General features: G+C 39.9%; 3 protein-coding genes and 1 pseudogene across 15 annotated transcripts; 2 read left to right on the forward strand and 2 right to left on the reverse strand.

Moving 5' to 3' along the window:
- Nucleotides 1-3695: 3695 nt before the first annotated feature.
- On the reverse strand, nucleotides 3696-43899 carry TRANK1 (tetratricopeptide repeat and ankyrin repeat containing 1). Its single transcript, XM_088161096.1, is given in 30 exon segments — nucleotides 3696-4559; nucleotides 5513-5612; nucleotides 7213-7742; nucleotides 7744-9483; nucleotides 9485-9971; nucleotides 9974-10269; nucleotides 11267-11412; nucleotides 12297-12429; nucleotides 14006-14109; nucleotides 18053-18141; nucleotides 19156-19312; nucleotides 19990-20130; nucleotides 22880-23101; nucleotides 23711-24238; nucleotides 24240-25203; nucleotides 25205-25320; nucleotides 25323-25854; nucleotides 25856-26081; nucleotides 27424-27600; nucleotides 28454-28705; nucleotides 29078-29233; nucleotides 31152-31319; nucleotides 32974-33105; nucleotides 33548-33686; nucleotides 36692-36775; nucleotides 40080-40198; nucleotides 41186-41336; nucleotides 42551-42674; nucleotides 43767-43815; nucleotides 43818-43899. Coding segments are annotated over 30 exon segments (8259 nt in total). The 3' UTR covers nucleotides 3696-4444.
- Nucleotides 43900-54565: 10666 nt separating this feature from the next.
- Nucleotides 54566-60673, forward strand: LOC148225209 (uncharacterized; annotated as a pseudogene).
- A 12560-nt stretch (nucleotides 60674-73233) lies between these two features.
- MLH1 (mutL homolog 1) lies at nucleotides 73234-91584 on the forward strand. 5 transcript variants are annotated; one of them, XM_088167221.1, is made up of 20 exons: nucleotides 73234-73410; nucleotides 74140-74247; nucleotides 74667-74757; nucleotides 74886-74984; nucleotides 76754-76827; nucleotides 77917-77989; nucleotides 78262-78353; nucleotides 79658-79700; nucleotides 80338-80426; nucleotides 82673-82785; nucleotides 83366-83459; nucleotides 83991-84144; nucleotides 84876-85234; nucleotides 86023-86171; nucleotides 87571-87679; nucleotides 88430-88493; nucleotides 89043-89207; nucleotides 90108-90200; nucleotides 90539-90652; nucleotides 91160-91584. In XM_088167221.1, exons 6-20 carry the CDS (start codon nucleotides 77987-77989, stop codon nucleotides 91325-91327), a joined length of 1809 nt encoding a protein of 602 aa, XP_088023347.1. In that variant the 5' UTR covers nucleotides 73234-73410; nucleotides 74140-74247; nucleotides 74667-74757; nucleotides 74886-74984; nucleotides 76754-76827; nucleotides 77917-77986; the 3' UTR covers nucleotides 91328-91584. The 5 variants fall into 5 exon arrangements, with proteins under 5 accessions (XP_088023347.1, XP_014747161.1, XP_088023350.1 ...); XM_014891674.2 differs by lacking the exon at nucleotides 74140-74247 and having other exon boundaries at nucleotides 73239-73410; XM_088167222.1 differs by lacking the exon at nucleotides 83366-83459 and having other exon boundaries at nucleotides 73254-73410.
- Nucleotides 91585-95606: 4022 nt separating this feature from the next.
- Nucleotides 95607-126305, reverse strand: STARD3NL (STARD3 N-terminal like). 9 transcript variants are annotated; one of them, XM_088167228.1, is made up of 9 exons: nucleotides 126202-126305; nucleotides 107081-107377; nucleotides 104269-104346; nucleotides 102392-102469; nucleotides 100630-100683; nucleotides 100430-100547; nucleotides 98861-98959; nucleotides 96806-96875; nucleotides 95607-96097 (listed from the first exon to the last, which is right to left on the reverse strand). In XM_088167228.1, exons 2-8 carry the CDS (start codon nucleotides 107303-107305, stop codon nucleotides 96823-96825), a joined length of 705 nt encoding a protein of 234 aa, XP_088023354.1. In that variant the 5' UTR covers nucleotides 107306-107377; nucleotides 126202-126305; the 3' UTR covers nucleotides 95607-96097; nucleotides 96806-96822. The 9 variants fall into 9 exon arrangements, with proteins under 9 accessions (XP_088023354.1, XP_088023371.1, XP_088023381.1 ...); XM_088167245.1 differs by lacking the exon at nucleotides 126202-126305 and adding an exon at nucleotides 125979-126072; XM_088167255.1 differs by lacking the exon at nucleotides 126202-126305 and adding an exon at nucleotides 125993-126056.
- Between the last annotated feature and the right edge of the window lie 17874 nt (nucleotides 126306-144179).

Consider the following 144179-nt stretch of genomic DNA (forward strand, 5'->3'; position numbering starts at 1 on the left):
TAGACAGGCTGAAAACAGTTACAGAAGTCCATGTCAGAAAACTGAATTAAGTGTTCTAATTCTCAGAATACTAATTTGTAATGGTTATTAACCTGATAATTCAACTGCTTTGGTGTTTAGGTATATGACTCTTTAAGTGTTTCACATTGATGTTGAGTATGTATACAGTCAGAAATTTTGGTGTACGAATGTAGTTATACTTAATAAAGTATGCAAACTCTTCCACTCCCCACCACACCAGCTCTTAGAGCATTAGGGAAGATACTAAAAAATTCTGCCATCTACCACACCAAGATAAAGAGTAGGGGTGTTGCCTGGTACTTTGCTAATGCATTTCTGAGTTATGAGCTAACAGACATGCCATAAATCTAATACCAAGGTGTCTCTGGGTCTTGCTATATAAGTGTAGATGTGAAGGTTTTAATGAAAGCTGAATTATAGTATAGCTTGGATTGGAAAGGACCTCAAAGATCATGTAGTTCCAATCCCCTGCCATAGACAGGGACACCTTACACTAGACCAGGTTGCTCACAGCCCCATCCAACCTGGCCCTGAACACTGCCAGGGATGGAGCATCTACATCTTCTTTGGGCAACCTCTTCCAGTTCCTTATCACCCTCACAGCAAAGAATTTCTTCTAATCTCTGATCTAAACCTATTCTCTCTCAGTTTAAAGCATTTCCTCCTTGTCCTATAGCATGTCCTTGTAAAAAGTCCCTCTCCAGCTCTCTTGTAGGACACTTTTAGGTAGCAGAATATACTCTAAGGGGTCTCCAGAGCCTTCTCTTCTCCATGCTCACCAACACCAACTCTCTCATGCTTGTTTTCACATGGGAGATGCTCCACCTCTCCCTTCACCTTCATGTCACTCCTCTGGACTCCTTCTAGCAGGTCTACACCCCTCCTGTGTTGATCAAAAATTACCATTCCAGTGAATACAGATACAGTAGTGTGTCCCTATCTATCATTATTTTAGTTGCCACTTTGTTATCGCTGGTTATATTTTTTTAAGCTCTTTTTTGTATTTAACTTTCTGAATACTCCAACAAAAATGTTGAAGCTCAGTAGCAACAGCTGTGGTCCCTTTCATGTAAGGATTAGTGCTTCCTAACTGGTTTTCAGCAAATACTGTCACAAGGGTTTCTGGCAGGAAACCTGTTGATTTATGTACAGAGATAAGACAATTTCCTTCTTCTTATGTTTTCAGTAAGTACAGAGGTAAAAAAGGCTTCCCTTTAGGATGACAGCAAATGTTTAAAAAATGTCAAGTGTTTAAATTATTTGCTGAGTCAGAGTTTGTAACAGCTGATTGTTAGGAAAGTGTTTTGGAATAAAACTGTGGGCAGTGTAATGAAAAAACTGTTTTTAAGAGAAATAAAGGAAAAAGGTGAAAAGTACACATAATTTACCACACAGTTCTTTGTATTAATATAAGGTTCAAGGAAGCAAGAGATTTTTTTCCTTGGGGAATCTGAAATTTGGAGACTTGTCATGTTTAGGACCATGCACCCCATCTTTCAACTGCAGCAAATAGTTCATTCTTTTTCATTTAGGTGTAATTTTTGTATCACCAGGGAGGGAGATTTTAAGTCACTAGTTTCTGAGCTTTTGAAGCCTTTTCAAAATTCTTTTCAATATGGCTTAGACAGGCAGAAGTGGGTGGATTAGCTCGACAGCCCGCATCCACTGCTTAGTTCCAAGGTTTCAGTGCAATATGCATCTCACACATACCACAGCACCTGTTGTGGGTCTTAAGCCCTTTGAGTCATAAGCGTTAGCTGGTGCCAGAAAACTGGGGCTTCCACCAGAGGCGAGAATGATTTTTTTTTTAAATAAGGAAGAAAACAGAACCAAAAAATCCCAAAACCCAAGGGTATATCTGGACAAACTAATTTTTCTAATGTAATATGTAAATAGGATATTGAGATCATTACTATCTGAAGAGACTGCCATGGAAAAGGAAAATTTACGTTTATTCATGCAGAATAGGGGAAAACCCCTTAAAGCAGTGATATTGGTCTGGAGATCCAACTAGATTTCCCATCTCTGCTTGAACATTAGTGAAATTTTGACCTAATATATCTCTGAAACTGTAAGCTCTGAAATTTGAATTGCCATTACTTTTGTCTAGCAGTCAGTATTTCATATGTTATTGAAATAAGTTCCATCTGGGAGTGATGATTCAAAGTCAGAGTAAACCAGTGGGTTGCATGGAACCACATCAAGAATCGCAGGTCCCTGCTCCAAGGAAAGGCACCTGAGATTAAATTCTTGGTAACTTCTGTTGTTATTTCTTTCTCTTTGTTTCCCCTTTGCTTGGTATTTTGAGATAATGTTTAAGTTGTTTTTTTTCCCATAAAGAGAAAGTATAATAATCCAATCTTTAAAATGTGGCCAGCAATGATTTTGAAATTCTAATTGTCCTTAAAAAGTTTAGGTTGTGTTTACTGCCACAAATGTAAATAGTGAAGCTGGAAAACTCATCAGGACAGTTTTTGCAAAATACCCATCATTACAGAAAACAAAGCCAAATCATTTACATTAATGATCCAGCTTCCTTAATTCTTGACTTCGATACACTGCAAGTGACTTGCATTACATCTCATCAATGTATGTTTCCAAACTATCTTCTAAATGCCTGCTTAAGGAATAAGATTTCCTTGAGAAGAAACACCTGGAAAGTGACTTTCACAATGCAATAGAAAATTATTACTGCTACCCACATACCTCCATTCTACAGCAGCATTTCATTTTTACTCATGTAAAATATCCCATTTCCACAACACTGAGCTTAATAAAAAGTGATTACGTTTTTGACAATAGGTAATTATTGAAGCAATTTGTTATGTATACAAAGAGGAACCCATTTAAAGGCAAAATATTTCAACAACTAAATAATTCTCTAATTATGTTTAACACACAAATGTTTTAATTGAAAAGGTTACTGAAGGAGACTACATGTTGAAATTTAACCCCAGCCAGCAACTAATGACCACACAGCTCCAACCACACCCTCAAACCTTCTCTGTGGTATGGGGAGGAGAATCAGAAGGGTAAAATCTGTGGGTTGAGATAAGAACAGTTTACTGACTGAAATTAAGTCAAATGCAGTAATAATGACAATAATAATAATAATAATAATAATAATAATAATAATAATAAAGGAGATAAAAAAGAGAGGGTGGAATAAAGCCTGAGAAAAACAGTGATGCACAACAAAAGTGCTCACTCCCCCAACTGATGCTCAGCCCATCCCCAGAAGTGATTGGCCCCTCCTGTCCACCCCCTCCCACTTTACTTGCTGAGAAGATATTTTATGGTATGGAATGTCCTTTTGGCCAGCTGGGGTCAGCTGTCCTGGCTGTGCTCCTTCTCAGGTTCTTGTGCACCTGCTCTCTAGCAGAGCATGGGAAACCAAAAAGTCCTTGACCTATGGTAAGCACTGCTCAGCAACAACCAGAACATCAGTGTGTTGTCAACATTATTCTCATCCTAAATTCAAGTACACAGCACTATACCACCTACTAAGAAGAGAATTAGCTCTATCCCAGTCAAAACCAGGACACTACAATATGTTGGACACACTGAGATTCCATCAGAACGAACTGATACTCTGGACCCAATTTACAAATCTCACTCATGCAGTCACATATGGCTTTCAGAAAGCATTCAAAAAATACGACAAGACCAAGTGATTAAAAAAATTTTACAAGTTTTATAAAAACATTATACATTAAATAAATGTATCAATTAAGCCTTAACATTAAATTTTAGAAAGCACATAAAATGGTTAACATTCTTTAAAATTAAGACTATCAATTTTTTCAATAGGTACAGGTAGAAGTTTATATCAAAATTTTATCGAACAAAAGACAACCCCTAACTTTAATAACTATCTAATCAGAATATACACTGTCAAAAATATTAATGTGTTTAGTGATTTCTTGTCTATAAAAACAGAAAAGAGGGATACTGTAAATATCTTACCTGAAGACTCAAAAAGTTCTAAACATACCAGGAATCTTAAATCAGAGAAATTATAGACCTATTTTTCTGAGGATTCCAGCTCAGAAGAATGATGAAGCAAGTTTACAAGAAAGAAGAAATAAAAGACTGAGTGGAAAAATACCCCTGAAATAAGTCAGAACATTAATATTTGTCTACTTGCTTGTTTCTTTGGCTTTTGTTACTGTTAAGCTATCACATAAGTTTGAAAGGAAATTGGTCCAGTCATAGGTTTTAACAATTACATTATCATAACATAGGTAATTATTTTGACACAATACAAGCAATAAAAAAAAAACAAAATAAAACACAGCGTAAGTTGCTCTTTCTCTTCAGACTCTTCTGATTTCTGATCCCATCCCTCTATTAAAAAAAAAAAAATCATTCTAAACTTAGACTGTTAAGAGAATAAAATAGCCATCTGGAATAATTTTTCAATTTATAGTTTCCCATGTCTTCCTTTTTTCCTTGAGCGTTTTTTATGGACAAGTTCTTCAAAAGCCATAATTTCATCTTCCACTTCATTTTCCAAGTCTTTGTCGTGCACCAAGCCTATATTAAAAACAATAAATTAATGCAGAATGGAAAACCCAACACCTTTTTCTCCCAATGGCATGACAAGCTACGTCATTGCTATTCTATATGACAGCAATATACCTACATATGTGCATAATCATGTTTAAGAAGTTTTTAGCTTAATATGACAATGTACTTAAGAGTTCTTCAATGAAGCAGAGACTGCTAAGCCATTTGCTGCTCTAGCAATTAATTTTCAGACTGAAAATCTGCTCCGATTGTTAGTTCCTTTGAATTTTCTAAGAAGTCTGTCTCATCTCTCTCAAGATTCAGTTTCAGCAGACACTACATTGCCCCACTGACTTCCAAGACAGACTATAAGGTTGCTTTTGAGATTACAAGAGCACTCCCATTCCTATTACCTGTATCTGCTGGAATAGGAAGAGGCAACACAAGGCTTTATCACAACCAATTTTTCTAAAACTGAGCTACTTTAAAGCTTTATATATAGTCCATTTTTTAAGTCTAACCATTTAATTGCTGCCTATTTCTGCAACTGTTGCAATCCCACCACCTAAACATATGTTTAAACATGAACATTCAAGGAGGCAAAATGAAGTCTTAAACTTGCCCTAAGAGATCTGTGATGCAATAGACTGCATCAATGTATGCTACTTTTTGTATGAAACCAAGAGAAATGGAAATGAAAATAAAAGAAGCAAATACAAGCATCCTTAGTCAGGCTGGGATCCACCAATGACCAGGGAGAAGACTTGCTCCACTCTGGCTCCCCTGCAACCAGCTGCTCTGTTTTGAAGAGCCACTGAGGAAAGCCTGGTTATCTCATGTTTTCCAGAGTGCCCCTGTAGGAGTGCCTCTCAAAGGTCAGTGAATATTCACAATGCTGCTGACTGGGAGACTGAAGTGATGCTTAGAGACCACTACTGAACAATAGTGGGCACAGAAAGCTGTGCAATTTTAAAACATATCTTCTTCTGTTATCCTGTGAGAGTCCATTTGCTTCATCGATTTACAAGCATCATCAATGGTGTCAACCAATTTGTTGGCATGCATGGTCATTACTTCTTCAGCTGAAATGGAGCACAGTTAACATTCTGTGAGAACATTTAGCTAAGAAATGGACAGCAACTAAAAGTCAAGCACAAAATGAAGTTACACAGAGGGATGACGGTGCTGCAAACCCAGAAGTCATGGTCACCTTTGAGTGATGAGTCATGAGTCATGATCTCATGTGGGGGATAATTCACTAATGTGGACGAAGATAATGTATGTATTACTCCCCATTCTAATCAACATTACTAGCACTATCAGAGCAGAAGTTCTACATCCTTGTGCTGCCCTTTTTGAGTTGCATCTGAATCCTGAAAACATTCTACTTTATTTTTGGGTTATAAAGTTCCTGACTTTCATTATCTCTCTAAAACTATACAAATCAAAGTAAAACATGGACCTAAAATGCTGCAGTCTTTGCTGAACTGTGCCATTAAGAACCCGAAAAATACCTGTTACAAAGAGAGGGAAAAGTAATCTCAGAGACAAATAATTTCTCTCTATATATTTTCACTGAGTAGCAGAACAAGGTAACATTCATCAAGCCGTAACAAGGCAACATTCATCATTGTCATAATGAAATCCACTATTACCTACTATAAGCCTTATAATTAAGCCTACTATACCCATCTTATTCATCACTGTCACGGTTCACTGAGCAGGAAGCCAAGTAAACAATAAGCTAAACTTCATGGACCTCATCCATATGTAAAACTTTCCACTAGGAGTAAAGGAAAGCTTACACACGAAGAGCACAACCTAACATTTAGTTACAAATTTAACATATTTCACTGATCAGAGCCGATGAACATATTAAATTCTACAGTTTCTCAATACTGTCAGGCATCAAAGGCAAAATGACAGCTATACAGGATTGGTGGATTTCTACGACTGAAGCCAGTTAAGATTTAGGTTGTCACTTTCCCAAAGCAAGTATACTAAACAATTTTGCTTCTAGGCCATTCATTCACTAATTCAATTTTGCTTGCAAAAATCAGTATAGAATAATGCTTCAAGCATATAAGGGGAAAAAAATCTAATATCAAAATATGTATCTCAAGCACCGTAATTTACTAAACTTTTTTATATCAGTGTTGCCTTTGAGTACCTGACACACCACAGATTTGTGGTTAAGTATCCACTTTTGTTCAGCCCTAGCAAAATTACAAGTTCAAGGGTAGAATAATCAGAGATATCCTTAGTCAAAGACTCCAAGTAGTTCTACCAGGCTACCCCTGCATATCCAAATTACTATGGCTAGCAGAAGTAAACAGGAAACAGTAGAAACAATAGTAAAACCACAAAGTTGCTGTAAAACTGTAAAACTATGTAAGTTCAGAGAACACCATACATCTGACCATGTGGTTAAAATTCACTTTATTATCTATAAAAATTGTCTACTATTCACCTTACTCCATAATTCATCAAGTTGGAAGAGTTTAGAATTTATTTTCAGTATTTCCAACTCTCTCAGTTCTTCTTTTCCTCAGCTACCTGAAATATCTGGAAATACCTTTCTCTTGACTACATGAAGATTTTCAAATGGAGCTTTGCCAGGTCTAGCAGTTTGGCCAAAAAATTACCTATTAAATTGTTTAAAGAAAACAGGATAGGTCCTACCTTTAGCCCAGGCTTTTTTCTCATAGATTTCCTCTACTGCATCTGAAATTTTTTTAATATTCTCTTTGATTTTCATCTGACGTAAGTTGGAACCTTCTTTATATGCTAAATGGTCTCGGGTGTAATCCCTTTCTGTAATGGCCTCCACTACTTCCAGTCCATCATGTATTTTTGGATCTATCTTTCTTCTGAAAAACTCAGCATAGTGTCTGTAGGCAGCATGGCTGTTTGTGTCTTCGTCTGTGTTTCTGTGCTCCATAAAGGCCTCACTGGCCACAGAAATTGCATTTCCTTCTGCATGCAACTTTTCTTCCCCACTGTTCTCTGTTGGTGTCAGAGGTCCAGAAATGTCTGCCTCCATGCTTTCTGACCAGTTGAAATAGCTCTCAGAGCTTTGGATGAATCTGACTCCACAGAGGTCACACTGAATTTGATCAATATCTGCTCTTTTGAATATCTGTGATAAAAATTCCTCTTCTTTCATTGCAACAGGATGAACTCTGGAGTGGGCCTTCCTTTTCCACTTCACGTAGGGAAGTAAAATGGAACACACGATACAGCTGGCGTTGAGCAGATGCTTTCTGCTCTTGCTTCTGTTGCTTGCTGAGAGCAATGACTTCCAGAGGATCCTTTTGGTCCTCTAAGCAATGAACCTTTTCAAATTCCTCTTCCAGCTCATTGGCATATTCTGTTTCATCCAAAGAGGTTATAAACCTGTCGAGGTTTACAGGTTCAAACTGAATGTCCTGTATGGGTGGATGCCCCTGAGTGTAGGCAGTGTCCCACTTCCAGCAACAGTAAACCAAGTGCTCTTTATCTTGCTCTGTCAGCAGCTCTTGCAGGCCTGCAGCAACTTCTCTTACAGGAGTAGCATCACCCACTTGTTCCACAACCCTCAGTAATCTTTCAGGTACTTTAGAGGGAGTGTCTTTTTTCGTTGATTCCAGCATCACCTTGATTTCAGGAAAGAGGTGGTATAAGATGGATCTATCTTTAGAACTCTGCACCTGGTCAGCATTCAATAACATCACTAAGCAGAGCACTACTGTCCGCTCAGCCTTCCCTGAAGTTATGCAGTCAGGATCACTGAATGCATCCAGCAGGACATTGAACCTTCCATGAACACCACACAAGACTTCTCCTAGATAAGAGAGATGAGATCTGAAATAGTATACAGCTACATTTGTATCCTTTGGTCTATACTCCTGTGTAATAGAAAATGTGTCTTTAAGTTCTTCATAATGATCCTTGCGTCTGAACAAAAACTCCCAGTAATGAAGGAGAGCAATGTAACTCTTTGGAAGGCAGAGAGTAATGTTCTTGGCAAGACGCATCAGGACAGCACAACATAGAATATACTGGAATTCCAGCAACATCACAGCATTTCCTATGCTTGGAATCAGGTACCTTGTGCATTTCTTGATCAGGACATTCATGAAACGGAAAAAAAATCTTTTACAGTTTTCTGGGTTCTTATGAACATAGAATTGCTCAAGTGAATTTTCAAGAAGTCGAATGAAGCACAAGTGTGTTCTTCCTGCATTTTCGGCATTTTTGTCAGGTAGCAACATACCATGTCTGCCCTCTATTCCTTTGGTCTTTTCTCCCTGGCCTTTATTCTTTGGGGAACTTTTTGCCTTTGCCAAAGCAAACATTAGCTCTTTGTTATAATTATCCTTTTCTTTAAAAAGAAGTTTCTCAAATTCTTCAGGATATCCTGAAGATAAGATAAAGACCTTCATGGCACTTAGCCACAAGTCAGTTGATTCTCTTCTGGCAGCAATATTTTCATTATTAAACTTAAATGTGATGTACTTCTTCAACATCGCTCTACAAGGTTTGGAAATAACACTACTGAATTGCAATATTTCTTTGCATGCCTTTGGGTTCTCAGATAGTATTCTCAAATGAAAATGATTAGGAAAAAACACTCCTAGGAGGGCTTTACATGATACATATTTGTCAGAAGTCAAAATGTCCTCAAAGCTTTTGCACTGATTTAGTAGCTCTTTAGGGAAAGTGCTTGTGGCTTCCAATAACAGTCCATTTATTGCCACTAGATGCATTTTACACTGAAATATTGTCTTTGCTTCATGACGCAGCAAGGGCCTGTGGTAACCCTCACAGGTTTCATCTTCACAGTTCAATCCAGCAATGATCTTCATACAAATATGAGGGTACTTCTTGCTCAGTAACTCACGGGCAATAAAGCCCAACCTGCTTAACAAGTGCTGCTTCAAAGCTGATTTTACTTTCTCTGTGCTTACTGATTGCCTTCCTCTCTTTTAGACTTGACTTGTCTAACAAAAACTTGATAATGGGTTCAGCTTCATTTTGAGATACATGGCAACTGTCACCTGTTGGGATAATCCCAAAATAGGCAAAGCATAACTTCACCATATCTTTCTCTGCATTGGTGGCTGCTTTCTTCAGACCACTGACAAGACTCAGAAGAGCCATTAAGCCACGTGTTGCCATGAAGAGTATGTTCTGGCTAGGAGTGCTGCAGTGACATAATGCAAAGAGAGCTTCAACTGCACCAGCAGAATGATTCAGAGATAGGAACTGATAATACGCGTTGCTCAGCTTCATGAAGTCTCCTTTCACAGCTCCCTGCAAAAGCACAGCCTCAGCAATGCCAGACTTCTGCCCAGTTTGTTCACAAAGTTCAAGGGCTTCTCTTAGGATGCTCTCCACATTCCCCAGATGTAATTCTGAACCGTGACTCAACCTGGCACGTGCTTCAGCAAGCAAACACAAAACTCTTTTACAGCTCTGAGGTTGGCTGCTTCCAGAGCAAACCCATGTTGTTTCATTAACTTTGCAGCCTTCTCCGGTCGATCCTTCCTTTTCAATAAGTCTGCTGTTTGGTGCAAACATCCACGAGACTTCAGAAACTCAAGTTGATCCTCTATATCAAATTTTGAGAGGACTTGCATCATTTCCTCAGTCCTGTTCATATTCAGGTACTTTGCAGCTGCTTCCAAATACAACTGATGTGCTGTACAGGAAAGTTTGGAAGCCATTTGTCCTTTTGCATTCAACATATCTTCGTATCTGAAATAATAGATAAATCAATTTATGCCACAGATGACAAATCTAGACAAAAAAAGCACTGCAATAAAAAAAAAGCATTAAACAAATAGTTTCCCCTAGAAGCCCTTCCTTCAAAAAGGCCAACTGTTTCATGTAACATGCCTGTCAGGCAAAAGAGGATCACATCATCTTAAAAGATCTACGGAAGTAAATTAATTACAACATGAGGCTATCAGAATCAAAGTTATTAAAACTTTTGGCACAAACAAGATCACAAGGTTTACAGCATTAATGAAGCATTCTCCACACTGCCAAATCAATGTGCAAATAATTTTAACACATTTTATCAGCATTATTTTTCTATTTATAAAAAAATATGAATTTCATTGAATTCTCCACAGGTCAATAAATACAATATTCTGTAAAATTTACATAAATTTGTCAGTTTACAGAGAATTCTTTCAAGTCTATTCTATGTATCTGCATATACTTTGTAGCTTATTGAGTGTCTGAGCAAAACACCTGGTTGCATCTTTCATAACATGCACTTCAGAATATTCAGTAAATAATTATTAATGGCTGATATAAAACCATTGAGGTATCCCCTAAGCCAGTTTCGTGAGTTGCTGAGAATGAGTAACATTTTCTGTTGGATAAGTAAATTTTCATTAGCTTTTCGTTATCATCTTTCTCATGAGAAATGTGGCAGTGCAGATTTTTTGTGTCTTATGTTGACAAATTTCCATGAACGTTTTGAGGGGGATGATTTAAAAACTTGTTTGTTGGTAAAGTGACTTTAATTCTTGAACTTTTTGATAAAACAATCTCTACATATTAAAGAAGCTTTAATAATTTTAAAAAGCAGTTATCATTACTAAAGGTACATCACAAAGGATTTATGTAAAACAAAGACAGTAGACAAAACCCTTCTGAAAATTTTTCAGTGAACCAGCTGCATTATATGGAATTTGGAAATGCAAAAGAGAATTATATTCCAAGACCATCTTCCAAGACATACCTTTCAACTGCCTTTGCTGCTTCTTCGTAGAGTTCTACCTGACAATACATTTTAATGGCCAGATCAAACTGCTCAATTAGTTCATAACATTCAGATGCTTCTTTGTAGCACTGGCTTTTCTGATAGTAAACTGCAGCATCTTTCATCTGCAATGCGGAAGTCAATAATGAAACTGAAGTGATGTAAACAGTCAAAATTACATGAATGGAATAAATCTTATAATTCCATCAGGTGTCTCATAAAGAAGTACACTTTAATAAAAAGTAATTAAAGTATCTGAAAAAATTGGAATTAAAGTATCTGAATAAAATCAAATACATATTAAAGTAACCATCACTAAAACTGAAGAGATTGTTTTAAAAACTTAAAAATATTTGTGTCTGAAAAACTAGAGTATAAAATGAAAGGTATTATACAGGATCTTCAAAATAATTTTATCCACTTAGCTCTGCCAGTTGTTAGAAAACACTACACATGCTTCTGCTCATTTACGGATTTCTCAGAAGGAATAGTGCTAAATTAAAACTGTTATGGATGCAGAATAAGAACCTTAATGTTGTATCTTAAACCTCAAATATTTGGGAACAATCATTTTACATTCTTTCAGTGGAAATACACTGAAAATAAAAGTATTGCATATTGTTAGTACACTACTTTAACCCTTCCAAGTTTTAAGGTTCCATTTAGATGGCTGTTATCAATGAAGTTTCTGTATCATCAGAGTACTGAATGAAGCAGCAGCTTAAGTTTCATTATATCAATCATTCACTCATTTTTGACTGCAAATGACTGATAATGACATTTGAGGAAAGCCAAAGAAAATAAAGCCAGCCTGAATAATTGCATCATTCTCCATTTCATTCCTCTTCTGACTGTTCTCTGACAAATGATTCGTTTTGAACAGCCCAGCTTAAAGAGCTTGTTTAGTTTAGCTATTACCATGACACAAAAATATACTACTACTTTCTGAGTAATATGAGAGGAAAGAAAGCTGTAGGAAAAGGAAAGTCATAAAGTGAGGATTTCATACCTTTCCTAATTTTTTACACAATTCTGCAGAAAGACGGAACTCCTTTGATTGAATCAGACATTTTAGTGATAGTTTTGGTTCTCCACATTCCAAGTAAGTTTTAGCCAATGTCATATATTCCATCTGTTTTTCCCTGTAGAAAGTAAGACAAAATTACCACTAACATCCAAATCAAGCTTAGGATCATGTGAGCTGTCACGGAATCCAACCAACACTGACATTACACATTATGCTCTATACATTACCTGATGAGTTATGATTTTACAATTAATTATATTTTGGGCTGACACTGCTCTGTCCAGAAATCTGTTCCAAAATACGATAGCTCTGGCAGTCAAAAGACTCTTTGGACATTTTTTTTAAGTCATGTACAGTACTGTGATTTTCTACTGCTTCTCTTTTCTTAGCTTGCTCTGTCCTTTCCGCTGTTTAGGACCAGTGTCATTAGAGACACAAGCAAATGTATTCTCAGCCTTTGTTTTGTATGACCAAACAATCTCAGCCTTCTTGGTATCACTGCAGCATGATCTAGATTGAATTCATGATTCTTAAGCCTGGAGAATCAGAACTGTACAGAGCATTTCATACAGAACACACAAAAATCTTACTTAAGCTTTTTACACCAGCATTAAAACCTCTACTAAAAAAATTCAACTTTGGCAGCTTCATTATTACGTATGTTCTGTCAACTTAACATATCCTAATACACCAAATTCCTTCTTCTCTAATTTTATGCAGTTGACAAGAACAGTAAACTGAAAAAAAGTTTTTTAGTCCCATCAACAATTCCTCTATAATAATGAAATTTTACCAGCAACCTTATACTTCTAACTGGGGCCACTAATGTAAAGCAGGTAATTAAAAGAGTTTAAATCTCTACCAACTCCAGTAATTGCATTTCTTCAGATCTTACCTCTTCTCTCTTGTGTGCCAGCTCCCTCTGATCTAGTCACTCCTTTCCCATTCTGCTATCATTGCTAGCTTCTGGTCCCCTCAGCATGAACAGGAACTGATTCACTTAATTCTAGATCTTTCTCCATTGAGTTTTTTCCTGTCTTATTTGAGATGAGTCCTAAAGAGTTTCCAAGCCTCTTCAGGAAACTGCAAACACTCTCCCCTGTTAAACTCTTGAGCTATTTTACTCAGCTGAAATAATGAATTAAATGGTCCATCTCAAAATCTGTTCCTTTAAAACTGCCCTTGTTTCAGATCTGGTTCTGCTTGTTTAGTTTAAATTGACTGTAACACTAATTTTACCCTAAAGCTCACTTTTTGCTAGCAGCTTTTCTTCCCCAATGCATACCACCATTCCTTCTCCTTGAGTGAACATATAGTGGGATTAAGCGAAGTTGAGCACTGCTGATGGCATATGTTCTCCTATCTATATCTAAGGATGTAAAGCCTCTTGATGTAATGCAAATCCTGTTGCTTTTCTCTCACATAACCAGTAAGCCCTTGCAAGGGCCAATTTAATTTGGACAGCCCTTCCACTACTCCCCAGAGGGAGTAATGCCCTGGATCCTGTAGTGCTAGACTTTCCAGTTTCTTAAATCTCTTTTGCCAACCACAAACCCATAAAGACACCCCTCTTGCACTGTTCTCAGATGTCTCTGGTCTGGTCCCACAGCTGTGGTGTGAATCTCACTCTCCATACTCCCAAGGGGTCTGGCACCACAGAGTGACACTCGTTCAACTGCACTGACACCTACCTTGGGCTGCTTTTCTTTGTGTGCACTTTGAGAACAGCATCGTGTGTCAGGGCCAGTTTTGATTTCTCAGCTGCTCCTCCCTTTTGGTAACATTTGGCGGCCACCTGGGGTGAAATCACACACAGCATTCACAGATGTACATCCAGCCCCTGGCTTATCACATAAAAGCAATACTTAATTTTACAGTCACTGGACTGGAAAGCAGAAAGACTGGCAGGGTGCCTGGAAAAAGGAAAAGGTAAAACATTGTGGTATATTTTTAGGACAAAAAGAAAAGCTTGAATGTCAGTCCACGTGCAACTACCAAAATTAGAATATTAACTATAATATTGTACATGGAAGTAGTGAAAGCAGAATTCCAGAACAAATAGCATATGCAATTTGAATGATAGCCTAAACCATTAACCAGTAAGTGGCCAGGCACCTACAACATATTACTAAAAGTGAGGAAGACCAATGTGTGCAAAATGAAATTAAAAAGCAAGGAACATTTACTCAGTGCTTTTATCATACCAGTCTCTTTCTGTGAAAACTCAATAGAAACACCAGGAGTTACCATGCTCCTAGCAAGGTTTGCTTCATTATCACCCTGTTTGTTCTGCAACACCCTGATTTCTTTATTCTATCCATTAATTTAGTGTTGCTTCTGTTTGGAAATTGCACACTGGAAGCAGCTCTTAGAACTGCCTAAGTCGCCAGATAATGCCATCTTAAGGTAGCATTGATTAGCAAAGATCAGGGTTATAAAGAAAACAGATTTTCAGATAATATAGATAATACATTTCAGATTTCAAGATGATTTTTTTAGCTGTGTGGGGTTTTTATCTAAACGCTTTTCTATCCATTTAGAAAATCGCCTTTTATTTTCAAGGAGAGATAAAGACTATCTGTATAGTGGCAGCTGATTATTTTGGTTTTTAGCCTTGTTATAAATATTTATTTTCCCTTCAAAGAATTGTATGTGTTACCTGCAAAACACAGAAGCTTTCCCTCTGCCATGATCGAAAAAGTATCTAAAGTTTTATTTCATAGAATCACAGAACATCTCAAATTGAAAGGGACTTATAAGGATAATAGAGGCCAACTTCCTGCTCCCTTCAGGATTACATAAAACAAACTCACACAACTAAGAATATCATCCAGATACTTCTTGAACTCTGAACTCATGGCTTAATGCCCCCACTTTCCTGGGGTGCCTGTGGCAGACCACTTTCTCAGTGAAGAGCCCTCTTCTATGTCCAGTCTGATCTTCTTCTGATTCAACTTCATTCCTTCTCCTCATGTCTATCACTGATAATCAGAGAGAGATCAGGACCTCCCCTTGAGGAAGTTATAGACTGTGATGAGGTTATCCCTCAGCCATCTCTTCTCCAAGCTGAAAAAGACAAGCGACTTCAGCTGCTCTTCTTAAAAGATGCCCTCTAGAGTTGCCCGTGGCAATGGCAGGAGGTTGGGACTGGATGGTTCTTGAGGTCTCTTCAAAATCAAACCATTATTTTTCCAAACTTTTCATCCTCTTGGTCACCCTCCTCTGGACACACTCTAATAGTCTGATGCCCTTCTTATATTGTGGTGCCCAAAACTGCATGAAGTACTCCAGGTGAGTCTGTACCAGCACAGAGCAGAGCAGAACAATCATCTCCTTTGACTGGCTCACAATGCTGTATCTGATGCACCCAGGACACCATTTGCCTTTTCCATTGTGCTGGCTCATATTCAACTTGTCACCAACCCAAACTCATAGAATTCTTTCCAGGGGGCTGCTCTCCAGCCTCTCATTCCCTAATTTGTATGTATAACCGGAGTACTCCATCCTAGGTGCAGAATCTGGCACTTGTTAAATTTCATACGGCTGGTGATAGCCCACTAGGTTGTCAAGATGTCTCTCCAGGGCCTCTCTACCCTCTACTCTCGAAGGAATCAACAGTTCTTCCCAATTTAGTGTCCTCCTAGCTTAGTACTGTTGGCAACCATATTTCATGTACACTCCAGTCCTATGTCCAAATTATTATAAAAACCTTACAGGGCACTCACCATTAAATTGAGCACTGGAGGATCCAACCAGTGACAGGCCACCAGCTTGATATAACCCCATTTACTATAACTCTTTGAGCCTGACTTGTCAACCAGTTTGTCACGTAATGTATTATGGACTTTTCTAGTTGTGTGCTGAACCTTCCAACCAGAATAAAGAAAGACTGTGTGAGAAACTATAAAAATATTTGCTAAAACCAAAATATACCACATCTACTGGCTTCTTGTGGTCAGCTAGATGAGTGGCCTTGTCATAAACGGAAATTAAGTTGGTTAAGTAGGACTTTGCCATAGCAAACCTGAGCTGGCTATGACTAATGACTGCATTGTCGCTCAAATGTTATTTTCAGTAACTCCCAGAACAGCCTTCTCCATAGTTTTACCAGGCACCAAAGTGAGACTGAAAGGCCTGTAATTACCAGGGTCTTCCTTTTTACCTTCTTGAAAACTGGGACATTTGTCAGTTTCCAATTGACTGGGACCTCTCCAGACTTCCAAGACCTTTGAAAAATAACAGAAAAGGACCCCACAATAAAATGGGCAAGTTCATTCAGTATCTGGAATGAATCTCATCAAGCCCAATAGATTAATGTGCATCCAGTTGCAGCAGCAAGTCTCAAACTAGTACAGAGTCAGCTGGGAGTTTATCATCCCCCAGCACATCATCAGCTGTGTCTTCCAGCACATCATCAATGTTAAAGACAGAGGTGAAGAAGGCATTAAGCGTCTTTGCCTATGTTCCTATTTGTAAGCTAAATGACCTCATCAAGTAATGGACCAATGTTATGTCCAATCCTTCTTTTGCTGTTAATGTGTTTTAAAATTAAATTTTTGTTGTCCTTCACAGTGCTGGATAGCTTGAACTCTACTCGAGCTTTGGCCACAGGAATTTTCTCCCTACAGTAACTAACAGCATCTCTGTTGCCCTCCTCCATGTCACCTCCCCTTGTTCCAATGTCCACACACTTTCCCTTTTCACCTAAGTTCAAGAAGATGCCTGGTCAGCCAAGCCGGACTCTGCCCCACTGGCTTGACTTCTGACCCTTCAGATTTTCCTGCTTTTACACTCTTCAGAGATAGCCCTTAAAAAGTGCCTATCATTAAAAAACAGCTCCTTCCACAGCCCAAGTCTGCTCTCCTGATATCCAGGATCAAAGGTTTGCAGGACTTTTTCTTCTACGGCCAAAAACTTGAAATTCAGTTACTTTGTGGTTACTGTGACCAACACACAAATCCCTGCTTTATTCATAAACACCTCTCTGTTTACAAACAACAAATTTAGGAGGTCACTTTTCCTTAGTCAGCTCCCCTAGTAACTGCACCCACAAGTTATCTTCAACATGCTTCAGACATTGCCTGGACCTGTTTGTGTCCACTGCATGATTTTCTCAGTTGATGTCTGAGACGTTAAAATCACCCATAAGGACAAGACCATTTGATCTAGAGATATCCCTTATCTCTCTGTAGAGTATTTCATTGATGTTGCTGTCCTGGATGAGTTTTGCTACAATCCCATTAACTGTCATCCTATATCTGGACTGTATAAACTAGGAAACAAAAGACTGTAAATTCTCTATGTTCTTTAAACAGAAAGGGAATGAAACCATTATTTTCCTACCCAAATCAATGCACTTCCAAGAAACGCTTTCATTTTTCTACAGTATGTGTATTATACTGTCAAAAACATGGTTTAGATTCACACATGTAAGTCAATTCTGATGGATGTTAATAATTGTTTTTCCAACTGTCTTTCATTTATGTGCATTAAAATGTATATCCCTCATGAGACTGAACAATTCTGGGCAGTGAATTTAAGATTACAAAAAGGCTTGCTCTCACTGCTCACTTCTTATAAGTCATTTACAAGTAGACACAAAGCTACAAAACACAAATTAAGGCAGACTGCAACAGAGCAACTGAAGGTTTATAGATGGTTTTATAGATACAGAGAAAAGAAAAGGTTTCAGAATAAGCAAAAATTCTTGCTTATTTCAGATAAACATATATTCCTACCTCCCAGAACTGGTGTTTGGCATAGTAGTCTCCCTGTGCAATCCATTCTTCTGGAGTTGAAGTTTCAGCAAACATGCTGTCATCTAAGTCTATAAGGGCAGGGGTGACCATTTTATGTTAGAATGGATAAACCACAGAAACCACTTACCTTGTACCAAAACTAAGCGTTATGTCACAATGTTCCAAGCTCTATGTTTGTGCTTACACCAGTAATAATAACTATGAATCAAGTGTGGTAATACTGGTGTGAAGCTACCAATGAGAATACAAAAAACCGTAGAGTTTGGCTGTAGACTGGGCTAGTAAGTGGCTGAAGCTGCATTAACACAGCAGAAAATCTGACTGCAAATTGACCACTTTAAGCCATAAATATCTGCAGCTGTCAGGGTCCATTGAGCTCTCTCCACTGTCACTGCCTTTAGCATCCCACTGCCTGTTTTCTCCCTTCTCAAAACCTATTGCCTCTCAGAAACCATGTCGTTTTAATGTCTCTTTTTCTATAGTATTGCCTTCACAAGGAAAATTTATTCTTTGAAAGCCACCTCATTGTCAACACTGTCTCTCTGCAGTAACTGACTGAGCAGCAGTGACCTGATCTCCCTTTATGTAGGAACACCTCTTAAGGTCACCCCTTGAGGCTGAGGCATGCCTTACTCAACACCATACATCAATGGGCTGGTAAATGACATTTTTGCATGTGTGTAATATTTAAGATAGGTACAGCAAGCTAATGTAAAAAGTAGAGTATTGACCACCAATCCATCCATACTTAGTTAATATTTTACATATCTGAATTTACTGGTTAGAACTCAATAAACTAATTACAAGATCAGATCTGTCTAAGGGACTCTTCTCCTATGACAGCAAGAAAACTTAAACTAGTGAATTAGCAATAAAGTTATACTTTAACGCATACAACTGGTCTTTAGAGACAAAAGAAGTAAGACCCACTGAATTAAGTGGAAATTTGCAAGGGCTGTTATCAATGCATACTGTTAGAAGGACTAAGAGATTTAAATTTCTTTATTACACAGACTGAAAGCAAGAAAATATGAGTTTTGACTGTCTGACAGTCTTTTAAGAAAGTTTTAGGACAACTTTACCTTTCTTTTCGTCTGTTTTGACAACCTTAACTAATTTTCTTTTAATGAAATCCTTAAAAGCTGGAGCCCACTTATCACAGTCTTCATCAAAGATCCAAAGATTGACTCTGGCTCTTGTAATTGCAGTATACAATTGCTTGAGTTCTCCATTCAGCAACTGAAGCAGAACAAAAACATAAAATAAAATAAATTAAATGCCAGATGAACTAAATTGTTAGAAAGAAACACACTTTGCAGTTATAAGAAAACAGAGAATTTATACAGAATGAAAAACAAGTAAAAAAGTGCTTTTAAGTAAGAAAGTCTAAATATTAAAAATGGGATTTCAATTACATAAGTCATTGTCCAGCTAACTTACAAGCAACTACTACTGCAAGTCAGTTGCAGGTATGACAGGCTATTTTCCTTCTAATCACTTGCATATATAAATATGAATTTACCATACAATCCTGAAAATATCTGACTCACCAAATTCTAAGCAACTTCCTTAATTTCTAGGTAGTGACACCAATCAGAAATCAGACTATAGGAATAATGAATATTGACAAGCTGAATTGCTTGCTAAAATTAACCACAGTTGTTCTGTAAACATACCCAAAAGTCTATAACACAGTTTTGTTCTCTAATCAAATTACTTTTTGCAAACAATCTCTTATCTTTTAAAATCAGTATTACATTACATTATAATTATATTATACAAATGTGAACAACTATAAAAAGTAAAACAACCTTGATAAACATGTAACTAACAGGTTGAAGGAATTTATGAAATTTCCCTACTTATAAGAAGAATTTAATTTGTCCTTCCTATTCCCAATGTTACAAAAAACTCACCTTGTACATTTCTACATTAAATGGAGTCCTTTCCTATATACCAGTGGCATCCTCTAATGGCACTTCAATTAGCAAGTTGCTTCCCACTTGCTCATCCGGATCAGGACTATAAGAAGAAATTATCTTCCGTTCTTTGCTAGCCTGAAATATCAAGAGAATAAGGTTTATTTGTATGTACTAACCACTACTGCCTATATATACACAAGATAAGGTTGTATGGTGTAATCTGTTCATCCCTGTAAGGGAAGAAGGCTCAGAGGAGAAGACTGAGGGACAAAATTATCTCAGGTAAGAATGTAAAGAATAATCAGCAATTTTCAATGAGAAAGTTGAACTTCATCTCAACACAGCCTTTGCTTGAGATACTTGTCTGTACCCGGTGGTCATCAAGGCATATAAACAACCTTCCCTAAAATAGCTAGTACAGATTTATACCTTCCTGAGCTGCCCAGGCAAAAGCAAAGATGTGCCTCACCCCAACAGACAGTGGAAAATCTGAGGAGCAAACAAAACAAGCCTTTAAGACTGCAACTAGCTTGAGCTGGCTACAAGCCGCATATTACTTTTCAGAGACTGGGGATGGCCAGCATCATGATCGAGAAGCTAATGGGAATACATATAGATATACATATATACAGGGACCACTAATGGGAATCACATCTGTATTGTGATTCCAATGTATATTGTCATTGTTATGCTTACAGCAGGATTTCAGGATCCTGCTGATCACTCTTCTAGATTCAAATAATATGCAATGCTCAATATATCAAATAAGTAATTTGACATTAAATATGAAAACCTCCTTGGGTGACTATACATCTTCATCTAAACACCCTTACAATGATCCCTCTGTGGAGGAAATAAGGTTACCTTCACCATGGAGGAGAGTCAAGTTTTAGTCCAAAGGATAAGGATTCTCCTACAGACCCTCAATACCGCAACAGACATACTCACTTAAGGGGGAGGGTCTGCTGATTGCTGGGCCAGGCAGCTCCCTGCCAGCTTAGGGCAGAATGAAAGATAAATGGTGGTGGGATAAACTCACAAGCTGCAATTTGTCATAGTAAAATCTACTACCTAAGGCACGTTGGAGAGATCTTGGCCTGCAAGTTAGGATGGGCAGCCACTAAGTGTCCTTGACTCTACAAGGCTGACAACTTCAGTGAGCTGGACCCACACATATCCGATGCTGGCATATATTCTCATCATCAAGGTTCCCAGAAAAGATCTAGCTGGTCATTCATGTGATGAATGTATTCGTGTTGAACACAAATAACTGCTAGCACTGGTCTCACTCAGCCAGGGGGTGGAATGGCCCCTGCCAACAACTCCTCCTATAAGAACACTCAGAAGTGAGCAAAAAAACCCATTCATGGGGAAAGTCTAAAAAAGTGTGGTCAGAAAATATTGGACTCCAACACAGAGACATGTGAAAGATGTCTATAAATACTCAGAGACACTCCTAATTGTAAGTTAAGTGTGGCAGCAGATCAGTGCTGTGCACTCTCATGTAGGAAATGCCAGCTCCTGATCACACTGCTCTGCAGGTTCCTGATCCACTGCAAAGCTAAACACATTAAAATCATGACTATATTCTAAGTTACGTTCATTTTTCTCTTTTGGTATTTAATTGAAATGTGAATAAATACTGCCCCGTTTCTGGCACAAAATTAAAAATACTCATAATAAGGCTGAAATAACATTTTTACAATCTATACATTTCTCACCTTTCAGCAACACAAAACAAGTTAACTGTTCTTCCCACAGGAGAAAAAAGCAGGAAACCTTTCCTGCAAAATGTATTTTGAAGTTAAGATTTCAAAAAGTCATCAATGAAGACATTCCTAAGCCTGTCATAGATTTTAACATGACAACCAGCTAAAGGTATCAGTTTGGTCAAGAGCTTGCTGTATTTTAGGGGCTTGTCCTTTTTGCCTTCTAGATTTCTCATTCACATCTGCTTCTTGAAACAGGACTCTTCTTAAATCTTACTTTCAAGACAAATAAAAAGAAAACCCAACACTTTACAAAATGCAGAAAGCCACACTGCTGTGTTTTCAATGGTTCACAGATTCATCTTTTCTAAATGAGAAAACCTCAGGGTGAGCTGCTTTCTTGCCTGCTTGTTTAGCTGCTCAAATCAACTCAATTACTCACGATTCACAGGAAAATGGAAGAATTGTATTAAAACAGTTCTCCAGGCCTGACATACATTAGTCTAAGCCAAAATGCTGTGCACAACTCAACTCTGCTAAACTGATTTTGCTAAATTCTGATAAATTATTGTTGTTTTTCTGATTACAACTTGCATCACCAGAAAAAAATATCTACTTTGAGAAATCTACCATGACAGCCAGTATTTACCTCAAGCTCCTTCCTTCTGCCCTCATCACATAAAATCCACTAACCTCTGTGAAGAGCCACTAGTAAGCTGCCCTCAGTTTTCTTGTGGTTTTCATCTGCTGAAAGCCACATGAGACACTGTTTTGAAGGGCAGAGGCAGAGGACATCTGCAACAGGGCTGTTCACACTGAATGTTTAATTGCAGAGTAACTCAGTCGTGGGTACATGGAGTGTCTGCAGGTATGTTCAGTAAGGAAAACTTGGAATACTTGCCTGGTTGGGGTTAGAGTAGCTGTCTTGGTGTTCAGCAGAAGTGTGTGTGATGTGTGTACCCCAAGGTCTTCCTTAAATTTTAACAGTAAACCTGAAGGAAAATGCACTTAAGGAAACACATTGTCAATTCATAAACCTACAACCTCACTGTTTTCTACTGCGATGAAACAACTCATCTTCAGAGAAAACTAGGAATCCTTTCCCAACTGAACCACAAGACTATAAAAAAGATTGACTTTAGAAAATATGGATAAAATGGATAAGAATTAAATACCTCTGAATCTGTGAAAAAGTTGTAAAGGAGGACATCATCAAATTCCAAGCCCTTTGCTTCATAAATTGTCAGTACAAGTGCCAAACTAAGTTCCTCAGGTAACTTCTCCTTTGCAGTTTGATTTGTCACTAATACCACCTGCCAAAAAATGTATTTAAAAAACATCAGAAAGCTAAAAAGGAAAAAAATGTAACAGTTGCACAGAGAAAAACAAACATGATGCTATTATAAGAGCCTTCTAAAAACTAGATAACATTTCACAGAGACATTTCAGCACACTTCACAAAAAAGGTCACAAAGCTGCCACTAGAAGACTGACAAATGCATGGTTTGTGCAGACAGTCTTAGATCTGGTGTAAGAAAATTTGGAGTTAGGAAGGAACAGGTCAGACAATCCCTCACATAATACCTCACACCAAAAAAAGAACAGAGGGAACCAAACGAAAACGAAAAGCAACTCCTTTCATTATGCTCTGGGCAGTGTCACCGGTTAAGAAACATGGCATTAGGGTCATTGATGCATTTCATTAACAGGGCTAGCTCAGCTTGCATGAAATCCTGTATCTCATCACCATAAAACTCATGGATAGACCATGGCAGCTCCCTGAGCTTTGAAAGTCTTTGAGATAAATTATACAGTAAATCTTCTTCATCGAAGTAACCTCTCTGTGATCGTATCTGCTGATAAAGACAGAAGAGGTGATAGATCTCACTCCTGTCTTCCATGAAATTTGGTGATTTCTTTCAGCCTAGCTTTTTGTACTGCTCCTCAGTAAGCTTGCCCCCAAAGCAACTCAGTGCCTCAAAAGAGCCCTTCAGAAATTATTTTACTTCTTTCCAAACCAGTGCTGGATTGTACAAGCTTTTACCTTTTATCATTTTTGGCCATATTTCATTTACAAATACATTGTAAGTCACAAAAGTCCAAGGATCACTTTCCTTAGAGCATGCATCTGCAGCTCCTCCATCATCACCATGTTCTGCTTCAAGATTACCTTCTTCATCCTCATCCTGCCAATTTGGTACAACTAAGTCTTCCTGAGGACTCCAACCAAGAATTACTCTTTTAAGACTTCCATCTTCGTTTCTTGGAAAAAATGGGTCGGGTATGGATGCATCTAGTAACAGCAACAACTGCCTGGAGGTGACAAATAGTGGAAAATGTTCATCTTTAATGGCTTGTAGCCTGTGAATATTTGGGTCCAGAGGCTTGAAGTGACTGGTCACCTTGGAAGACTTGCTAAGTTCAATGAAATTCTTCTGAACTTCTCGGCACAAGACATGATTTTTTGTTACGAAGATCTGGTGCAGGGGCTCCAGCCTGTTTGATGCTTCTGCGCTATACATTTGGTCTTCTTCCACAGTCACCACATGAATTCATTTCTGCACCAGCTGTGCCCACAGGAACTTTTTCATCCATGCTGTCCTGGCTTTGCTCATCACTCACCTGCTCCTCACTCGAATCATCACTCCCCTGTTTTAGTTCACTCTCTTCCTTCCTTGAACTAGCTTTTTCAATGTCACTGCACTGTCTCTGCTGCCATGTTTGCCTCTCCAATAAAGGTCCATCTGCCAAGGTGGATTTTTCCCAGTATGAATAGAATTTCTTCCAAAGCCTATATAAGCAGCAAGTTGTCTTCCCTGTCCCACTTCACCCAGTTAAAATGATTGGTTCCATAGGCTTTGGATTAAGATCAATCACTGCATACTCCAACTCCCCAACTCGGAAAGGGTAATCAACAGAAGACTGTACTTCATTTATAATGTTAAGTGCCATGTTAGTACTGAAGCTGTGAAACTTCATTATATTGTATTCCAGTTCTGCTGCACTAGCTGGAGGGAAATACTCAGGCATGTTATGTTCTTTTGATTTTTCTGCTTCCATGTCTTCAATGTAACAACGTGGAACATGCTTCTGTGTTGTCACACTGTGGTTCTGATATCCTTCGTTTATACCCTTGAGTTTTTTCCTCAAAATGCAGGATAAGCCATGGCTGTAGGAAACACATATATTTTCTAAGGCACGGTTCAGCTTGCAGTGATCAAGAACAATGGCCCAAATTCTAATTATTTCTGTGTAAACTCTACCTGATTTTTCTAGACAACTTTTTGTCTGTTCTGTCTCCATGATTTTTTCTGGACTCTCACTGCAACGAGGAGGAAAGTCAATGGCAAGTTCCCATAGCATTCTTGCACCTTTGCCCAGTTTGGCTTCATACAGCTGGATATCAGCTTTCAAGTGTTTCAGTGGCTTCTGGAGGCTCCTAGGCCATTCCCCATTGCCAAGCTGCTTAATTATCATTATGGTTTTAGCTTTCAGATAGAGGCACAGCTTTACTGCTCAAAGTCTTTAGCATTTCAGGAGTGCACTCTATTTCCCAAGTCATGTTATCAAACTCTTGCACATATGCCTCAATATCCAGACTCTTCCCCTTTTCTTCCCTAGTTCTTCCTTCTCTCCATTAGGCAGGGCCATACTGAATTCCCCTGTTCCCTTCTTTTTCTCCCAATCATCCCCTTTTCTTTCAGGATAAGCTATACTTCCAGAAGGTTGCAACGAACTCCTTTCCTCTTCTGAATTAGTCTGGGCTGAAGATGGCTTTTGCACCAGAGGATTATCCTTTTTCAGGGTTTCGCTCACTTTGAATTGCTGAATTAAAGCTGTGACTGCCTGCACTAGACTTTCCCGCAGTGTTAAGGGGCTGTGTATTCCTTCTGTTTCCTGCTTTGTTAACTGACCTTTTTTTGATTTTGTGGAACACAGGTTTTTTAAATCATTATGCACTGTGTTGCTAGATCGTGCCTTCAATGAGAACTCAGATGAAGAATGCCCCGTGCTCTTTGACTGTGAAATCTCAGAGGCTGGAATGGGTTTAGATGTTTTAACCAACTGCCCTGCTCTATCTTGGCGGTGCCTCTTCTTCACCTGCACAGCACTATTCCAGGCTTCTAGCAGTAGATCTCTCTTTTTAATTCTGCACCACATCTTTTCCTGATTTGTTTTTTATGTTAAAGTTAATGTCAAATTTTGCCAATAACTCTGTTATTCTCTTAGTCTGCTTTGAAAATCCTCTCTGGAAAACAACATGCATCACTGTATTTCCATTGTCATCTTGTATGTTTGGATTAAGATACAGAAAGTCAGATGGTCTTGAAGCAAAGAGGTCAAGCAGATAGTTCAGGATGTTTAAACCAGAGCCATCTGAAAGCAGGAGAACAACCAGAAAATAAGCTAACTTGCTTTACAAGTCTGCATTGTATGCCAACAATTTCAATACTTTTTTTTCTGCTGCTAGTAAATTAAAATCAGTTGCTTAAAAAAAAAAAATCTACATTTCATATTTACAAAACATGCTTATGTGAAACAGCTCAAAACTGAGCTTTCCCAAGTTTCAGGGAAAAGTATACAAAGGTAGCAAAGCTTTAGAAATTCCTAGTGCTGCAATTATTCCCATAACATCAGTCAATTTCATTCCTTTTTAACTTCCGAGTACAGACAGATTTGTTCATTTTCCAACATCAGCCCTGACGGCTACCCAAGGGAAACTGGTGACTTGTCATCCAGACAAGCAGCAGCTCAAGGTAGTTCTCTGGGATCATTTGGTTCACTTTAGTAAGGCATCCAGAAGTAATCTGCTGCAGATAACCTGCAGGAAACCCCAGTTACTCCCTGATATTTCAGGTCTCTGAAGCAATTCCTACAAAATCAGATTAGTTACCTCCCTGGAGGGAAAAAATACACATATATTCTACAGCTTTCTAGATTTCATCCAGATAATAGATGTGATTTAAAAGAAACAATATATATGTGAAACATTTCTTTTCTAGCTATAAAATAGTGGCACATCAAAATCACTGTAATCACACTGTAAAGAAATTGCACATCAAAAATTTCACACAGTGAAAAACACTTATGAGAACATTTTGTCAGGGGACTTCTTAATCTTTTGAATTAAAAATTACAACTGACATTACCTTTGCTTTTAATCTCTCTAAAGCCATTCAGTGAACTGTTTGTGCTTTAAAAAGTAATAAATCCAATATTTTAAATAATTTTAATCCTTCAATTCAAAAATGCATTTTTTTGTTAACTTAGAATCAAACCTGATATGGGGCCCTCATTTCACACTTTATCCTAACTTTTTATATTTTTACCTAAGCCCTACAGTTCTTTCACTCACTTCTCCCCTGAACAAAACTTTAATTGATTTACAACTGAATAAAAACTGATAAACAGATTTCAGATGCCACTGCAGGATTTCCTTCAAAGTCTGCTGCCATTGCTCTAACTTTACCTTTGTGTCTTCCAACATATGTCCCATTTATTTCATTCCCACGTGGGACTCATTTCAGAGAGTTTCATAGAAGAGCCTTCCTTGATTCTCCCGTGTCACCTGAGCTGCCATTACCTCTCCTTACAGTCTCAGCCAGCACAGCCACAAAGCAGAACACATCAGCTAAACAGACTGGTCTGTATCCTCTGGACTGCAGCAGCAGAATGGGCAGGTAAGGAATGGGGATGTTTTCAACAGCAAAAGCCTTACCTTTATTATTTAAACAGATGAAAACTGCAGCATGCAAAGGAGTATCTCCTTGTGCAACAGAAAGGTTTTGAGGGTCTGCACCTTTGGTCAGCAGCAAATATGCAAGTTCGAAATAATTCTTTCTGAGGCATATTTTCAGTGGTATTTCAGAGCTGGTTCCAATACCATCAGGCAGAGCTGGTGTGAAGGACAGGAAAATACCAGGGTTTAAATCTAAGACACCAATCTACTAACTACCAACAGCTCTGAACAGATGCAGTCAGATGCTGATTGCCAGGCAGGTGACAGGGATGGTTTTTGCCAGCTTTTTGCATGTATCTATTAAAACACTTTTTGACTAAGAAGATCATAATTTCCCTTTGTCTCCCATTAAGCTGAGCAACCAGTCCTTCTGTTCTGACAGAAAGACATAAAGGCCAGAACAGATCTTCTCCAAGTCAGTCAGTCAGTGACTGAAACAAGAGGCCTCCTTGTACCTCTGGCATTCAAAAGGCTTCTAAAGGACCATGTGTCCATAACTTATAGCTAACATCAAGCTATAAGATTAAATGAAATATACCAGAGGGATCCTAGGAATAAGCTCATGCAAAACAAAAGTATGATGATGTCTATACTAGATAAAAAAAGAAAGGCATCTGGTCATCAATTAAATAGTCCATTACTTGTAGCATAACAGCAGACTGAACTCAAAGGCTGTGGCTTACACTTTCTACCAGGATCATATTGTGGCTGAAGAAGAGAAATTAAGGCCCAAAAGAAACTACAGGTGAAGGAGCAACGATAGTCCTTGGCCTTTTACTAACCCTAGCAGACGAATTTCATTTGATAAACGTCTTCCACCCATGTAGCCTTACTAGTTTTGCCACGTCCCACACATCAGATGAAGCCAATGCACTGCACTCCAATAAGCTGCGGCACTTATACAGAGCCACAAAAAACCCCATGTTGGTATTTCTGAGACTATCTTGCTCCCAACATGTAAAATAACATACTGCATCTCTTATAGCACATGAATATCATAGCTTTTCACCTCCTCGTTGAAGCAATCATCTTATGAGGTGCACTTGCACATCCAGTCTTTCACACTGTTGGATAATGTTGCCAATGTCAACACCGGAAAGACTGCAGGTTTTGAAGAGTCCTCCATCTGATGGATTTTCCCCAGTCGCTTTCCCTGTTAGGAGCAGCAAAACTTTGTGCCACATTTGCTTCCCCAGCAATTGTTTTATGAAGCTGTTAGCACAGGCACTGGAGATGTTGCATGAGATTTCTTCAGGGATTTCTGCAAGACAGTCAAGACAACATAACTCACTCAAAGCCATATAATGAAATCCACCTCATTGTAAACTAATTCCAGAATAATTAACTCATTAAATTGAAAGTAAGGAACAGAAAATACATCTTTCCATCCTTATGCTGTCAGCCAAGTAAGTTTGAACATTTTGATGCATCATGAATTTCTGTGCATATTTCACAGGTTCTAAGTGCAAATCACAACATTAAATATAATTAAAAGCACATTGTTCCAGTCATAAAAGTTACAGAAACAGATAAGAGAAGGAAGGGTAAAAGGGCAGCAAGTTTATGTAAGCACCAAACACATTTTTTGCAGCAATTAAGTTTTGTGAAAGGGAGAAATGGGAACTCACTGCACCTTTCACAGAAGACAGCCATTTCAGAAACCGCTTAACTTCATCTTCCTTCAATACATTTTTATTACATGCTCCATTTTCACACCTGTAGAACTGGACAAACTGTTCCAGAACATCCTGGAGAGAATCTGTATCAGCTGCGGCACTTTCATTCTCTCCTGCAAAACATTACAGAAACTGAAAATCCATTTCCTTGCTAGCATGTTTTCAGGGCAAGACTGTAATACATTACATCCCAGGGATCTAAGAAATGTGTAGTGGCAGATTAAAAACAGATGGCTGAAACTCTTACTGCCAATAATACCAGTCCTGTGATGGATTTCTTATCCCAAAGGAAATTTGATACTTTCATCAAATACACTCTTGTCCTGGTTTTGCCTGGGATAGAGTTCTTTTTCTTCTTAGTAAATGGTACAGTGCCATGCTTTGGATGTAGGATGAGGATACTGTTGATAGTACAATGATGTTTTCGTTGTTGCTGAACATGGCTTACCCTGAGACAAGCACTTCTCCACATCCAATGCTCTGCCAGCGAGCAGGTGCACAAGAAGCTGGGAGGGAGCAAGGCCAGGACAGCTGGCCTGAACTGGCCAAAGGGATAATCCATACCACAGAATGCCACATTCACGATATAAACTATGGGGAATTGGCCATGAAGGGACCATTGCTGCTTGGGGATGGGTTAGGCATCAGTTAGTGGGGTGTGAGCAACTATACTGTACATCACTTGTGTTTCTTGGGTTTTATTCCTCTCTCTCTCCCCTTTTCTCAACAATAATAAAAATAAAAATAAAATTAAAAATAAAAATAAAATTAAAAATAAAAATAAAAATAAAAATAAAAATAAAAATAAAAATAAAAATAAAAATAAAAATAAAAATGATAGTCATTTATTTTATCTCCATTTTTAGACTGTTCTTATCTCAACCCACCATGGGAGGGAGGGAGGGAGGGAGGGAGGGAGAAGTGAGTGAGCTGCTGCTTGGTACTTAGTTGGCAGCTGAGGTCAAACCATGACTCTATCTACCATAATTCACTAGGCTGAAAACTATAATAGGTTCTGTATGCAGGCAGGAAAATGCTGCAATTATATAATTGTTCAGAATTTTTAGGGTAGATGAGTAAACCCAGTAGTGTTTGCAGCGTACACTTTTAATGAGCTTGTCTGATTCCCCAGTGCCATTTAAAAAATACAGCCATAAAAGAATTTTTTGGATAAAAGAATTTATCTTCTTAAAACTAAAAAATGAAGCCAAAAATATACACCACACCAAAATGTTATCTACACATTTAAGAGATATTTATGTAATTGGAAATAGCAGATTATAAACAATGTTCCAATAAATGCCCTTAAACGAACATGGAAAAACTTGGCTTGGATTTCTTAAATGCTTTAAGGAATTCAGATACATGAAAGACCAAACAAAACAGTAGCTTTACCTCTTAGGACAAAGAGAGAGACAAGGTTGGTCGTCTTTTTAGAAAGAAAGACTAACCTCAGATTACTTGTAAAGCAGAGGCTTATTGCCCAGCCTCTCATTTGCACTAAACTTAGAAAACTGTTGCAGGCTGTGCATCGCCAAAAAAACCCAAAAACCAAAAAAACCCTGGCCACAAAAGACAGCGCAACCGGAAATGCCAACCAAAGCCATTATTACCACAGAGATATTGGTATTAACCTTCTAATGGAGAACAACTGTGCTACAACCCTTCTCCACAGCAGAGATCTCCACAGTAAAGAAAAAAAAACTGTGGGAATTTCTTTGTCAGGAGCCATAAGATGCAAGCGCAATGAAACCCAGTGTTTTCCAATAAACTTATAAACAATACACACATGAAAACTGAGCTGTAGCCTAAAAACTTTGCTTTATGCCAAGCTTGATCTGAACATCACTTAGACACCAGTTGCTTTCAAGCAAGGACAAAACGTTCACTATTGACTAGCAGGAGATCACAGTGATAACTCACAGGAAAATTTACATAAAACATACCCACAATTAGTTATTTGAAATAAAATTATTTTGTACATAATGGCTTTAATTTTAAAACAGGAAAAGCACACACTGCATGTAGTACCTGTTGGTTTCCCAGAAAAAGTGTGTTTCTCAATGTGCTTGCTGACTTCTTCTACAGCATCAAAGTTTTTGTTCTTTTTCAAAATATCTATGACATATCTTGACCGTGCATCTGGAACAGTGGGATCAACACCAAAATTCAGGAGCATGATCACGTCTTCTGTTTGTCCTAAAGCAATACATGAAAAAAAAATGGAGGAAGAATAATTCATGTTGTTCAAGAGTTTTTTTCTGTTTACCTTTTTATTTTTAATTACCTGGCACAATTTCTAGCAAAATTTTAACTTTAAAAACTCTAAATTCTTCCAGTGGCATAAATTGAGAAGGTGGAAATCAGTCAAAGATTGGGCTTGAAGATCTCAGAGGCCTTTTCCAAACTTAATGATTCTGTGATTTTATGATTTATAATATTTATTATATATATAAAGAAATAAACTTTAATAGATACATATAAAGGTACGTGTTTTCGAATATTATATATAATACATAAAGACATAAACATTAATAAATAAATAATATATTAAAATATATGTGCTCTCTATGTAATTAATCCCATATGAATATTACCAAATAAACTTTAAGCGTCCAAAATCTGATGTTACCTTGGCATTCATGTTTGCTTCCTGTTGCCACCTAGTGGGCAGAGTAAGAAATACAAGAAAAAAGCCAGGGTAACATACAATGAAATCCCACAGAAACTGTGAAGGAAAGCATTTAGTTTTCCTCTTCTGACAAGGCACACTGCTATCTAGGTCTTACATTTTCACCTATTGAAAAGGAGAGTCCTGACAGCAAATTATATCTTAGTTATCCAGGAATTTTGGGGTCCTTTAAAAATTTTGTAATGAACTATGTTTACTTAGTTAAGGAATGTTCAACTGTTATTTTAGCTGGTTTTAATTTAGATCTGTGTTGGCTGAGTGTCAGTAGAAAACCCTGATAAATTACCTCACCGATCTGTAGAAAGGAACTTGAAGGACCCATACCCCTTAGGTAACTTAATCAATAGTTGAAGAGCAAAACTCAATAAAGTATTGTTTAATGCTGTCCTATAACTAGAGATTAATTAAATGCCATAGAACAAGAAAGATATCTTGAGAGGGTTAAGGATTCAAAGGCCTATACACCCCAGAAAACTTGCAGGTGCAGTAAGGGAGACACTTCAAAAGCTTTAAACACCCCAGAAAACTTACTCAATAGTAATTGTCTAACCAGGACAGCAAATGTAATAAAGCACTGTTTAGCTGGATAAAACTTGGGTTACTCATTTTAAAAAAAGATAGATGAGATGTTCTGGTGTTAATTAAGAGGAACAAAATACCATAATGCAATAAATTGGGCAGGCTTTTGGGAGTGTCTATAAAAAATAATGGATGATATAGTGTATATAAATGACTGAAAATTCTTGTTTGAGCATGTCTTATGTTCCCAATTTTGACTCCAAATTGTTATTAGGAATGTTCATCTCATGGCTTTTTGCTGTTAGATTTAAACTCTTTTTTTCAGGCCCCCAGGTGGTCTAATGTGATTTTAACGGCACATAAAAATTTAAAAGGTAATTTCTATGATTCTAAAACCTGCAGCATACTTGTGAGAAAATCCTAACTAGACAAACCAAAGAGCAAAGAAAATGGCCACACATCAGGCATACAAATTAGAAAATGAATTCTTGGAATATTTAAGTATCAGTTGCCAAACTACAAGTCAATTTCTCATTTTATTCCTTAGCATGAAATAGTTAACACTAGGGTCTGAAACTTTCTTCCCTTATATATTTTTCCAAATGAAAACAAAACAATACACACACACACAAAAGTATTTACTGCGTTTCTGTGTATATTCACTGGAAGAGGCCACAATATGCAGCAGGGTCTGTCCATCTCTGTCTTTCTGGTTGATCCTATCCTTCAGCTCTGGCCTCCAAGTCAGTAACCATTTGAAGAGATGATTCTTTGCTGAAATTATAAAAAAGCACACTTAAAGAAACAGATCCTGAGGTTTTTTTCCCCTTCGGAGTGGCAAGATGCAATTCCAAGGTTGACTCATGACTCTACTACACAATGAAACTGTTGCTCCACACTGAGAATGGTGGAAAGAAACACTGTACCTCTTTTAAAGCTGATATATTCAGGTTACAAAAGACGCATATCAATCACATTTTTGCTTCAAAACACAGAACAGAATAATTATATTAGGTTTCCACCACTATCAGGCATGGGTGATCAAAGAGAGTGTTTACAACATTTCTAAAAGAGTGCTTTATTGGCATGTGCAAGGTTATACCTATATGATCTGACCTGAGCTGTTGGGACATTTTTTTTCATTTAAAAAAGGTCTAGCTGTCAGTTCTCTGATAAAAGCCAGCATTGTTTCATTTTAGCTGCAGATGTCACTCACTTGCTTTGATACACAGTCTGATAACAGCATGCAGCGGATACAGTCCGATGGACTCAGCCTTCGCTCCAATGGACATTAGGCACTTCACTAACTCTGCTACTTCCTGCATCTTCTCACCGTGACCATACAGCTCAGAAGTCTGGTAGAAAAGAGAACAATTACAACACATTATTTTTACATACACAAAAAGCATTTATTTTTCAGTCTTTTCTGTATTGTCATGACAAGAATCAGTAGAACAACAACCAAGACACAGCCACAGTAAAATGGAACTATTTATTTCATAGACTTTCACAGAATAGCTTGGGTTGGAAAGGACTTTAAATATCATCTAGTTTCAACCCCCTGCCACAGGCAGGGACATCTTTCACTACACCAGGCTGCTCAGAACTCCATTCAACCTCAAACACTTCCAGGGATAAAGCACCCACAACTTCTCTGGGCAGCCTGTTGCAGTGCTTCAGCACAGTATCTAATCTAAACCTACCGTCTTTCAGTCTGAATCCATCCCCCTTGTCCTGTCACCATGTGATATTGTAAAAAGTCTTTCACCATCTTTCTTGTGGGCTCCTTTCAGGTACTGGAAGGCCACAATTAGGTCACCACAAAGCCTTCTCTTTTCCAGGCTGAACAATTGAAATTCTCTCAGCCTTTTCTCCCAGGAGATGTGCTCCATTCCTCTAATCATCTTGGTGGCCTCCTCTGGTGGACTCAGTCCCAACAAACTGATGTCAAGAATAGCGTGGTCTGCAGGACCAGGGTGGCAATGATCCCTCTATACTTGGCGCTGGTGAGGCCACACCTCAAGTCCTGTGTTCTGTTCTGGGCCACTCACTACAGGAAAAACATTGAGGTGCTGGAGTATGTCCAGAAAAAGGCAATGGAGCTGGTGAAAGGTTCTGGAGCACAAGTCTGATTAAGAGAGGCTGAAGGAACTGGGATTGTTTAGCCTGGAAAAAAAGGAGGCTGAGGAGAGACCTCACTGTTCTCTATAGCTTCCTGAAAGGAGGCTGTAGCCAGTTGAGGGCTGGTCTCTTTCATCATCTCCCAGGCAAAAGAAGGAGAAGAAATGCCTTTGTGTCAGCAGAGGTTCAGATCAGATATTAGGAAAAAAATATGACTGAAAGAATAGTTAGCACTGGAATAAGTTGCGCAGGGAGATAGTGGAGTTATCATCTCTGAAAGTGTTCAAGAGGCATCTGGATGTGGCATTTGGGGTTTAGGGGTAATTATGGTGGTGCTGGGTTGATCATGAAGGTCTCTTTCAACCTCGATGATTCTGGTATTCTGAGAAAGCACACAGTCTGCGCAGAAGCCAGCTGAACTTTAAAAGTATGTTCTAAGCAAGGATTTAATTAACATGAAGCACAGTCTACAAGGGGTATATCCTATAATATAGGATACTCTGGAGGTGTGCAGAGGAAGCTTATATAGAAATTGAGACAACATGCAAGAAGGAGGTGGTCAGCATTCAGACAAAACTTCTCCATTTGTGCCAGTCATCTTCTTAAATAGCAGTCTTCACACTTGCTTCTATCATTTACAAATAATTTTTTTTTTCCTAATACCTCATGCCAAATTTTGACTGGCAAGAATTACACTTTGAGCACAGTTATTGAATCAAAATACAACAGATGTCAGGGAGAATGTAGCAGCAGCAGGAGAAGTTAAAATTGTCAGAAAGCCACATTTTCTAATTTTCGCAAAGGAGAATCGATACTTATGGATTTTTCATCTTGATTCTTTCAGCCTTCCATGTGTACAACAAACCTACTAGAACAGGTAAGATAGGTTGGGCCAATTCAACAAAATTAAGGGCCACACTATTTTGTAAAGCCTGCTCATTTTTCCGGTCTCAATGAGGTGTTTTGCTTTGCTGGAAGACACTTTGCTAAGACACTCCACATGGGTCTTCTGTTGTGTTGCCATACTTCATTGCCAGTGTGGAGGTACTGTGCTAGCATTGGCACAGCACACCTGCCTAATGATACCCAACCAAGACATGCCCTCATATATCCATTCACTAATACTTCTGCTATCTCTAAAAACAAGCCTGTGAGGAGATAGGAATTTATTTTCCTTGCATTACCCTCAGAATTATTTCTGCTCACTTTGTCAGGCACCTTACTGAAATACAATTATGCAAAAAGCACCAATTTGAAATTACTATGATCAAAGTACCACCAGGACTGTAACAGCCAAATGGCAAATTCTAGTATATTCCACCAATATGACTTTTGTGAGAAACAGCAAAGCCTGACAATTAAGAAAATTCCTGGGAAGCATGAGAGAAAGTACACACCGTCTGAGAAGAGGAAAGGTGTCCTGTTTCTTCGAAGCCTGCAAATCTTGAGGAAACTAACGAACCATTGGTCGATGGATTTATTACAGGCCTGCAACCAGGTTGTGTGTGAAGGACTGAACAAAGATTCTCACATTAAGTGTGTAAGTACTGTCTTAGTTCTGCAGTAAACAGATTCATTTTGCTCTCAGCTTGTGAGTCTCGCATTCATACTCCAACAAACCTTAACGTGCCAGCCAGTTAATGCCAAGCAGAAATACTGTGTAGCCTACAGCTAACATCTTCTAAAGTTCCTGTCAGGAAGGAAACTGTAAGAAATAGAGAAAGCTGTGGGTGCCCCATTCCTGACAGTGATCAAAGTCAGTTGGATGGGGCTTTGAGCAACCTGGTCTAGTGGAAGGTGTCCATGCCCATAGCAGGGGGTTGGAACTAGACAATCTTTAACATCCCTTCCAACCTGAATCATTCTAGGACTCTAGGGTAAAGCCCAATGGAATTTCTCACAAACATTTCAAGATACCTTTAGAAAGCTGGTATGTCACTGCTATGTAAACTGGCTGCTCCAGAGCTACAAAGCTGGTGAGCTCCCAACAGCTCCTGGCTCACAGGCAGTGTCTAACTACACCTGCGTAATACTAATATACTTTGGAAATACTAAATTTCATTCAGAAATATTACATTAGATGAAGTTAAATTTTCAAACAAATAGATTATAAAGTATAATCATATAACTTCCATGTGTTATTTTTTATCTTTCTTGGTTCAAGATGAAAAATCTCTCACTAAAGTTATCAGGAATAATAGAAATAGATACAAGAAAAAAATAAAAAACATGAACTTACTGAAAAGAGATTCTTCAGAGATACTTGGTAAACTCTGAGATCATGGGGCAACTCTTGCTTCTCAGACAACAACAACAGACAAGACTGAAAAAATACCCCAAACATTAATGCTTTTATAAGCACACTTAAAACTTTGTTTTTCACTGCCTCATCAGGTCTTGTCAGAAAGCCAACACAGGCTAACAGTATTTCAGATCTTTTTGTAATATCATGACTGAATCTCCATTTCTAATTTTCAACTTAATTAATGTAATATACAGTGGAGTGCAGGAAATTGCAAGTGTTGAAAGTTTCCTCAGAAATAAAAACCACGTTTAAAAGGTTAGGTCCTAAAAAATTCTCCAATACTTGGAATACTTCCAGTGCTTGGAAGTAACCCTTTGCTTTAGGAATGGACCTTTACATTGGGGACAAGACTGCCGAGCTAACATCAACATCCCAAGCAGAAAGCAAGAACTGAATACTGTATATTCTTCTGCTTTCTTCCATTTTATCACTTTCTCTAAAAAACTTTGCCTAGCTTCACCAGAAGACAAGGGAAGGACTATGGATGCCATCTGCCTGGACTTCTGTAAGGCCTTTGGTACAGTGCCCCACAACAGGTTTAGCTCTAAATTGAAGCAATATCAGTTTAATGAATGGATGTGAGATGGATAAGGAATTGGCAGAATGGCTGCATCCAAAGAGCTGTAGTCAGTGGCTTAGTGTCCAAGCAGAAACCAGTAGTGAGTGGTGTCTCAAGTGACCAGTACATTCACTCTCATCATCAATAACATTGCCAGTGGGATTGCAGGGTGCCCTCAATTGCTCAGGAAATTTGAAGATGGCACCAAGCTGAGTGATGCAGTTGATATGCTCAAGGGAAGGGATAACATCCATAGGAAACTCTGACAGGCTTGAGGAGCAGACCCATTGGAACCCCAGAAAATACAGCAAGGCCAAGTGCAAGGTCAGCAGAACATCTAGCAGACATTAGAATCCTGCCCTGCAGCCAGCCTGGAGAGGAATGGGGAGAGAAAACTGAGCTCCATTCTGGAAAGGTCCCCCGCCACCCTTTGCCTTCCAAGTGGGGGGAGGGAAGACCATCAGCCGCGGCCGGAATTGAATGCAGCAAACACCAAAAAACAGCCATGGAGCCAGAAAACTCATTACCGCTTTCTGGCTGGGCCCTTACAACCCTAGCCCAGCCCCAGCGAAGGCAGCCTTGAAAGACTCTTCATCATTAATAGCTCTGCCTGCCCCCTGGAAGAGATCGCAGAAAGAGATCACAGGACATCCCGCTGCCCAGGCAAGATACTAACTCTTCACTGCCCAGAATGGGACTTGCAGAAACTTTATCCTCTTTCCTGAATGAAAGAAAAAAACCTGGATGATGATATGCACAGAAACAGCACGAAAATACTGAGGTCAGACAAAAGGAAGAGTCAAGTCCCAGATGAGGGAAGGAAGAGAGTCGTGGGCTGAAATTTCTCCTTTTTATGCTATGGAGAAGAGAGAAGAGACTCTTGTTTCCCTATAATACATAAAGAAATTATGGGGTGGATAGAATGTTCTAACCGTAAAAATGAGAAGAGGCATTGTTTTTAGAGTAGATATTAAAATGGCTGTGATCCCATGAGTTTGAAGGACGAGGAGATTAAGACCCCTGCTGCTCCCTGGGTGGGGGAAGAAGGAAAAGAAAGAGAGAAAGAGGGGGAGAAAGAGGGGGAGAAAGAGGGGGAGAAAGAGACCTCTGTTTTCAAAGATGAAGAGAGCTTTTGGTTTGAACTGTTACAATCCTTAAAGTGTGCCCTGTAAGTTGATATGGTCCTCAACAATAGTTGTGGGAAAACTGTTAGTCAATGAAGGGATCTTTACACCGTGATCAGATTTCCATTTTCCCAGGCGGCTGATCACTGTGACATCAAGGCCACGAGAAAACTCTTGTGTAGAAATCTCCACAGACTGAAGAGAGAAGTCTCCTCTCCCAGGTAAATTGATCAAAGACTCTTTTTTAAAAAGATGGTAAACTGACTGATTGATTTTCCGTACATTGTCAGTATGAAAGAAAAGGAAGTGTGTGGGGGGAGGAGGAGTGTTCTAAAACTTTTATTCTGAGTTTTATTCTTTTTTCTTATAGTTTCTAGTAATAAAGTTATTCTTTGTACCATTCAAAGTTGAGCCTGTTTTGCCTTCCTCCTAATCCTATCTCACAGCAGGGAAATTTCAAATTGGAGAACCAAAGCCACGACAAATACCAATGCTTCAATATTGCTTCAATAAATAATATACTATTATATAGTGCAAATATTATTATATAGTATTTAGTAACTGCTATAACTATCAGTACCATGTAGTAAATAAATTCTGATAAAGTACTTCAGTCTGATCATTATAATAAATTTAAATAAGTTATTTTATTCATATAGATATATTTGGCTTGCCATCCTTAATCCTGTGGGACAAAGTCTCAATTACATGTATATTATCCTTTAAACATAAATCATTCACCATGTCCACAAGTAGGATTGAATCCAACTGCACCCAGGCACCTCACTGAGGAGTTTAGGAAGCAAGTGGGTCTTGTCTGAACCTTATGACTCTACAGGAGGGCTTCCCTGATAAATCTCAACTGAAGCTTCCATTTTGCCTGTGACAGGCTGCCCCCCTTGGGCTCGCAGTGCTGTTTCTCTCACTCTTTCCCCCTCGCTCTCCCAGGCAGGGTTTGGCCCTTTTTTGAGACACCAACACCTTGGCTGAGCCATGCCCTAGATTAGGGCCATCGGAACCAGCTGGAAATGACACAGCTCTGGCCACTCCTCACAGGTGCCCTGCTGCCCCTACTGCCAGCACCTCACCACCAACTCTCCATACAGGTGTAACTGTGACAATGATCAATTTTTTCCACAGTTACTTGAGAGAGGAACCAAAATAATTTCAGATGATCCACCTTCTGATTTTTCTAATTTATCTGCTTTTGTTCAACAACCATGTACTTCCACTGAGATGCTCCTTTATTGTGGGTCTTTCACAGACAGTTTCAAATATCCAGCTTGTCATACAGAAGGAAAAGTTAAAGGGACCACAAATAAATTTGTATTTTTCCCTTCTAATTTGAATAGTATTTAATAGTGACTCCAGGTGGTACTGTAAGAGAGACAACAGACAGCAGCAAGAGACAAGCAGGATTTCAAATTCATCATATCCCTTTCAAAAATGAGTTTCAGAAATTATTTATCACTAATACCATTTTCCCAAGTCTAAAAATCAAGACATTTGAACCAGGCCAAAATATATATTCACAGCTTCGGCTTTTAAAAACAGCACGAGCTTATGCTGAAGTGGTAAGACATGAGTGCCCAACACGCGGTGGGAGGTGACATGGTGACGCGATGACACAGTGACACACCCGCCACTTCCCTTTCTGGGCCAGCCTTTCTATCACTGCTTGCCAAATCAGTGCATCAAAATGTGCATGGAAAATATAATCATATGCAGGGTGGAAATTTGGTGGCAAGATTCGTTCATCTGCAAGAATAAGCAACAGAGAAAACTAATTGGTATACACATCACTTCAAAGTTTGGAGTGTCCAACTAAATTACTTCATTGCACAGCAATATTTTAGCACTGGTTAATACCCAGGGAATTGCCTAATGGGGGGCTAAAGAAACGCTGGTCACCCAACTGATTCAGTACCTTGTTTATCAGTGGCCAGACTTCATTAAAGAAGGGGGAAAAATTAATCCCTGCTCTTAAGAAACACCTCAAAGCCCCAAAGGCATTGTGAACCTCATGGCAAGTCTTCATTTCACTTATGGGTCAACCAGCTACTGACTCTGCAACAACTAATCAAGGATCTTAACATGGGTCTACAGGCTCAAGAAAAGACAGCAGAGGCACAACCTGAAATCTCCTGGCATGCCTGTAGGCCTATCATACAAAGCAAGTTAAACAGACCAAAAAGCAAACAGAGGAGGAGAGACTGAGGAGAGGGCAGGGAGACAGGCAATGGATGTTGCTGAAAAAAAAACATACAATGCCACAGGAAGGCCACATTTCCTCTTTTCATTGCTGTCCGTTACTAGTTGAGGGAAACTCCTCCACACTGAAACACACTTCACTGTAAAAAAGTTTAAACTGCCTGTCTTCTAATTATTTTCAAATCTACCTGGCTAAAAGAAAAGCCGGGTGCTCTGGACAAAACCCACTTAAAGTCTCTGGGATTTAGAGCTCCAAATCTCTGATCTTAAAGTCAAATTCTGAGCTTTTCTAACTATTTCATAATTTACATATTCCTGTGAGACAACTCATTCCCCTGCAGTATTTCGAGATTGTTGGCATCTGCTGTATACAAACTGGACCAAGTTCACCATATCCTTAATATATTCATAATTCTCAAACAGACTTGAGGCACTAAAGGAACAAAGGAATTGTCTCACAAAGGATGTGCTACTAAGTCCCATCATCACTATTGAAAAGCTCTTAGAAAAATTAAGGTCTTAATTTAAGTTTACCATTAACACTTATGAAGATTCCTGCTATAAACTCAGCAATTTGAGATTGATCTGTAGAAGAATTCAGGAGAACCAGACCTCTGTGGAACATAGAAACTGCCTCATAAGACTTTGATAACATGATGAATGAGTGGCCAGCTCTATAATAAGCCTGAAAAAAAAAAAAAAAAGAAAAAAAAAAGATGTTCGGAAAATATTCAGAGATATTTACTACCAAAAAAATTTTTTTGTAAATTCTCTCATGATGCTATAAATATGTTACGTAGCACTATTTCTTATATACAAATCCAAAAAAAAAAAAAAAAAGGTGAAACAAACTATTCTATTGTAATCCCTTGAAATTCACAATATGTTACTGATATTATCACAGATACTAAAAGTGAAATCCTGAAATTCAAAGCTTGGAAATAACTACAAGATGAAAAACATACTTTCAGCTGTATGTTAACCTATTCTAGATAAGACTGGGCGGTTTTGTGTCACAAGGTCCAGAATATATATTTATGTTTCCACATCACTGCATTTTGCACAATTTCCCACAATGCATATATTCTTCAGCCAGTAGCACCTGAATGTGTTTATATTCACCCTGAATTAGATTCTACCAGCTCAGAGTCACAGTAGAGTTAATTTGTTCAAATTAGGTAACTGGCATATTGCAACACAGTGCAAGTTAAATGGGCATTTGGATGCGATTTTACCATATCTAAATTAAAAAAAAAATTCTACTATATAAAAAACATTCTATTAAAGGCTCCAGGAGTCTTTAGTGGCTAGACCAGAAGACTGTTTATTGCACATAAAAGCCAATCCAAGAGTATGACTCTACATCATAAATACTATGCCACTCCTACTTATTTCTAACAGATAGCTATTTGAGTCAAGGTGTACTTAATCAATGTGTATTTAATCACAAGCCAAGCACAGTGTATTGTTCTGTCCACTGGAAATACAATATGGCCTTGATGACCTAGTACCACTCCCAGGAACTGGAGACTTATTAACAGGTAACCCTTGTTTGGGATATTGATAGTTACATTTATTGAAAGCATTGGTACCTCTCTCATTGGGACCCAGAGAGAACCAGCATCTCCTGGTACAAAAGGGAGCTGCTTCATTTCATTAAAAATACTATTACAGCTGTGAATCTGATGCTTATGTATAGAATCAAACACTGTTTCTGGAATTTTATGCTATATTTACTCATCATGGCCTAAACCAAAGACACAATAAAATGAAGATAATGACATCATTATTAAATTAAAAACGAAAAAACAAACGAAAACAAACAAACCAAACCAAATTAAAAAAAAAAAAAAAAAAAAGAAAGGCATGCAAAAGCTGGCAGCTTAAGCACCTGAATACCTTAACATACTCTGGATCCCACTGTAAGCTTTGGTGGGCTAAAACCATTGAATCCTTCCATTTGCCCAGGCAGTACAAGGCATTTGATCTGTTGCACAACAACACAGCTATGTCCTAGGAATACCTAAAGATATGGTTTTAGCATTACTGTTTATTCACTTGAAAAAGGATCATGTTTTATAGTTAGTGATATGCAAAAACAAAAAACTACACATATCTCCTACCTGACAAAATTAGAGGTAAAAAATACAGTTGTAGATATCGGCTATGAAATGTCTTAGAGACATCCTAATGATACCATAGTGGTACCCACAGTGATAACCTAGTCTCTTCTGAAGGCAAGCCACTGAAATAATGAAGCATGAGGATTTAACAAAAGTTCAGACCACCTCGATACACTTACATATGGCTCAATGAAAGCCAGCAGCAGGGAATGGGGGAAAACAGACACGTGAATGGAAGCTGTGGAATGGAAGGAATACTAAACACATTTTGGTCACCAAAGAACAACTTCAATGCATTTTAGTGTATCACCACTTGGTGAAGTCAACAGAAAAATACACATTTAAAACAAATGAGTGGCTGGTGTTAAATTAGGTTAACAGCAGTGTTAATACACAGTAGTAATGAATATATAATAGTTAACATAATACTCAACTATTTAATCATTAATAACATTATCAATTTATGTTAACTGATGAAAAGTACTTAACATCTGGAAAGAAATACCCAAAGGAATCTCCTACTGAAATATTCCTTTTAACACGTCTCAGAACACTGAAAACGACCAAGTAACAAGAACAAAGTAACCTGCACGAATCATTTTACAGATAATCAGATGATTCATGTAACAAGAGGCCAGGACGTGGCAACATCACAGCAGGATTAATCCACGACATGTCAGCTAAGAAACAGAAGTAATTTAACAGAAATCAGTGCATTTTATGGAAAATTAATTTAAGCTTTAATTGAACTAATTTATAATTGATGTTTATGTAAAAAAATTCAGATTTAAGTCACAAATTAATCTCTCACATATATGTAACGAACAGAATAACTATGAAACTAGTATACTAAAGAGTGTGAAAAAAGATAAGAAAATCAAGTGTTAGGTCAACAAATAGTTTTGAATTAACTGTGCAACTGTACATATTTACATATTTACATATTTGAGGCTTTTCTTATGGTTTACATCTCATCGTTCAAGAATACTTACGGGACCCATTGCATTAAATAACCAAGCGTTTGTAGAGTTTCATCATAGTTTTGATGACCAAAGAGTAATTTCCATTTTTAAAATCCTGGTTCCCAGCTTGCCTCTTCAACTGTGCATATGCCATGGGATCCATGCTAAGGAAAAGCAAAAACACTGACTTATGAGACACTTCTTTCCCTAAAACTGACTTAAATTTTCACCTTAGTTTTTGCATATTTGAAAAGGAGGACAAAAGAGCACATCATCTTTGTTTTCTGCAGTTGGACTAGTAAAATAGAGTACTGGTGACAGCTTCATTTTTGCTGTTGATGCCTCCTCAACTTTTCATCTACTTTTTAATAAACTTCAGCTAATCAGATCTACCACTGGTATGCATTTGTTTTCCATTTTTATCCTCCGGTCTTAAACTGTGTCTTTTAAATTAAGATCTCAAATTACCACAATGTGTGAGCATATACTCAATGCAGGAGTAAATATCTGAGAAAACAAACAGCATTTAGATGCTTAAGAAATATATGAAGCTATACATTTCAATTAATTAAACACAAAGCTCACTTACTTGCTTTTTATTTATGAGTCTAGATACTCAACAAGCCAGTGTATACAGGACTGCTTAAAAACTTAATCACTGTAAGAAAATATTGTAACATAAATAGTGCTTGAGGACCTTGAGGCAGACTTAAGACAGTTATTAAAATGAATACAGGAAGCGGCCAAATAAAAAGGTTGAAACTAGCATCAACTGTAACTTACCGAAAAACTGTTTCATCATTAAAATTCTAAACTCAGGGTCATTAAACAAAACTAATCACATGGTCAAGCAGCTAGATGAAAGAAAAAACGCAAGAGGAAAACCAGCTACACGTATGAGAAAAAGCATATAAGAAACAGACAAGAGAAATATCCAGTGCTAAAGTGCTGCATAGAATCATTCTTCACAGACTGATTTTATGATTAAAAGCTGTTTCCAACACCTGTAAAAACCTGTATGAATCTCACAAATATCAGTGCAATTAAGTAAGATTAATTCACCAAATAGGAATGCACAGATTTACTTATTATCTAAGTATTAACAGGCGTGTAACAAAACCCATAAAATCTGCAACCCTTGCAACCTGCTAACATAATGTCAAGGTTTAGTCTGGCAGGCAGCTAAGCATGACACAGACCTCAGCTCACTTCCCCACTCCCCGAGTGGATGGGGGAGAGAATTAAGGGAAAAAAGTAAAATTTGTGTGTTGACATAAAGATAGTTTAACAGGACAAAAAAAGAAAGGAAAATACTCATAGTGATACTACTACTAATAAACTTAGAATATACAAAACAATTAATGCACAGTGCAACTGCTCACTGCCCACTGAACAATGTCCAGCCAGTTTCTGAGGAGCGGCCCTTGGCTAGTTTTCCCTCCTAATTGATATACATGACATTCTATAGTATAGAATATCCATTTGGCCAGTTCAGGTCAGCTGTCCTGCCTGTGTCCCCACACAGTTTCCTGAATGAAACTGAAGCATCAGAAGCTGAAAAGTCTATCACTTAGGGCAAACACAGCTCAGCAACTACTAAAACATCAGTGTGTTATCAACATTATCCTCATACTAAATCCAATATACAACACTGTACCAGCTATTGAGTAGAAAATTATCCCAGCTGAAAGCAGGATTAAAATACCTGCAAGATCTCTTGACAACATAGCAAACTATATATTTTTAAGTATATGAATTTACAGACAAAGCAAGAAACCTTATTGATGTATTTTCTCTGTAGTACTCCTCATGATGAGGCTGAAACAGCGCTGTCTTGTGAGCAGAGGTATGATGATGCACGCTACAGATGGCACTGCACTTCGCATTTATCCAAGCACAAAAAGCACTTGTCAGGCTCACAAATGCACTAAGCAGATGGGAGAGCAGTAGCCCAAAACTCTAAGGAGGCAATAGCAGAAAAATCAGATGAAACCATAAGGCTCAGATCCGTACTACTTCAGATAGATGGGAAATGACATGTCAGAAGTTATGTCTTCGTTCTGCAAATAAACACTCCATGATGATGTCTGTAATCAAACCATGAGCTTGTTAATTCCAGGGATGCACCAAGAACAGATGAAATCCTGGATAAAAACCTAAACTCAAGGAAAAGAGGTCCCATCGACTTGGGGAAGGTACAACAACCAGTCATAATAAAGGGGTAGTTTTTACATTTATTCCAGACAAATTAAATCATCACTTTATTGAGCAATGTGCATACAGTATATCCTTTAAAAATACTATTTCTCCAGACAGCCAATCAAGTTTACTCATAAGATATTCAAGACTTCTGTTACACTACATGGTATAAGCATTATTAAGGTGAAAAAAAGGAAAAAAATAGAGCAGCAGAACAAATAAAATAACAAGTGCTAAAAGATGGTTCTACCTCATCTTTTGTGTATTCTTTCAGATTTCAATTCTTTATCAAAAGAAAGTGTGACAAATTCTTTTCTCAAGAATACTACCAAAATACGTCAGCTACACAGGAATTTTTTCAAGTAGGAATACACAATTCCAAATTATAGCTTAATTTCAGGTTTTTTCTTTTTTTAAAGAAAGCTATACTTCTACTCAGTGTGATGTTTTTTCAGAATTGTATTTTTATCTTATTTTTCTTTGGCATATACTAAAAGTACCGGTACAAATGAAAGGTATTTACAAGATATTTAAAAGATTGTTTTTTCCACAGTACAGTGGAAGCAGCAACAAGCATTTTAAAAGGACTTTCCAATGTGTCCAGTGCTGAAAAATTTTGGAATCGAACTCCCTGTTTCAGATCAGAAGGCAGCATGCCCTCCCCTTTCCAGGCAGCAGGAACCAGAACACAAGTTGTCATCCTTTTCCTGACTGAAGCTTCCCAGCCAAACTTCAAATTGAAGATCATTTAAATAACTGGGATGTCTGCTGCAGGCTTTTAGCAACTATACCCAAGTTTGTAGACCTCAGAGATACACTGGGCATGCAGATCTGACAACTATCTAAGTTAATGATCCAAAAGAATTGCCATGCAGAATAGCACAGTATGTCTTGCCATCGCCCAACATCTTCCTGCAGCATAAACAATTTTAACTCAAAACCAATGAACTGAGTGCCTATTATGTTAAGTCGATCAAGTATGAAGAGCATTAAACAAAACTGTTGTCTATTACTCTGCCTTAACTGGCACAAGTAAAAGCCACAGCTGTATCTGGATATAACTGGCTATAGAAAGATATTTTGAGGGTGAGTGCTGTGGGTTAACCCCAGTGGGCACCTAAGTGCTTGCATCCTCCCACCCCCAGTGGGATGGGGAAAGAGAAAACAAAGAAGTAAAACTAAAAAAGATCGTGGGTCAAGATAAAAAATGGCTCAGTAACCAAAAGATATCTGGAAGAAGAGATAAAGACAACAAAAGTGATGCAAAGGCAATCATTAACCACCTCTCTGACAGGCAATAATGCCTATCCAGCTCCCAAGATAGGAAAGGCTAATCTCCCTAAGTCCCCTCCTCTCCATTATCATTGCTGAGCATTATGCCACACAGCACAGACTATCCCTTCAGTCATTTTGGGTCATCTGCCCAGCTGTGCCCTGTCTCGGTTTGAAAGACAGGTGTCTGCTAGGGAAAGCGGACCCTCCATTGGACTGGAGAATGTAAACCTCCTCCCTCTGAATTATTATAATTTTGAAATTAAGTAGCTCTCAGGCAAAGATATGAGGATAGCAATAACAGTTCTCTACCAATATGTATAACAAGGTAAACAAAACAACTATGCAATTAGTAACAAACAGAACCAGGGACCCCGGGACAGCCTTCTCGGCAGAGACGGGAAAGGAGGGAGGAGAGGCTTAGCTTCCCAAAGCCCTGGGGCAGTCGATCCCGGTGCCCCTGCAGGACTCTGAAGAGCACTAAGCTGGAATGGCAGGAATGAGTAAAAGATCCCGGGGTGGTGGACGAGATGTATCAGAGAACTTTGCGGCCACAGTTGGAACTGCGGGGATGTCCCGGCAGGGCAGCAGCGTCCAGCTCCGAGCAGGACAGGGAGAGGCGGGCTCAGGATTCCCAGGCACCCGAGCAGGGAGGAGCGGCGACGAAGAGCGACGACGACGACGACAAGGAGGACGACGAGGAGAAGACGCTCCAGGCTGGGTTATGGCAAATTCTTCACCCCAAGCAACAGCAGCTCTGAGCGCAGGCAGAGCAAGCACGAGAGAGCTGGCTACTGCCCCCTCACCCTCCTTTTACCTGGGCCCAGCCAACACTTTGTCTCAAGCACCCGTAAGTACCAGCAGTTAGCGTTTCCCCGCAACTCATGGGAAAAATTCTATAGGTAAGAAGAAACAAACGAAACCTAACCCCCACCATGCCCCTCCCAAACTGTTGTGCACCCCAAGCCTATGCACTGGGAGGCCAGGTGAGAAACAGAGAAGGCCCCAACACTGTGCAAACACTGCTCAGCAACGCCCAAAACATTACTGAGCTATCAGCATTGTTCTGCTCACAAACCCCATACTGGCCGCTATGAAGAAAATTTAACACCATCCCAGACAGAGGTTCCCCTCATGAAGCACGGATTTCTCCTAAACTATGTACTCTATGAAACACATAAAGGTGTGGGGACACCCTAAGGTCTGGGAGACCCTTCCCAGTGAATTGTTGAGACCTCATCATTCACAGAAAAAAAAACACAAAAAAGCCAGAAACAAACAAAAAATCAAAAAGACAACATGATCTACTCTGTTTACTTTTTTTATGACTCCTGAGACCACCAACATGAATGTGACAGCAAAATGAAGCACAATTTTTACTCACAGAATTAAAACAAAATATTTTATAGCTAAGGCAAATATAATCTACTCCAAACCCTACTCCTGCCAGTGGTCAAAATTCCCATTTACTTTACGTGTCATCAACTCTTATGTTACTGTGCTGGTCAGTGTCCCACTGAACTGCTTCAGTCAGACTGCTGTCAAAAGCAGGGAAGCTTTAGAGTGGTTACAATGCTAAGTTTTGATTGTTCTCGCTTCAGAAAATAATTTTGAAAACACAAATGGAGAATATTCAGAAAAGTCCTCTGTCACTATTGAAAAGTATTATGTTCCTTACTCCAGCTATGGGTCTCAAGAGGCCAGCTTGTGCTTTCTGAACATCTGAAGCTGGCAGTGCTAAAACTTTTAGAAATATGCGAGTGAACTCAAGCCATTGGTTCTTCTGTCTGCATCTGCTTTACACATTTTAAAAAGAGAAATTGCATGACACTGTTTAATTCACGAAAAAAAGTAGGTCTTCACAGCCATGTTTTTAATTATTTTCACTTCTGAAAATTAAGCTTTAAGGATCCATCCCGTTGGCATTACTCAGTGGTAGAATAATGTTTTTTTCTCCAGGTACAGTAGATTTCCATAATGCAAGGAACAAGTAAAGTATAGCAATGTTAGGAGCTCTGCATCTGAATTAAAAGAATGGTGACAAATAAGAATCCTCCTATTTTCAGGAAATCTGACTTCTAAAGACTGTGCCTTCCTCAGTCCTATTAAGCAGGCAAATCATTCCTTCTTGCTCATTAACCCAAAAGGCAGAGTTACAAATTGGCAATAGGTAGGAAGAGAAAAAGCCCAACAATGCATTTACACTGTGGCTGAGTTACAACTAAATACATTTTATCAGCATTCGAATAATTCATGTTTTCTCAAAAGAAAACCTCAGGATTCCATTAGCTCTTGTTCAACAAAAGCATGCTGGCTCTAAGACCATGATGCCACCAAGAAAGAACTGCCATGTCACCCCTTCTGCTACACCAGAGAAACCCCTGCAACCGCATGCCCACCACTGGCATGATCCGTGCAAGCAGCCCTGCAGTCACCCAGGAAAAGGATATTGCATTCAGGTCTTCCAAATGACACTTTCCTCACGACCTGATATAGATATATGTGAATGTCAGGGCAGACCCAGTGAAAGAAGAAAAATACAGGCCTAGAAGGCTGTAAGTGGCCACAACTATGGTAGTCCTCTGCCTGCCAGCCAGTTTTATCTGTTTTCATGACAACAGCAGATACCAAAGACATATTTAGAGAACACAGTCTCCTTTCAATGTGTGTAAGCCTAACCATGACAGTGAAAAGCAGGGAAAAATTTACTTCTCTCAGCTTTCCATGGCATGCTGAAAATGAAAAATCAAATGAAAAATCTGGAATCACCTGTATTTCAGAGGAGGTCCTGAAGAAACAGCAGTGACAAAAATGAAGAGCTTAGAACTGACCAGGCTAAAGCAGACACATTTGAAAGTCTCATGTAGAAGAGAAAAAAGAAGCTGAAATTTAGACATGGATATCCTCATGGATCTGTTTAGTCTGAAAAAGGTCATAGTAGCATTTGCAACTGTCTGAATATTTTAATCAAATGTTCAGCCAGTATCTCATGAAGAGAGATATTGAAGAAGATGACAATGAACATGAAGATCTCATATTCAGCCCTTGTAAAATGTCAGCTCATGTTGGAGAAACTGGTCAACTCAAATGAAGAGCCTCTAATTTAGACAGTTCATCATCAGACATCCCTATGATTAGGGATATATTCAGATAGATACACAGAGATAGCCTTATCTATAGATTCTCACTCAGTCCTATAAAACAAGAAAAAGAAATAAAATTATGTAAGAATTCACTTTGCCAGATTTGTACCAGACCTTGGAAGTGCCAAAGACTCTTTGCTCCCAGTAAAAGCCAGCACCCCTTGGAAAATAAAAGAGATTCTAGAGCAGATTTGGATTAGATTAGGGCAAGCAGAGCAGCCTAGTGATAGCTTCTTATCATAATGTTGTCCTGAACTCAGCACAAACTGGACCAAATGAAGTTTCTTTACTGCTTCTGGGCTCTAGGGCCAGTCAGTGTCCTATATATCACAGTACTCCAAAGACAAAGACAGCATGGTTCTCTGGAGCTGTTTGCCTCTAAAAAGACAAAGAAAACCATTTCCCAGGTAAGTGAATAGAGAGAACATTTTATCGGGTTGTTTCAGTCTGAACTGGAGACCTGCACACAACCTCCATCACAGGCAACCATCAACACCACTTCCAGAATTTTGCTTCTCTAGATACTCTTCCTTCCTAAGTTTTCAGGCAGAAGCAGTACTAGGGGAATTCAAGCTACTGTTCTGTAGCTTCACCAATGCAGTACCACACTGAATCAGTATACCTTGACAGCACAAAGCATCTCTCACTATTGAGAAGGAATTCTCACCTGAACTGGGTCTGCAGGCAAGCAATATTTCTGTATTTTGGAAGTCAGCTGTGAGACTTCTAAGTTTTAGCTGTATTTTCAAAAGATGTTAAATGGCTGGGGTGAGAGAGACAGAGTGAGACAGAACATCCCAGGCTGCTCTTCATTTTATATCAAATTTTTCCTTGGAAAGGTGCTCTGTAATAAACTGATAATTGTAGGGCACAGACATTGTAAGAAACAAGACAAATATCCTTATCAACATTTGGCAAATGCAACCCAGGATGCAATTAGCACAGATGTCTCAAAGGCCTGTTAACACCTCAAACACCACATACAAACCATGAGGGAAGATTTGTGCAAGCTCTGAATGAAACAATGGGTATAAGCAGAATACACACACGAGACTCTGAGCTAGGGCCCTTTTCTGGGCAGAACTGGCCTGAATGACCTCCCAAGGTATTCCTTTTTCAGATTACCACTGTATGTTGCTTTCTGTTTATGCAAACTGTCAGAAAGGAATTGTTATTAATAACAAAGCCCAGCCACCTGATGTTTCCAACCAAATTCACGGCTGACACAGCTCGGCTGTGAGTGTTTCTTCAGACACATGACCACCAAACAGGACTACAGAAACAAGACCCAAACCCAGCCAAAAGTTGGGCCAGCCCTGCTGACAAGGACAAAGCCATGCAAAACCTCAAGAAGTGGACACTGAAATGTTACTAATCTTTAGAGCAGGGATTTGTGGTTCGCTTGCATACAGGAAAGGTACTAGGCAAGGAAGTGACATGGCAAGGAAATGGACGTCAGAAGCATATCACTAGGAACAAAACAACACCTTTCACAAAAAGAGATGAGTGTGCACAACCCAGGACACCAGCTCTGTACCTACTTAGGACCCTGGGAAACGAGAGTTTCACATCCATGGACAAGGCAACAGAAACATGATAGACCAACGTGACATTCTATGGTATGGAATATCCCTTCAGACAGTTTGGGTTAGCTGTCCCAGCTGCATCCCTCCCAGCCTTCTGTGCCCTCACTCAGCCTCTCCACTGGGGTGACAAGCTGCAAAATGCTTGACTTAGGATAAGCACTGCTTAGCAACAACAAAAACATCAGTGTTTTATCAACATTATTCTCATCCTAAATCCAAAGCACAGCACTGTATCAGCTACTAGGAAGAAAATTAACTCTATCCCAGCCAAAACCAAATGACACCTCAGAACATCCTTCCTCCTTTCCTTGCAAGCTGAATTCAGGCCAAGCACATGTGACTAGCCTTCCTTGAAGACTGTTTCACAGCTTGCAGCAGCAACAGGTCTGGCCTTGCTCCCCAGCACACCCTGTTTTGTTAAGGGAAACAAAATAAGCTTCTTTGCCTTCAGCTTCAAATGATTCTTCCCTCTTTGTAACCTACCAGTAACAAGTCATACCTAAGAAAACATACAGTTGAGCCATATGTCTGGAGTTGCTTTTTCAAGAAACACATCTCTTTATACATACAAATACCTATGATTTCCAGTAAATTAAGAAAAGACTTACATTTACCATTTTATATACAAAAAAAAAATGATGCAAAAGCATGTTCAATATTCTGTTTCACAGTGTCATTACTGTGTTAACACAAAAACCACCAAAACCTCACAACAGCAGGAAAAGTTAATCTGTTTCTCTCTGAAATAACAACAATCTTGACATGTCTAGTTTAGCTCAGCCATACAAGACCTAACCTCAGTCCAAGAGGCAGTTGTTTACACTCCTGCAGTTGTTTGCTCAGCCTGGCAATGTTCCGGTCATCATTGTCCTGCTCTTCTTAGCACTGGTGTGACCTCACCTTGAATACTACGTGCAGTTTTGGGCACCACAAAATAAAAAATATATTAAGCTGCCAGAGAGCATCCAAAGGAGACCACAAGGGTGATGAAGGATCTGAAGAGGAACCTGTATGGGGAGCAGCTGAGTCACTTGGTCTGTTCAGCCTGATGGAGACTGAGGGGAGGTCTCTTTGCAACTTCCTCATGAGGGAAAGAGGAGGGACAGGCACTGATCTCTTCACTCTGATGACCAGCAACAGGATTTGACAAAATGGACTGAAGCTGAGTGAGAGAAGTTTCAGACTGGACATTAGAAAGAGGTTCCCCAAGGGAAGTGGTCACAGCACCAAGCCTGTCTGAGTTAAGAAGGCCACTTTCAGGCACATGATGTGATTATTAGGGTGGGAGTCCTGTACGAGGTGGAGACTTGGACTCTGATCCTGATAAGTCTCTTCCAACTCAGCATTTCCTATGATTCTATGACAGGGTAAGAGAAACAAACAGCCTTCATATTTCCTTTGTATAGAGGGTATTGGCTCTGGAATGAGGAAAAAACAAACGAAAAATACCCGAAGACCAAAACACCAAGACTGCCCTAACATCAAGGCTTTCAAGCTTGTGCAGTACACAGCCAATGCTTGACAAATTTAATTGCACGTTGGTAAAAAAAACACTGATAGGAAATACTTCCTCTGACATGTTTTAATGGGAAAGCAAAATCTCTTCCCATTCGCAATAAATCTGAAATTAATTCTCTGTAAATCGCTAAAAAAATTACAAAAGCTGGTGAGAGATGCTTCTGCATTTATTCCTCTACAGTGCACGCTTTGTTCCAACTCCTTTCCAGCTGAAAAAGTCTGTTTTGTTAAGTGACCACTCCATGGCCTTGTACAAGTGTTTTGCTTTTCAGGGAAAGGATCCAAAACCACTGAAGACAATGCTTCGCTCCAGGCTATGCTGAAGGAGCTCTTCCTCTTTTCAAGCAGACGCGGCATCACATCTCCCCCAGCTCCTACGCGCAAAGCATACCAGGCCAATACACACTCCCAGATGCGTGGCCGGAGCAAGGATGCACTCTTCTCCGTTTCCTTCAATCACCCCACACATTCCCTGGCAGGCTTCCCAACCAGCACAGCCACCCCCGCTGCCCATACGCCAAATCCCACACCCACGCTCCTCGCCGGGGCAGCACGTCCCCTCTCCGGAACTACTCCAATATGCGGGAAGCTCCTAACAGCTCCACCGAAATGGGAAGCCACCCCCAAGAGGCCGCGGCTGCCCTCACGCTGCACGAAGCATCGATGGAGCAGCGCAAGAGCCGCGGGCAGCTCTCGACGCGGCGGCTCGCCCGCCGCACCCCGGCATCCCGCACGGAGCGGCGGGCGGCCGACAGCGGTGCTGCCCTTACCGGGGAGGGTGAGGGGGGTACAAGGGATGGCCGAGGAAGCACACCTACCTGACTGCCCGTCTCCCGCCGCAGGGGCCCACTCCGCTTGTCGCCCACTCCGCTTGTCGCCCCTAAACTCTCCGCCCCGCGCCCCACCCCTGCCGCTCGCGTCACTGTGGGATTAGGGGAATCGAAACGAGACCGCCCCTCCCGTGGAGGATGTCCCCTGCGTCCCGACCCGCAGAAGCGAGTGTGGCGGGGGCATGAGGTATCGGGTGTCCAACTCCGTGCTGAAACGTTCAGGAAGTGGCTGTGGAGTGGCTCTGGGGTCTCTCCGCAACAGGAAGTGTATAGAGTGCCATTTTTTAAAATGACGTAGCCGTGCCGTCAGGATACTTGGAAAACCAGCGTTCGTCCGCGCCAGGGGCACCCCCGCGTCCTGAGGCGCCGTGCTGTCCCTCTGGCTTCTCACGACAGCCCCCGCTCAGAGGAAGCTGTGGCTCCTTTGGTCTTCCACTGTGCAAGGATCACCTGGGGAATGAAAGCTTTTCCTCCTGCGATGCAATTGTTTGCTAATTTATTGTTTTCCATGGTCTTTTCACACCGTGAAAAGTGGATCAATAAGTCAAAGATGAATACTTCACAGGAGATCGTTCAATAATTCATCTCTCTGTGAACTATGTTCCTGATGGACTTTTTCTCTGGCATTGAGTATTATCGTCTGCAAGTCTTTCTCTGTATCCGAGCTGGCTGGGATGGACTTAATTTCACTGCCAGCAGCCCTCACCGTGCTATGCTTTGCTTTGGGAGCTAAAAAGTGTTGATAACACACCAGTGCTTCGGCCACTCATCTCTCCAACATTCCTCCTTCACCAGCAGGCTAGGGGTGCACAAGGCCTTGGGAGGGGACACAGCCAGGACAGCTGGCCTAAACTGGTCAAAAGCATATTCCAGAACATGTGACGCCTATTCAAATATAAAAGCTAATAGAAAGGAGTAGGAAGGTGGGGCATTCATTATTTACGTTTGCCTTCCAGAGCAACCACTACACATACTGAAGCCCTGCTTTCTAGGACGTGGCTGGATGTTGCTTGCTGATGGGAAGTAGAGAACAATCTTTTGTAGTTTCTTACCTTTGATTGAGCTTCTGTTTTGTTAAACTGCCTTTATGTTGACCCTTGAGGGTTTTTTCCATCTCAGTTCCTTCCCCCTTGATTCTGCTGAGGAGGGGAATGACAGAGCAGCTTGATGGCTTCTTGATTTCCAGATAAGGTGAACCCACTACAGTCTTTTTGACACCCAGTATGGGGCATGATATAACAAGAGTTATCTCTTACTTTGTATGAAGTGTGCTATAGCGGCTATTCAGCATCAAGCTCCTATGCAGGTCACAGAAATTGTTGGTTGCACTGCTTATCTCTTTATTTAGTTGAGCTTGAGAGCATATTAATAAAAACAGTGGCTCTGTCCTTTGCCCTGGCATTTCTGGCCTTGCTCTTCTGGAGGAAATACCTTGTGGTGAGCACAAGGATATGTATTTCCTCTCCATACCTGGGAATAATGCAGATGGTTTTATTATGCAGGCCTCAGAGATCCTTGCTCATCCTTACATGAGCTGTTGAATACTACTTATTAACACTGTTAGTGTATTATCGGATTCATGGAATCCGGTGTCATCCTGATCTAGGAGAAGACAATTTTTGGATGAGGTAATAATGAAATGTGCCCTGGGACAGCTGGTCTGGAGTGGTAGGGTGTGTGGAAGGATTTGGGCAAGTCCGTAGGACTGTTATCACCTACCAAATCCTGGAAATTCACACCTGAAGAGGCAGGTTATGCTGGCAAACTGACATGCCACAGACTAATAGAAAGGTGCCTTGCCTATCCCAGTGAAAACCGGCAGCTTCTTGTACTGTACTGGGTCCTGGCCTGTGCCTATGGAGCACAAGTGCAGTACTCTCAGAGGAACGCGGTTGAGACAGGAACCCAAACAACAGCTACAGCAATTCTCCCACTACTGAGACAAAAACAGTGAATGAAGAAAACAATGGATCCATACTGTCAATTAGTAAAGGAGGAGGAAGAAGAAGATGAAGAAGCTGGTCCTTTGGCAAATGATTTTTTAAAAAGGGCATTAATGGCTTCACAAATGACTGGATCTGGAAGATGGGATTTGGGCTCTTCACTGATGGTAGGAGACATGGGTCTTAATGTCTTCACAAAGCCCTAAGTCTGAAAGAGCCCATCAGGTGTTGGAAAAACAGCTGTGGGGGTCTTTAGGAGAAGGGGGTGTTAATTGTCTCAGAAATGCATGTAATGTCTCTACGAACATCAAACCCTGTGAGTTTATTACAGAGCACAGGCAGTTTGATCCAGCTTGAATTTTTAGACTTTAGGATATTAGGAGAAATGGGTCTGCAACAAGTCTATTCCAGATCCCAGACAGTCTGGGCTTCTGATGGGTCCACAGAAACCAGACAACCTGAACTTCCGAACTTCAAGGGAAAAAGACAATACAAGTTCAAAGGGGGAATATGTAGTAGGCAGTTCGGGTAGGCTATACTTCAGCCAATGGGTAAAAGAAGAGGGCAACATATGGTTGGGAGTTTAGGATTAAAGGAGGCTGCACCCTTCAGGACCTCAAGAGATGGCCCAGGAAGTATGACCCGGTGGACTCTCTCCCTTTATTCAAATAAAGGAGCAGGACTCCTCTGTTTCCTTTGTGGACACTGGGTTTTCATAGCATGCCTTTTACACACACAAATTGGAGAAAGGAGTCAGAGAATTCATACAGGAAGCAAAACCTACCCAGTCCCTGACTTCATAAGAATTTCGAGGTATGTGGGAAGATCATAGCCACCAGACAAGTGAGCAGATTCTTGCCTGGCTGCTCCAGTGCTGGGATAACAGGGCAGCAGTCAGCAGCTGGAGAGTAAGGAAATCCAACAGCTGGGATCCTTCATTAGAAACCGGAGAGTTGAGAGAGTGGAACAGAGTCAGCAATTTACGTATGTCTGGAGATGGTTCTTCTCAAGTGTGAGAGGAAGGTACCCATTCAAGGAAGATCTTGTGAACTTGCCAGGAATGTGTACCTACCAGAGACAAAGGCTTCCATTCTGAGAAAATTAGTGGTGATGAAAGTCATCTACAGTGATCTAAACAATTATGAGGTCTCCAAAGAGCCAAAGGATGTCCTGCGCACACAGGCCATGTGGAGTTAGTGCTCCAGCTTCATATTCTAACAGTTTGGCAATAATATTGCCCAGATATCAACACTTCAATTTTTTGAGTCAAGTCTTCACCAAAACTTTGAAGACCATCTCTGTACATCTTCGTCCTTATGGGTCAACACCTTGGCAGTTAGATATGCCCCAAGAAATTCGTCTTCTCCTGTCCTGTTGGGAGGGAAAGGGAGCCCCAGGCATGTCCTGTGTGGCGCACTCTGTTTCTTTCTGTGTGATCAGGAGGAGAAAAGGGATGGCCAGGCTTACTGGACCATGTGGATTCGATTTCCTGCCACATCTGACCCACAGAAGTAAAAAGCCTTGGTAGGCACTGGTGTACAGTGTACTTTGGTGCCATCAGACTGCAGGGGCACAGGACACATCTGGATCTCTTCAGTGACAGAGGGGTGCAAATAATTGTCAGTATTGGAGGCAGAGCAACCACTATGCATGTTAAGACCCTACTTCTCTGTAAGTATGGGTATTGCCTGCTGGGACATAGAAAACAAATATTTTGTTTTCTTTTGCTTCTGCATTTAGCCTTTGTTTTTGCTTTTTTAAACCACCTTTGTCTTAAACCATGAGGGTTTTCCCCACTTTATTCTCCCCCTCCATTCCTGTTGAGAACTAATAGAGTGGCTTTGATGGTCACCTGGTGTCAACCCATCCTGTTCTCATAAAAAAATGGATTTCTGCTTATCATTCATCTTCTATGCTGAATTTTCACGTAAATTATACTGCAATCCATTTAGGGACTAGAGAAAGAAAGTAATACTAACCTTAGCACATATGGTTTTGTATCACTTGGCTCCTAGTGGAGTGCATCAAAAGAATAGGCAAAGCTACTTTTAAAGAAAGCAGTCAAAATACAACCACAATTGTTTTGTAGCTGCATCCACACGAGGTGGGAAAATACAGTGTAATCTTGTTTCCTAAGTGACTTCAAGAAATCAAAGTACGTGGGTGGGATTTTGAAGTTCTTATTCAGTCAAAAGTGCCTGAGTGAATCAACATAATATAAATGTTGAGAGGCATGAGTGGCTGATGGATACTAATATATCTGAAATTTCATGTGATCTCCTATAAAGGCCCCAAAAAAACTTGTCTGATGAGACCTTTAGAAGAGCTTACTGTTGTTTATGTACTCTTGAGTTAGGCACATGAGAGAAATACTGACAAGATATGCTCAAAAGGTCTAAGCAACAACAAATACTTTATTGGCATCTTTAGATAATCAGAGAACTTTAGCAAAATGTTTAGAGCAACAATTCAATCAACATGAAACACTTCCCAAAGCATTAACTTGGTCCATTCAACTTAGAAAACTCTAAGCCTATTCAGTTGTAAGTTACTCAAAAATTCCAAGAAGAGGAAGTTAGTAGAAGGAGAAAGAGAGAAAGACAGGAAAGATATAGAATAGGATGCATACAGCTACCCACTACTGGGTTCCAGCAGTGCTCAGGTAGAAGTTTCAAGAGAAGATAGGGTCAAGACATAACGCTTGCCTCGTGTTCAGCCTTAAATACAGCTTGGCCTTCCTAGGCCATCCCCGAAGTCGGACTTCTGGTCATGTGGCCACTCAGGAGCTGGGTTGGTGGGTGTGGAGTGTTGCCTCTGGTGTGCTAGGGATTGGCAGCCACTGCCAGGCTGGGATACAGGTTCTAGGGCAGGAGGAGTGTACAGGGCAGTGCATCACCTTGCCAGGACAAGGCCTGACCTGCCCCTTCCCCCATACATATGCACCCCAAAATGTCTTGAGACATCAATCTTTCCAATCTCTGACACGTCCAGACTCCCCATCATTGTTATTTAGGGATGTTTCAGTGCAGAACAGAGAAACTAAGGACCAACCCACTTTAATACCAATGCAGAAAGTGGAACTCATTGCTTTTTGACTCAGAAGGGACTCTGACTTAAACACTAGCACAACATCTGTTGACATGCTATGGATGTGTTTGTCAAAACAGTCATGAGACAAAAAAACGAAAACTTTTTTTTTTAATAACTCAGCTGTGAAAATCAAACTTGGCAGTTTTCAAGCCTCTCTCTGGTGTGCAGCATGGTGTTTCCTTCTCATGCAGCATATCACATGTGTTGCCAGTGAATTACCGAGTCTGCAAATTATTGCATTTCCTGATCTGTATGAGTGGAGAAGCAGCAGAAACTGGAAAGGGTGAAAACACTCGGGGAGGCAATATGTAAGCAGTAAGGAGTTAAGTTACTGTTTGATATGGGGTGCTCATAGAGGACAAAGAGCACTGGGAGGAAGTGTTCATAAAGCCCAGTAAGGCAGTAGAAAATTATGTATAAAGTTGTTTATACATAGCTCCTAAATCCCTTCCGTTGTAATTATAGAGTAGAGCTGTCCATATGGGTACATTTCCAAGGGAAAAGTTTTCTTTTGCATGGGAGATTGAGTAATAGATCCCTCAAATTCCTTGTCACTCAACACATGTGCATGTACATCAGAGCTCTGCGCTCTGGATGCAGATATATCTGTTGCATAGAAGGGATGGGTCTTGGCATAATGCTAGCAATCTTTCTTTTTGCCTTTGCTTCTTTTTCAATGATGAGGAAACCTCACTTTGATGGGAAGAACACCCTTCATAACACATCCAGGAAAGAGAATTGCAGTGCACATCACAGGCCTTAGGTCATGTTGAGCTTGAGAGAGCTATTCCATCAATAGCTTTCGCTCCCCTGTGTATCTCCAGGATATGCAGTCAGCATATCCTGGCTCCTGAGAGTACAGTGCCAAGCCTGCTTCAGATATTGCTGTATCATATCAGAGACCTGCACCTGGTCTGAGGCAGACTCAGCTCTTAACTGAAGCCACTGCATCCATTGCAGTGGCAACATGCGCCTGACACCAGTACAACTGGAACTGGGAAACAAACATCTCTCTCTCTTGCCTTAGGATAAGCTACACTGTACATCAGGGCCTGGGGACACCCACCGTCCTGAAGAGCCCTGACCAACCTCACCTAGGTCACACTTCACCCCATGTGATACCAAAAAGGTTAATTCAATTTCTACTGTAACTGTGAGCTTTTAGTAGAAAGACACTGGGTCTGCAGACCTTTAGCAGAGAAGCAAGGCTTGCAGAAATTATTCCCTATGCAAGGACATTAGAAGATAAAGAGGGGACATCCGCCTGAAGAATACAGCTACAGCCAAAACAAAGACTAACTTTAGGAACTTGGGGGACATGGGGAGGGTTTTTATGGTAATAGGTAAACCATAATATGCATGTTGTGACTGTGTATTAGCAACTTGTAACAATCGGGGGGATGTTAGGAGGAGTGATTCCTCCATGCCTTCCAGGCACTTAAATAAATGATGCCCCCTTTAACACAGAAAAATTGGTGGTAAGGAGTCTTATTCTAGTTTTCTGAGATTAGGTAACACATGGACCTGGCAATCACAGGGCTGAATCTTACCCTAGTTCCCCTCATCAAGCCTATTCCTGACCCATGCCAGCAAGCACACATCCCAGCCTGGCCTCAGCCCATCCCCATCCCCATCGGGCTATCCGATGCCCTGAGATGGGGGATGTGTCTGGTTTCCTCCCATCCTGCCAGCTCCCTCATTGAAGGCAGCGGAATGGACCCTGGCTGGGGAAGCCTCTGCTTGGCCTGTCTCCTGGGGGTCTTCATGTGTCCCCAGCCCTTGGGAAGGAACTGGCCTCTTCTGCTCCCTGATACCATACACGGAAAAACAAGTATTTCTTGTTATAACTTCCCCATACAAGACAGGCAACAAAAATATGCTGACCATAAACAATGTCTCCACCTATTACAGCTGTGAGGGTAAAAGTTTATGGTGTAGGTGTGGTTTTGTGGAAAGCTGCAGCTTCCATCAGCGTGGTTATTTCAGAATGTTTAATTTACTTTAAAAGTCTATCCCTAACTGACATAGTAATACTGGTGATGGACCTCTGTTTGTCCTAGTTTATTTCTGATGTCAAGAAACAGGTTCCAGAGAAATCAGGTGCTTCAGAATAATAGCTTTAAAAGAACTTTTGATTAAGCACATAATAATTAAAGGACAGTGCAACCAAAGGCAAATACATGCCTAATTTGTTATTTTGGTGCTAGTTGCCCTGATGCTGAAAAATTCCTTTACATCTCTTCTGTCTAATGCTTCTTGCATATTATTCTTTTCTGTTACTCCTTTTCCTTAAAGCCTAACTGCTTAACCGTGCCTGTTCCAGCATCATATAGGCCAGTACATTCATAAACTACCTGGAGGACTACTTGTCTCCCATGAAGAAGTCTGTATGATTATACAGTTGTCAGTGATGCACATACAATCTCTTGTGCTCTTTCCAAGACAAAGCTTTTTGTTCCTCTCATGTCTGCTACTAACACAGCCATTTTCCAGTGTGATTCTTTACACACTTAGAACAGTTGTGTCACAGTATGTCCTGAGTGAGGACTGGAGTCCTGTGACAGCAAGTACTGTATATCCTGTTAGGAAAGAAATATAATCTGTTTTGCTTGGCAAGACTGCTCTAGGAATGTCTCTTAGCTAGACTTTAACCCAGCTATTCATAGCAGCATTAAAACTGCACAAGCATAAAAGTCACTTAGTATCACAAAAATAGTTACCTTCCTTTGCTATTTTTATTTCTGGCTGCTGAATAATTTGGAATAACCCAGCCTGTTCAAGACTGCTTATATAAAGTGTAGTCACTCGTGTGGGAACAGTTCTAATAATCTTACAGAGCCAAGCAAGGGACGAAGAATGAACAGGGAGAGCAGCAAGTGTGACCAGGGCAAAGAAACATGCTCCTTCTGTACCTGTCACCTCAACCTATTTGTTTTGAAGGCAAAAGAGCTGAGCAAAGAGGAGTAAGGGCAAAAGAAGGAAAAGTGCAGAAAAGAGGAGATGATGAAGGTTTAAGGAAAGGCACTTCTTGAGGCTCATTGATGCGGGCTGCGACTGGCAAGTCTCCCCAGTAGTAGTGCCTGAAGGAAGATCTAGAGAGTGGGCAACCAACAGCTGGCAGCAGCAGAACAAACAAAAACATGAGGCTTGTGGTTAGAGATGAGTCATCCTGGAAGAAACCTGAAATAATATAAAACAAAGATTCACGGGTTTGTACTCTTTTGTTTTGAATTAATTACATTAATTTTCCCCAGTTCTTGTTCAGGTAATTTTGGGTCAATAACTTCAAACTCATGTCCTTGTTGCTTCCATCGCAGTATGTTCTAATGGGGTGCAGACACCTATGTGTGGTTGTTACAACCTGCTGCAGAAGGCAAGGGTAACCCAGTTCTTGTTAATAGATCCCTTGGAGTGGATTGGAGTGAAAAAACACTAAATGGTTGGTGTTTGTAAATATACATATGTAGCATTTATTATAGTACAATTTGGTTGCAAAGAAAAACTGGTATGTAGCGATTTGGTTGCTATTGTTACCTATAGTTATATAACAACATGGAAGCATTTCAGTATAAATTTGCAACAACATTACCCAAGGACATGCACAGGGGAAAAGAGGGAAAGAGAGAGAAAGGATGAGAGGGTAAAGATCTCACTACCTGTAGGCTCAGGTACAAGACTTGGTTGCTGCACAGTTTTGGTTGAAGTGGTGGTTGCAAGCCAGATCCATTGGAAGGGGCCGGAAGTCCCAAAGAAATGGTGGGGGAAAATCCCCAGGAAAATCCAAGGAGTAGGAGCCCTACAACCTAGTGCTCTCTTCAGGTTTTTTAGCATTACAAGAGGCATCATTCAAGGATAATCTCCAAGGATTGTCTCCTAACTCACACATAGCCCATCATTCACCCTCTGTCTTATCAGACCAGAGATAAGGCATTACACACCCAAAAGCTCACCTCCTCCATTTCAGCAAAGCACCCTGGTTTCTTCACAAATGGAGGAATGTTTTGAGTTATTATCCCTTAACAGTTCAGTCTCTCACAATGCTGTGATATGTGAATGCGGACTCCCTGAGATCACTAAGACTGTATGAAGCCAATTGTGAAATTAGCAGTAGCAAAGGGTTATCAAGTGCTTTGAAGCATGAAGACCAAGTTTTAAACAGCAAAGAGCATGTCCATCTACAACACCAAGGACTGGACAGGATTTTAGCAAGAGAGAGTGGCATTGAGCCTTACTTCATGAGAAACAGAGGTGACAGTCTTGGTGACACAAAGAAAAATGATTGCTCCTAGGAAGAGATACCCAATGGTCAGGAGATGTTTATATATCAGGAAACTAGTCAAGAATCTGTGCAAGTTTACTAGGACAACTAATTCAAATATGTTCCAATCCAGATCTCAGCACTGGCATACTTCTGGCAGCACACCAGGAGAGATTGGCAGGATTTTCTGTGTTTGTTTTTGTAATGAGTCCATGCCAAGTTTTAAGCAGGAGGTATTGGTTTTTAGTGACTACAGTGGGCGCCGCCATCATGGGTTCAGAAGTGCAAACAGCTTTTACAAATTTCTCTTGTCCCCTTTTGTGATTCAAGCTTTCAAAACCAACCCATGGCAGAGACTACTGAAAAGGACACACCTTCTGCCACCCATTTTTCTGGACTTTTCAGTGGAGCCAATGTGATCCCCTCCATCCCAGGGGTACAGCATGGCTGTCATGGCCATTCCTGAACAACTGAGCATTTGTGCAGGATGTTTCCTCCAGCTGTAGGACTGCTTGTTTGGTCTATATCTAGACTTCTGTCTTGTTCTGGAGATGCGGACAGGATTTACTCTTCCTGAATTACACTAAGCACTACACCCAACCTTCTCACTCACATAGGAAATGCTGAAAAACATTGCTTATGTGTTCATTCCAGTTTGTCAAAAAAGAGCCTTGTCTGAAAAAAGACACATCTGTTTTACACAGTTACTGTCATACCACTAGAGGAAGACAATATAGCTGTGATACACTCTGATTACAAATCAAGAATAGCAGGGATCTCTTTAATTTAGCATTTGAATACTACTTATTCAAATGTCTCACAAAGGTTTCCACAGCTCTTTTAACTCCTACAGGCTTACAAAATTGTTTCATTATATTTTTTCATTACAACACAAGCAGGCAACCGATTCTGAATTACATGCTGCAGATAATATTATCTAAAATCCCCAGAAATTTCTGCAGAATATAACACAAATTTTATGTGAATCTGAAGGTCATGGTATTCTTAAAGTTATGGACTGTAGAATATATGGAATATAGCCCATATTGCAGTAAGGGATCTCCCTCTGGGAGGTATTTGCTTTAGGCTTTCTTGTTATTAAAGTGTGATGTCTCCATACAAGAGAAATGCAAAAGTGAAAATTTGGCAGAGTTCACTGAAGTCTGAGGTGCTTTTGCTACTCTTCGTGTCCGTTAAAAAGATGCTAAATACCCTGAGAACAATGGTGGTAAAATTTTTCCAGACCTTGCCCAGTATCTGAATCACCTATGTGCTAAAATGTGACTTGTACATTTTAGAGCATGCAGATCACTAACTGGCTGTGAAAAAGTATGGCTTATCCCCCACTGCACTTCTTTCTGGAAATAAAGCATTTTTTGTTTAGGTTTTGGGGTTTTTCTGTTTGGTTTTTTGGTTTTTTGGTTTGTGGTTTTTTGTTGTTTTTCTTTTTTTGGTTTTTTGTTTGTTTGTTTGCTTGTTTGTTTTTTGTTTTTTTGTTTGGTTTTTTTTTTCATTTATTTTACCTCAGAAGTTCAGTAAAATTGAGCCCTTTAGAGATTTCTTAGCACAAGACTCAAATGTCCGTCAAAAGCTAGTTAATCTATTACGGGAAAGGCCATGGTATTGAAACTTCGGTGCATGTATTTTGTTCATTCTTGAGAAGTATTGAAGTTAAAGAGCAAAATCAAAATGAGAATTCAATCACATAAAAATTTGGTTAAAACACTGCCAATATTTACTGGCAACGAAAATACTAGAAAACAATTACTTTTCTTCCTGCAGTCCAGTCATGCAATAAACAAAGCACCATAGAAGAGCTCAGGTTGGAAGGGGCCTCCAAAGTTCACCAGGTCCAATTTTTGGTGGGAAAGGGAGCCTTGATGACATTATCTAGCACTTTGTCTAGTTGCACCTTGGAAACCCTCAGTGATGGGGGGTCTTCTGCAAACTTGAGGAGGTTTTTCCACTGACTGATTGTTCTGATTGTAAAAAATTCCTTTCATATGTCTCAAGATGAAGACATCTGTATATAATTTTGATTTTTTCTCTAATTTTTTTCCAGTAATATATGATAATTCTATATAGTTACTGTAGTATTAAGTTAATTTTAAACTTCCCCTGACACTACACCAAAAAACCTGATCTTTCAGGATGTACAAAATCTCAGAGGAAAAAAACAGTAACAGAATGCATACAATGTTATGCAGAAGTATTACACCATCCAGACCTCACAAAATGCTTCATAAAAGTAACTCTTAGATGCTGAAAAATACACAGTCAAACAGGAAGTAAGTTACAAAAATGAAGGAATAAAACAGTCCTTTTGTTTCATATTTCCTGATTGGTCCAGAAGGTGTTTCGTTTCCAAGGAAAATATAAGTAGGATATCAAAAAACCTACCATCATTGTGAACAGTAGCTTGGAAAAATCTAAACACTGTTGAAAAAGAAAAGTTGGTATAAATTTGGTGTCAAAAATTCCATCTTTATATCGTTTTAGGACCTTGGAAAATGCTGCCTTCATAGCAATGTGATTAATTTGCATAAGCATGCTGCTTTTAACAGTTTTTAATGCTAGACAAAGAGATAACAAGTAATGTTATGTTAACAAGTTGCAAAGACAAATACAAGCTGCCTTGTCTACAGCAATGTTCTCTCTAAGAATTAGGGCTTCATCTGCAGTCAGGTAAATACCATTTTTGCAATTACAAATGATGGCTGAAGGATTTGCATCAGCTTGGCAAGGCAGGGGTCTCAGCACTTGTTTGGGTTATGATAGCCCAAGCTGATTTTGTTTGATTTTAGCAGTGATGGCAACTATCCAGGGGTCAGGTTGGATTTAGGCTCCCTTCAGGTGATTGTGACAACAGGAAGTTATTTTCTGTTACCTGTGTTACCTGTTATCCTGGAACAAAATTGAAGGTAAAAGAACCAAAAATGGGATGGTATCAGTGGTCCCAGGCTGTGAGGACAAACCACACTGGTCATTACAGGAAGAAAATCTTCTTCAACCAGTTCAGATATAAAAGGAAGAACAGAAATTTGAACAGCTGAGAACCAATGAAGAGCAAGTTCCTATACACATATTGTATTAAAGGAACTCCATGAATATAGCGCTCACCATTTTTTCCTGTAAGACTTGGAGTGTAACAAACTTCAGCTTGTACAGCACAGTATTTCTTTTTCCCTAGGAAATGTAACTGAGTGTTTTAAGGTCCATAGAAATAAATGCCCATATTCTAGGTAGAGAAGTGATATGGTTAACATACTGACAAAAAATAATTATTCCAAATTCTATCAGACGTGTCCTATAGGATCTTGCACAAATCATGCTGTTCATCTGAGTGCTCCAGGGCCACCTTAAGTGGACTTAATAATAACTCCTTACCTGACAGGACTGCGTACATAGGGTGTGATGAGGGGATGTAAATACTTCAAAGTTATTTTCTCATCACAAGCTTCCAGACCATGCTTTCCTTCAGAACTATGCACTATAAATGCACTATAAACTAGGGTGAAAAAAATCTTTATTGGGGCAGTATTGTGCAGCAGATACTCCTCTTGCCTCATGCAAATGCCTAAGGCTTTGTATAATGCCACATGACACGTAGTCTTGAGCAGCTGTTCTATCCATAGAAGCACATTTTCACCAAACTCTTGGCCATGAGTGACCAACTCAGAATAAAACTACTGTGGCTAAATAAGTGATCCTGTGTCGGGTACTGTCCTGAAATATATATGGGATAATCTGATTTCAGTGGAACATGAGTCTGAGACCTTTTTTTCTGCAATGGGGTGGGGGGGTTGTGTGTGGGGTGGGGGTAGGTAGGCATTACATTAATTCAAAGCAGCTCCTTCTCTGTAAATAGGTTTAGTAACACATCAGTACTGCCAGTACTATTTTTTCTGCTGTTGATATACCTTTTTTGCACAACTTTTGTGTTCATGTTTTATTCTGCATCCTAAAGATGCAAGAAATTCACTGCAAGAAGAGTAGATCTGTATTCTGCAATGATAAGGGTTAAAAGAACTGCCTGGATACCCTGGATGCCTGTCAAGACAAGCTGAAAAGAAGCAGAGGTCTGTGAATCAAGGTTGTTGGCATTCTGTCAGTTATCTCTTCTTTGGCAACTGGAGACATCTTTGAGAAACTGTCATAAACGATGCTGCAGTTTGGATTAAAAACTGTAAGAAGGATGAAAGATGCCATTTTCCACTAACATGCACATCACGGGAAAATATTCAAGGGCAAATGAGAAGACATTTCCAGATACAGTCATGTTACAAAAAACCAACAGCTGTTTTTTGCAGCTGGAAGTCTTTTAAAGTAATAGCGTACTGCAATGCTGCTCAGCTTGCTTCTCTTTAAAAACAAACAAAAAATCAGGCTTTTTTTGTTCAAGCAATCCTCAACTTTTAACCTCCTATTCTGTTTGATCTGCAGTCTACAACCCGAATAATCCTCAGCTTTCAAATTGATTTCATCAATCTTCAGTTGTTTCTTCAGATCTCTGCCTTTTTTTCAGCCATGTGTTATGTTACAGAATGCAGTCTTGGATTCTAGTTTTGCACAGAAGACAGCATGGTGCCAGCTAGGCTTTATTTGCTTCCCCTTTGGTGCAATCCCATGCTCCAATTCTTTCTTAAACCTTATTTACTATTTCTTAATACTCTCTTTTAACTGCTCAAGGCAAACAAAGCAATGTTGACTTTGAAGGGGTCAATAACAACTTACAAATAAGTTTCAAATCTATTTTCTGGGGTTCCTAATACATTTGAGTTGGAATAGTGTAAGGGTCGGTCTGAAGTTGCCCTCGATTTTGCCTCCTGACCATCGCAAGGAGACCTCGAGGACCCCCTCCCAGGCTGACTCCGAACAATGGTTTCCTGGCCTGGCCAAGATGGATGCTTGCCGAGTGACTGTGTGCTGGTGTATTGTGTTCACTGGACTGTGCTGTTGTGGCATCAAGCAGAGGTTGTGTTGTACCAACTGAGGACTGCTTGACAGCACCTGTCTCCTGCAGCACCACACAATGGCCCATAAATCTTCCCACCTCTTGGCCAGAGGCCACTCGCTTTGGAGAAGGACTATAAAAGAGTGACCCTCTGGAGAAGACCCTTGAGATCTCCCCACGGATGAAGACTCGTCTATCGGCTGGCCCGTGAGGACATCCGTCTCATCCCTTGGTAGTTATTTTCCCATCCTCTTCTTTTTCTTTTTCTCTCTCTATACTTTGTTTCCTATATCTCTCCCCTCTATCACAACTGAGTTGTTGGCATTTAATGAAAATGCATTGCTGTTGTTGAATAAACTGATTTTCTGGTGTTGAATAAACTGATTTTGTCCCCTGCATTTTGCCTGTTTGCACCTTTGAGACTAAACAAACCATCACGACCCCCGCTCTGTACTAGGGGATCATGACAAATAGTAAGTACATGCTGCAGGTAATGAGTGGCTAGGACTTCAAAATGGTATAAAGTATCATAGAATCAGAACAGTTTGGATTGGAAAGGACCTTTTAAAATCATGTAGCCCAAACCCCCCTGCAATGAGCAAGGACATCTTCAACTAGGCCAGGTTCCTCAGAGCCCCATCCAACCTGATCTTGAATGTTTACAGGGTTGGGGCTGCCACTACCTCCCTGAACAACCTATTCTAGTGTTTTACCACCCTCATTATAAAAAACCTTCTTTCTTACGTCTAAAAGAATGTATTAGATTAATATTATCAAACCCACAACTAGATAGATTTTTGTACTTAAGATAATAGATTTTCTAATAAAAAACAAAGCATTCAAAATCCATTTTGTTTACTGACACTTAGGCCACCTCTTCCCAGCACGAGAAAGATTTTAGTGAGATTGCAGCTCTTTTATTGCATTATTAGTTTTTTTAAAAATTAACTGATCCTCTGTGTCTCAAGGGAAACAACTCACTACACTTGTCTGATGACTGTGGGACTGTTTCAGCTTCATTCTTTCTAAGAAACCAATTCTTGCCTTCTGAAATTTCATAGCATTGATTGCTAAATATATCAGCTTTCCTCTCTGGGATCTTAAAAAGCATTAAGATTCCAACATGCTCTTTCCATTCATTCTTCACCTCTTCTTTTGCCCTAACACCACTTCTGAGCTCTGGCACCAAAATACACTGGTTATGTCTTCCTAAATTATTTAAAATGAAATCTAGATACTTTGGCTTTTATTTGCTTTAATAAAAACAAATTCATTTTTAACAAATTGTCACAGAAAACAATCCAAACAGGAATGGGTCAGAGCAAAGCTTGCAAGATATCAGCAGGCAGGGCTGACCTCCAGTTGGAGCTGTTGCAATGCAAATATGAAGAAGTCTTTTGGTGGCTGCTTGCAGCCAGAGAAATAGACTTTTCACACCTGCTTCCACACAGAAATTAGGGTTTGGCACAGACAACACGAAATTTTAAAGCTTCATGCAAGTGACATCCAGTAAAATGAGCTGCATCTCTGTGATACAACACAGGTATAAGGAACAAACATGAAGATTTTCCTACTGGCTGGTCAGGGCACATACTGACAGCACAAATAGCTGTCAGCAACAGCATGTACAAGGAAGAGTTGGAGAAAATGTCTTCTGTCCCTGACTGAATGCTGAGATTCAGGAGATTCATACTCCTATTTTGAGCTGCTCTGGGTGACGCTTGTGGCTGTCCAAGGCCACTGAAAACAGATTCCTCCTCTAAGTTCAGATCCTGGAGCAGAGCCAGATTCATTTGATCTGAAGTTCAGTGCTCCCCACACTCCTAGTGCTTCCCAGGTCAGTACACAGTCAAGGTGAGTGCACAGTAGGTCACCCTCTCTTCATCCCTATTAATCCTTTTCCCCCGCCTCACTCATCCTAACAGTTCCTGAATATTTTCCTACAAGTCAAAACAAAGTGCACCATGGCCAAGATAGTTGTCACTGCAGCCTGGAGGTTCAGGAAGCTGCAGGGAGGTGGTGGGGCAGGACTGCTGTCTTCCACCCAGGTATTTTTCCCAAGGTCAAAAATTGGGGAACCTGAAGTCAGCCTCAAAAGGGGCTTTTGTGGACATCTGTCATGCTTGGGGGCACTGCAGGCACCTTTGCATATGGAGGGGAATTAGACAGAGTGAAACTTTGTAGCAACCATCGAAGACATTGCTGAGGACAAAATGTCCTTGGGAGCAAAGCACCTTATAGCAAGGTACCACCAATCCAGGTCTCACACACTTAACACTCACAGAAGTGGTTTTGCTTCATGTTCTACATGTTCCTCAGAGGAACTGTATCTTCTTCATGCCCTTGGTTAGGATCATCCTTTTTAAAGTGACACCTGTGAAGGGATACTTCTCAGGATAGGTTTTTTCCTTTTCCCTTCTGCAAAATGAAAACTGCTTTGTTTATCACTGTCAGCATTTTTAATTAATGTACAGTTTCAAAGATGAAGACAGGTGTTTATGAAGATGATGAGGAGAAGCTGAAGTTACATTACACTAGATTGAGATGCCAGTTGTAGAGCATCTTCAAGTGGAATGATGTCCATTTCTTTGTGCTGCCACTACAAGCAAGACATAAAAAACATGAATATACTCTGGTGTTTTACACAGCAATACACTTGCTACATCACCCTGACAAGGCACTGCAGTGACACTGCCATCCTGGAGAAGCTTTTGCTTCTCTGCAGCCCCATTTGCAGCCTGCCTAAAAGCAGCAGTGTTTACTGTGCTTAGGGAAATGCAGTGAAGAGCTGTTTCGTGCCAAGAGAAGATGGACTGCTACCATCCAAGTACTATCTCTTATTCGAGATGGAAAAATAAAGGAAGAGACAATAGTACAGGTAATCTCACATCCCTTTTGATACTGGGAGCCTTAAGTTGTGAAGCCTTGAATGGACCACCAGTGCAAGTGCACTGCACCATGCAGACCCTGTCTGCAGAAAGGGCTACCTCATTTTGGTCACTCAAGCTGTTGTAAGATTTTCTTGCATGAAAGAAAATCCAGTCATCATTTCTGCCATCAAACAGAAGGGATGTTCACATGAGAACTCCTTACTGCATCTGTAAATAAGGGAAAGGCCTCACAGGTGGTGTAATTGCTGGTATGGAGAGGGAGCTGCCAGCAGCTTCCTCTTTTACAATAGGCTGAGGTTCTTCTGTGGGGACAAAGTGTTTGTGCAGCACAACACAGGCCCAAAGCCATACTGGGTGTGCAGCAGTTTAACTCATGTGTGTTCCACTGACTCCTTTGTGTGCAACCCTTCTGATCAGGATCGCTGTGACACCAACAGGTTTCATTGCACTGGTCTCTTGCTATGGTCTCTTCCTCTGCTGCAAGGAAGGGAACAGCTTCCCAGCTCCTGTACATTGGTCATGCTCCAACCACAAGTCCCAGAACAACGCATGAGGTTGTACAGAATCACAGAATTACTCAGGGTTGAAAAGACCTTTGAGATCATCTAGTTCAGCTTTGGACTGATCACCACCTTGTCAACTAGACCATGGCACCAAGTGCCACAACCAGTAGTTTCTTGTACACCACCAGGGATGTTGACTCCACCAGCTCCCTCGGCAGTCCATTCCAGTATTTACCCACCCTTTCTATTTGCACTGGCAGAGAAGGCAAGAGCTCTGCTTGACAAGTGTCTCCAAACCTCAAGAGTCCCCAAAGCTTGGAAATTGCTGCTGAGTTTTAGCCATTGCACAAATAAGGACCTGCTTTATATTTTTGAGTAATTACTGAGTAACATTGTGCACTGTGATTGTAGACACATATATCACAATGGATACAGGGACACACTGGAAAGCATCCTGTGATTGGAGACATATAGTGGCAGTCACACAGGCCAGTGCAGTCCTGCTGTCATAGGCACAGAGCTCAGCCTTAATGGATACCACAATGCTCACAGCAGTTCAAAGAATCACAGAGTGGGTTCGGTTGGAAGAGACCACACTGATCCAACCTCCCTGCTCAGGCATGGTTACCCTGGAGCACATGGCACAAGATTGCATCCAGATGGCTCTTGAATATCTCCAGCGAGTGAGACTTCCACAGTCTCTTAAGGCAATCTGTTCCAGTGCTTGGTCACCCACATAGTAAAGAAGTTCTTCCTCATATTCAGGTGGAATTTCCAGTGCATCAGTTTCTGCCCATTGCCTTTCTCATCTTATTGCTTGGGTCCACCAAGAAGAACCTGGCTTCATCTCCTTGGCACCTTTAGGCATTTATACACATGAGTGAGGTCCAATTGCAGTCATCTGATCTCAAGGCTGAACAGGCTCAGCTTCTTCAGCCTGTCCTCATAAGAAAGATGCTCCAGTCCCCAGTCAGCCTTGCCCTCTGCTGGATCTGCTCCAGGAGCTCTATGTCTCTCTCGTACTGAGGAGCCCAGAACTGGACATGGCACTCCCGATGTGGCCTCACCAGAATTGAATTGAGGGGCAGGGTCACATCCCTCGACCTGCTGGCAGTGTACTCCAAGATATCACTGGGCTTCTAGGCCGCAAGGGCCCGCTGGCTCAGGCAAGCCTGTTGTGCCTCGGGACGCCCCAGGTCGGACACACACTTTGCGGGTCGCGCCTCGGCGGGTCCCGACACCGCAGCGCCTCAGCACCTCCGCAGCGCGGCCTCCCGCCGCCAGGGGGCGCGCAACCCCCCTCCCCCCCCGGGCTGCGCCCACGCGCCCTGCTTCCCGCCCGGCCGCGGCCCGAGCGCGGCTCCCTCCCGGGCGGCACCCATGGCCAGCGTGATCCGGCGGCTGGATGAAGCCGTGGTCAATCGCATCGCCGCCGGAGAGGTCATCCAGAGGCCGGCAAACGCCATCAAGGAGATGATCGAGAACTGGTAACGCGGGATCCGCCCCTCCCGCAGCCCGGCCGCTCTGCGTGGGGCGGGGGGGCTCTGCCGGGGCTGACACCGCGGGCTGACACGGCGTGCCGCGAGGGGCGAGCGGGAGCCCGCGTGCCGAGGAGGGGCGGTACCTGTGTACACTCCTACGGAACGCACGGGAGACAGCTCCGCTTGGAAAGCCGTGTTCCTGTCTGCGTTTGTGCTCCGGGTTGTGCTGTTATTGTTTGAGAAACTTATGAATTGTTCGCTTTCGATGCCAGGTTAATAATTCATAGAATCATTTAGGTTGGAAGAGACCTCCAACCATTAACCTACCACTCCAAATCTACCGCTAAGGCATGTTCCTAAGCACATCTTCAGGTATTTTAAATACCTCCAGGGTCACCGATTCAAACACTTCCTTGGGCAGCCTATTCTATGCTTGACCACCCTTTCTGTGAAGATGTGCAACCTAATATCCAATCGAAATCTCTCCTAGTACAAGTAGAGGCCATTTCCTCTTGACCCATCACTCGTTCCTTCGGAGAAGAGGCCAACCCCCACCTTGGCACAACCTCCTTTCAGGGAGGTGAGAGCAGAAAGGTCACCCCTGAGCCTCTTTTTCTCCAGGCTAAACAGCCCCATGTCCCTCAGCCTCTCCTCATAGCCTTGTGCTCTAGACCCTTCAGGAGCTCCTTTGCCCTTCTCTGGACATGCTCCAGCACCTCAATGTTTCTCTTGTAGAGAGGGGCCCAAAACTGAACATGGGATTTGAGGTGGGGCCTCACCAGTGCTGAATACAGGGGGACAATCACTGCCCTGGTCCTGCTGGCCACACTATTGTTGATACAGGTGAGCATGTCATTGGCCTTTTTGGCCACGTGGGCACATGCTGGCTCATGTTCAGACAGCACCCTAACTAATGTTCAGACAGCACTCTAATAGCCCCCCCAGATCATTTTTCACATGGCAGCTTTCCAGCCACACTTCCCTCAGCCTGTAGCACTACATGGGCTTGTTGTTGCCCAAGGGCAGAACCTGGCACTTTATCTTGTTGACCCTCATACCATTGGCCTCAGCCCATCAATCTAGCCTGTCCAGATCCCTCTGCAGAGACTTCCTACCCTCCAGCAGATCAATGCTTCTACCCAACTTGATGTCATCTGCAAACGAATAAGGCTACACTCAATCCCCTCATCCAGGCCATGTATAAAGACACTAAATAGAGCTCTGGGATTGAAATTGCTTTCTTGGTTTCTTGGTTTCTGCAGTTTGGATGCTAAATCTACAAGTATCCAGGTAATAGTTAAAGAAGGTGGTCTGAAGTTCATCCAGGTTCAAGATAATGGCTGTGGTATCAGAGTAAGTGAACAAAGTTTACAGGTGTATGCTGCTGTTTAATACTACCTTTTAAAAATTATTTCAATTTATAAATGTTTCTAATCTTGAAAAAACTCAGGAAGTGAGTATTGCTTGTCCCTTTCACATAGAAAGAAGATCTGGACATTGTATGTGAGAGATTTACTACGAGTAAACTGCAAAAATTTGAAGACTTGGCTAGTATTTCTACATATGGTTTTAGGGGTGAGGTAAGCTCTTCATCAAAGTTTTGAAACTATTCGTTGTTATTCTTCTGTAGTGGGTTGTACATAGTATCACATTCCTGGTACTCTTTACAGAAGCTTCTGTTTTCTTAGAGAGTCTGCTGTGTGAATATAGTTCAAAATATATTTCAGTGTCTTTCAAGCTTAGGTGGATGTCTGTAGGGAGGTATATATTCTTTTTGCTTTCTGGAATAAGATTTTTTTTTTAATTGAAACAAAGTCTATCAAATGATGGTTCAGGAACCTACAGGTAAAAGACAGTGGAAGATTTGAGTGGAAGGTAAATCTTTGTTGTCAGACATTTGTCTAAATACCGCACTTAAAACTAAATGTGCAAAATGTACAGCGTTCTTCATTTATTTTTGCTGTTAGACAAAGTTAGTATCTTTGACCCCTCAGATATACTGGTTCTTCATACTTTCATAGACTGTATGTATCTAAACTCTGGAAGAACAGTCAAGGATCAGTTTAGCTTTCCCCTCTGGGTTAACAAGATATATGCGTGTCCTGTGCTCAGATAGATGGATTCTCACATGCCCCAGAGAGTAGACTGCTTGAATCCTCTCCTCACACACTTTCAACATAATCCTCTCCACAGCCAGTGGAGTCTGGTCCTGGTGAGGCTGGTTTCGTCTGTGTAGACATGTCCATTGAATTTTCCAGGAGAACCATTGTGACCTAACTTTAGAATATTACTTACAGTCAAGAGAAAGACTTGAGCAGGAGTGAGAGAGTAACAGCTAAAGCCTTCCAGCTGCTCTCTAGTTAACACGAAAAAGGCACTGTCCTGGTTTAGGGCAAATTTGCGAGAAAACTTCCAAAGGGTCCCCCCACAGGAAGCAAACCCAAGCGACCCCTCCCCCAACCAGTTTGGGAAAATTTTTCCTCAGGGAGAAGTGGAAAAAACCTGTTTATTCAACAGGCAAAGTACTTCCCAGCAGAAAAAATGAACAATACTGAACAACAAAACCTCTTGCCGCTCTGAAGAGATGACAAATTCAGAAAGTCTCTCTCCTGTGGGTGGTAGCTCGGCTCAGTCTGTTCTCAGTCCCTCCAGCACTGGAAAATGCCGCTGGCCAGGCCAGGCCCTGGTGGGCCACAGGTGCAAGCTCCTGGTGCTTCCCCCCAGTTCCCCAGTCCAGAGCAGGTTCAAGTAATTCCAGGAAAAAAGGAAAAAAAAATCTTTCCAGGGAACTTCTCTGTTTCAGTTAGTCAAAAACTAACTAAAAACAAAGGAGAGCTCTCTTCCGCTATCCACCACAGTGACATCATCTAGGAGAAGAAGCGATGAAAACTCCTATCTCTGTGTTTTGAAAACAACTGCCTCAGACATTCTACTGCTTCTCCTTCCTCCCCTTCACTCTCAGATCCAACCTTAAAGATACAAAACTTATTTCTGGGCTAAACAGATGAATGGGGATACAATTCAACATCACAAAGTCACCCCAGGACAGGCACGACTGTAATAATTTTGCAAATTTCTTTCAGTTACACTACATGGTTAGCCACTTGCATCATCAGAGATAACAAAATATTAGGGAAGCCAGAAGGATCTCTTGGATAAAACTACTGGAAGTTTAGTATTATAGGTACAAAAATTTGTTTAAGCTTTACTGACCTGCCGTTTCCTTGTAAGGATTTTTATTTATTACTTGCAAGTGGTATATTGAAATTTAGTGATGGTGTTGAAAGTGTGGACATGCTTTAGCGTTCTCTGGAGCAAGGTTTTACAAAGATGCTTTCTCTTTTCCCAGGCCTTGGCTAGCATCAGTCATGTTGCCCACGTTACAGTAACAACTAAAACAGCTGATGCAAAGTGTGCATTCAGGTATGCTACCTATTGTCCAGGTGACTTCTGCTGCAGGAATAACAAACACATGTATCAATTTCTGAGCTCCTATTATGGAGAAGGGTATGGTAAGGGCAGGTATCAAAAAGACTTGGAATGTAAAAAAATACATTTTTTGAAATTGTAAAGGTAAGCTTTAGCTTAATGATGTATTTTAAAATTGGTGGAGGTGAGCAGGAAATGGTGAAAGAACTTCTAATAGCTAATGTAGGTTAAACATTTTTGTTTTTCTCCATTTCAGGATAAAAAATTGTATATATATTACAGGCATCATGTCTAGCAAATTTGACAAGTCTCAGCACAAGAACTTACAGCTTAGTTTGTTATTGTATCTTTACGATATGAGAAGTGCTTTATCTTATCCAAAAAGAATTTTGAATATTCTTTTGAAAACTTAATCTAACTTAAAAGTTTTTCCATTAATTTCTTAACTACTTTTAAGAAAAGGGAGTGAGAAAAAAAGAGACATTCCGAATCTTGATTTTTCAAAATACTGTGTGATTATGCTTTTTCTTGCATTAAATATATAGGGTATGCTAGAGGGAAAGCAAAAGTCTGTCCTTTGAATTTATGTATCTCTATAACTTGCTGAAAGACCTACGTGGGTCAGAAATCTCTTACGCTCAAAATCCTGTTAGTGTCAAGGGAAACAAATCTTAGATTAAAGTCAAGAATTTATTGTTAGCATAACTGAAGTGTAAAGTCTAGTGGGAGAATTGTTATTATGCTTTGTCTAGCTATTAAAGAAAGAAAAAAATGCAGTAATGCAATCCTGCCTTTAGAGGAAAAGTCTCAGTAACACAGTTTCAAAACGCATATGCCATGATCTGCCTCCTTTCCTTTGTTATTGTTCCCTTTCCCCCACTGCCCCTCTGGCTCTTACAATCAGTGAACTCAGTTTTAGTCTAGAAGAAAGGTGGAGGAAGCTAATTCTCAGTGTCCTAAATTCTTTGCTGAGAGGAGTGTGACAATGATAGGAGTTGTTTTGTTTTCATCCTTTGTTTTCATCTGACCATGTCTGCCCTCCTGTAAATCTGGATGCCTGACAATTTTTTATTTTCTGCCTAGAGCTACCTACAGTGATGGAAAAATCAAAGCCCCTCCAAAGCCCTGTGCTGGAAACCAAGGAACTCAGATCATGGTAGGTTTTTATGCCTGTTCTCTCCTGTTCCTTTTCTATTCCTCTTGCACCAATTACATTGTAAGGTACATAACAGTATCATCTCTGAAGTTGCAGTTTGTTAGGTGTACCTAGGGAGTTAAGGAGCAAACTGAATGTTGATTCTTCAGAACCAAAGTATTCTCACAAAATTTATATATAAAATAAAAATTAACAAGATGGATTTAGATTAATTCTATAGTAAGAGAGAATTTTTAAGAAATTATTTTTAATTGTGAACTTCTTCTCTGTAGGTTGAAGATCTCTTTTACAATGTAAATACAAGGAGGAAGGCTTTAAAGAATCCAAACGAAGAATATGCAAAAATACTAGAAGTTGTTAGCAGGTAAACTAAAATAGGAGACACCCAATTTTATATACTGCCATAGGGAGTACTGGGGTTTTCCAGAGAGACTGGCAACTGTGTATTTGGTGTCATTTTGTTGTTGGTGGTGGTGATTTTGTTTGTTACATTTTTTTAAACTATTTGTTAGTGTGCAGTGTCAGATAAACAGTCTGTCCAATTTGATGTGAAAAATCCAGATAAGGAAGTAGTGTATTCTATTTGTGGCTATTAATTATTTGTAAGAATTCCGGCAAATAAATGGTGATGGACTTGAACAAGTGAACTTTAAATGTACCTGGACTGAATAGAATTTATGTAAAAACTGCTCAGGAGCATTGAGATTTGGCTGAATACAGAAAAGTTGAATTACCCCAAAAAGGAGTAATATCACTTTAGCTATTGCGTGTTCCGTTCTCAAGCCACTTGGTTGTGTCTTTTGCCACTACTGTAGTCTTCCATAGTGTGCAGAGGTTTTGCAAGCAGGATCTGCACAATTTAAGGAAAATAATTGCTTTCAACTTTCAGAGGACACAAAAGGTAGCAAAGAGTAGCAAGACTGTATACCAATTTTTAGCCTATTCCCTAAATAAACTATATAAGAGTCTTTACTGTGTTAGGCCGACCTTAGCCAGGAGGTGGAGGGTCAGATCCTGCTGTTCTTTTGAACAGGATGATCTGAAGTCTTGCTGAGTTACAGCCCTCCACGTCATTGGTTGTTCTTTTTCATTAGGATTTTTCTATTACTTAATTTCGGGGTTTCTTTCCTCTTGAATTTTTGAGTTCACAGTCACAGCAGTCTTTGTTGCATTTTTACATTTCTCATCTTGCAAGGTTCTATAGTGTGTTTTGCTCTCAATGCAGTAATTTCCCTAGAATTCTGAGCCAAGATTATGCAGCTGCAGTGTATCAGATCTCAGCCATGGGATCACAGATAGCTGAACTGTCTGGGTAGGGGAAGCTAGAAGGGCAGGCCAGCCATTATTCAGATGCTTTTCCATAGTAGTTGCGACTTGATTTTATTATACTGAGGATGTTTTGATGGGTTTTTTAGTTAAACCTGTACAGTGAAACTGAAAAAAACAGGCCTGTAGAAGCTGATCCTTGAATTTCTTACGGCTATAGTTAAGTTATAAATAGGACACACGTTTGGTTTTATTTAGCAGTTCAATCTGCAAAAGCTCAGCTTGGCTCAAATTGCATTACTGTCTAACAGGAAGTGAAATTACTAACTGCTTTTCAGCAACCAGGAAAAACAATTACCTTTTCTTCCGCATACTGCCGACTTATATTTATCTATTTTTCAGGTATGCCATCCATAACTCAGGCATCAGCTTTTCAGTTAAAAAGGTGTGTAAATAAAGTCTGTAACTTCACTGTGTTTCTGTATGTGCCTGTGTGTATGTACATAATGTGTATATCTGAAAATATACAGAAAATTTGCACTGCATCTTTTGCAACAGGAACGGCATAGAGAGCCTTCCATTACTCTGAAATTTTGAAGGGTATGTTGGTACAGTTTGGATATAAAGCACATCAGTTAGAAGTAAACAAGACAAGAATATATTTGTCGGGAGTTTGAAGGATTCTGTGTGGTCAGTGCTGTATTTGGTTTAGCTTTATGTGTTGTTTTAGCTTCTCTGGAGAGCTTGGTTACTAAGTGCTGTATGAAAGAGGCTGGGGTAGATTATCTTTGTTCTGTGCCATTCTAGATAATTATTTACTAAATTGAGTGTGTTCCTCACTTTCCAGGGATGGAGTTACTAGCCCCAGTGGGTCTGATGTGCTCTAGCTGGTCTTGTAAACATGTGCCATTTACCATCCATTGTTTTTTTGAACATGAATAAGTAAATAAGAATACAAAACAATATAATGATATGTCATTCCCTGCATTTTTTTTTTAGAAATGTTATTGTTTGATTTAAAGTATTTCTAAAATTTCTTCCAGAAAGGTGAATTGATTGATACAAGCTCCTTCTCTCTTTAGCAAGGTGACACCGTGTCAGATGTTAGAACCTTATCCAACGCCTCAACAGTGGACAACATTAGGGCCATCTTTGGAAATGCTGTTAGCAGGTACGTTGATGTCAAGTTTCCTTTTGATATGAAGGTTTCCAGTGAATCACCCTCCCTTTTCTCTTTAAAGACCAAGGGCTATCATAACATTTCTTACTTCTTTCACTGTTAATTTCAGAGAAGAGGGAGTGCTGCAGTTAGAGAGCTCTCCCTTATTTTCAGAATGGGTGACACTTTTTTTGGGCACCATAGGGAAGAGGAAAGTTACTAAATTTTATTCCTTTAATGCACTGGAAAGGAGTCGTCTGCTTGTAACTTTCTGTGTTGCTCATGTAAAAACAGCAAGCTGAACCTGTGTTCTCTAAAAGTTCCTCACCTCTTCCTATACCATGAAAATCTTACCTCTTCTTACTGTCTGCTACCTGATAAATTTTGAAGCTACTCATATTGTTTCTTTCTGAAATCTTACAGTTTCTTATTTTGACAAAAGCTACATTAGCTGAAGCTGTGTAAATCAAATAGAAAGATGGAAAAAAAAATCTTTTGAAGATGTATCTGCCATGTTAGGAAAAATTCTCTTTATGAGACTTTCAGCTGTGAAGAATTCATTGTATGAATTTGTCCTGTGAATAGTTGTATGTCTCTTTGATTCTCTTCTGTTACTGACTGAAGTTTCACATTTAATGAATGTAATTTCTAATTAATGAAAGCACTTTAGGAAGCACAGCAAAATAGAGAGGTTAAGTAATGAGGTTTGCAGTGTTCTGCGTATTTCTTTGCTGTGCATTTGTTTATTTCTACTACAGATGATACTCATCATTTGATAAGAGCTTTTCCTTTCTACAGTTCAGGATAAATTGTCCATTTCAAAGTAATGTTTTGATAATTTCTTTTCAAACAATAACTTACCCAGTTCAAGGTGGTGTAAAAAACTGAACACAAATAAAAATGGCACTTGGTATATATTGAGATTGAATTGGAAATAAGTAGCCCTTAAGTCTGTTCTGTGTTAACTTTAGAAGTTGGCATAACGCCTTCATAGAGAAGAACTGTGCCCCCAAAGTGGGCTTTCCTTGACTAATGAATTATGAAAGTTATTGAAATTGTTATGAAAATAGTTAACGTTAGGATCTATGTGTATGAGCAAGAGAGAAGTTTTTTACATTTTAACGACTTCTTAACAGACCACCAAGACATATTAGACTGACAAAAGTGGAGAAAGTAGTCCAAGAAAAAATGTGTTTATTCTTCCCTGGCTGGAGACACGTTTGACGTGCTCTTGTCAATCTCCTTCAATGACTTAAACAATGAAATGCATATTAGAATTATCAATAGATTAAAATGCTATGGATACTGTGATATGCTACAGTATTAAAAGGATAATGAGGGTAATTTTACAGATTCCAAACATATAACATTACCAGTTTACACTTAAGAAGAGGAAATTATGCAGTTCAGGTTAAATAATTACTGTGTCCCAGCAGTCAGTGTTTGAGCTCTCAAATAAATCTAATGTTTTCATTAACTGTGATAGAAGATAGATCAGTATATGAAGTAGTGAGACTTGAGCAATAGGTTGTAAGCCAAAGTTGACCTTTAGATGAACCTTCCAACCATATGTTATATGATATTTGTATTTGCTCGTTAGCAAAATACACATGATCATTAGCAAAATATGTAGTGTTATAAGAACAGATTTATCTTTCCATATTTAGAGGATGGACAAGGCTGTGAAAACAGACATCTGACCTTGTTTGGAGGTCAAAGCCAACTCCCTTAGTTCCTTCTTGGCCCAGCCAGGCTTTAGGTGGAACCCAAGAGGATAAAGAAACCAGATGTTTCTGCATTAGAGTTATATGAGCTTTTTTATTCAACAATATAAAAGTTGGACCCTCTTCCAGTGAAGGTGGAGTCTTCACCTACGTGTGGATGCACTATGTAGGATTTCCCAGTTATCAGGGGTGGTTCTCCAGTCCTTCACTGTGGCCGGGGCTCCCCAACTGATGTGTGGATCTGGATGATGGTGAAGTGTCAGGGTAAAGTGTTAGGATGATGCGTTTTCTTAATCACTGTAAGCAATCTTTTTTAGTAATGATTAGGTACATTACTTATATTATCCTTTTTTAATTATTTGCTGTTTTGAACTATAGTTAATGACACCCCTTAAAGTTAGTGTCTGTGTCTTTGGTGTCTGTGCTGACCCTGCCAACTGGCAAAACAGAATATCGCTGCTTGTGAGTGCTGTTTTTATATTTATATCAACAGAAGAATTAATTTTTTGTTTGTGTTTCTGTCAAACTTAACAGGGAACTCATAGAAGTGGGCTGTGAAGATGCAAATCTGGCCTTTAAAATGAAAGGTTATATCACGAATGCAAACTACTCTGTGAAGAAATGCATATTTTTACTCTTTATAAACCGTAAGTTTAAAAAAAAGGCATCATTTTGTACAGTCATATGTTGCTTACATAATCAGAAGAACAAAACTTTCATAAGACGTTCAAAGTGCATGGACATTCTTAAAAACATTTTTAAGAAGAAATATTACAGTTAATTGTAAATATTAAAATGTTTTTTGATTTGTAATGTGCATCACACTTGGCACTGTATTTAGTGGAAAACAGCTAAGATTGAACTTAAAGAAACTTTGGAGTATCAAGGTTATGACTGTGTCCTGCCAGCTTACACAGATTGATCTCTCCATTCTGTAGCAACACTGGCATGGGTTGCCACAAACCTTGACTGTATGAAATAATGAAAAGGTAGTCTGGTTATTTCAGTATTTGTGTGAAAAAATATTTCTAAGTGTCAAACATGCTGAGAAAATACTGTCTATTCTTGATTTTATATGAAGAATAAATAGGTCTTGGGAGGAAATGGGTATAACCATTGATTCCCATTGAAGACACAAAGTGTGAAGGTGTTTGAAGGAGTAGCTGGGCACTGTGCAGTGTGTTTTAGCTGGGCTCTTTGGAAACAGTGCTGTGTTCTGTGTTTCAGATCGGTTGGTAGAGTCAGCTGCTATGCGCAAAGCCATAGAAACTGTGTACGCTGCTTATTTGCCAAAAAGCATGCACCCATTCCTATACTTAAGGTAAAGTAATAGGAAGAAGTAGCCTTTTAATGCTGTATTGTAGGCTATAACTAGGGTGAGTAGGTTTAGAAGGACATTTCTCTTCTTCATGATAGTGTTAAGCATTGCACTGAGGTAATTAATCTCCAGGCAGGAGATAATTAAATAACATTAAGAAAATCTTAAGAAGACAGACCTTATTTTTAGAAGCAGTGAGTATCTGTAATATCAGCTGAAGTCCTTTCCTATTAATTCATGAGATACTGCAAGTAAAAGGTATTTCTAAATGTGGGTTTTTGTAGCTGTACAATGAAGAGGTTGGTTTAAGCTTACCTATGTAAGCTCATTTTGGTGAATGATTTTGGATTATTTTTTAATTATCTAAACAAGACTGACTGTAATATAACTTCAGCAGGTCTCAAGATCATTTTGACTTCTTTGTATGGAATAGCATCCCCAAGCCTGACAAATTTTGTCAAATTTGAACCAACCTTTGCTTTCTCTGCCATCCTTGGGATATTTTAGGTTAACTTCTTTTAAAATGTTTTGTAGCCTGGAAATAGCTCCCCAGAATGTAGATGTGAATGTGCATCCTACAAAACACGAGGTCCATTTTCTTCATGAAGACAGTATTCTGGAGCATGTGCAACAACATGTAGAGAGCAAGTTATTGGGCTCTAATTCCTCAAGGATGTACTTCACTCAGGTGAGAACATCTATTGAGTGATGGTAGTTCTGCATTATTTTAATGATCAAGGATAATTTACTCTGTTCAATAGTAAAATCTTTGCTGATATGGCATTTATCAGTGTTGTACTCGTACCTTTAGGTCTTTGCTCTGTTTCCAGAGCACTTTAATATACTGGTACTTTAATATACCAGTGTTAACAATATGGCAAAAGAGAAAAAAAGTATGAGAACATTTTAAGTACATTTATATCAAGGACCTGATTAGTTGTCTTGATTTTATAAGTATGTTGGCCTTCACATGTGGTAAATTATGTTTTTATTCTGCCCTGGTTTATGTGAAGAAGATGTGATTGAGGAAACTGATCTGTGTATTTGATAACACTTTGGATTTAATCTTACCAGAAAAAACTCCGTAAGATACTCTAGTCTCTCTTTATGTAAAGCATAGCATAAGAATTACTGTAATTTTTATACAAACTAATTTCCTTGTGGTTTTTTGACCTTAAAGATTTTTTCTTTTGAGACAAAGGAACGGTAACTAATGATTTTAACTGCCAAGATAATGAAATTCACTCTATGTGGATAGCAAGTGCAAAGCTGGTGGCATTTTAAGTAGTTGACGTGTTGCTGAGGGTTTCACATTTGCCTCTGAGTAGTAAGATACTGTGAAAAGTATGACTAATCTTCCTGATTCTTTTTTTCTTGTTGTTCAATCTCTTCTCTTTGCTTCTTCATGTCTGAATGAAGACACTGCTTCCAGGGATTGACTGCTCTTCCAGTGAGGTTGTAAAATCAGCAGCTAACTCTTCTGTGGTTACCAAGGGAACCAGTGAAAAAGTTTATGCAAATCAGATGGTGCGCACTGATTCCCGAGAGCAGAAATTAGATGCTTTTCTTCAGCCAGTGAACAACCCCCTAAGTGCAGGCCCCACTGAATTGATAACAGAGGTTAATGCAAGACCTCCAGAGAGTTCACACAGGCCCCAGGATGCTGAAATGGAAGAAGTCAGTGACCCGGTTGAAGTGGCTGATGTTCAGGAGGATACAGTGAAGCCTGGGGGGCCGAGTGAGAGTGGTCACTTGTTTCCTGAGACTTTGCCTTCTCTGTAAGTCCCACCTTTCCTGAACTGGTGCAAAGCTACCTATTTATTTCATGGCATAGCCCTGAAACTATAATTTTTTCTGATCTCTTTGGGCTACCTCTTTTCAAGAAGGGAAAAATTCTCTAGAATAACTTCTCATGACATTTTATTGAGAAATTAAACCTAATCTGTGAACTGTAAATTATATAACTTGTGATAAATTTTGTGACTGGAATAGGATTTCTATGCGTAATGAAAGGCAGGAAGCAGTATAAATAATGGCATTATTAGGGAGTTATTAGTTTAGGGAGATCATACTGGTCTGTCTCTTTCTGGAAGCCTCCGTTTTGTGAGGGATAGAAACTACATCACTGAATTTGATAACATTACCCTAGTAAAGGCTAAAGTACTATAAACTTTTATAGCTCCTGCAGGAGCTGTTACAAGAGGCCAAAGTCTTCTGAGGGAATCTGATTCCCTTTCCACAGTATTACAGAAAAATGGGCATGGAAGAGAAAATAATTGGAAATATCAACATTTTTGATGTGTCCTTTAGAGCCCATTTTGCTAGGTGCTTAAGCAAGGGTTGCCTGATGTGATTGGTATTAGAGTGTCACAAATTCTCTTAAAGTTCTGAACTACCCTTTCCTAACAAATTGTTCCTCAGAAGCAAAGTAAAACTGTCTTTCTGGGAAACTGTCTGCATTTCCTGTGTTAACATACAGCATGTGAATTGATCATCTCATCTGTTGCTGTGTTTGGCCTAAGTTATGGGAGAATTGAACATAATTCGTTTTGTTTTGGTGTTGTAGGAAGAGACCACGGGAAGACATGGATGTAGAATTGGAGAAAAATTACACCAGAAAGGACATGACTGCTGCCTGCACCCCTAGAAGAAGAATTATCAACTTGACCAGTGTGTTGACTCTCCAGGAGGAAATTAGTAACCAGACACATGCAAGTAAGCAAGACTTGTTTCTCAAAATAACTGTTATTCCACCAACTAAATATGACTGAAATCAGAAAAAGTATTTAAAAGGCGGTCCAGTGAACTTACAAGCAAGTTTTTAACAAAAGCTTTTGCTTTTCATTTTTGTTTGTATCTGTCCCACTTGTATGAAATGGCGAGACTTGTAAAATGCTCTCTTTTTTGTTAGGAGTTGTTTTAGACAAAGGTAAAAGGTTTATGATTCTTTTAGGGTGTTTCCCTCCTAACTCAGTTGCCTCTGAAGGCAACTTACACTGACTCATACCCTTATTATTCATATGTCTAAATGCTGGGAATCTCATGTCCTGGGGGTTTTGCTGGATTTATTTTGATTTTTCTGGTTGTGAGAATTGGGGGCTCTCCACACAGACATGTATAATAAATAACTTTTCTATAAATTGATAAGAATCTTAATATTTAGAAAGCATGAACTTTTGCTTTACTTGTGCTCCAGTAAATGTTTTGCAGAAGACTGGTATTTCTGACTCAGTAATTCCAGATCTGACTGTCACTGTTTAAATACTCAAATCAAGGAGTTGTCCCTGAAACTTAAAACACCCAAAAATGTCTCAAAGTGCAGGATAAAACTTGTGAATCTGCCTGAGGTTGTGTCTCATCTTCACATCTGTAAGAAATACCTAAAAGAGACTTTGGAAAGAGAGAAGTCTTTTCTTAGTCTGTTACATTCCTTTATAAAATATAATAATTGAATTAAGGTACTGTAGTGCTTTGTATATGCTGTGTCTGCAGTGCCAAACAACTGTAACAAAACTGCTCCAAAGGATGGCAACTAGTGATTTTTTTTTGTGAAATACCTAAAGTGAACTCTTCTATTAAATCTGACTTCTCATACCTTTCCCAGCCTTCTCACTCATACATATATTTTTTTAAAGTTACTTTGTGAGAGAAAAGTAAAGAAATTATGAAAAAAATATTATGGACCTATTCTATCACACTTCGAGAATTTAGTTTGATAATACCTAGATTGTGTTGCAAAGCTGTTTTTTTTGCGAAGCACCTGCAGTTTTTGAAGTATATGTGTGTTCCTCACCACTCTCCTGTGGCTGGAAATTAATTTTGGAAGGCTATTGAAACACAGGGACTTGAATTTCATTTTTCCTAAGTAGCATTTGTAGTTTAAATGTTATGCTTTACTAGTATAAGTATGCACAAAAGTTATTAATATTTCAAAACTTGTGAATAATTGGCCATATAAGGATATGTAAGAAGAAGCAGGGCTGTAGGAGTGACTGAACAGTAATCTGAGACTTTCATGCTACAGAAACAAACCACTCAACTAAATAAATGAGGGCAGGGTTGCAACTATGAAATGACATTCTTTTGTTTCTTCCCCACCTCTCTGTTGTTTCAGAACTTCAGGAGATGCTACATGAGCACTCATTTGTTGGCTGTGTCAGTCCTCAGTGGGCTCTGGCTCAGTACCAGACAAAACTGTACCTTCTCAATACAACAAAACTCAGGTAAAAGAGTTGTTAGACCTGTTGGCGGCTGAAGTAAGTACGAATTGTGAAGCTAATTAGAAGAAGGAAGGAAATGACAGGGAAAACAATATTGTTCTCCTGTTGCCTGTGAAAAGTCATGAGACTAAAGATTAAGTAGTCCATTGAGAACCATGGAAACAAGTCTGGCACACTTGGGAAAAGTTGCTGGGAATCAGTGTAATTAAAATGCCAACTACTGTATTGTGTGCTCACAGACAGTGGGAAGGGAAAGACTTTTTCTTGTTTCATGATGATCTAGGTGATCTGTGATCATCATCATCACGATTCGCTGTAGGATCATCTACAGCACGCTGTATCAAGGAGAGGCTTCAGAAAAGTCCTGGAAAACATTGTATCCAGTTGAGTTAAGAGTATCTGCAGGACATGATTGTAACAGGAAATTTGTAATTATGCCTGTGCAGCCCTACAGGGCCAGCTACATTAATTTTTGTAACAAATCAGAGAATAGACTTGAGATAGACACATCTATTAATTTCCCAGTTCCTTTGCATTTCTTACAGTGCAGTAAAGGAGTAAAGAAGTTGAAATATAAAGTATCAGGGAATAAATTGATAGCAATTGGATACTTGAGTATGTAAGATATTTATTAATAGGACTGGATATGTATAGCTGATGTTTCCAGGATGATCCTTACTTTCCCCTCTTAATTAAGGTAACTTGGATATATTCAATCCTGTACATATAATTATTTTTTCTGCTTATATTTAGTAAAGAACTCTTCTACCAAATACTTATCTATGACTTTGCAAACTTTGGAGTCTTAAGGTTGTCTGTAAGTATAATTGTACATTATATCCTATAGAAAAAGATTTTTTTTAAAAATGTATTTACAATATGTCTATCCTTTTAGACTAATGTATCGTTTTGGTTGCACAGTCAGGTTGGCTTTTGTCCACTATAGGAATGTTGTCTTGTTTCTCAGTAAGACCAGAATGTAGAAAACTTAGTAATTTTGTAGCTGTTACTGTTAGATTGTCATCCTGGCTGCTTGTTATTAGTATCAGTTGTAGTTATTTACCAAGTTTTGCTGTTGCTCATTACATTGGGACAAATAATTAATTTGAATATACACTCTGCAGAAATACAGTGTTGATTGCCAGTGTTTATTCTGTAAAATATCACAGTGTTCAGTGTGATTGTGGACTGCAGAGAAAGAAGAAAGAAATTCATACCTTTTTAGCTTGGTTATGATAAACAGAACTGTTAGTTCTGCAGGCCAGAAACAGCGTATTACAATTAATTAGTATGTGAAGCAAGAAGTTACAGATTTCCAATTGAGTGTGCTGATCATTAACCAAAGTTTTGCCTTCTTCATTTTTAGGAGCCAGCTCCTTTATATGAGCTTTCAATGCTTGCTTTAGAGGATCCCGAAAGTGGCTGGACAGAAGAAGATGGCCCAAAAGAAGGGCTTGCTGAGTACATTGTGGAGTTTTTGAAAAAGAAGACTGAGATGTTGAAAGATTATTACTCTCTTGAAATTGATGAGGTGCCTGCAGCTGTTACTTCTGACAGTAAATGAATGGTGGACTTGGCAGTGTTAGGTTTATGGTTGGATTAGATCTTAAAGGTCTTTTCCAATCTAAGTGATTCCATAACTCTACGTTTTGGTGACAGACAACTGCAGTAGTTTGCTTGCAGTGTTTACTATCACTAAGAACTAATTCCAGTAAGATTTTAGGTGGCTAACCCTTTCATTTAAAATGCTCAGGGCTTACACAGCCCTTAAGAAGGGTGCTACACAGAGTTTCTATTTAATTAGTTACCAAGTCACAGAATGGGTTGGGTTAGCAGGGTCCACAGTGAGTCATCTGTTCCAACCTCCTTGCTTAGGCAGGGTCATCCTGGAGCACATCACACAGGATTCTGTCCAGATGGAGATGGTTCTTGAATATCTCCAGCGAGGGAGACTCCACAGCTCTCTCTGGGCAATCCACAATTTAGTCATTGCTTCTATAACTAGAATGCAGATCTCTTTACCAACAAAGTATGCATCTTAACCAGCTCTCAGGTCAGACAGGGCTGCAGCACCACTGTGGCTCTCAATGTGTCTTTTTTCTGTGTGACTTAAGACATCCATTGCTTTATACAAAGGTGAGCAGCTTCATCAAGCCCAGGCACATCATTTGGATATTTGACTGGGAAGTGGTATATGTGTAACCTAGAGCTAGAGGAGAAGGCTGAATTCAGCCACTCCTTGAGCTGAGTGGCTTAATACATGCCTTGTGAAATTAAACACCACCCATTACTCTTCGTGGAATGACTGCCAGGCATTGGGCTTTAAAAACTTGTAAGGCTCGCTGAGTTTGGTAAGAATCAAAATACATAAGAGTTTTGGTGCATTTATGGCATTTATTTTTTAAATTGAAGTAACAATGTTGCCTTGCAGGAAGGAAATCTTACTGGGTTACCGCTTCTGATAGACAACTATGTCCCACCATTGGAAGGACTGCCTATGTTTATCCTGCGCTTGGCCACAGAGGTATATTCTCTCAATGATTTTATTAATGCGCAATTATTTTTTTTACTTTAAGCAATTCCAGCCTGCCTTTGCAGTTGCTGGTGCAGCTTAAATGTACTGTTAAGTGTTCCAGATGCTCTTCTGTGGTTACTGATTACTTATGCTTTACCTCTGTATTCATAACTGACTGACCGAGCCTCTATTTTGATTTAAAAGCCTGCATTCCTACCCTCTTTTATCATTCTTGACTTTACCAGGACAAAAATGGCCAATACATTAATATAAATTTTCCGTATTAAGATTCTATCAAGTCTCTGAGTGCTATCCAGATTCTATAAAATGACTTTTTTTTTAAACAGGTAAATTGGGATGAAGAAAAGGAGTGTTTTGAAAGCCTAAGTAAAGAACTAGCCATGTTCTACTCCATCAGAAAGCAGTATATAATAGAGGAATCCAACCCAACAAACTCTCAGGTACTAGTCCTGTGAGCAGGTAACTAACAACATACAGGAAACTTCTGCTCTTTCAGATATAGACTTCTAATCCTAGCTCTTTAAGGGAACTGAATCAAGTAGCAGTGTGGCACGATTCTGAAAGAAAGTGGCTTAAATTTTATGAAGTATTATAGGTATTGAGGGAACATTTGGACATTGTAGTGTACTTAATATTATTACAAGTCTCCTTGGCCTCTGAGTTGGGAATGGCTTTTTTTATGCTATATTTCTATAGAAGAATAAGGATGCATATAAATTAAAAGTACAACCTGATTGTGTCTAAATATCTGCCTAATTGATCAGTTAAGCTCAACCATTCTGCAAGTGAACTTTACAGAGCTTAGAATTAACTGTATAGAATGAACTTTTCTAATACCAGCAGAATTTTACAATTGCTGTAGTCATACATAGTAAAGATTTTGAGGTGTGCTCTCCTCTAGTTAAACAGTATCTCTGTTTGTTTGTCTTTGTTTTCCTGTATTTCAGAATGAAGATTCTGAGTCTGGTTCAACAACATGGAAATGGACTGTGGAACATGTGCTTTACAAAGCTTTTAGGACTCATCTTTTACCTCCTAAGCACTTTGCAGAAGATGGCAACATTTTGCAACTTGCTAACCTGCCTGACCTGTATAAAGTTTTTGAAAGATGTTAAGCAAGTAGTTATTAGAGACTGTTTTTTAAGATAGACACCATTCATGTTACTTTCAGTTTTACTTCATAGAATATAAAGTGAAATCTTGATGGAGGAAAGAAAGAGGGGATTTAGTACCTACTAAACTGCTAACATGACAGTAAATTGTCTATTTTCCTCAAAATATAAAAAAAAATTATTTCATCAAAATATAAAAAAACTTATTTTTGCTGTGTCTAAAACCAATGAAAATCCCTAAAATAAAATCTCCACTCGCACTCTGAGTTTTCCTATTAAACAAACTGCTAACAGAATACACTTCTACTAAAGAAAATATACTGGGTTAAGTGATTGTGGAAGAAGACAGAGCTTAATTTAGTTGAAATTTGAATGCTTTAACTTTGCTTGCCTCTGGAAATCAAACTAGGTTACCTGCATTTTTTTGTTTTAAGTGTGAACGTCGTCTGACAGTACCTGCAATGTGAGTGGAAAAGCACTTAAAATCATCTCTTACTGCAGGAGTTAGTCTTGTAATATTTCAGGGCTCTTGCTGAAATAAGGCAAATCCCTTTTAATCAAGGAGTCAGAGAATAGAAATAGGAATGTTCTGGTAGATATTAAATGAGCATGCACACATAATATTCATTATCTCCAATTTAGTGAGTAGGGCTTGAGAGGTCTGCTACTTTCAAGGCTGTGTCCCAACAGGGAAGACATTTTTCTAAGTCCAAGAGGTATCTAGCATTCAAACCAAAAAGGAAAGCAAGCTTCATTTTTGCACTGTAAAGATTTCTGTTCCATTTGAAAGCAGCTGGTACAAGCAGAAGCATTAATCCTCTTGCACTGCTGAGGTCCCAAACCCTGCCTTATTTGTCATTGAGAAATACTCATGAAAGGCAGGAGTTTGATATGAGTCTGTCTTAGGCTGCAATGCAAGATGTATCCAACAGTATGTATTCTGTCACCATCTGTTGAAACTAGGTAAAGCAGTGTTCTTTATCACTTCCATGACCCATTCCTCATTAATTTCAGGGGAGATATCCTGTTAATAGGCCAGCTGTTAACACCAGGTAGGACAGTTTTCTTTATCTCTTCAAGGAACCATCCTCTGTCCACGGAGATATCTTCTGTTAATGGGACATTAAGTCTTACTTCATGACATCATCCCATTGTGAGATGCTCCACCCAGGGGGAGGAGCCAAGCATTTCCTACCTAGATAAAAATCTGAGATTTAGAACACCAAGGCAGCCTTTTTCCTCTAGACTCCCAGAGGAAGACCAGGCCCATCTACACCACTACTAGACCTTGAGAGGAAAACCACACCCTTCTAAGAATCACTGCTTCAACAGAACCACATCACTCACTCCAGGAGGGCCGCAGCCACCATTTAATCAGACTGCTACCAACACCCTGACCAACAGGGTGTCAGCTTGTATTCTGACTCTGTCAGTGTTTTTTTGTATTACTGCATTTTTATTTTAATTTTCCTAGTAAAGAACTGTTATTCCTATTCCCATATTTTTGCCTGAGACCCCCTTAATTTCAAAATTATAATAATTTGGAGAGAAGAAGTTTACATTTTCCTTTTCAATAGAGGCTCCTCCCTTCCATAGCAGATAACTGTCTTTTCAAACCAGGACAGAGTCCAAAGACAAGTCCTCTCAAGATGGGCACCTCCTGGCCTCAAGTAAAGTATAACACAAGGGGCTGTGTAACTTAATATATTTCAGGGATGCCAGATGCAGATGCTGAACTTCTTACCTGTGATGTGCCAGCTTCAAAAGTGGGAATTCTCAATAGTAGAAAACCACATAGTTCCAGAAAGCATCTTCTTCTGCTTCCCCTCCTTGATGACAATCTTGGCAATGGGAAATCATGTCTTCCTGAGCCAGTCAGCCCAGCAAATGAAACCTGAAGTGAGCAACTGGCTTCAGCTGGCCTCAGCCCACATATTAATTCTGGCAATGAGGGGGCATGGAAATTGTGGAGAATATAAGAACTACTAATGGAAATTGTATTTGTATTGTGATCCCATTGTATCTTGCCCTTGCTAGTGTGCTTGTCTTGTGATTTCAGGATACTGCTGTATCACTTTTCTTATGTAACGCCTAATATATCAAGTAAGTAAATTTGACATTGAACATGGAAAGCTCCCCCTGTGGAACATCCAAAAGAACCTGGACTCTGACATGTACGTGTGAGAAATACCTCTGAATCAATACAGGCATGCTTACATTACATGTTAAGTGTGGCATGAGAGTCTGGTATGCACTCTCATGCCATGTAACATGTGCCAGCTCCTCATCACACTGCTGTACCCCCACAAAACTAACAACTCCCAAGATCATAAGTATATTCTGAGTTACGCTCATTTTCTTCTGCTTTTGGTGGCTTTTCTCCTGGCATTTAATGGAAACATGATTACATAGTGCCAAGTTTCTGTCACAAAATGAAAAATACTCATAATAAAGCTCAAATAGGGTTTTCTTCTAATTTGATACAGCTTAACTGACTTTGCATAAAAAATGCAGGAAATCTTTCTTGCAAAGTATATTTTGAAGTTAAGATGGCAATAAACCATCAATCAAAACATTCCTGTCACATACATGACAAGCAGGTAATGGTATTACTTTAATTAACAGCTTGTTAACTAACAGTTAACTTCTTAAATCTCATTTTCAAGCCCAACAAAAAGAAAACCCAACATATTAGAAGGAACACAAAGCCACATTGCTGTCATAGTCATGCCAAGCAATTCAGTCTGTTACCATGGGCCTTAACATGAACAATTGCCTCTTTTGATTAGAATCAAAAGCAAACAGCTTTTTTAAGGAAAGGTTGGTGGAAAGTTCTGGAGATGTAGCTGGGGCTACCCAAGGAGAGCAAAAACATCATCAGGGAGGGCAGGATTGCTCAATAGTTTTTGAGTCAACTTTGCAGGTTTTACAGGTAGGTTTGAGAAGAGTGAAGAAAATTATTCCAGATGGGATATTTTAACTCCTTTCTACACTATAACATGCATTTTAGATTTACAGGAGATACAGCTTCTCATGGCAGCAACTGGAACTGTTTGGGGATGTACCAAAGGGAGTAACTTCGTTGGCAAACTACCCACGTATGAAAACATGGCATCTCAGTTAACTCACTATGCAGAGCATCCACCGTACACTACAGGAAAAAAGATGCATGTTTAGGAGAGGCTTGCAAATTCTTTACCTGACATCTGCCAAATATAACTATTGATGTCTGGTGTAACAAAATACCCTCCACCCCAAGGATTTTCTGTCACCAGTGCATATGGCTTGTTCTACTTTTAAGTTTTTGTATTTCCTTTTTTCCAAGTATTGAACTGCAGGAGGAAGCAGGCACTGAGAATAAGTTGAATTGCTTAGATATGCAGAGGAATTTCATATTGCAGATGGTCAAATAAAGTCATGAGTTGTGCACCTAGATGAAGTTCATAGGTTTAACGGAACCTTTGACCTCCTATCCCAGATGTGTTTTTTTCACTAAATTTAATCACAGAATTGTTAGGGTTGGATTGGACATCTGGAGATCATCTAATCCAACTCCCCTGCCAAGGCAGGGTCACCTAGAGCAGGTGACAGGAACGCATCCAGGTGGGTTTGGAATGTCTCCAGAGAGGGAGACTCTATGAACTCCCTGGGCAGCCTGTTCCAGTGCTCTGCCTCCCTCAATGAAAAGAAATTCTTCCTCCTGTTCAGGTGAAACTTCTGATGTTTTAGTTTATAGTCATTGCTCCTTGTCCTGTTGCTGGACACCACAAAAAAAGTCTGGCACCATTCTCTTGGCACCTGACTGAGAGAGATTTATCTGCATCAATGATATTGCCTCTCAGTCTTCTCTTCCCTAGACTAAACAGGCCCAGCTCCTGCAGTCTCTCCTCATAAGAGATAATACAGATCCTTGGTTAGGAACATTCCAACATTATTCAATGACAGGGTTTGAATTTCTCTTTTTTCCAATAGTTTATTCTTACCTGCATCCTCTGAAGCAGATCTTGGCTATTCTGAAGCAATATAAGGGATAAACTTGGTCCTGGCTTATATTTTCATTCAGCAATTGCAAAAGGGAACTTTAGGAAGAGCATACTGAAGCCAGTGCAACAAAGAAGTGATGTGCCACTACAACTAACATGGCCTTCCTACAGGCAAACAGTACTGTAACACATTTTGCACAAAATCTATGCAAACTGGAGTCCTTATTGCCTCACGTGTGCAGGAGTGGTAAATGTAGATTTTTCTGATGACAAAACAATGAAATATCACAATGCATTACTCATGTTTTAACGTTTTTATTTTAGAAAGTGAACATATCCATTAAAAAAAAAGAAAATGCATGGCGTTTAAAAAAAAAGTAAACATAAATGAAGGAAAAATTACAATAACATAAAATAATTTTATCTAGTGAGACCCAACAATTATCAAATATACTTCCACCACAGAGAAGTTTTACTTCATTATATTACCAGTCTCTTTATTAGGTACACAAGACAACGCTTTCCAGTAATTACCTAGTCATTAGAAGATCAACTTCAGGAATCACTGAATAATAAAGTACATTGTGGGCAAATACTTCCATACCACCTGGGAGGCAATGTAATACACATATGTCAACAAGATACATCTTCATGAGGTATTACAGTACATGGGAACCATTCCCTTTACTTTCTAACAAGTAAATTCTCCTGTCAGCAGCTCTGCCAGCAAGTCAGACACAGACTGTTGCCAGTTTCCAAACCCCAACAACTTCCTGCAGAGATTTTCTTTCTGCAACAGATCACACAAGTCAGGATGAGCGAAGATGGGAGTAAAGTAAACAGATATTGTAAACAGGGAGGCTGAAAAGGTCATCCACTCTTCCAGGTGAGCACTAGAAGGCTTCAAATAAGACATTTCAGCTTCTCAAGAACATTTAATACCTCCCCTACCTTGAGCTTTGTTGTGAGTGGTGAAGTGAAAGCACGGGGCACAATAATTCCAGAAGTCATTTCTAAAATAAGGAAGTAATCTCATATTTAAACAAAGTACACTACAAAAATCTTAAGATGAGGCTGCTCCAGTGTAACCCATTTGTAGTATTAAACAGACTGAGGAGGGAAAATACTGAAGCAGGTTTGCCCATGAAGTCTCCAGGCATACTTGTCCTAGATTTAAACCAAAGAAAATCTCTTCCTAACAATCTTGTGCTTTCATCTCCAAAGAAGTATATTTCTTCGCTGCCAGAAAAGGAGCTTTTACACATCTGGTCCACCACTGTCCTTTCCAGGAAAGCCAAAAAATAAATGCAGAGGAGCCCAACTCCAAGCTCTCAAGAGCTTGGGAGGATTTCGTTCTTTAAGGCTGCTATGAGAGACAGACTGAGTTCAAAAACTATGAACTCTTAGAAGTTAACACACTATTTAATTCTTTTGGAAAGGAACTAGGAAGAAAAAGCGGTATCTTTGGAATATTCAGATTCCACGTTAAGTAACTTACCTGCTTTTTCTTATTTGCTATACAATCGGTTTTTCACTGTCTTGTTTTTCTTCAGAGTCTTCATCAGAACCTGAAAAAGAAGACAAGAATGCAGTAGATCAGAGAGAAGTTAAAAGACACAAAGGTGTTAATTTGGGGTTTTTTTTGACAAATTAGTCTGAATGTGTTTCATTTCTTGGAACAGCATATCTGCCACATTTTGAAGCTCAAATTGTACAGAAACCGAATAAATTTACTCTTTCCAGGCTGATTTTCCACTGCTACCTCCAGAATAGACTTGGTTACCAAATAACCAATGTTGAAGATGAAGGGTAACCCCATATAAAGAAGTGGCTCCAGGGTATGTCCTCAGACAGGTGCAGCTTCAAGAAAGACAAAAAGAGACAAATATGCTGAAGATTCCAACCAAGCTCATTTTAAATGTCACCTCCTAAAAGCAAAGATTTGTTTTAAGAAACGTTGCCATATCAGCAAAGCGGTTTATTCCCTGCTGCATGATCACAGGGGATAGTTTATCTCTAAATACTCGTTGAATCAATATGTATGGCAAAGTGACCAAAAATTGCTGTAAGAACAATCCATAGTTTGTCTCCTCAAAAAGAAATGCAGATTTTTGAAGAAAAGTTGTAATTATGAGCTATTTTTACTCTAGGTTTTCCAGCAGTTTCAGTTTGTGACTACCAGAGTGTGTTAGTTCAAATATATTAATCTGTTTCTTTTGCGTCTCATACCCATAAAGAGTGCTTCAAATGTACTTGTAAGTCATGGCAAACCTGGAGAAAGCACCTGATCTGTTACTGAATCCCATTGGACAAGCTAAAAGTAATGGCACACCTACAGTCAGCACATGCATGCACAACACCTCACTGCACAAGCAACACTGACCCAGCCACAATGTCTAGAAAAACGTGCTAGCTCCAGCTACACTTCCTCTCACACTCTGTATTCTGTTGCTGAAAAAACCCCACAAAAGCCAGGTTGAACAGCTGAGTCCAGTACAATACTTCCATTATTTCTCAAACAGACCCATAGTTTTAGCTAAAATCAATTTTCACCTTGAATCATTGGTTATACTCGACACTAATGCTCTGTGACCCCTAGATGAAGCTCGAAGTCATTCACTAAGCCAAGATGCTCAGCGTAGACAAACGAGATTTAGACATTAAAATGAAAAATATCACCAGCATGTATTATTCTATTAGGTAAGATAGGCAAACGTATCTGTAGCAATTAGCAGATACTATTTTAATTATATTGCATTATACAGTACGGCTTTGCAGATGAGGTTTACATTTTAGGGGAAAAAAACAGATACAGAACTTGGGGGTTCCCACTGCATTCTCAGGTAATTCAAATTGATTCGATCCACTAAGAAATCTCTTATTTCCTTGAAATGCTTGAGACACGTTCTTGAATCTTGCAGTATTTACATTTATTTTTTACTTAATCAACTCATATCTCAACTAGACAAAACACATGATATGCAGAGTTAAGATGCACTTAATGTTACTCACTGATTTGATTTACCCAGATAGGTGAGCCTTTTTATAGAGAGAAGGCTTTTTCTTTTTGTTATGAGAAAAGGAGCTCTGATTGAAATTTCAGTTCGCCTTATAGCAGTTTCAGGGTCACTGTGTATCCTAAGACACTATAAAGCTCCAAGTTTAGGCTGGGTTCAATAGTGCATTGCTGAATAAATGCTATTGCTTGCAGATAAGACATCAGAGAGTCACAGAACACCTGAAGTTGGAAGAGACCTGAAAGGAAACCACAACTGCCTCCTTTCAGTCGTGGTGCCACTTTCTTTCAGACTTACCTCACTTTTTAGTCAGAATGTGACTTAAAATACACTAATCACGTGTACTGTAACACATCTGGTAGGTAGCAACTAAACTGAGTTACAGAACAAAAAAGAATCTTGCATTTTAGGATGATAAATAATTTTATTTTAGAAACAATATCTTTTTTCTTTTCCCCCTTCCCCTCTTTGAAGGGCATGAAATAAGCAGGAGTAAAGTGAATATGAAAAATCTTTCACTAAGCAAAAGTAACTACCTGCTACAGACTCAGGAGGAGAATAGAACTGCCCGTCAGAGAGGACTCCTGGGTGAAGAAGAGCTGTTCGTTCTGAAGCATCCTGTGCTATCAAAAATCCTAAAAGCAAAAAAAAAAACAAAACAGAAAGTAATTCCTCAATGCTAACACATAAAATCTTAAAGATTAAATACTGATGAAGAATCTTGAAGACTGATGTATTGCATTAGCATTCCTAACCAGTTATTTCTTTAAATAAATATAATTTTAAAAAGCATCAACAATTAATTTAACACTTATGTCTTCTATTTAAATGCTGGCAGTTAAGGTGATACACACTAGCAAAACAGAGATATTGCACACATGAATTAAAGAATTCTTCTTTCTATCATGTGCAATTACATGATTAGGTTGCCATATGTAAATTCATCAATATTCACTGGCTAAATAAAACTTCTGAAATACATTTTTAATGATCGGTGACATGCCATGCATAACCAAATAAACTATTTTCTCTCTTTGCCACTATGACCCTTCACTAACGGCTTGCCTTCACCTATCTGTCTCAATATACTCAGTTTCTGCAACCTCCATGAACTATTTGCATGTGTATGTATGGAATACTTTGTCTGTGAATATTCAGTATGAAAAGATACAGAAGTCTCCGAACTGGTTAGATTTCTTACTTATTTAGATAACACTGTGATGCAGCTGTATTTCCTCATCGCCTCATAAGATAAAAAATATTACTCTAAGTTTCTTTTTCTCCAGGCAAACCCTCTGTTCATTTAACCAACTTCTTTCTCAGACCAGTGAAAAAGAGGGAAGGGATCAAAGACTGCATTCAGAGCACATGAAAACGGAGGCATCCATGCCTATGTAAAATTTTTTGATTTACCTAACAGATAAACATGCCCTTCCAACAGAGTTTCAGACCACATTACAGGTAATGATACATAAATAACAGGTTGGCTGTATAATTACACTCCTGCTGTTGAAACAAGTTTTCTTTCCCTCACCACTCAAGCAGTATTCTCTTTCAACTGAAACACTGGATTTCCTCCATTTAGTTGAATATATTGATTGCCAGATGACCTGGTGCCTCATCTCAAAGGTTGAAATTCATACTTGTTCTGGTCTCACTCTGCCTGTGCATGAAACAGACTCTCCACAACACTTCCTTGCTTTCTCCTTTCCACCTCAAAAGAAGAGTTAGTGACATTGAATTAGTTACTGTGTCTACTCTTCCTAAAAGAGGACCTAGACACTTTATACATTATCAAAAAAATAAAGTTTTACAAGCGCAAGTCAGTTAAATTTGCATATCTCAAGCATACAAAATTAAATACATTCCCAAGTGCTTGACAAATTTCTGATCTGACCCTTCTAACTTTTAACTTTGCCTCCCTAAATTAATTAAAACTTCACTTCTTTGAAAGCATATGTTCCTTTCCCAAAGAGGAAAAAAATCATGTCATTTGATTTAATTTTTCCACAGCTCTTCAAATTTTGAGAAGCTGAAAGAAGCATTCCTCTGCCAGTTAATATGGGATCAAATGTTGCCAACTGCAAGAAATATCACAAGCTTACTATTTTCTTCTTCAGTTTCTTGTGGTAACACTTTAAAGTCCAAGAACCAAGTTTCAATCCAGGCAAGTATGAAGGATATGATAGGCAGCACATAGCCAAAAGCACCCTGTGAGAACAGCTAGAAAGAAAGAAAACATTACTCTGAAGAATCTTGGTTTTAAGGAAACAAAGTAAAACAAACATTGGATTAGAATATATACCTGTGAAATAATTACTTTTGCTAATAAAAAGGCACTGGTCACTGCTGTTGTAAACTGAAAGAGACAGAACGGATAAACTAATAAATGGATTTAGTTTTTTATTTATGTCATTATCTATTAGTTGCAACTTTAAATATTTACTGACAACAACACGATCACACAGATTAATATAATGTAACAATCATGTTACAATTAACTTAAAGTGATATTAAAATAACCTTATAAAAGATAACTTTTAATACAAACATCTCCAAATATTGATTTCCACACAGCATTTGTGTAAAATCTAAACTGCCTGAGTTATGTAAATTGTGATTGCACTGTAAAACGAAGATAGTGTACTTTATTCATCAAGTCCCTTAAAAAAACACCCAACTACTTATGTATTTGGGAAAAAAGCAAACAGCAGTCGTTCCAAATGCTTTTCACTACTTTCCAAGTCAAAATATCCATTTCAAACAACAGAACATCTTTGTGGGAGTAAATTGGAATAAATATATTAATTCATGAAGTGGTATTTTGAAAAATTTATTTTTTAAGACTTGATACTCCCTGATATATTTTTAAAAATTGGCATGCTGGATAAAATATCTAAACCACCCCCCACCCAAAAAAAAAGCAGTGAACAAGTACTGTTCACATAAGCAAGGCCTCTATATTTTCTAGTGCATTTGGATCCAGCAATTCTTTAAAAAACATCAGAACCAACTTCTGTCAATCACAGGTAGGATGTTAAGATTCAAGGCTTTGGCAAAACCTTCAGTGAAGCTTTACGTATCTAATTACTTATTACCATGATGGGTCCACTCTCACCATCTCACAAATAAAGGCATCAAGTTGGTGGATTAAGAAATACTCTAAAGCTACACAACTAAGAGCAAGGACTTTTAAGAGGCATGCATTTAATTATAAGCACAATCAGAGCAGTGGCTACTATTATGTATGTGTTTGTGCCAGGCTAGTAAAACAATCTATAAAAATCATGACGTATTCTCAGAGTACTAAGCAAACTGCATGCTACTAACTTGAAGAAAGTTACACATGAACATATTCTACATGCACCTACCACAGTGTAAGGGGGGAAAAAAAAGGTCTGATTTACAAAGCATGAAGCCAGCAATACACCTATTGTATTACAACCTATAGTATTGACTGGTGGAAGCATGATTTTTTCACCAAATTTTGCATTCTTTGTCATCCACACCATACAGCTGCATTAAAGATACTGGTTCCAATCCACTCCAATCCAAATGGGGCTGCCTACAGTTCTTGAGAACTTCCTTTTAAAGAGCGGATGCATATTCAACCTTTAATATTGGAGCATGAAGCAATACAAGTGCTAGTGTTCAGTGGGTGACAACTAAAACTTTTTAAAGAATGTGGAACTTAATGGACACCTGGATCTCTGGCACAATAAGGCCAATTCTTGTTTTCATTACAAATGAAAATATATTTCCAACATTAATTAACAAATCTCAGAGGTGACAAGCAGTTATGACTAGCCATCCATACTTAAAAATTAAATTTAAGCTTAAAAATAAATCTTCCATTTGCATTAACATGAAACCTAATAAGAACCACCCCCACTGTACTATTAAATTCTTGACTTTAGGCTAAAAATCTTCCAGAAAACAAGTTTTTAATTTGTTACTATATATACACCATCAAGATGATTCTTAACATACAAGCGTTAAGAGGCATCTAAATTTTGTCTGCTTGATCCATTCTAGGAAAAATTCCTTTATGCTTGGCTACTACTCACAGCTATTGCCCACCAATGGCGCAGTCTGCACATTGCATATGCAAGTATTAACATCTTAAACCGAAAGACTGCCAGTAGCTATAGAGAGAGGAAAAAATATTGGTTGGTTAATTCAGAACACAGAAGAACCACAATATTCTTAGCTCACTGAAAATACTAACTACTTACAGACTTAAAACAGGACAGTCTAAGTTCTGTTACCAAGAAACAAATTTGAATGTGCCCTTATAAAACAGAAATAGAAGGCAATTTCTCATTTGTAAAGTGAATAGCAACATCCACACACCTACACAGGCTCAAATATGCAAGCATGTGCCATTCCACAAAAAAGTTAGAAACATGAGAAAGCTATGCAAAGTGTGTTCATGATAATTTTACCTTACTAGAATCTAAACAATTAAATCTGGATGCAGTTAATCCAGCAAATACCTTGAACATCACTGTGCATCTCACTGATCTTAGCAGTGTGCTACTATACTTCTAGTATTTCATGAAATATTAACTTTGCAACAATCAATTGTTCTTTATGTAGCTGCCTACAATAGCAAGTCATTCTGTTTGGCAGTAGAAAAAGTAAGTTATGGTATTTATAGGCCAGAAAATTAAATCAGTAGCAGACAGATGAAATCTCTGAATCAGGGACTCTGAGCTTCAACTTTCCTGTTTATTTTTTGATAGTAGATTGTCTCCAACCTGTTTTAGAAGACGTGTTCAGAATCGAAAAAGTGTGAAAGGAATGCTTAAAAATGAAGATAAATCAAAGACAGCCATGGCCAGAGGTATGATAAATCCATTTAATCTTAGGCAAATGTGTAGTAGAAACAAGAGGAAATCCTGTAAAAACCCACAAATAATTTTGCAAAATTTAAAGTTGTAGTCCCTTGTCAGGGAATAAAAGTCTATTATTTTGCATTACATGTTCTTAACCCTTGGTTCACTTACAGGATAATGTAATTTACAAGTAATATTTTTTGCCTTCTGCAGTATGGTATGTCATGGAGAACCTACCAGCAAAACAATGAGAAAGGGAGAAGGAGCATAGCTTGTTAACTTATAAAATTTTTGAATCCAGTACATAAGTTAATTTGACACAGCAAATGTTCAATGCAGAAGTAAGGATGGGTTTTTATACCAGTTTCAAAGAGAGATTCTGGATATGGTCATCAGTATAAAACGACTGATACCAGACCAAGTCACCTCTGCAAGGCAAACAAGATCTGGTAGAATTAACAATCTTGGCCTCTAGAAGAAATGTAAAGAAACAGCTTTTACTTGGGTCATGCAGTGCAAAATGCATTGCAATTACAGAGCTACAGCTTCGCTTAAAGAAAGGAATTTCTTAATGCAACAGAGTTCCCCTTATGTGCCTAAGGTACTTATACATAGTAAATGAGAATTATACTCCAAGTCAGCTTTTTGTACTGTTTGAGTTATAAAACACAGAATCTGAAAAACCTGCCCTGTGCAGGCCACCCTGGGAACAAGTCTCTCCTCACTGCATCCACCTTATGCCCAAGGAAGGACAAAAACGTTGGTTTAAGCAAAATGATTTTAGAGCTGTAGGGCTATGGTCTTGCCCTCTTGATGAATTACCTTATGTCACATCAAAGTTTTGACTTGGTTTTCCATTGGCTTTTCATGCACCCCAAAGCTAAGGATGCAAATTGATTGGCCCTAAGCATTTCCATCCACAGGCTCCATGAGCCTGCTGCCAGAGCAGGACTGGGCAACCCCTAGATGGGTGAAACTTGGCCCTTCTGGTTTAAATTATCAAGAAAAAAAATCAATCCTTTCACAAGACTCAAACTAGGAAACATCTGTGGAAGGAGGATTGGGAAAACGATACTTTTGCTGTTTCTTTTTCTAAGAACACTTACAAATATATCAAAATATGAAGAAGAGTAGTCATAATGTAGGACTTCTTTCTCTAAGGTAGTCTCAATGCCTCCTTTTACCTACAAAGGAACAACAACACACACAGCTTCAGAAGACAAAATACACTTAAATATGAAGAGCAAAACTAATAATTCCTTGCTGATACACAAAAAGATCATTAAACTAAATATAGAACAGCCATCTGGCAAGAATGATAATGTCAAGACTACTGTTGTTCTTTGTTTTTCAAGATTGCATAGACTTTTTAAAGTGAAAACATCTAGGATTATCATCTAGTCAAGGCAAGCTACATTTCAGGCTGTCTCAAAATAAAAGCAAACAAGTTATTGAGGGAGGAATAAATGATTAAATGTTAAGGTCTGTTACACAAACTCACAAAACATTTTACCTCTTTTAAGGAGGACCAAAACAGCTGATCAAAAAGCCAACCATAACCCAGTTCTAGTTAGTCACATGTTAGAAAATAGGAAATAGAACAGAAGCCGAATTCATACTTCAGATCTCTTCCTTATCAGCCCTCATGATTTGTTAAGAAAGCTGAGTCAAAAGATCCACAGTAAAGAAGCAGAAGCTGCAACTATTAGACTAATCTCGCGCAAATAACTAACATTCAAGTTTAATTCTTCCATTTGCTGATGAGATTCAAAATTACATCTTCCTTAGCCATCACCATGTTTTTTTCCAGTGGAAGGATTCTACTGTTCAAACTGGCCTTGTAAAAGAATAATTTAAAGTGTGTTGGCTCAGAGAATGAGAGGAGTATCTTAGTCGAAAATTAAAAACCTCAGTGTCCATTTCCTATTGTTTTTGATATGAACTTCCATAATTAAGCACTGCATGAAATAGTTATGTAAAGCAACACCAACAGAAAGCTTTAATATCGAGTTTGACTACTGTCATTTTAAGGAAAGGAGCTACCAAAGCATACCAACAACTTATGCTCACTATCTCAAAGCAATGCAGTCTACATACTTCCACACTTTTCCACCTATAGTGCTGGACAGTGTTTTCCTGAGACTAGTCATTCAATTCTGAATTTCTTCTATTTCTTCTCCTCTATGGCTACCTAACAAACCACTTACTAAATACAGTTTTCCTTTGGTTGCTCTACTGCATCAAGTGTAATTATCTGTTTCCAGCATAAAAAAGGAAGATCAACTTCCCCCACTCCAAGCTGCTCATCACTGTGTGGCTGTGTGAGCACCACCATGTTAACATAAGGATAAACACAGAACCATGGAAGCCTTGATTTTTGTTCAAAATGCCATGGAGCTACTCCCTGAAGTATTTGACAATAAATGACACTACACCTAAGGAAACTGTAAAATGGCAACAAAGTGAAAACAATATTTACAGAAACTCTCATAGCAATTCTGATCCATTACTTATGCACCAATAAAATACAGTCCTAACACAATGCTATTTTACTTCCCAGCAAACAAAGCAATTAAAATAAAAACAGAACACAAAACTTAAGCACATGTCAGATCTCAGACAGCAAATTTTAGCTTCTAATATCATTGATTTCTAATGACAAAAAACTGGTTTTTATTCTTGCTGACATGTGGCAATATAGGACATCAGCTCATAATACGTTGTCCTGAAAATACAGCTTTTTACAAAGAAAAATGCTGTGATCTTGAAGTCCCTTGGTGCTGTAGCATTCACAACGAAACATCATGAGTTGGGGCATTTTCTATTCAGAGTCTTCAATGTTCTGAGAGCTCTAATGTGAGAATCTGTACTCTGAAACCTCCACAAGAGATATAAATCCACTCTCTTCCTCTAATGTCTACAAGCTGTTGAGAAACTGGCCTAAAAAATAGAACTGCATCAGAACACTATGCTACAACCATTTTTCCACCTAGAGAGAAAACATAGTCTAGTCTCAAAATTACATCATTCAGGCAAGCAAAATCCGCTTTCTCAAATTAAATTACAATGAGTATTTTTCACTGTATCAATGAACTATTGAACAGTCAGCTCCTGAAGCTTCATAGTGTAAATTAATAACCAATGCTATTTATCTAGTAAAGAAATGCTTATAAAAAATATTGACTCAAGATCTTTCTTTCTAGAAAAGGGATTCCTCTCTAGTGTCCTTTCTTAAATGCAAACTAGATTATAACTTAAAACCCAGCTCAAGAACTAGGATGCTACTAATGAAATAACAACAAATGAGCTATCCTGTTGCTTTCTGGAAATTTTAGGAGAACAGCCTCATTTTCCAGATCACAAATGCTTGAGTTAAAAGGTGGTAACTGTGAGAGTTTATGTTGTTTAAGTGCACTCTGCCATCCATTATGTATAACACAACAAGCTTACATCAAAGAAAATACATCAGAACAAAATAAAAGTTTTGGCCATTAGAAGTCTTTTCAGGGACTAAGACCTCAGTGAAATATCACTGACTTAAAGTTACTCAGATGGCAGAGCCTCAAATCCTGTTAAAATTCACACTTCTTGCTAAATTCATAGACATACAGTAACATTTTCGTTTATTTGATGCCTGAAGACTACACTGGATTTACAATGTTTTTTCAGCATGGTTCACAGACTACAAGAACATCTAAAGGTTTCATAATAAGAAGATAAACACATATCCTAATGAATAAAAGTAGATGCAGTTGTGTAGGCACTGTGTTCATGGAAGCTTAAAGTAAGAAGCTGTTTGAAGTTAAATAGATACAAATAACATAATTTTGGATAGCAAGAAGCAACTTATTAACTGTCTCTGAAGTTAATAAATACTTAATATAAAGTCTAAGGGTAGGTACTGAAAAGACAACTCACATTTAATTCTATTATCCACAGTAAGGTTATGAATAAGAGATCAAATGTAACAAACAAACAGAAAGTCCTTCTGACATCTGATATGCTTTTCTTCTCCCTGCCTTCATATGACTCAATCCTTGCTATCAGCTGCGTTGGGTTGATGGAGTGGACATCCCGCAAGGAAGGACAAGATTCCACACCACTACTGTGAGCATTTTCTGCATCAGCTGGGACCCAATTCATCCTGTGTTTGCTTAGAGTGGTCTTCTTCCAGTTTCACCATCACTAGAAGGCTGATCCATACAGGAAGAATTTCTAAACAAACAAACAAAACCAAACCACATTAGTCACCAAACCCCCATAATTCCAAGAGATATTTTCATCTTACAATGTCAGTTCTCTTTTTGCTAAACTGATAACTGAGAATTAGGCAAGTAGGCCCTAGAAATTGTTTCTAACAATGTATCAAAATCCTCTTCATCTCTCAGAGGATTTGTGAAGCAAGAGAATTAATGTTCAATTAGGCCATTTGAAATAAGGAAGCACTGTCCAGATTAGAAGGGTCATTTCTCCATGCTATTACTGTGAGATTATTGAATAGAATTAATAAAAAGCATGATGCTGTGCATCCTTTAAGGTTTTCAATACTGATTTAAATACTTTCAATAAATAGCAGGACAACTTAAAGGAACTTCCACATACAGTTCCTGAAAAATATCTGTTAGCTAATAGCACATCCAGAGTTGACACAAACAAAAGATTAAAAGTCCATTAAAGTCCCTGAATAGTGTAGTAATCATCCTATAAAGCATATACAGTGCTATTTGCTTTGTAAATTTAGCTGCTATAATAACTTACATTGCTAGACAGATTCTCCATGAAAAAGGTGTGTGTAACTACTGGTTAAAGGTAATGCAGTTACCCTAAGTCTATTCTGACTACAAGGCTTTGAAAAGAATTTTCAGGTTGAATTTCCTATAAAACTGGAACAGTTTGATGCATGATTCACTCAAATCCTCCGTAAGAACATTTGTCTAATTAAAGCTTCTAGAAAGGGTGGGCTCAGAAGGTCACAAAGGTTTCATGGAAACACACAGAAAATTTAATTTTGTGTAAAATGCTCAGATGATTAAACTATACATCCTGCAGTACAAACCACATCATACAAGTTCTTGTAACGCTGGGGGGAATAGCTTTTTGAAATTCAAGGACAAAACTTTGCCTCCTCCTGGGCGGATTGTCTTTCAGTAAATGGCAAGAGAGAGAAATTCTTCCCACTCCTTTCAAGAGCGTTTCAACTCCAAGGCTGCAAGAACACAGTCAATGAAAGCCCAATAGGGGATCTGTAACATTAAGCAAACACAAGGGAAGATACAAGGACACAGGGGAAGAGTAAAGGAGGTGAGGGGAGCTGCCAGAGCACACACATCACAGCTGAGGAAGACACAGGTGGCCAGGGATGATCAATGCCTAGGTCAAGTCACACAGAACAGCCTTTAGGGAATTCAAAGCACCAGGCAAGGGCAGACAATCACAATGCACCTTTAAATCTTCTTTCTGTTTCCATAACAGCTGCCTGAAACAAGGCTAGTGAAGGGCTGTAGAGGAGGGAGACACACATGGTGCGTCTGGTCAGATGCCTTGAGCACTACAGTTAACTTTGGGCCACCTGAGCCTCAGGGCGTCAGAATCGCTGCACTCCAGTGCTGTAAACCGCACTGGCTTTGTACTGAAAACCTTCATGCTAAAGTGCCTTTATATGTAACAGCAGCTTATAGGAAAGTGTTTGGGATGAGATCTAAACCTCACATCAGGCCATCATCAATGGCCATACTTCAAAACAAAAAGAAGAGTAATACATGAACTTCCAAAAAATTTCTATCAACATTGCCTAAAATATTTGTTTTGATGGGGCACTCAGTGCCAATTATATAGGAAGGTGTTACTTCCAGTCTGGATTATTGCTAGATACAGCACAATATGGGAATGCAATTAGTACAGCCAGAAAAAAATTGTTTCAGAATGTGCTAGCTCAGCATCCATTTGCCTTGTGGGGCCCTCTGCAAAGAGAAAAGCATGGTCTTAAAATGCACTGGCTACCAGTTTGTTTTCAAGCATGACTCAAAACATCAGATTCCGCTGAAATCCTTGCTACTGACAGAATGTTTGATGCCTCAAAGGCCTCTAGACAGGGGATATTCACAGTAAGTGAATTTGTCCTAGTCTTGTTTTGCCTGCTCATCCATTAGATCCATGTTTGGACACATGTCAGGGCCTCTCTCATCAAGCTAAGCATCAAAATGTTGTGATTCTTTAAGTGAAGAGACACAGCTTGGCATTGTTGGAATTCAAAATATAAGGAATTCTCAGAACATTGGGCCTGTAAGCCAAAATTTAATTTTAAACACAGTTAAGTAGAGATAGGTTTAGCTTTAGAGTTTAAGATATAGAAAAAATAAAGGTAACAATAAGTTTTAGAGTGCAGCAATGTAAGTTTGTGTGTCAGAACAGGACTGGCTAAGAAAGATCACACTGTAATTAGACAAAATTTCTTAGTATTGGTTTAATAAGGTAAATATCTTTGTGGGCAGTGTTTTATTGGTTAATAAATCATTAAAAGACCTTGTAACCATAAGTCTTGTGACTTTTGAGCTATTCTGTGAAGATCTGTAAGACGAACTTACCCTTTCTGCCTATGTAGAAGAAAAATAAACCACACTTTCTAAAGCAACTCAGAAGTCCCGTCTTGCTGCTTCATTCAGGAAAGGAAAAAATCCCCGCAAGAACATGTAATGTGAGAGCAATAAACCCACACTTACAAGATGTGACGTGAGAGCAATAAACTCTCACCAATAAACATAGCAGCTTTTTGCACTCATTGCAACAGCTCTGCAAACTGATTAATCACCAAGTGTGTGCTAAGGATTGTTTCCCATAGTTTCTTTCATTAATTAAAGTTCCTTCGTACTTAAGTGACATAATCAGTCATTTCATCACACCAACATTCTCAGACGGCTTCAGGTGGGTGCACAAAAAAAATCCTAAATCCTTCTTGGCAGCTGTCTTACAGGCACGTGGGTACTATTAAAAAGCAGCACTTCCCTTTTAGTGTTGGATGGTGACTTGGCCAGACACTTTCCTATTCATCTCAGCACTACCAGCAACAACATTTCTCCCCACTTGCACTTCCAAAGCACCAATCATGATCCATCTCTCTCACCCTTTACAAGTCTGCAGGGGGAGTGAGCTCTGGTCTTCCCTTGGCTCCATTTCTCCAGGGGCTCTTGCTTGGAAGGGCTCCAGACTTGCAGCCCCATGAGAAGCTGCCACTTCTCACCACCCCATGTAGGCAATACAAGCACCAAGCAGGCACAGGAGTGCTTTTCATGCATCTTTGGCGAAGAAACTCAGTGGTGGAGCAAGTTTAGGAAGGCAAAAAAGGTGTGTTTATCATTGAGATGTGTCACACTTGAAAATACCACACAATTCTTTTACATGTGACTGTTACTGATCCTTATTCTTGTTCTTCAGGAAGCAGAGAATGCTTGGCCTGAATTCATGCTGCCCCATTGCTTGAGTTTTTGCGTCCAAAGTGATACATGACATTGGTTATTATACTTTCTAAAAATCAAAATAATTTAGAATCAGAGAAAAAAGTAGTAATAAACCGGGTGTGAGAATGTTTGCGGTTTGTATTTTTGAAAGGCCAAAATGTAAATTCAGCCAGAAAAATATTCATTATCAAATAAAGATTGAAAGCCACATTCTTAAAACTTTTGAGGTTTTTTTTTCTAGAAAGACTCTTCCTAGTGTATCAGTCAGTTATCAACTTTCCCGTTTCTGGTAAAGGTTATTATTTTAGATAATTGTCAGGGTGTTGTTACAATATCAGTAATATATTGTCAAGACTGCTATATCATCTGTGACTTGACCCAGTGTCTGCCTCTGATTTGAAGGAGACTAGGTTCCACTGGCAGCACTTCTTTTGGCTCCAGGCAATTCCATTGTTTGGGCTATTCTACACAGCAGGGTTCAGAAGGAATGTACGGTCAAAACAAACACATCTTATGAAGAAGTGATGCTTAGAGACCAGCATCTTCATCTTCTGTAGAGCCTGGATGTAGGACACTCACCAGGAGTGTCAGCCCATAATTCAGAATATTCCAAGAAACTCTGTGGGCAAACTTGCCTGGAGGGGTGGAGTTCATAGCAACTTGTTGGATACAAACTGTGCCATTAACTCCTTGCTACAAGAGACATGTGAGTAAGACAAAAATCTCTTTTTCCCACACAGTCCCACTAGCATACAGCTCTCTACAAGATCTAGGGGATCTGCAGTGATCTGTAGCTCTCTGACTTTCCTTTGTCAGAGTTCAAGTGATGGTTTTTCAAACCAAAGTGAGGATTGCATTAACCTGCTCCTGGCTACACCTCTACATTGTGGCAATGCCTGTGAACATCTGTTCTGAAAGAGTCAGAAAAATAAAACCCTGTTTCCAGTATATCTCTTGTGTTAGGTGTTTTTGAAAGTGTTTTCAAAGCTAAAACTCCCTGGCATTTCAGGCAAATAACAGTCTTATTGTTATTTGACTCATCCTGAGTGCAGAATAGAGTATTCAGCTGAAAGGGACAGAAAGCAGTCACCTTATCCAACTGCCTGACCACTTCAGGGCTGAAAAAAAGTTTAAGTATGGCATTAGGGGCAATGCCCAAATGCCTCTTAAACACTGACAGGCTTGGGACATCAACCCCTTTTCAAAGAAAACTCTTCCACGGTTTTACAACATTCTTGGTAAAGAAATGTTTCCTCATGTCAAGTCTGAACCTGCTCTGATGGATGCAGCTTTCAGCCGTTCCCACATGCCCTGGTACTGGGTACTACTGAGAAGAGATCAGCAACTCCCCTCTCCAGCACCTCAGGAAGGTGCAAAGAACAGTGTGGTCACCCCTCAGCCTTCTCTCCAAACCAGATGAACCCTGTGTCTTCAGCTGCTTCTCTCAGGGCATTACTCTTCAACCAGCTTCAGTGCCCTCCACTTGCACCTTCACATCCCTTTTAAATTTTGGGGCCCAGAAGTGTAGAGAGTACTCAAAATGAAATTGCAGCAGCACTAAATAGAGTGGGATGATCACTCCTTTTGACCAGCTAGTTGTGCTGTATTTGAAGGCTTGCCACTGCTGACTTTGAGCCTGCTGTCAGCCAGCATCCCCAGACCCATTTCTGTGGTGCTGCTCCCCAGTCACTCCTCTTGAAATTTGTACTTGTGGAAGGTACTGCTCTATCCCAGGTGTAGAGTCCAGCATTTGTTCTTGTTCAGTTTCATGCTCTTGTCCCTTTAGAATGTGTCATCAGCACCTCCCACTTTAGCACCATCAGCAAACTTGCTAATAGGGCATTTGACTCTTGCCTCCAGATCACTGATAAAACTTTGCGAAGAACTGGCCTCGGGATTAAGCCCTGAGGAACACCACTGGTGACTGGTGTCCAGCCAGGTGTAGCCCCATTCTCTATAACCCTTTGAACCCTGTCCTCCAGCCAGTTCTTCCAGCACACCATCTGTTCACTTCACAGTCAGACTTCTCCAGAAGGATGCTGGGAAGTCCAGTATCAAACGCCTTAATAAAATCCAGGAAAACTATATTCACCACCTTCCCTTCATCTACTAGGCAGATGAAACGACAAAAGCTACAAGCTTATTGAAGTGTCAAAACATTTAAAAGGGAAATAAAACTTCTGAAATAAGAATTCACATTAGTATATTTGTGATATACCTTCTTCTGCCTCCCCCTGATTTCAAAAGACAAAATATTTTAATGGATTTTTTTTTGTTTTCTTCATAACTGCATATATTCACTCAACTGCTACTAAAATATATAGCTAAGTAAGTTTTCTGTGCTGACCTATTCAAAGTTATAAAAAACAGTGGCATATTTTTCCTGGAAAGAAAGCCCCCAAAGTTTGTATCTATTTAAATTAAAGATGTATTTTGCCTTTTTTATTTTTAAACACTTAATCGTTATGGCCGTAACTCAAGCTTCCAAACAGAGAATTAAATTCTCAAACTTTCTAGTGAAATACGGATTTTACACTTATCAATAGTATTAAGTAGTAAAATAAGTGAAAAGTAGTGGAATTAAAATTATCAAGCTTAGGACTGCAGTCCTTCCCTGCCCTCAAAGTCTAATAAAGACTTTAGCAATATATGGTGAGAGCTTGTCCATGATTTCAAGCTGCATTTACACTTAATGTCATTATTTTCATTCATACTGACAGAAACAGATGGCATACATTGCATGTGTCAATTTTACATATATCTCAGAGATGCAACATCAGAACGCTACTTCTCTTTTCTATCCTTCTGTTTACTATATTACTGTATCATACATGAGCAACAGCACCATATATGACACATTTTTCTTCCCAAGAAAAAAACACATGAAGAAGAATTTAATTAAGAAAAGGTAGCAGACATGATTTGGGAAAAAAAAAAAGGCTTACTCAAAGGCTATCAGCAAAATCTAAACTTAAAGTGTCACATGGAAGCAATTTGGAAGGCAAAGCTAATTTAGGTTAAAACATCAGAGAAGTCATATTTGCATAAAGTAACTAGGCACACAATGTAATACTGTGTCACAACACTGTTGAAACATACTGAATACCTAGAATACTTACTATATGCGTCCTGACAACACTAAATATGGCCCAAAAATTCCCACCATAAACAGCTTTTCTGTGAATGTTTAAAAAAACCTGAAAATATTTATTCTTTCTAATGAGTAAAATAGGATGACATGGCCAATATAGCGGCCAAGATGCTCAAGTACTGTGAAAACTACATGGTACTAGAAAAGCTGACACTGAAACAGCAGCAATTTTTACTCATAACAAAAACAAAAAACAAACAAACAAACAAAAAACAGAAACAAAAACAAAACAAAACCAACAACAAAAAAAAGCAAAACAAAAGAAAAAAAACAAACCCCCCAAAACCCAACCAACCAACCAACAAAAAAAAAACCCAAAAACCAAAACCAAAAAAACCAAAAAAACCGAAACAAACAACCCCCCCCCAACTCCCAACCTTCACCCCCCCCCGCCAAAAAAACCCCAGCATTTCCTTGCTAAAAACTTTCCTCATAGGGAGACAAATAAAACATGCCAGTTCTTTACAACTCTTTACCAAATGAGTTATTTTCTGGTAAAAGGGCTGACATTGCTGCTTACACTACCTGCTATTCTATAGGATCACACTACATGGCACAGATAAACCCAAAATTTCTCATAAAAGCAGAGCATAATACAGTAATTGGTATTGTAACACTAACATTCAAATATTTAAGCTATACTTAAAAATAGTTTCAGACAATTTTAACACACCTAAAGGAAAATGGTCTCAAACCATTGTTTGTTCTGTCACCATCATGAAGCACAACTTCATTCTTTATCTAGGCATAGACAAAAATTGCCCTAGTCAACACCTTGGACAGAATATCCAATTATATATAAAGATTCCATATTGGAAATCAAATAATCTGAGACTTTCTGGTATGAAGCCATATTAATCTGCAGGAGTATTAGCAGAATGCTCTGTGTGTGCTTTCTAACAGTACCAGCACACACCCTGATTAAGAGCCAACACAGATAAAAACAATAAGCTATGAAGATGAAGTAATGCTGATTATAAAAGAGGGGGAAAAAAAATCCCAAAGAGCTGGAGACTGCCTCCAAAGCTTACCTGGACACATATTTTAGAGTTACCCACTATAAATGAACAAAAACCCATTCTGCTGACATACTCATTCCCTCTTCTGTTTATATAACTGCAAGAACTATTTTTTCTGAAATCTGCCTGTAGCAGATACATTACTAGTGACTTCCTGATAGTCACTGCTCCTGTTCCTGAAGGAGAACTTAAATCCCTTCCAAGCAGCACTCATTCTGTCTAAGGCTGTTGTGTTGGTTTGAAAGTAAAACCAGTGCAAGACTCCAAGTCAGTAATACAATTTAATAGGAGAAAAGAGAAAAAATAAAATACATGCAATAACATAAAAGAAACAGCCACCGACACAGTGAGAAATACAACCTGACACCCTGTCAGTCAGGGTGTTGGTAGCAGTCCGTATAAATGGTGGCTGCAGTCCTCCTGGATGACAGATGTGGTTCAGTTGAAGCAGTGCTTCTGTAGGAGGTGCAGTTTTCCTCCAAAGATCCAGCGATGATGTGGAAAAGGTCCGACTTTCCTCTGGGATCCAGTGGAAAGGTCTGCCTTTGTGTCCCAAACCCCAGTTTTTTTATCTAGGTAGGAAAGGCTTGGCTCCTGCCCCTGGTTGGGGCATCTCCCAATGGGATCATGTAATCTTATCAGCCACACAATAGGACTTAATGGCCCATTAACAGAACATATCTTCTGGAGGAAGGATGAGTTGTGAAAAGATAACGATGATCATCCCCCGATCTTATCAGATGGCACATCAGCAGAGGATATCTCCCACAGAGATAAGAATCACCACCCCTCCTATATTTTAACAGATGGTGATAGAATACACATTTTTGCATTGTACCCCAGGACATAATCCACCCCTTATTCTATTGCCATCTACATCATACCCAAACCAATACCCTCTTACAGATATATAATACAAAATGAAACCTTACATACAGTTCTCACTAAAAATTAGGTATCCTTGCGGTACACAACGGGTTTCCCCATCTTTCTGCATTACCCACCAAGTGCTACCAGGTCCTCGAGCAAAAACAATCCCATGGATTGGTTTGCCTTTGCCTGTGGTGGGATTAATCCAAAGTCTTTCCTAAAATACCTTTCATGTGTACCACAGGGACCTTGTCCCCATCCACTGTGTGCAGGGATTCAGAGTGGGCAGGACCGGCTCGATTGATGGACCCTCGGGTGTTAACCATACAGGTGGCTTTGGCCAAGTTCATTTCCCAATTTCTGAAGGTTCCACCACCAAGTGCTTTCAAAGTAGTCTTAAGGAGTCCATTACACCGTTCAACTTTACCGGCAGCTGGTGCATGGTAAGGGATGTGATATATCCATTCAATACCATGTTCTTTGGCCCAGGTGTTGATAAGGCTGTTCTTGAAATGGGTTCCATTGTCTGATTCAATTCTCTCAGGGGTACCATGCCTCCAAAGGACTTGATTTCTAGGCCCAAGATGGTGTTCCGGGCAGTGGCATGAGGCACAGCGTAGGTCTCTAACCATCCTGTAGTTGCTTCCACCATGGTCAGTACGTAGAGTTTGCCCTGGCGGGTTTGGGGAAGGGTGATGTAGTCAATTTGCCAGGCTTCCCCATACCTGTACTTTGACCATCGTCCACCGTACCACAGAGGCTTCACCCGCTTGGCCTGTTTGATTGCGGCACAGGTCTCGCAGTCGTGGATGAACTGTGAGATGCTGTCCATGGTAAGGTCCACCCCTCGGTCATGGGCCCATCGGTACGTTGCATCTCTCCCCTGATGACCAGAGGCATCATGGGCCCAACGAGCTAGGAATGATTCTCCGTTGTGCTGCCAGTCTAGATCCACCTGTGATACTTTCACTTTGGCAGCTCGGTCCACCTGCTCGTTGTTGTGATGTTCTTCATTAGCCCGGCTTTTGGGTACATGTGCATCCACATGTCGAACCGTTATGGTCAATTTCTCTACTCGGGCAGCAATGTCCTGCCAAATCTCAGCTGCCCAGATGGGTTTCCCTCTGCGCTGCCAGTTGGCCTTTTTCCAGCGATCCAGCCATCCCCACAGAGCATTAGCTACCATCCATGAGTCAGTGTAGAGATAGAGCCTTGGCCACTTCTCTCGTTCAGCAATATCCAAAGCCGAACTGGACGGCTTTTAGCTCTGCGACCTGACTTGATCCACCTTGTTCCTCGATAGCTTGTGCAACTTGTCGTGTGGGGCTCCATACTGCAGCTTTCCATTCCCGGTTAGTGCCTACAATTTGGCAGGAACCATTAGTGAAGAGGGCATATCGTCTTTCAGTCTCCGGTAGCTCATTAGATGGTGGGGCTTCCTCAGCACGTGCCACTTGCTCCTCTTCTTCTTCAGAAGACAATCCAAAAGTCTCACCTTCAGGCCAGTTTGTAATTATTTCCAGAATCCCAGGGCGATTTGGATTCCCAATACGGGCGTGCTGAGTAATGAGGGCAATCCACTTGCTCCATGTGGTGTCAGTGGCGTGATGTGTGGAAGGCACCTTTCCCTTGAACATCCAGCCCAGCACTGGTAGTCGGGGTGCCAGGAGGAGTTGTGTTTCTGTGCCAGTCACCTCTGAGGCAGCTTGAACTCCTTCATAGGCGGCCAAGATCTCCTTCTCTGTGGGAGTTGGCTTCAGATCCTTTGTAGCTTCTGCTCCAGAATCCCAGTGGTCGACCCCGAGTCTCACCAGGCACCTTCTGCCACAGGCTCCAGGACAGACCATGGTTCCCGGCTGCAGAGTAGAGCACATTCTTCACATCTGGTCCCGTCCTGACTGGGCCAAGGGCTACTGCATGAGCAATCTCCTGCTTGATCTGGGCGAAGGCTTGCTGCTGCTCAGGGCCCCAGTGGAAATCGTTCCTCTTGCGGGTAACCAGGTAGAGAGGGCTCACAATCTGACTGTACTCAGGAATGTGCATTCTCCAAAAGCCTATGGCACCTAGGAAAGCTTGTGTTTCCTTCTTGTTGGTAGGTGGAGACATAGCGGTGATCTTATCAATTACCTCTGTTGGGATCTGACGACGTCCATCTTGCCACTTGACTCCTAGAAACTGAATTTCCTGAGCCAGTCCCTTAACTTTACTTTGCTTAATGGCAAAACCAGCTTTCAGCAGAATCTGGATAATCTCTCCTTTCTCGAAGACTTCCCCTGCTGTGCTGCCCCATACAATGATGTCATCGATATACTGTAGATGTTCGGGGGCCTCACCCTTTTCCAGTGCAGCCTGGATCAGTCCATGACAGATGGTGGGACTGTGCTTCCACCCCTGGGGCAGACGATTCCAGGTGTACTGCACGCCCCTCCAGGTGAAAGCAAACTGAGGCCTGCATTCTGCTGCCAGAGGAAGGAGAAAAATGCATTGGCAATATTGATAGTGGCGTACCACTCTGCTGCCTTGGACTCCAGCTCGTACTGGAGTTCCAGCATGTCTGGCACAGCAGCGCTCAGCGGTGGAGTCACCTCATTCAATGCACGAATAGTCTACGGTCAATCTCCATTCTCCTTCTGATTTACACACAGGCCAGATGGGGCTGTTGAAGGGTGAGTGGGTTTTGCTGACCACCCCTTGGCTCTCCAGCTCACGGATCATTTCATGGATGGGAATCACTGAGTCTCTGTCAGTACGGTATTGCCGACGGTGTACTGTTGTTCTGGCGATTGGTACCTGTTGCTCTTCAACTCTCAGTAGTCCCACAGCAGAGGGGTCATCTGCAAGACCAGGCAAGGTGTTCAGTTTTCTAATGTCGTCTGTCTCTACAGCAGCTATCCTGAAAGCCCACCGATATCCTTTTGGGTCTCTGAAGCATCCATTTCTAAGATAGTCTATGCCAAGGATGCATGGGGCCTCTGGGCCAGTCACCATGGGGTGTTTCTGCCACCTGTTCCCAGTTAAACTCACTTCGGCCTCCACTACAGTCAGCTGCTGGGATCCTCCTGTTACCCCAGAAATAGAGATGGATTCTTCTCCTACATACTTTGATGGCATCAGAGTACACTGGGTGCCGGTGTCAACCAAAGCCTTATGTTTTTGTGGGTCAGATGTGCCAGACCAGTGGATCCACACAATCCAATAGATCCGATTATCCCTCTCCTCTACCTGGCTAGAGGCAGGGCTCCTCTATTCCTGATCTTGGTACACGTTGCTCTCTCCCTGTAAATAGGTTCTTGAGGTTCCTTCAAGAGGATCAGTCATATCATCATTCTGATACTGTCTGGAGTTCTGTACACGAGAGACTGGAGCAGCATTGACTCTAGATGAACTTCTTGGGGTAGGTGTCCTTCTTTTCAGCTCACGTACCCGGGCTGCTAAGGAGGAGGTGGGTTTTCCATCCCACTTCCTCATGTCTTCTCCATGCTCCTGAAGGAAAAAACAGAGGTTACCTCGTGGAGTGTGTCCTCTCTCCCTGCCTCAGGAACGCTGGCTCCTAATGGCAGAAACTCTTGTTGGTTCTGGAGAGATCTGGTAGTTGTTTTCCTTAAGTTCTTTTTTTAGTTTCTGATGGCCCTCTTCAATCAAGCTTTGGACTTGCTCCACCAGCCATGTTTCCACGGATGAGACATGGGTACGAAATGGGGCTGTGACAGTGTCCTCATAAATTCTTAGTTTATTGGCCAAGACGCCTACCATGTCCTCACCTTCCCTCCACTGCAGCGTTGCCAGGTAACGGGAATACATCTCTGGTCCGAGCCGTGCAAATCTCAACCACATTTGTGACATGCACCAGACACAGTCTGGGCTCTTAGGAAATCTCTCATCTTCTGAGAAAATTATCTCCAGCACGGCCAATTCCCTCAGGCATCGGATACCTTGTTCTATTGTGCTCCATTTTCCTTGGTGCACCTGGAGATCTTATTTACAAAGGTATCTGTCCTTCACACTTGTCAGCAGTCACCGCCAGAGGCTGAGAGTTTCTTGGGTTCTCCCAATCCCCTGGTCAATGACCACATCCCGGGACAGAGATCGAGAGATCCATCCAGAATGGTGTCATTGGCTGCAGCGTCTCAGATGCGGAGCAGCCAGGTCAAGATGGACTCATTTGTCTGGCGGGTGAATTCCCTCTGCAGGTCACGCAGCTCACCCAGGGATAGAGAGCGAGTGATGATTTCTGGCTCTGTCTCTTCCGCTGGGTGTGAAGGTCCTGCCACGTCCTCGTCAGTCACTATGCAAACTGATTTGCTCTTTGATTTCTTCTTCTGAACAGGGGCAACTGCTACTGGTCTAGGCTGTTCTGGCTCAGTGATGGTTTGTGTGGAGATGCTGATGGCGCTTTTGGCTTTTTCCTCTTCTGTGTCAGTCTGCATAGACACGGACACTGTTGCTTTGCTTTTGGCTTTTTCCTCCTCTGTGGCAGTCTGCATAGACACGGACACTGTTGTTTTGCTTTTGGCTTTTTCCTCCTCTGTGGCAGTCTGCATAGACACGGACACTGTTGCTTTTTGTTTGGTTCTTCTCCTCTTTGTGACATTCTGTGCAGACGTGGACGAAGTTGATTTGTTTCTTTTTTCCTCTTCCTCAAGAATACGCTGCAGTACACCATGTAGTGTTTTGTTTCTAAGCATGTTGTAGGCTGTGCAGAGGAGACAAAGCAGAACTAACAACAATATTATGCTGTCCTTAGCATCCAGCGGGAACTCAACATTTCCAAAAACTACTGTATCAGACCGGAAAGATTGGAAAAAATCATCCTTTACCCCTCCCCCAAGGGCTGGGTGTGATTGTTAAAACCCCGGATGTAGCAACCTAGACTAGGACAAGCAAACAAAGTCGAGTATATATTCTGGATTATGTTCATTGCCTCAGAGGTTATCATGCAGTAGACATAATAGGCCAATAAAGCAATTTTTATACCATATCCTGGTCTACACAGGAGCATTACAGCTGGCAGATAGTTCCCCATGTGTGGAAAAATATAGAGAGCAAGATATAAAACCCATGTAAGCATGTTGAGAATCATGGTGAATACAAAATTGTAATACTGGCTTTTCTCAGTACCCTTCGTGCCCCACGTTGGGCGCCAATAAATGTGTTGGTTTGAAAGTAAAACCAGTGCGAGACTCCAAGTCAGTAATACAATTTAATAGGAGAAAAGAGAAAAAATAAAATACATGCAATAACATAAAAGAAACAACCACCGACACAGTGAGAAATACAACCTGACACCCTGTCAGTCAGGGTGTTGGTAGCAGTCCGTATAAATGGTGGCTGCAGTCCTCCTGGATGACAGATGTGGTTCAGTTGAAGCAGTGCTTCTGTAGGAGGTGCAGTTTTCCTCCAAAGATCCAGCGATGATGTGGAAAAGGTCCGACTTTCCTCTGGGATCCAGTGGAAAGGTCTGCCTTTGTGTCCCAAACCCCAGTTTTTTTATCTAGGTAGGAAAGGCTTGGCTCCTGCCCCTGGTTGGGGCATCTCCCAATGGGATCATGTAATCTTATCAGCCACACAATAGGACTTAATGGCCCATTAACAGAACATATCTTCTGGAGGAAGGATGAGTTGTGAAAAGATAACGATGATCATCCCCCGATCTTATCAGATGGCACATCAGCAGAGGATATCTCCCACAGAGATAAGAATCACCACCCCTCCTATATTTTAACAGATGGTGATAGAATACACATTTTTGCATTGTACCCCAGGACAGCTGTAAACACATCATTGCCTCAGAAACATTTTAATGTTTCAATGCCTTTAAAAACACCCTTCCAAAGCACTGTTCTGTTCAAAACAAATGTTCCTTAGTGAACATGAAGGGATATTTTAAAAATCCCAAAACACCAACAAAAAACCCCAAACCTGGGCCAGACACTTTAATCAAAGTAAGACTGAAAAATTCAAACTGATGCACACCCACAAAACCACCCGAACAAAAGCAGAAGATACTGAAGAGTGCTTTGGCAATACTCCAGCTTTTCAATTAGGCAACACAACAGGTATTACAAGTTAATATATTTAAAGACTCGGAAGGTTTCCCACTGGAGGGGCAGGGCAATATTTAGCAGCATACAGTAGAGAGCTCCTTACAAAGAGTTTGGCTTTAGCTGAGTGTTCAGAACTAGAGTAGCTCTGCTTTACCCTGAAGTAGCAGCTCATATTATAGGTAACTTGTGCCTGTAAAAACAAAGCCAAAACAACAAACCACCAGTTTCCTTGAGAAAAATGTTTCCCCAATTTCTATGCTTCAATGGTGACCTAGCAAAAGTAAAAGGGCAAGTGAACACATTTGTACTGAATAAAATTTTTCTCAGACCATTGAAAGAAGGTGAAAAAGAGAAAGAAAATTTTAAAAAGGAAATACATTTTTTTAGGTTAGTAGAGCATCCGAGGAAACAGCAGCGTCACCTTTCTCTATCCCAAGACACTCATGGATTCAGAAACCCAAATCAAAGTGCTCCAACCTTGGACTAGTTTTCCCTGCAGCAGAAGAATCCCTGTTACTGAGCCATGTCCTGCAAAACACTATTGTCCTTTTCCAAGCACTTCATTTCTTATTCTATAAGAGCTGAGAAAAATGGCAGAGCAAACAGCTTCTAAATCTGCCATCAGCATTGTCCTTCCTTCCTTTCATCTCCATTGTCTCTTCCCCTCTGGACTCCTTCTTAACAGCATATCCCAGACTTTTACTTTTAAAATGAGCTCAAACCAGAATGAATGGACCACATGAGGATCAAATCTGTGCCCTAGCATTATTAGAACTATGCTCTAAACAACTGAGCTAATATGCAATTACATTCTATTCTAAGAAAATACTATAAACTAACAAAAAGGATGCACCATAACATGTTCCAAAGGTCTGCCACAGATCTCAGCTGCACTAAACATAATTTAGCATTGCAAAATATAAAACTGAATTCTGTGCACGTTATCACTGTTAGGTCCTTAGAATACATTAAAAGAAAGTATGCCAGTTAGGGAACTGACAACATATCATCCCATTTACAACCTATACATTCCAACTGATACTGCTCACTTCATAGAATCAGAGAATGCTATGGATTGGAACGGACCTTGAAGATCATCCAGTCCCAACTCTTATTTAATGAATTTTCAAACCAAAACTAAAGTTTCCTCAAAAATAACATAACCCTTTCTTTTGGTTTAAATGTTCTGGACTAATCTTGCCAAAGACCTGAAACTACATCAGGATTTTAATGTTTAAAACACTCATATTCCCACAGTTATATTAACACATGTATACAGCATTTTTGTATGTTTTATGTATACATGCACATTCCAGTCACAAGCAATACCTATATGCAATAAAAAACATAAAGAAAAAGCATTGCTAATGATTTCTTGCAAAAGGGAGGAAGAGGTGGGCATAAAGGGAAAGCGATACAAAACTAAGAAAAAGACAGTTTAAAAACCTCCAAAGAATCCGGTAAAAACTCTTCATATCTGTTTCCTTCTCTCTGAAGCTGACTTTGTAGCCCACCCAACATCAGTTCACAGAAATGAAGATTTCACGGCATACTTTCTCCATTAAACTCTAAATAAATAAGGGCTTAACATCTATTCAGTCTCTCAGAGTTAACTGTGGGCCAAATAAACTATTTAGATATCAAAAGCATACCTATTTTATCACATCTGCATTTCTCTAAGTACAAAACCCAATTTTTTAAAGACATCAAACACCTCACCGATTGCCTCAAACATCAAGCATGATACTGGTTTGTAACACTGACTACTCCTACATGTTTGTTTCGTTTTTTCCCAATCAACAACAAAAATATGCCCCAAGGCTCCTAGACAGGTACTAGTTTGCCAAGAAAAACTATTCTTTTGCCAGCACAGAATTGTGGAACTCTTCCTGAAATAGCTCAGGCATTTTATGTATTAGTAAGAAACACTCAGGATTCTGTCACTCCCTCAAAAACTATTCCACAAAACAGTACAAAAGTTTATTCCAGGCAAACAACTCCTGAAAATTCCTCAGTGCTCTTAAAGAAAACAGCATTTCAAGAAACTGACATCCATTTCAAAACGGGATAAAGTTTTGTAAGAATTTTTCACTCTTAACTCCTCTTTTACAGCTCTTGAAGGTGCTTAAAAACAGAAGGAAGTTTCAGGTTTTACATTTTAGTTCTATTTTTCTTCTTAAAGGACATCGTAAGGAAACAAATACCTAGTCCAAGCAGCAAGTTCTAGCAAAGACCTACATCTGAACCTTCAGAAGGAAATATTTCTTGTAATACACCTCCACATAATTTATCTAATTTTTCTGTCAGTGCAAGATAGAAATTAACTCCTGATGTCTGAAGTGAAGCTATTTTAGGGCTTCAGTTGATAACTGAGTAGCTGAACTTAATATGAAAAGCGTAACATCATTAGAAGATACTCAGTTGGTTCTAGGACTACTCTTTTTAATTTCTCATTTTTAATTCTGCTCCTAGCTGAATTTAAGACAGCAAGGCAGGGAGGTAATGTACAAATGGTCTTTTAACACAGTTGCTAACAATTCCAAATTAAGAATAGATACTTAGCACATACAGTTAAATTAGAGAATGTTTAACAAGCAACAAATCTGTGATCCTTCAAAATGACTCATCCGAGTTGCTGGATGCTGCTGCCTAACCATGAGAAATCACAGTCCCTGCTATCACAAGTGTGATTTACCATTACCATGTCATCAATACCTTCTGCAAAATCACTGGCAATATTGTGTATGCTGACAATTCACTGAGTGAAATCCACTAGTTGTGCTTACTAGAAATTACATTTGGCCTGGTAAAACATTTTAACAAAGATGTTTTAATAACTGTATGTTTAGCTAGGATGCTCTGACAAAGTTCAAAATGTCAAAGTCTAAATACATTCTTTCTCATGAATGAAGGCCTAGAACAATTGTGCTAAACTCACTTTGAAAATATCATGGCTAAACAGTTGAGAATTTATGAAAATTAGACCACATTGCATCAAGACAACCACACGCAAGCCCAAATGCACCAAAAAGAATGCCTAATCCACCTGAACTGAGTTTAGTATTTCACAAATTCCAGCGTTGTTAAAAGATTATGTATTTCTTTCTCAACATACCAAGTCTATAGAAAGCAACATTCATCCTGAAAAAGTCTAACACGTGAATAACAAAAAAAAAACAACTTAAAATTATGGATTTGTGCCACAGAAAGAGGATCATTGGTGCATTTTGTGCAAAGTAACTCGCCCTGAACACCATGAACAAACAAACAAAAGCCAAACCACTCTGTATCTGGCCTACTTAAAACTGCAAAGCTGATGAAAAACATCTGCTAAAAAGAGTAGCACCACTACAGACTTACAAATAGAAATGAGCCTTCTCATAACGTTGGATTCAATAACAATGCCCCAAAACACTGTGATTTCCAGCACAAAATGACAACTTTCATAGCAATTAATATTCAACACAATGTATAATATCTACAAGATATAATATCTACATATTATGTAAACAAAGATGTCAAACGTGCACAGTAAAAAATATTGACAATGTTGTGCAAAAATACAGCGATGGTCTTATGCCTTCAAGCACATTAACACGATTTAAAAACAACCAAACAAGTCTAGTATTTGTGGTGAATATTTTCCAGGTTAAAGTCGACCACTGTGTCTACTTATACCTGACTACGGCGAATTGGGAACTGCTGAGTGTTAGCACTCCATCAATGAGTAACTTGAACTGCTTCTGGAGACCAAATGTTGCGGGTTTAACCAGCTCCCTCTGCAGACGTAACAGCGTCACCGTCAACACGGAATTAAAACGCTGCACTTCAGCAATTTAAATTCGGATGCTGACCGCAGGTAGTGCCTCTCCGAAGCTCCCTAATCTCAGCCCGACGCTAAAATTAACCCTCAGCACATTTTCCCGCGATGGAACCCAGGTGTTCGCAGGGCCTGGCTCGCTCACACCGTTACCAGCAGGACAAACAGGTCGCCGTATCTGCGTGAGGATGGATTTGCTGAGCGAGGAGAGAGGAAAAGCAAACCTCCTCCGGGCCCGCCAGCCGAAGGAGCAGCGCCGGGCATGCGGGACAGGCGGCCGTGCCCACTGAGCATCCCCCGAGCGCCGCAGGCACCCCCTTGCCGAAGAGGGATCCACTTCCCAGAAACGGACCCCTGCTCCGCTCCGCCCGCCTCCCGGCACGTGATCGCCTTCCTCCTCCTTCCTCCTCTTCGTCTCCCTGCTCCCCTTCGCCCCAGCAGGACAGCGGGCTGCGTACCGAGGGGGACAAACCTGCGCCCTTCCTAGAGAAGGCGGTGGCATCGGCAGAGGAGGAAGTCGGGAAAGGGAAGGGAGGGAAGGGAAAGGAAGGGAGGGCCGGGTCGGGCCGCACTGCCGGCACCGCCGCCCCTCTGCTAGCAACACGCCCCGCATCTCTCTCGGCCTATTCCCCCCCGCGTTCCCCTCACCCCCCGCTCCGGGAGAGGGGGCAGCGAGCTCACCCCGGTGCGCCGCTCCGGTCCTGCAGAGGCGGCCCTGCCTCACCGGGCAGCGCCGCAGGCCGCGGGAACGGGCGGGGCGGGGTCCGGCGGCAGGGGGCGGGTCCGGCTCGGCCTCCCTGTCCGTCATGGAGCGCGGGATGCGGCGGGATCGGCCGACACCGCCACCGCCACCCTACCCGCCCGTAGTGCGGGGTCTCGGGGGACAGGCGGCACTAGGGGCAGAGTCCCAGTGGAGGCAGCGGGGGCGGCCCATAGGTAAGGCTCTTATCTTTGAACATCAACACCCCCCCAAGTTGTAGTGGAGCCATCGAAACTGGTTAGCTGTCGCTCGCTCGGATTGCACTTGTGTCTTGTCGTAGCACAGTCCTTATCTTTGCAGGGATTAGCACCAGAAAAATACAGAATCAGAGAATTATGAGTTGGAAAGGACCCTCAAGGATCATTGAGTCCAACTCCCGGCCCTGCACCAAGAGTCACACCACGTGCCCGAGAGCATTGTCAAATGCTTCTTGAACTCTATCAGGATTGGTGCTGTGACCGCTTCCCTGGAGAGCCTGCTCCAGAACCCAAACCCTACACTCTGGATAAAGAACCTTTTTCTTATATCTGACCTAAACCTCCTCTAACACAACTTCAGGTCATTCTCTTGCGTCTTGCCGCTGGTCACCACAGAGACAGGATCTAGGCATGACTGCTGTCATTGTGAAAATACAACAGAAAATCAATCAATCAGCCACTGAAGGAAACCATTCATTCCTTTGGGTCTTCAACCTTAATGAAGCCCAGAGTTTGTCAAATGCTTACATATGATGTAAGGTTTGTCTGCAGTTCAGTGCTACAGACTATATCCACCTATTTTGACAAGAAACGGGTGTTGCAGGGAAACAGTGGAAGAAAGGTGAAAACAACTAGGTCCAGGAAATACCAAGATAAGGACCACTTGCTCCACCGTGCTTTGCTCACTCCACTAGAGCCCGTGGATATCTGTGCGGAGTAACTCCAGCAAGGTGGTGCTGGGAGTTAGAACCTGGAGTTAGAACACTGCTGGAAACAAATACTCTAAGAATTTATTATTTAAAAAGACATTATGGTAAATGATAGCTGAGGTGAATTGCTTAATCTTTGTTTCACAAACCCAGAAATCACAATACAATGTCCTCTTCAGTATTACCCCTCATTAATGGGAAGGAAGAGGAATTTCTGTAGGTGTGAGGAATACCTTGTAAGATACATTTTTTTCTTAATCTAACTTTGCAAATACAATCACTTTAAGTACTTCTATGCTTTTTACTCATTTTTTTAATTTTTATTATCTATGTTTAGTTTGTTTTGTTGTGCTTTTTGCAGTTATTGTGCTAAAGATCACCTCAGGCTTTCAGCGAGGTAACTGTTTTTATGAATTACTGTTATTTTTCATGCAAATGTAAAGAGAAAGACTTATATCTCAATTGGCAGTATGTATTTGAATTACCTGTCACCGAATAGGTTTGATACAGGCTGTTTAACACATTGCAAACCAAAGGCAGCAATCCTCTGTCACAGCATGTTTTGAAATAAATATATCTTGGAATAAAATGTGGTTGAAATTTAGAATGGATTAGCAGCATAATTTGTGATAACACGTGGACAGCCACTGTTATTCAGGCCTCATCTGTAGTTCTGAAATCATATGAAAAGATGAGTGTTATGTCTTGAAAATATAGCAAATAAATAGAGGCTAGATTTCAGGTAACTAAAGCCTGTGCAGGTTGTGTGTAACCATTAATATAATGAGGAAAGCAGAACCCTCAGTATTCCTTCATATTCCTGACTGAATGATTTGTTGGAACCCAATTTTAAAAATATGATACATTTGATAGTTATAACTAGCTGAGGCTCATATCTCAGTAAAATGTGCCTATCAAATCAAATAGCCAGATCTGCTCACAGAACCAGCCAACTTGCTGGTTAGTGGGAAAATGGAGATCTGAATGCAAGAAAAGGCAATTAGATTGTAGCTTTTCCATTTTGTAATTATGCTACAATAGACGCAGGATTAGAAGAAGAACAAAAAAAACCCCAAATCTAATTTCCTTAAAACCTAAGTGTTATAGAGATTTTTGGCATCTCCATTAGATAAGTGTATTGGCACCAATCAATTATGATACCTGGTAGCTCTAGCCAAGTACCTGAGAAAAGGGACCATGGAAAAAGAAATCCTTTGGCAAATACATGCTTGCAGAGTAAGCTCCCCATCCATCATGTGGCAGTCTGGAGCAGCAGCCATATTAAGGGCTGTGGTATGTCACCCTTTGTTGTTTTTTTTGCCAAGTGATTGCTATGTGGTCATTTTTACATCCTCTTAGGTTGGTTTCAGTGGGGGTTTCAGCCAGTTCTATAGTCCATGTTGTGATAGTGTTGTTACAGTTCATATGCCACAATTTAGGGGCTGTCCACTCTGGCTACTAATTTTTAAATAATAATTAAGCTGCCAGCTTTTTCTGTTCTAACTATTACTAATGTTCAGATTATTACCTCCAGGTTTCACTACAATACATCTGTGACATATACAACATAGCCATAGAGTTCAACTAAAGTTTTACTCACAGCATAACAATTACGTCAAGCAACTACTTTGCTACTTTCAAATAATATAAAATTTTCAGCATCAGAAGTAAAGTACCACTGAAATAAATAGAAAAAACACCTTTTAAAAATAATTTGTATCTGCTAGTACAACTTGACTCTCTCCTCAATCTTCTTGTCCTCTTAACAGCCCTTCTAGAATACTGATGAGACCTGGGAGAGTTTAAGCTATTGATAGGTGGAATGTTAGGGAAAGGAGCTATTGGCTTTAAGGGAAAGGCATGATGAAACTATGGAAGGGAGATCCTGGATCAAATCTGGCAGAGATGAAAAATATCTGTCTTCAGATAAAGAACTGATATTTTAAGACCTGTCAGATTAATGTTTTAGTCTCTGCCTCCTGGATGGCCTATCACCTCTCCTCTGCTAGCTTTTTCAAAATACTATATTACAGAATCTCAGTGAGGAGAAAAAAAGTGTGTGTTCTGCTTTTCCTGTTCTACAGGGTATATAGAGGGAATCCTGATGGGTAAAGAACTGTTTCAGTTCCTACTAAAATGGCATCACATCTTGCATTAATCAAGGAAATTCAAGTAGCATATGCTGAATAGGCTTTATTAAGCTATACTCAACCCAGTTAGTAATTAAATAAAGTAATTAAATGTCTTGGTTTAGCTTTGTTTCCCAGCCAATGCACCAAATTATGTCTTGGTTTTGATTTGCCAATTTAAATAAACTCATTTTTCTGTTGTGAGACAGAACCAGGAGCAAAAGAGCAAGACAGGCCTAGAACTTAAGAGAGTATAAAAAAAATTATTAACTACACAAACAAAGGGGGGGGAGCAAATTCAGAATAAGATTTTTTTCAGACCACTCCTTCCTTCTCTCTCCCAACCTTCATAAAAACAAAACAAGCATACAACAAATACTTCGGTCAGTTCCCAATTTAGTCTTTTTCAGTTCATTTCCAGAGAGAGAAGCCTCCTCTTGTTGAGGCTGTAGGGATTTTTCCACAAGAAGGAAGAAAACAGTCCTCTCGTGGTTTCATTTTTCACGATTTGCATACACCTGGGAACCTGCAATCATGACACTCCTCCCAACTCCACAGCCTTCCCAAAGCTGTAGATGTGGGCCATGTCTGTCTCATGGGGTATTACTTTTAAGAATAAAATGTCCCACAGCCAAGGTTCTCTTCATTTTTTTTCTCTCTGTTTATGCTTCATCTTCAGAAAACTGAAATCCACTTCTTTCCTCGGGGCAAAAGATTCTCAACACAGGTGCTTTTTGGTCAAATCATCCATCAAATGGAACGTCTCTATCCCCCCATGCCTTTTTCCATGGTTTATAGGAATATTCAGTACATCAGTTCATCCCTACAATCTTACAAAAAGATTTTCAGCCATCTTGACAGCATCTCCTCATTCTCCTTCCATCTAAAAAGTTAGCTTTTGCATCACTGACTTCAGAAATCTTCTTATTCCCTTTCATATTCAAAGGAAGGCCGGAGGTTTTGCAAATCTTATCTGTGCACTAAAGAGGTAAAGTTTAACACAACTGCAAGAGTTGGGCCAGGCTCAGGCCACACTGGGGGGTGGGGCGGCTGAGGTGTCAATCAGCCTTTTTGGGGCTGGGCTGTAGCCCCACACTGCTCATGGCCACCCCTGCTTCCAAACAGGGCCCGGCTGCCTCCCCCAGGCCGCGTGGGGGCTGGGCAGGCCCTTCCAATAGCAGTGGGAACCGGGCCCCCCACCCCAGAGTCGCAGGCCCGTGGAGGAGGAAGCCGTGAAGGTCTTATCAAGGAGCCTCTCCTCCTCCCGGCCATCGGATCTCCTCGTTTGCAAACGGGGCCCAAGCAGCCTCCCGAGCCTCCCCCCGCCTGGGGGGGGAAACTTGGGTTGATGTTACCTGCTCAACCACTGGAAAAACAAAGAGTCTCAGTTCTGGATTACCTCCTTCAAAATGTGTGTTCATGGAGCGAACTAACTTTCTCCCATTGGCTGTTGAAGTTGTCCCACCCCCCACAGAGGAAGCTTCCTTAGAGAACTTCCCTCTGAGTTTCTTCTTCCTAAGTCAACCCATCACATTAAAGCACAATATGCTAAGGCTATTGTGTAGTAGCTAGGGAGGGTCTATGGAGGTCTGGTCCGTTGCCCCAACCCAGAATGCCACAACCTTCCCAGAGAGAGGGTCTAGCAAGGGACAGCCTTCTAAGGGGGTCTTCTGGCAGGTCTCCTAGCCACTGGATAAACCTCAGCAAGCTGCAGCCTGTGGCCACAAGTGATCAGCTCTAAGTGATATCAGGTCTCAGTGATTCCAGCTCTGCTTGCGAGGCTATCCTAGGCTGACTCAGGGACAGAGAGACAGAAGTGTTGTATGGCAATTTCCACAGAGGTTCCTTTATAATCCAGCAGCTCTGTGAAGGGGGCCAGGGAGGACACCTCTCTGCTGAACTAGGCAGAGGCCGGGGTTTATATGGGGGAAAGCAAGGGTGGTACCAAGGGGGGAAAGATTAATGGGTTACAAAATATTAACATGGGTACGAAGGCACGGTGGGATAACTGAAGCCTGGGTATAGCTCATGATAAGGGAGAATGTGCCCACCTAAGGGGCATCTCTCCAGGAGGGTTGAGATAAACTAATCACAGCCCATTCAAGGGACATCCCTCCAGGGCAGGGCCGTGGGCAGAGCTGTGGCAGGCCCATTGGCCTCCACAACTGAGAATTTTGAGAGTCAAAATATATAATTGTGTATCACACAGAGTATTATTGCTAGGTGCCCTAATTTCAGATCATATTAGTGAGCTAAACAACAACTTAATTTTGGGAGCTGATAATCTTCTGCTTTTGGATAGGGAATTGAGAGATTTGGGGATTTACAGTCAGTAACCACTCAGGACATGGTTTCAGACAGATTAAATTATGTAGAAGTTGGCTTTGAAAGTCCTGAAGAAATGTGCACAGGTAATCTTACGTTTGTAATACTGTCCAAAGAGAGGACATTTAGCAGTATAGACTTGAAAAAAATGAGCTGAGCATGGACTAATGGACTATCTTTTCCAGACTGTGCAGAGGTATTTCCCTCATTGTCAGTGGATCTGAACACAGTGAAAGACAGACAAAGTTAGGTCATGTAAGGAAGGACTCTGCAGTTTCTTCAATACTGATGTTGTGGTTATGCTCCAGCTGGCAACTATGTACCATGCAACTGCTTCTTCACTAGCCCCTTCAAACCCGTGGGATGGGAAGGAGAACTGGAAAAATGTAAAACCCATGGGCTGAGACAAGGACAGGTTAATAACAGGAACAAGGAAAAGGAAAACTAAAAAACTAGAGAAAAAACTGATGCTCAATTCAATTGCTCACCACCTGCTGACCAATCCCCAGCCCATCATCAAACAGTAATTGGCAGCTCTCAGCTAACTCCCCTGAGTTTAAATATTGACCATGATGTTCTATAATATGGAACATCCCTTTGGCCAGTTCAGGTCATCTGTCCTGGCCATGCTCCCTCCTTAGCTTCTTGTGCACCTGAGATACTGAAAAATCCTTTACTCAGGCTAAGCACTGCTTGGCAATAACCAAAACATCAGTATGTTGTCAACATTATTATCATACTGAATCCAAACCACAGCTACTAAGAAAAAAATTAACTCTATCCCAGCCAAAACAACACAACTGCTTTCCTAGCAGAGGCATGTCTTTCTGTCCTGATGCTGAAGTTTGAATGTGAGCAATTGAGTTTCATGTGCAGGTAATGGAGTGCCTGCTCCACCTTCTAAAGGAATGGAGCAGGTTGTGCCTAGGTTTCAGACAACATTCCATTTAAATTGTTACCTTGGACTATGTTCACATGTGCCTATTACAGGGCATTAAGAAAAGACTGCCTGTGATCTTCTGGAGCAAGAAAAATGGAAAGAGAAGCACAGTAACAGTACTCATAATTTACATTCTAAAGCCTTCCTCATTTGGTTTTCCTCTGCTTATATTTAAGTTAGTATTTTTTGCTCTTTAGCTCTGCTCCCTCTGTAAAAATGTGTGTCAATAATAGGTTCTTTTGCAGAATAAGTAGCTAGCAACCAGTACCAGTTAATATTTCAGCGTTGTTTTAAATGTGCTTATGTTCAGGTTTATATTCTTTCTTTCTGGAGAAAGACCATCAGGGTTCACTTTGAAGATGAGTACTTTTTTGAGGCTGAAGGAAATTTCCTATTCAAAAACGCTATTGGTATTTGACAGATAATAAGTAAAATCTTATAAAGCCGCATGATGTAAATTACTTTCTAAAGACTTCTCAGCCTCCTACTGTGGCAGGAGTAGGGCAAGAGGGATGCCAAATGGAGGCACATGTGCCTGAGAGCTTATTAATGCTGTTCTTTGGAAGGAGGATGTGTCAGTCTGCAATACTTGTGGAAGAGAGTTTAGGAAGGAGCAAGAAGGCTTTCTTGTCATTTGGCTTTTCCAGTGGATGGGTTGTGATATAGAGCTTCCTAAACTGTGTTAGTGCTGAAATGCAGGTGGTTATTTCAGTGTGATCCCTTACCTGGGCAGTGAGAAAGTCTAAAGGTAGAGTCCATGTGTCTCACTTGAGGCAGGTCACAGGTCTCTGGTGTTCACGCTTTAGGACATCAGCTAATTGTTCTCACAGCAGCTACTGCTCTAAGGTGAAGTGTGGGCACTGCAACACTTATCTCTAGCATGACTCATTACATCAAGTAGCTGGATGTAAGGTGAGCCACTTTTTGATACAAGTGTCTCAAGTATTTCTTCCTGTCCTTCCATGCTGCCATAAACAGTTGAAATGAGTATGTTGGTTCCTGCAACAGAATATAAACAGACATTCCAGTAGTTACATGTAGTGCCTAAAGGTAGACACTAAGATGTGCAAAGACATTACACCCCCAAATCCCCTTTGAAATCAAAGGAACTGGCTAAATACACGTCAGGATGCGATGGAGATCCATATTCCTGTGCATGAGTGGTTCTCAAACCTCAAGCTGCAAACCCACAGCCAAAGAAATCCCTGGCTAGCTGAGCTAATACCTCAGCTTCTCTAGTTTGTGGGCTCTTAATGTCTATTTCTCCTTCATGAAGAGTTAAGTAGGTTGCACTGCAGGTGATCAGATTGCTTCCCAAATAGATAATATGGATAGGGTGTGATTAACTATTTCAACCATAGGACAGGAAGAAAAAAAATCACTTGACTAAGAAATTACAAGGCAAGTATACAGTTAGGATTTTCACTTAACTGCCCCACTCCAGTGTTAAAGCTGTTGTAATTCTTTCTTCCATGACATGGTTCAGTTTAAGTGAATGAACTCCCCAGTGCAAGGAATTTCAGCTCACCCTGCAGCAAGAAAATGATGAACTGAAATCAGCAGCCAAGCTCCAAACATTTATCAGGTATCGAAATAAAACATTATTTTTTAAAGTTTTTTTTTTTCCCAGGATAATGTGATGATGTGCAAGCAGTGATTGCTGTTTAATATTCACTGCAGCAGCTGAACCGCGCTATTCAGCATATTTCATAACAACCATAGTAACCATATTAACAGGATGACGTGTGGCTTTTGAAGGCATTATTTTTGTTCCATGAAATTAGCCAACTTCCTCCTACGTGTGTTTTGTCAAATGATAAAAGTCTTCAAATTTTAACATGCACATGAATCATTATTTTATGATCCTATGCTCTAAAGAGAACTTCTCCTTCCTTGGAAAAGAAACAGTCCAAAAATCCTGCTGTCTCTGATGGTAATGGGAACTTTATTAGACTGTAACTCACAGCAGTTCACTAGACAGCTCAGTGACAGAAATGTTCTTCTCTGAGCTCTTGCCTGTCATCAACACAAGACAAATTCTATCTTAAAGATAAGAGCTTATTCACTTGGAAAGAAGAAAGAAATGCTTGTACTTTACTTTTAAACAAAAGACCATTTTGAATTTCTGTTGGCTTTTGGAAAGGGCTTTGAGTACACAGAATGCTTCTGGGCTGTTTATGAGCCAATTTCTTACTTTTTGGCCAATCACACTCACATTTATCTCTCTTTTCCACCTCTACTGTCTTATCTTTCTAATTAATATTATTATTTTTGATTAATTTCCCCTCATCACTTCCTCTCTGTTCCATCTACAGATTACCTGCTTGACATATGAAAAAATTACTTTTTCATATTGTGCTTCTTTGTTGTTTCATAACAAGTTCCTCTGTCTGAGGAAAAGTGCTTTCACTCACAGTTACAGATTGTGAGTTTAATGAGACCAAAAATTAAGCAATTTCAAACATTTAATGGAATTTTTTATGGTTTATTTTTGCTAGAAACTAGTAATAAATCCTTTACCTGTAGGTAAAACTACCTGTTTTTCCTGAAAAACCTCTCTTTGCAATCCTTGTATACATCAATAATTGTCCCATTTTAGCTATATTTTTGTCTATAAATTTCTCAGTTTGAGAGACAGGTATTTGCTAAGGAAAGGCAAGAACCCCTTCCCTGAGATGGAGAGTGCAACCCCCTCCCTTCCAATTATTATAGTTTGAAATCAGAGGCTTTCAGGCAGAAGATATGGGAGGTAGGAATAACAGTTCTTTACTAATATATCTAACAAGGCAAACCGCAGAAACAAAGCAGCTATAAAAATTGACAACAAAACAGAACAGTATAGCTCAGTTCCAGTCCCTTTTGGCCACAGGCTCCCTCTCCCTGCGCTCAGTTATCGGTGCTGTGGGGGCAGGGCAGGTCCCGCGCAGTCGAAGAGGGCTGGAGTGATGGCGGCAGCGGCCCAGGGGTGAGGGGGATGGAGGAGCGACTCCCCCCTCACGGTGTCGGTCGTGGTGTTCGGCAGAGTGCCCGGAGGTAGTAGGATGAAGTGGGAAGGCAGCAGTGCAATGTCTGACATCAGGGAATGTGGCTCCTGGCCTTGGGATGGCAGGGAGGACGCTAGGTAGGAGTCCTGGCTGTCTTCCTCCGACTCCAGAGCGAGCGAGTGAGAGAGCGAGAGCCCAGGCCCCTGTCCCACCTCCTTTTCCGATGTTCCCCCTGTCCTCACCCTCCTGTGAGAGAAACTGTTACCCTAGCTATCTGAGCTAAGGTGTAGCCACATATACTTAGCATAACAATGGGAAAAACTTCACAGAAAGAAACGGGAACAATTCAACCCCCAACAATAAACTACTATATATGCTTTATTTTATCTATTTTATGTATTTCTGTGTTTAACTGTTCATGGTTTCCACTGAAACAAATTTCTTCATATGTGGAAATATATCTACTAATGTTAACCTTAGGAATATGTTTATATGCTTATAGGACCAAATAAACATCTTGTAGTTTTATGACGCTTTAAAAGGGAGACTTTTTTTTTTGTCATTCATGTGACAGGATCTATTGAAACTAAAATGTTTAAGTGAAAAATGAAAAGTAAAAATTAGGAAAAGAAAACGACCCTACCACCCTTGACTAGAGATTTTAAGTGTGACACTTTATTACATTTTATTCTGCTAGAAGAGAAAATATGTCTAGATTCTTGTACAGAACTGCACTGTAAGCAAGACAACATTTGCATCAAATTACTTACTTTTAATGCTCATTCTGCAAAGCCTGGGACAGCAGACTAACAAAGTATCATTGTAACCTTCAATAAGCAGATTTGCAGTTATGGTATTATCAGTACAACTATCATCACCTCAGTAGTGAGTCAATACCTCAGATTTTAGATTGATGTGGTTAATAATGCAGTACTAACAAAAACCCAACTGTTTCATGGATACATCTTATATCTGCAAAGTTCTCAGCCTCTAGTTATGTCCAAAAACATTTTCTGAACTTAAACATACTGAAGGAAGGAAGGAAATAAGGTGTAAAGCAGTGTCAGGTATAGAAAGACTGAAAATGCTGACACGTGGCTTCACCAAAAGTATGACTTTGAAGGGTGTGTTGGCAACAGGTATTTGAAACTATTTAAAGTGGTACTGAAGTATCTGCTGTCCTTTTCATCTTAAATTGCTTTAGAATGAGTAGCCCTCATTCCTCCTCTAGCCCTTGTTTCCTCTCCCCTCTTCCTCCTCTTTGTTTTGTTTTAAAGGCAACCTAATACATCGCCACTACTATAAAATACATTGCTCCTGTCAAAATGACAAATGTTTTTCTGAAAAAAACATGGGTGGGGAATTCTGAGTGAGTAGATGAAAAAAATACTAAATCATGCAAATAAAAAATGAGACAAAGAGAACTAGGCAAGTGGCAAGAAAACTGAAAATTTGAAATGACTAAGCCATATTCTTTATTTTTAGGTTTCTTCCATGCTTAGCACATGGTCACATAGATTTGTATCAGATATTAAAACATCTACAGGCCTTTCTGCCAAAACAATATGTGCAAAACCATCAGAATAAACTTCAGAATCCATCTTTTAATTTTCTGTAGTCAAATTTTTGGAAGGTTCTGTATTCTGTTCTTTTAAATCACTCCTACCTGAAAGATATCATGTACCCTTCCACCTCCTTTATTGTTCCTACAGTGGCATTTTCTTGTGCAATTCCCATGCAGTTTAGGTTTGTTTTCTAAAATAATATACATTGACTTCATTGATATATCAGATGCATCAGTTGGATGTTTTTATGTGAGCCACTCCAAAATGAGATACTCTTTTTGAAGCTGCCATTCAGGACTTGGCACAGCACCTGTTTCTTCAGATTGTAAAGACCCTCCTAGTTTGAGTGGGATATAAAGAACATAAGCTATTTTTGGCTGGGATAGAGTTAATTTTCGACTTAGTAACTGGTACAGCGCTGCGGTTTGGATTCAGAATGAGAGCAATGTTGACGGCACACTGATGTTTTAGGTGCAGCAGGGCTTACACTGAGCCAAGGACTTTTCAGCTCTGCCAGGGAGCAGCTGCACGAGGAGCTGGGAGGGAGCCTGGCGAGGACTTCTGACTCGAACTGGCCGAAGGAGTATTTCACAGCATATAACGTCTTGCCTGGGAGCCGCTGCCGGTGGGGTGCAGCTAAGGCTACACGGCGCTCCGCCTCTCTCGGAAGAGGCTCGGGAAGCGCTGGCGGGTCGGGCAGCCAGCCCCCTCTCCTGGGCAGCCCGGTGTGCTGCACCTCCTGCTTCCGCCAGCGCATCCCAGGAGGCAGAGATAGATTTCGGCCATCGACGGTGTCGGCGCTGCCCCGAAACATCCTCGCTGTATGCGGAGACACGCAGCATTGTACCGGTTACTAAGATGAAAATTAACTCTATCCCTGCAAAAAACAGGTTATGTGCTTTATAAGCACATATAAAGCAAGCAAAAAGTATTCTGGAAAGGATGAAACTCAGAAACTCATTTATGCAGAAGTTGGATGCTGGAGGTGAGATGATGATGCATAAGAACAGCACGTGCAGAAAAATGCCTTCAGATGTGTGAAATATCTTGTCAGCGTTTGTTTGGTTGTCATCCCAGATGAAACACTGCACTATTCTTCTTGTTATTAGAGTTCAGTCTAGCAATCGTGAAACACTGAGCTATAAAGAGAAGGCAAAAGAAATCTATGAAAAATTGAAAAATATTGTCTGACCCACAAGGGCTGTATTTGAGCAAAAACCTCTTGTAGAGGCTTTAAAAAAAGAACAGGAAATATTATTTCCATTTTTTTGTCCAGGTGTGTTTCCAGGAAATAACACACTGCAAAGGAAACTCCTAGTGCTATGCAGCCATCTTTTTGTTGGAGGAGGCATTTTCATAATTGGTGTCACAGTAGACTGCAATTTTCAGAAAACAGTGCTGTATGGAATAGGTCAAATTCACATTCATTACAGACATTAAAGATTCTTAAGATAGTGAAAGCATATTGCATTTCACAAGAATTTGTACCCATGTAGATTAATTTGGGTAAAGATATTTACTAAACAGTCATTGAGAGCATTATCTTCACATATAAGAGAAAGATGCTTTGTATGTAATAGTAGAGACCTCATTTTATTCCCTTTTATGTTACGGTTGCATTCCACTGTATTTTATTTATAATAAATGGTTCTGCAATTTTAAAATCATACAGATTCTCATAGTGATGTATATTGTATAATCTTCCACTGGCACATATTGATAGTAATACAATACAATATTTATATAGCCCTTACATAGACAAAGGATTGCAAATGAAAGAGGTAACAAAATCACCAGCTTAAAAAATCTAATCTTAGCTTTAGTTAATGAGGCTTTTCTATAGCTTAAGAAACTCTTGATAATAATTTTTAACTAAGAATTCTTAAACCTGGTGAATGAAATTCCTGGAAGAAACTCCTTTTACGTTAAAGATCCTGTAAACATAAAGTGTTGTCAACTTGAGATGCCTTATGTTAATTATTTCAGTTGCAAAGTCATGTGCTTGGTAGAGCCACTTAAAAAGGAAGAGAGACTTCTATGCTGTATCAAACTCTGCTCTGTACTACAAAAACGGGGAAGGAAATGTTTATTTTTTTCTGTTATGGAAACCTAAAGCTGTCCTCATGATAGTGGAAAATCCCATCCATTAGGTAAATAGCATAGAGTAGTGTAGGCAGCTGTGGGCTGCAACCTTTGTCATTGACTGTAGTAGCTGGATTTGATTTTTGAGGTATGTTTCGGCTGGTAGTTAATTCAGGAAACACAACTGATTCCCTTTCCAGCACACAGGGAAAACTCTTGAATTGTCATCTCATGGTGATGAGCCTACAAAACTGCATCTCTTTTGTGGGGACATGCTTTGATTTTGTACTTGTACCTTATTAACAATTTGAGTTGTTGGTGGTGTTATGGCTTCATTCACAACTGCCTCTTTTGCTCAGGAACACCTCATCAAACTTCTCTTGAAACCTTCCTGTCTTGGGCAGGGTTACATCCTGCCACACACGTGTGGGTCAGGGAAGATGTGATGGGCATGGCACTCACAGAGCAAGGGCTGATGGAAAAGACCTCATCATCCTGGGTTCAGTGACTTCTTTCCTCTTGTTTACATTAAGATCATGCTGCAACTATGCATTTCCCAAGTGTGTTCACATTTACTTCATTGCTGGGAATTACCGCCTTATTCTCTTTCTGTGATTGTCCTTGAGGGGAAGAAACACAGGCAATTAATGGGTGGTTATTCAGCTCCAAGCTGACACCTGCCACTGCACAATGGCTTGGACAACTTAAACCTTTCCCACACCAGGCAGCAGCTCTGCCAAAAGCTGGGGTCTGATCAGATGTGGCAGAAGATGTTGCCTGTAAAGGTGGTAGGCACCTGGGTGCATTACTACCAAGCCTACAGTGTTCTGCAGATGCATTGGCTGGTGAAGAGGTGTGGAAGGTCATCTATCCTTGGCTCATTTCAGATCTTGGGAAGCTTTGGAAAACATCTTCTCTGTTTTTTTAATCACTCTGTTGGCAGAAAACATTCCTCTGACCTTCCTCAAAGATACAGGATTTAAAAAACACTATGCTGAGCTGCTTAAGATGCAAAGTTACTTGTGTTTGAGGGCGGTAGATAGATTTTAGGAGGCTGGAATCTTCAAGGGTGGATTTTTCTTGGAACAATAATTTAACAAGTGAGACATTACTTGAAGAGAAGAATATTTAGCTTACTCTTGTACCAAATAAAATAATAAATTTAAAATCTACGTATGAAGACTGAAAAGATAATAGACCACACTTTATGCAGTTCTGGGACAGAGACTGAGGCAGGGGCAGAAAGGCAGTTCAAGGTGATTAATGCAAAAAGGGGTTTAGACAAATGAATACACTACAGCTCCATGTATGCATAGTAAATAAGTAATACTTAGATACTGTCTTTTATTCCCTTTTATGCAGAAGTTGCATTCAGCTGTAATTAATTTTTAAGAATCTTTAAGTATCTTACTGATTTTTATAGCACGAATATGTTAGGGTCTGTGAATGGATAGCCGCAGAAATGTGCATACACTCCTCTGGTAAACGCTTTTGTAAATATCCATAGATGTATTCCCCTCGGGAAGTGGTAAAGAGCTCAAATCTGCAGACAGCCACAGTAGACTGTGTTCTAAACACCACGTTACAGCCTTCAAAGAGATCTTAGCTTCAAAAGGAGAAATTGTCAAAGTTTGTTTTAAAAGTATTACCTTTTAAAATATTTTAAAGTATTACCTTTTTATTATCTGCCTGACTCTCGATGTAGAAGAACTAGAGCTGATTTGTTTATTTTCTTCCCAGCCCTTGGGATCTAAGCCTAGATGATGTTTTTTGTTGGTGTTTTCTTTTTTTTTTTTAACAGGGAATGGGTGCAGTTCTGCTCTGATTAAAGCAACTGTTTGTCCTTAGAAAGAGATTTGTGTTGATTTGAAAGTAAAACCAGTGCGAGACTCCAAGTCAGTAATACAATTTAATAGGAGAAAAGAGAAAAAATAAAATACATGCAATAATATAAAAGAAAAACCACCGACAAAGTCAGAAATACAACCTGACACCCTGTCAGTCAGGGTGTTGATAGCAGTCCGTATAAATGGTGGCTGCAGTCCTCCTGGATGACAGATGTGATTCAGTTGAAGCAGTGCTCCTGTAGAAGGTGCAGTTTTCCTCCGAAGATCCAGTGATGATGTGGGGGGGAAGGAGGAGAGGGAAGAAAAAAAAAAAAAAAAAAAAAAAAAAAAAAAAAAAAAAAAAAAAAAAAAAAAGCCCAACTTCCATCTGGGATCCCGTGGAAAGGACTGCCTTCGCCTCCCAAACCCCAGTTTTTTATCTAGGTAGGAAAGGCGTGTCTCCTCCCCCTGGCTGGGGCATCTCCCAATGGGATGATGTAATCTTATCAGTCACACAATAGGACTTAATGGCCCATTAACAGAACATATCTTCTGGAGGAAGGATGAGTTGTGAAAAGATAACAATGATCATCCCCCTGATTTTATCAGGTGGCACATCAGCAGAGGATATCTCCCACAGAGATAAGGATCACCACCCCTCCCACATTTTAACAGATGGTGATAGAATACACATTTTTGCATTGTACCCTAAGACAGATTTCAGATGAATCAAACAGTAACAAACACTACAACGTGAATGTATCAGAGCCAAAGTAAGCTTACCTAATGTTCCTTCAACTTAAGCCATAAATGTTATCCAAACCTCTTCTCTCCTTATTTTGAAGACATAACTTATGATACATTTAGAGATAATTAGAGAAACATTTTTATTTCTTGAACTGGTGGCAAAGTATGAACTAATTCCTTTGCATTTTTAATTATGTTAGTTAATTCTGAAAATAAATGAGAACAACTCACTTAGCATGGACATGGCAGTGCTGTTGCTATTTGAAGGGGAACCAGACTGCCTCAGGTGTGTCGATTATTCTGATATAAGAATGAAAGCATCACAGCTGTGCAGTGAATTTGTTACCTGTGCCCTAAATTCACAAGACTAACAGATGCAGTTGAGGTACTGTTTGAGGATGGCAAGGCTGCCAGAAGCACAAATAATAAAGCAACAAAGCAATAGAGAACAATGATAGTATGGGTAAATGGTAATGTATCAGAAACTTTTCTATTTAGTAGGTACCTTAGTAAAGAGGAGTTCAGCTCAGCATGTTTCATTAGACAGGCACCATACAGAAAGATAATCAGAACAGGGAGTTTTTAAAGAGATGGGCAAGTCATAAAATGAGGTTCTATTGAATTATGGCAGTGTTTTTGTAGCTCTTCTGCTTGAGGAATCAAACCCAAAACAGTAAGAACTTGAAAATTTTTTGTTTTTATTGTTTGAAATCCTGTGTATTGGTCACTAGGAAAGAGTTACAGTAAGCCTGAACTTTTCACATCTCATTCACAAGTGATGGGATAGGATAGAAAGCTAATGCTTCAGTTGTGGCTTGGTTCTACTCTATTGTGTTTTATTATAATTACCCTGGTTTGGGAGTGAAATTACTGATGAAGTGGTGCATGATTCCCATGTCAACATAAAACCTCTACAAACAAGGATTTGGTTGCTAAAATACATACATCACAACATGCTATCCTATCATTTACATCTGACAAGACATATCCAGTATTTTGGTTGGCCATCAAATAAAAGAGAATAGCCAAGTTTCCAATAACTTCACTTTCCAAAGTTTAAACAAGACTTCAAAACATGTATAAATACAACACAGGATTAAGAAGTCCTATAGATACAATATCAAATCTTTCAAAAAGGAAGAACTGTGAGTGCAATTGCTTATTATACTGACTGACATAGTTTCTGGAAATTGCTTGGGATTTGTTATGAAGACTTAAAAAAACTTTTCCATCTGTTTTTTCTCTGGGTTATTTTAGAGTGAATTTAGAGAACTACATCCACAGTATATCCTGGCCACAATACATAGTTAATATTTGGAAAAGGCATTTCTACTATAAAGCTATGTTTAAAGTCACAGGAACATTGATTTCCCTAAATAGGCATCCAAAGTAATGCTAGGATTCAGAGTAACTAAAGAATCACACAGATAATCCTGATTAGTTAATAGTCTGAGGAAAGAAACATTCACTTGGTCAATAGTTACAGAAGGCTGAATATTGTCTTCCTTTTCAATGCAAATCTCAAGCCTGGGAAAGGACTGAGTTTTTCTTCACAGAGATACTTGAGCAAAGCAGGATCTCATCCATGGAAATACGCAGGCTGTGAAAACTAATCATCTATCCCGCAAAAATTAGGAGGCTGCACATCCTGTGGTAAGAACAGGATAGTTATTACAGGTTAGTTATTAGCTAGCCAAGACGCTGACATTGTGTAAAATACTCACTACAGTAAGTGAGATCAGTTATGTATGGCTGTGTGGATTAGTTAAGTACATGTTTTCTCATGCTGAGGATTACCTAAGAGATCAGGGACACCAGACCCTTTCTTTAGCTTCTTTCAGGGTAGAAATGTGATTGAGATGGGGTATCAAGAGACTACCTTCATACCCTCAAGAAATGTCCAGAGTAGAAGTGGCAAATTGACACAAATCTTCCTTAGTTTATGGAGAATGAACTTTGTACTGCCTTTCTGGAGAACTTCTACAAGAGAAGTGACAAAAAAAATATAATCAGAAGGTGGTGGGATCTTGAAAAAAACTTTATACATTCTAGTCTACCATGATTTGTTTTTACAAGTATATGGATACAAGGAAAGAGTTGTATTCCCTGGCTCCTGCTTTTAAGCCCAGGACTATCATCTTCAAGCTATGGTGTCTAGCTGCTCAGTTCCATGACAAACTTGCTCAGCCTCAGCTTCTTATTGTCCTCCGTCATCTCCAAATACAGTATTGAAGCAGCAAACTTCATATATTCTTGAACAGAAACAATAAGAGAGACTTTCTGGGAAGAGTAAATGCCAAGTCTAAAGGGCAGATGTGCTTTCAGCTCCATTTATGTTATACTCACATAAGCCTCAGTACACGCTACAAAATTAAAAAAAAAAATTGGAAATTA

This window comes from Sturnus vulgaris, chromosome 1 (assembly GCF_052056855.1).
Source record: "Sturnus vulgaris isolate bStuVul1 chromosome 1, bStuVul1.hap1, whole genome shotgun sequence".
Lineage (NCBI taxonomy): Eukaryota > Metazoa > Chordata > Aves > Passeriformes > Sturnidae > Sturnus > Sturnus vulgaris.

Bases quoted from the DNA above. Each gene is read 5' to 3' on its own strand.
- MLH1 (XM_014891674.2), top strand. From the start codon at position 73,304: ATGGCCAGCGTGATCCGGCGGCTGGATGAAGCCGTGGTCAATCGCATC. The intron at 87,680-88,429 runs GTAAAAGAGTTG...GCTTATATTTAG, and splicing joins CTCAATACAACAAAACTCAG to TAAAGAACTCTTCTACCAAA. The intron at 88,494-89,042 runs GTAAGTATAATT...CTTCATTTTTAG, and splicing joins TTGGAGTCTTAAGGTTGTCT to GAGCCAGCTCCTTTATATGA.
- STARD3NL (XM_088167228.1), bottom strand. From the start codon at position 107,305: ATGAATTGGGTCCCAGCTGATGCAGAAAATGCTCACAGTAGTGGTGTG. The intron at 104,347-107,080 runs GTGAGTTGTCTT...GTTCCTTTGTAG, and splicing joins TGTGGATAATAGAATTAAAT to GTAAAAGGAGGCATTGAGAC. The intron at 96,876-98,860 runs GTAGTTACTTTT...CTTCTTTTTCAG, and splicing joins TCCTCCTGAGTCTGTAGCAG to GTTCTGATGAAGACTCTGAA.